Raw genomic sequence first — 144,179 nt, forward strand, 5'->3', positions numbered from 1 at the left:
GATTCTCCCCAGGATTTGAGATTACCCGGTTTGAAGTTCAGGGGGGGGGGGCAAAGTTAATTGACCCCTCAAAAAGGTTGCCCCATCCCCATTGTTTCCAATGGAAGCTAACAGGAAAATGGGGGCTACACTTTTAAGGTCCATAACTTTGGACCCCTTGAACCAAACTGCACCAAACTTATTGGAGTAATCATAGGGACAGTACTATGCCTGAAATTCCCACCGTTGACAATAGCTCTAAACTGCACCCCCCCTCATAGTCACCCAAACAATTTCCCCAGATTCAGTGCTCTGGTAGTGGCTGGCTGGTTCCATTGCAGTGTTTCAATGGGAGAGGTATTTCACCAGTAGGGAGGGCTGTGGAGTGCACATTTCTTATGGTAAACCCACATAAAAAACTTTCGGGGTGTCTTCAGGAGAGTCTCTTCATGGGACCATCCGGGTTTGAGTGACCCGTTCGCTTCTAGGGGGTTCAATGTTATGGTGGGGTCCATCTCCCACTGCCCCATAAGCAAAGTTCCTTCAAACCTGGATACTTACATTGGTCTTATCGGCAGAAGGTAATTCTCCATTGAGCCATCGGAACATCTGGTTCTGCTAATCTACCAATCAGGGAGGCAGGTTTGAATAAATTTGTGGTCCTCTCCTTGGTCTGCCCGCTCCTCCTCTGGTCAGTTTAGGTTTCTCCCATCAGTAGTTTCTGACGTCGACTTTATAACCAGCATGTTCTCCTTCAGGAGAAAGTAAAACTCCACCTTACAGAGATAAGAAGAAACAGAAGCTAACAAACCAGCTGACAGGTACATAACATTGCCAGGTCATAATCTGGCGAAATCCATCCAACGGCGAAGAGGAACGTGGATCTATCAAAAAACGGAGTGACCGCCAAGTAGGTAAAAAACTGGGAAATCAACGTAGTCTGTAATGAGCACCAGGAGAGGATGAATACATTTAGTGGGCAGATGTTCCCATCGCCAATGGAGAATTACCTTCACAGGTAAGACCACTGTCGCTTTCTCCATTGAGCGAGGGAACATCTGGGTGACCTCCCCATAGCAGCGTGTCACAGTGATTTACAGGGTGGATCAAAATCCTCTCCTCGCATTATATGTTGTAGTACTTCAAGCACCATAGTCTGCATCTGAGGCTGGAATATGTCTGCCCATAATGTCTACAAAGCAGGAAAGAGAAGACCATGTCGCTCCTACAGACTTCCAATGACAGAGACGTTATTATTAGGTTGTGAAGCAAGTATTGAAGCATTACAAACCGAAAGAGTGATCCCTAAGCAGGGACTGGCAAACTTTGTGATTTGTAAGCCTCACCTATACAGGAAGTCTCTAAGGCATTTTGTTGACATTGTGAGGATATCACTTTTGGCCTTGTTATGGTTGGTAATTGATATAAATATGACTCAGACCTGCCTGGAAGTCCTGGGTTCTATTAAGGAAGGCTCGAGTGATCGCCTAACGCCCAATTTGTGCCAATATATACCTCTTTGGGATGTTTTTTTACGTAGGGCAGAAGGTAGGTAAAGATTTCCTGACTTCTGTGGAAACTTGAATTGACCTTTGGGAATGAATGGATCGGGCTCCAGGACCACCTTTTATCCTGTGGGAAATACATAAGGTAGGGTTTGACTGACATGAGCCAAGAAGTTCAAAACCCTTCTTAATGATGTGATGGCCACTCAGAAAACTATTTTCATCCTAAGGCGTTTTAGGAAATGTCCATGATGGGTTCGAACGGAGGGGCCGAAGTGCCCGCAAAACGGTATGAATTCCATGTAGGGAAATGGTGTTGTACTGGACTTCCTTTTAATGTTGCTCCCCCCGCATCTGACTATGTGTGGATGGCAGAGGTGGGTAGGCATATCTAAATTGGGGAACTACAGATGCTAAGGCTGCTACTTGTCGCCTAAGGGTGTTACTCTTGAGCCCTGACTCAAGCCCTCTTGCAAAACCGAGGATGTCTTTGACCTCCAGCACCATCTACTTAACTTTCCAAGAAGTGTTGCAGATTCGCTTTGGTAGAGGTCTTTCTGGATGCCAGGGATGCATCCATGACCGCATGACTGCAGCCTAGACCTCTTATCAATTTCCAAACCTGCGTTAAGCCTAGACGCCTGGTTCTGGGTACTATGGGGCCTTTGCTGAAGCAGGTCCTGTAGTAGGTGAAACGAATGGTTTCATGCGACGGGATTATCTTTTAAACAGTTGGCAAACCATGTATCTCCTTACACCAGGGGCCACTTCAAGATTGCCTCAAAGGTTTCTCCCCTGATTTTTCTCAGTAAGCGGGTAATAACGGTGCGCGATGTTTAGGAGAATTTCGACTAAGGTGGACGGCTGAATGACCGGCCGCCCCATTTCTTGGCAGGGCTGCAGTCCCATTACGAACCTGGGCAACTGATTGTTGAGATTGGATGCAAACAAGTCCATCACCGATGTCCTAAAGTTTGGGATATCATCACGTAATTTCCCTTCTTCAGTTGCCACTCTCCGATGAATGCGTATTGTCTGCTCAACCAGTCCGCTTTGTATGTTATTGTGGATCCCTTTATGTGTTCCGCTAATGGATAGCACGTAGGCTTCCATCCACTCTAAAGAGGACTGCTTCTCTGAAGCATCTCGGATTTTGGAACCGCCCTTCTGTCTTTGTTTAGATATGCCCTAGCGTACCATTTTCGTCCAACTGCATAGGAATGTGAGCACTCTGAAAATTTCTGGTTTTGGAAACGTTGCAGTGCCAATCGAATTGCTCTTAGTCTTAACACGTTGATATGGAGTTACAGATTCTAGCTTTGACCATACCTCCCTTGGATGGGGAGCACTTCCAACATTGCACCCCAACCGGCCAAACTTGCACGAGAATATCTGTTTATCGAAAGCTGATCCAAAAAATTCTGCCCTGAGGTTGCGCTTCTTGTCCAATTATAGCAGTGGCTGGCTCCTTACAGTACCGCTACCTGTCTGTTTGATTCGGTTAGCATTTAGATCCTGGAATGGCCGGATGAATCTCTGTAGCTGCCTGGTTCTGAACCTTCCCATTGTATGGTTTCTGGTACTTACCCTCAATAATCCCCATCAGACTGGCCAGGTAAGGATTGGACATCTGTCTCTGGACAACTACTTGTCGAATCTTTAGCCCCGTTTTGTTTGTCTGGTGGGACTAGAATTTTGCAAGACATTACAGGTCTTATTAGGAAACCGTAGATGCCTCTAATCATGGGGAAGGTTTTGAGGGTTTTTTCCATTGATGAGGAAGTCGTCTCCAAGGTTCTGATGGTAAGTTGACTGTCCATTATGGCTCGTTGATAAGAGTCCGGACCTTATGATGATGTCGTTTGTAAGGATGCAATCTTGATTCTTTAACAAAGTACCTTTACCAGATTGACCCTTGGTGACCTTTGAGAACACACGGGGCTGTGCAGCCCGGAAGGGGAGAGCTTTGAATTGAAAATGATCTTTTCCCTATCCTTAAACCTTAGGAACTCGCGATGCCCCCTTTCGAAGATGGGATATGCAAATAGGCCTCTGAAAAAAGATCTATATTGAGGTGCGTGAGGAATTCCTCTATTAAAGTAGGAGTCCACATGACCTTATAAGGTTCTCTCCATTCTGAAAATGCTTTAGTTTTACAACTGATTTTACGATTTTAAATCTAGAATGGGTCGCCATTCCCCGCAGAACCGCGGAATAATATTGAATACACTTTTCCTCTCTGTTCCTCGAACCGTTCCACTGCTTCGATTTTAATAAATGATCGACTGCCTGTAACTTCCTTTGATCTTTTGTCCGGTTTTGGGAAAGGGGACAACAGGAATCGACTGGGTGGCAGGATGCAAACTCTATTACATAGCCTGGAGCACAATAACTTAGGACCAGGCATCTATCACTTTGATAACCTCCAAATTTGATGATATCGTGAAGTCCGGCTCCCCACCGCCTTCGCTGCTGGCTGCCAGGCCTATTGCTGCTGTATCTGGAAGGAACGGTCGGTTCCCTGTTGTCTCCTTGTTTGTAACTTCTTAAATTGAGTATGCCCTGGCTCCAATACGTCGCCTAAAGTCTCTTTTGTTCTGGTTAAAATTCTGTTGAAAGGTTTGTCCCTGATAGGAACGAAAAATTGAGCTGATTGGCCTTTATCAAATCTACGAAAAGGACTTAGGCAGCTGTTTTGGCTTTTCCTTTGGATCCACCAAGAATTCATTGAGTTCATCTCCAAATAGTTTATGTCCCTGGAATGCACACATTCTGACAATTAGGCCTTTTAGACTTCCAATCTGTTTGCCATGCTTCTAACTCACAGAAGTCTCCTTGCCGCCCCATGATGCCATCAGCTTCATTGCAAAGGTCACTGAGTCTAATGTCGGGCTCGAGGCAAAGCACACCCACCTTTAACATTCTGTTAACTCCTTCAATAGATCTAGTCTCGTCTCAGGTTATACATCAAACACCTTCTTTGCCTGCTAGAAGTCACAAACAATGTTGCCGTAATGAAGCTCTGACAAACCATTGCCATGGCCTCGTGAGATCTATATCGGCAAAGCTGACTGCACGCCTGTCTTGCATGATCCTTAATTTGTCCCTCTACTGCCTTTTAGAGACGGCACCTGTGGACTGTAATGCTTACTGGGCCATCTATAATCGGTACCTGTAAAATATCATTAGCATAAGCTATACCGCATAGAGTTTACTTAAGGAAATTTGGGCACCGGCCTATTTCCAGCTGGTTTGTCCCATTCATTAGTGACCTGGGTTTCAAATATTCAGGAAAGGGGAAAACTTTCTTTTTGAATGTGCATCAGAGGGGAAATACTTTCCATCTCCCTTTGTGCAAGGAAGTAGACTTTCTTGGATTTTCCTTCTTCCCTCGCTCTTTGCTTCTCCTCCTAATGCAATGCGAGACTGCTTTGACAACAAGTACTGATAGTCCCCATCTTAAAAGGCGGAGGATTATTCTGTGAGACTCCGATCTCTTCCAGGTCCCTCTATGTCCCATACATCTCCCCCCTCCTCTCTGCTTAGTGAGTCTCAAGGGCCAGAGGAATCACCTGCCCAAGGGCTGACTCCAGCCTGCTTTTTTAAGGGCTGCTTTGGTTTGCCAGGTGGGCTAGCTCTTTCCCAATGGTTTGGCTTTGTGCAGGGGGAGCCCTGAACTGTTAGGGGACTGGAAGGCTGGTAAACCTGCTCTGTAAAGAGCCATCATCTCCTCCCCATAGAAGCCTCTCCTGCTGAAAAGCCCCTTTTAACGCATGAGCAGGGCCTCTCAGTCTTAAGGTCTTCAGGAAAGCTTACCTCTTCTTGCAGCGCTCTGCCACCGCCAGTGATTGACTCTCTGCATGCCAAGGCGGGCAATCTCTGAGCCCTGGCCTGGGATACCGGTACCTCGCGGGCTTTTTTTTTTGGAAGGTTCCTTCGCCGCTGGCCTGGCGTATGCCATTTTGCACGCTGGCCTGGCGCAAACGCTTTTCTCTCAGCTGTCTGGCGCCCGCCGAGGAGGGGACCCTTCAGGGCTGCTGTCCTCCTCCCCGAGCTTTGTTTATGCTTCCGGGCGGTTGTAGACGGTGCCATCGCTTCTCTCCTCTGAGGAGAAAGCATCAGATTCTTCCGCGGTACATCGCCATTTTTTTCCTTAACACCGCTGCTTTCTTGCCCGCAAAGAGGAAATCTGCTGGCAGAGCTGCAGGGGAAGCCCGAGGCTTTTTTTTTTTTCTTGCTAGCTGCCTCCCTCTGGTCTGCACTTCTCCAAATCAATGATCAATGACAAAAATAATAAACACCAGTGGCAGTAACAGCCACTGCGACTGCACTCCCTAAGGCAGGAAACAAAACTGACCAGAGGAGGAGCCGGGCAGACAAGGAGGGACCCTGGGAAATTTATTCAAATTCCTGCCTCCCTGATTGGTAGATTAGCAAGAACCCAGATGTTCCCTCGCTCAATGGAGAAGGTGTCATCCAAAGACTCTCCTGAAGATACCCTGAACATTTTGTGACTGTACCTTGATAAATGTGCACCCCACAGCCCTCCACCCGAAATTCCCCATTGACAGCAATGCAGAAGTCACTGCAGAAAAAAAGAATCTTGGGCAAGTACAGGGGTGCCTCTGCAGGGCGCATTTTGAGACATATCAGCACCAAAGGGAATCATCAGGGACTATCATCGGGAGACTGTCCTGATGACGCCCCCCCCAAGCTTTGATTTGAAGTTTGGTTTTGGGGGGCCAAAGTTATGGACCCTCCAAATGGTAGCCACCATCTCCTTAGCTCTCATTGGAAACAATGGGGATAGAGGCTAACCTTTGAGGGCGGTCCATAATCTTTGTTCCCCTAGACAAGCGCACCAAACTTGGTTGTCATCAGGACAGTCTCCTGATGATACCCTGGCCTCTAGTGCCACTAAGCTTTAAAAATCTCGGTTTTCATGTTTCTGCAGCTCCTGCACATGAAGCCTGCTGGAGTGAGTGAGCGGTGAAACACATAAACCAGCATTTTAAAATGCAGTACACTAAACTTTCAGAGGTATCATCGGGAGATCAGTACAGATGATACCCTACAAAAGTTTGGTGCAGTTTTACAGTTCAGGGGAGCCAAAGTTTATGGACTCTCAAAGGTGTAGCCCCCATCCCCTATCAGCTACCACCAGAAACAATGGGGGGGGATAGTTGCACCTTTTGAGTGGTCCATACCTGAACCAAACTGCACCAAACTGATTGAACAGCTTATCGGGGACAGTCGCCTGGATGATACCCTTCGATAATTTGAGATTGCCGATAAATCTCAAAATGCGTCCCTGCAGGCACCCCAAAGAAATTTGCCAAAAGATTCTTTAATTCTGCAGTGACTTTAGCTGTATTGCTGTCAATGGGGAGCCTGATGAAGAACTTTGTGAGGTGCACATTTCTGATAGGTATGGTCACAAAACCTTTTTTCAGGGGTATCTTCAGGAGAGTCTCTGGATGACACCATCCAGGTTTGGGGAATTTTGCTTCAGGGGGTTTAATTCTATGGGACCCCAAAAGGGTAGGGCCCATCTCCCACTGCCCCCTGAAGTAAAGTTCCCCAAACCTGAACAGTCATCAAGACTTTCTCCTGAAGATACCCCTGAAAGTTTTGTGGTTTTCCTATGAGAAATGTGCACTCCACAACCCTCTATCAGAATTTCCCCTATTGACAACAATGCAGCTAAGTCACTGCAGAGACAAAGAATCTTGTGCAAAATTTCTGGAAGTTGCCTGCGGGGGGTGCATTTGTGAATATTATCGGTACCAATATTTCAGTAGTATCATCGGGAGACTGTCCTGATGATACCCTCAAGTTTGGTGCCGGTTTGGTTCAGGGGCAAAAAAAGTTATGGACCCTCAAAGGGTAGCCCTCATCTCCTTAGTTCCCCGTGGAAAAGAATGGGAGATAGGGATACCCTTTTGAGGGGTCCCGCCTTTGGCCCCAAACCAAAACACTCAATTAGGTTCCTCTGGAGGGTATCGTAAAGGAACAGTCTCCTGGATGATACCTATTGACATTTTGGTGCTGATATGTTTTAAAAATGCGCCTACGAAGACCCAGCTTTAAATCGTGAAAAAACCCAAAAAAATAAAAAAAACGCAATTGAAGCTGGTGATCCGAGATCCCATGGATTCGGATCTGTTAAGAACCAGGACCAGTTCAGATTTGGCCCTCCTCGTCCGAATCCGTCGAATCGAATTCTGGAATTCGGTAAAAAATTCGAAAGTTTGGACTGGCCGAATCTCCAACCCTAAACATTAAAATTCAGGTGCATGAATGAAAACCTCTCCCAAAGCCCTATATGTCCTTTTCCATCATACCCAGTGGTGGGATTCAGCAGGTTCGCACCACTTCGGCAGAACCGGTTGTTAAAATGGTGCTTGTAAACAACCAGTTGTTAAATTATTTGAATCCCACCACTAATCATACCCTTTTGCTAGCAATTGTGGGACTGTAGCAGGAAAACTTTTGTGAAGGCATTTGCCAAGACAGCTGAGTGGTAATTTCATAAGTTCTCTCTTCTCCTCCCATGCAATAACAGTATAGCTTCTGTGCTCACTTAGCCTTGGTGCACAGATAGAATAATGCAAGAAGAGAGTTGGACTTGGTTGTACATTCTCTACCTGCCTAACTGGATCTCTATGATGTTGGTTGGTTGCATGGGTAATTTGGCCTGATAATGTAGGGTCTGATTACAATCAATTAATATTGGGAACAAAGCCATTCAACTGGATGCTACTGAATGAATGGTCAAATTACATGTATTAAATCTCTGGTTCTTGACACAAGAATAGTCCTAATCCTCTATAAAAATCAAACTAATTAGAGAGGGAGTTAACAATAGCACTCTATATAAAGAGATACTAATTTTCTCATACTGAGTTAAAATTTGGAGCTGGAAGCTATGATGGTCTAGTATTGAGAGCAGCTGCCAGAGCTAGAAATTGGTTAATTTAATGGACTGAAAGTCATCTTTCCAACATTTCTTTCATAGCAACCCTGGCATTTAGACTACATCTCTTTTTGGAAAATAGCAGCCACTTACATTGATCGGGGCACATTTTTGTCTTTTTGTTCTGGTTCTCCTTGATGATTTGTTTTTAGACTGGAAACTGCCACCAAGACTTTTTGGAGAAAATGCACAAAAAAAGTGCTCTTTGAAGAATAAATGCATTTGCTTTCTCAGTGGAAGGAAAAGACAAAAGTATTTGTTCCAGGCATTCTTGACAAGGAAAATCATGGAACAAGGATAGTATTTTATAGGGCAGCCTCCTGCTTGTGAGCTGGAACGAGACCGAGAGGAATAACTACAATCAGGCAAGTGAAATTGTATGTGTCAGTGTCCTAAGGAGAGAAAAGCAAACAGGGTTTATAACAGGTATATGCTGTAATTCAGTGATTATATTTGAGGCTAGGTTGCAACTTCCACAGCCCGCATTGTAGGAGTTTGTTTGCATGCAGTAATGGCAGCACAGCAATGCTACAAAAAGTTGAAAGGGTGGCAGAGGAGGAAACTGAGGAAGATTCTGCTGGCAGCAAGCTAACAGCAACTGAATACCTTTTAGGCTGTTTTTAAAAATCCCTTTTCTACAGGTGTTTTGCTTAAGTGGGGCAAATAAGAACATAAGAACAAGCCAGCTGGATCAGACCAGAGTCCATCTAGTCCAGCTCTCTGCTACTCGCAGTGGCCCACCAGGTGCCTTTGGGAGTTCACATGTAGGATGTGAAAGCAATGTGGCCAGCTTCTGTGGCTGTTGCTCCGAGCACCCTGGACTGTTAAGGCATTTGCAATCTCTCAATCCAAGGATCCAAGATTGGTAGCCATAAATGGAGCTTCTCCTCCATAAATCTGTCCGAAGCCCTTTTAAAGCTATCCGGGTTGAAAGTGGCCATCACCACCTCCTGTGGCGAAAGCATATTCCAAACACCAATCACCGTTGAGTGAAGAAGTGTTTTACTTTATTAATCCTAATTCTTCCCCAGCATTTCAATGAATGCCCCTGGTTCTACAGTATTGTGAGAAAAGAGAAAAATTTCTCTCTGTCAACATTTCTACCCATGCATAATTTTACATAGACTTCAATCATATCCCCCCCTCAGGCGTCTCCTCTCCAAACTAAAGAGGTCCCAAGCGTGCGGCTTTCCTCATAAGGAAGGTGCTGCAGTCCCTCAATCATCCTCATTAAGCCCTTCTCTGCACTTTTTCTATCTCTTCAATATCCTTTTGAGATGTGTGACCAGAACTGAACACGAGTACTCAAGTCTTGATTAGCACCACAGCTTTATATAAGGGCATGACAATCTTTGCAGTTTTATTCTCAATTCCTTTCCTAATTATCCCAACATAGAGTTTGCCTTTTCACAGCTGCCATACATTGATTGACATTCCCATGGAACTATCAACAAACGTAAATCCTTTCCTGATGCTGTGACTGATAGCACTGACCTAAGCAGCGTAATGTGGTTTGGATTTTTTGCTATATTGCATCACTGCATTTTGCTACATTGAACTGCATTTGCCATTTCTTAGCCCACTCACCCTGATCAAGGTCGCTTGGGCTCTCGCCAATCCTTTGTGGTTCTCACCACCCTACATAATTTGGTATCATCTGCAAACTTGGCCACCGCTACCCACCCTACTTCCAGGTCATTTTATGAATAGGTTAAGAGCACTGGTCCCCATCACGGATCCTTGGGGGACTTCCTCCTACATCTACTCCATTGTGAGAATTTCCCATTTACACCACTCTTTGCTTCCTGTTTCTCAACCAGTTTTTTTAATCCATAGGAGGACTTCCCCTCTTATTCCTTCATTGCTGAGTTTTCTCAATAGTCTCTGGTGAGGAACTTTGTCAAAAGCCTTTTGAAATCCAAGTAGACAATGTCCACTGGTTCCCCCTTATCCACATGCCTGTTTACATCCTCAAAGAACTCTAGTAAGTTGTGGGCAAGTTGCCTCTACAGAACCATGCTGACTCTTTCTCAGCAGGTCTTGCTTTTCTACATGTTTTATAATTTATCTTTAATGACAGATTCTGTTACCAGGAACAGATGTCAAACTGACTGGCCTGTAATTTCCCGGGTCCCCCCTAGATCCTTTCTTAAAGATTGGTGTGACATTGGCCATCTTCCAGTCTTCAGGGATGGAGCCTGATTTCAAGGATAAGTTGCATATTAAAGTGAGAAGATCAGCAATTTCATGCTTGAGCTCTTTAAGAACTCTTGGGTGAATGCAATCTGGGCCAGGGGATTTGGTAACATTTAGTTTATCAATGGCTGCCAGAACTTCTTCCTTGTCTACCACTATCTTTGTTAGTTCCTCGGATTCGCCTCCTAAGAAGCTTGGTTCAGGTGCAGGAATTTTCCTCAGAAATGTTTCTTGGTTCTCACTTTGGAAACTTCAGGATTCAGCTGGATGGACTTGGACTAACTCGGATTTGTTTGTTCTTTCTTTGTCAGCTGTTGGCATAATTTTGGAAACTGGAAATGTTGCTTGTAGATTACGCTGGCTCCTTCAAAATAGAAAGGCAGCATAAAAATTCACTAGATAAGGGTGTATTAGAGGCTTTGCCATGAGCAGGGCTTGGCAAAAAAAAACCCGGTTTGACTTGATGGTTTTGTTGGCATATCACCTGCTACCAGTGGACTTGGAAAGGAAGAATCTGTTTTCTCCGAATGGCTTGATTGTTTAAAGGCCTTTTATTCTGAGTTGTGAATAAGGAACAGAACGTAAATGTACTGGAACTGCATCCAGGAGGTACTATTGCCAGGTAGCTTGGATGGTTAGAGAAGCATGTATCGTTCTAATATGAATGAAAATTTTTTTGGCATCCTACAGATGACTAAGAATGTATCCTTGGTAAGTCATCCTTGAGTTCTAACTCAGCCCTTAGATAAAACTTTCAAAATATTGTAAAGGAGAAAGGGAAGGAATGTGCTGTAACCTTTAGTGTGTGGAATGTGTTGCCATAGGCCATAGTTCAAAGAACGACTCATAACTTTCTATTGTCAACAAGGCTTTAAAACATTTATAGATCTGAAAAAAACTTCCGTGGTTGTTGAAAAGGATCTACTTTTCTAGTGTGCTTTGACTGTCTTCTCAAAATTTCTTATCTAAGTACAGAACATTAAACAGAGGGTATAAAAGTTGCTTTTAAAAACTTTAAGGAGCTGTGTTGTCCCTCAGGTATCTTCTAGATATCACTCAGGTATAAGATACCTGAGGGATACCTATACCTGCAAACTCATAGATAGGGTATGAGAAGCTGTACAGCTTTTGTACGGCTGTACAAAAGTACTTTGATTAATGATCCCCTGGAGTTCTCAAGAAACCAAGATTTCCTCTTGGAAGAACAAGGAGTACCTTGATTGATAGATCCTGCCTTCTTATCAAAAATGGATGGATTCATCTATACTTCTTACTTTGGAAGGCCAAAAAACATTAGAGTGCAAAAAATGTTTTTATGAGGGGGCACAATACACAGGTTCCCTACCTTAAAAAGTTATGTTCTAATAGATAGCATAAGCATAAGCATTTTATTGTCATTGTGCACGCACAACGAAATTTACAGCAGCATTCCTCGATGCACACAATTTCAGACTCATACAATTTCAGACTCATGCAATTTCAGACTCATACATCATCATCCTCCACCCATCCCTACATAGCCCCAAATACATCAATATGAAGAAGAGGAGTTTAGCATAAGCCACAGCTCTAGAGTAGAAGCTGTCTCTAAGCCTCTTTGTCCTAGTTCCCTGGAGGGCCCTGTATAGATCTGCCAGATGGTAGCAGCGCTTAAAAAGAGAGTGTGCTGGATGAGGCGGGTCCCTTAGAATATCTTTTGGGGCTTCTATTTAGACTTCGGGCATTATAGATTTCTTCCAAGGAGGGAGAGGGCAACCCGATAATCCTTTGTGCAGTAGTGATCACCCCTTTGGAGCACCTTCCTGGTCGCCACTGTGTGCAACTGGGAGAACCATACACAGATGCAGTAGGTTAGGACACTCTCTATAGCACAGCGGTAAAGGACACCAGAAGTTTTTTCCATCTAGTTGTTGCTTCCTTTTTAAAAGTCTCTAGAAATTACAGTCTTTGCTGGGCTTTCTTAACCACCATGCGGTAGTCTGTACTCCCCAGGTCAAATCCTCTTTTAATCATAGCGCCCAGGTGAATTTAAAACCTAGCCTACCCGCTTCCACTTGATCTCCATTTATAGTCAAGGGCTGAATTTCTGAGCTATTCCTTCTATAGTCCACTATGAGCTCCTTTTGTCTTGTTAGTGTTAAGAACCAGGTTATTTTCCCTGCAATCCCATGGAGAGCAGTGCCGGTCCACTTCATCTCCGATAGGCAGACTCATCCCCTCCAGAGATGAGCCCCACCACCCGTTAATGTCATCAGCAAATTTGATAATGAGTGTTACTATGATAGACAGGAGTACAATCCTTATATGTATAAAGGAGTGAACAGTAAAGGGCTCAACACACAGCCCTGTGGCGTGCCTCCCATATTTAGAGTAAGAACTGAGGAAACCTCGATTTCCCAGTCTAACCCTCTGGGAACGTCCAGACAAGAGAATCCCTAATCCACAAACAGATTGAATGTGAGAGTCCAAGATCCACAAGTTTTGTCACCAGTCTTTGTGGCGGGATTAGATATTAAATCTTGGAACTAAAAGTCCATGAAACGAGCATTCGCACATAATTCCCCTGCTGTTCCAGATGCGTCAAAGCTGTGTGTGGAGGCTAATGGCAATGGCGTCCTCCTGTGAGATCTATTAGTCCGATATGCGAACTGATGTTTATAAAATGTATCACGGAAACAAGAACTAATATGCCTATGGACCAGTTTTTCAAAACACTTCCATGATGATGGGGGTGAGTGCCACTGGTCTATAATCCTGAAGATTGTCAAAGCAGGAAATCTCTTTGGTAGTAGAACAATGGTGGAAGCTTTCAAACAAGATGGAATGGTGGACTGGGATAAAAGATGCGATTAAAGATCCCAGTAAAAAGTCACCAGCAAGTTGGTTAAGCTGCAGATTCCTTTAACACCCGACGACGGGCCACCATCCGGTCCAGCAGCCTTCCTTGGATTCACAGCAGCCTCAAAACTTGCCTCTACCTTCATGTTCCCTCCACAGTGAGGTGTGAGCTGCAATCACCTGGTGGCTGTGTGTCATCTCCTTCTGATAGACCTGTTTCCAAAGCGGGCAAAAAAGTGAGTTGAAAGCTCCTCCGCCAGAGAAGAATCCCCATCCACAGAAATGTCATTGTTTGGTTCATGGTTGGTAATTTGTTGAATTCCCTGCCACACCTGCCTCATGTTGTTATTATTAAAATAATCTTCAATTTTTTCTCTTTATAACTCATCTTGGCTATTGTCGAATGCCTTCTCTTGAGACTGGCTCACACTATGCTTTGCTCTCATCACCAGATCTGAAAGCAATATTCCTGTCATCATGCAAAATGCAGCTGAACCTCCCTTGTCTTCCAGGGTTTATGGTTGGAGTAAATCCGGATGCGCTTATACACAGTAAGAGTGTCTGTGCAGTGGGTGATATAACTCAGAACAGCAGTGGTATACTCCTCCAGATCTGGGTGGTAGAAAACATCCCAGTTTGTTGTCTCAAAACAATCTTGAAGTAGTTTAGAGGCATCATCAGGCCAGGATTTTACAGTCTTTATTACAGGCAACACCCGCCTCCCAAGTGGAATATATGCTGGTGCCAGAAACAGTGATAAATGGTCTGACTGACCCAAGTGTGGTAACTGTATCACCTTGTAGGCATCCTTGATGTTGGTATACACTTTATCAGATGCAGATAATCCCAGCTTAACCCAAACATGTATTTTGATTTAGTATTTTTATTTGGAGCTATCCCAAATATTCTGAACAGTCAGTCAAGTATACTTGGGTTTAGAACTGAACCCACATTTTATATGGTTCAAATCTCTTGAGTAATTTCAACAGTATTGATAATTATCTGGTTTGTTTCTAGGTCACACATTAACTTTTTAAATCATTCTGTAACCAATTCAACAGTTTGAAATCAATTATTCAGATATCTGATGTATATGTTACAGTTGCAGTTTAATTCCTATACTAGACATAATCAATATATTTAATTCTCAATGTGGCACTATCTGTGGGCACTTAAATCCAGAGACTGGAGCCGTGAATGGACAAGAAAGATCTTTCTACAAACTGGAGAAAAACAACAACCATGTTTGCAGGAAAATTTAAACTGTAGAAGGGAGAGGCTAAAACCCCCATATAGTAGAAGCCATGCTTGCAGCTTTAAGAAACACATCCTGTCAGTGACCATTATTAGGAAACCACAACAATGTTTCTAGCCAAGCAACAACCGCTAAGAAACTTGGAACCATGCTACTAGCATGACTTACCCCAGACTAACTATTGTTCAATGGAAACCATCCAATGAAAGCCAGTGAATTGAAATAGTTATAATTTTAGACTAGGATCTAGGAGACCCAGATTAGAATCCCTACTCTGCCATGAAAGATCAGTGGGTGTCTCTAGGCCAGTTACACACTACCAGACTAACTGACCTGAAAGTGTTAACTGTAGTGGTAAAGAGAAAGATGTTGGGTCCACATTTGTGGAGAAATGGAAGGTATAATTTATGTAAACGTAGCTGAAAATGGGGGAGGGGCATACAATGGTTCATTTCTAGTTGGGTGTGAAGAAGAGAAACAAGTAGGGAAAGTTGAAGATATGGAAGTTGCCAAAAGAAGGGAAAGAAGAAATAACGTGGGAAGGGAATCCAGGGGAAAATGGGGTGCCCTCCATGAGTCATTGAAGGTTCCTCACAACATAACTTGTCCAGCCCAGTGACCAACACAGTACAGAGTTTGCCTAAGGCGAGGCTGGTGATTAGAGGAGGAGGGAAAATTGAAGAGGGTGGGAGGGGTAGATAAAGGTAGGTTGACTGCTGAATGAGAAGAAGAAAAGGAAGCAAGAAAGTGGGAGAGAGGGCTTTCAAAGAAGAGAAAGAGGAAATTGGGTGCTCCTATAATCCTTTGCATATCCTGCACTTGTATTATATAATAAAGATTTTTTGAGACAAATTGTATTTTTCCCCCTTAGCATGGTATTGGCATGCTCTGATTAGACAACAGTCAATTATATTTGCGTCCTGAGAGGAAAAATGAATAACTCCCTCAAAATTATTTCTACATTGTCTTGTGTAGCTGGGTGTGACAGCCTAATTTCACCTCAATTTATAACTTTTCCCTCTATTTGGCTTCCAAAGCATTGAAGAGTAGCAAAAATAAAGCAAGTACTTAAATACATGGCATCACATCATGTTCAATTCTTGTTACCACATTTTAGAAAAATGTCCTGGAGCTGAATAAGTTGTTTCTGGTGTTCATGTAACAAGACATCAGCTCTTGTCAAGATCCCAAGGTATGATGCTTCACAACATACTTGAAGTCTGGTCCTGGTTTCAATGCTGCCTGTGTCCCATAGTTTTTCCTTGGAAATCATTCAAATGACATTGAACACTCCCAACACAGATTCTAAATTTTACTCTGCACTCTGGGACTTTTAATTCATTTCATTTAATATTATTAACAACTGTTTAACACTCTCAGCGATCAAGGTATTTATTGAACAAAAATTAGAAAGCATCCCCTGCTCACAGGCTTAAAGTCTGAGGTACAAATTATCTTGTGTGATTCTGCCATCTTTAAAAATGTTGTTTCTTTTTAATTTGATTTATTTATTTGCATTTTAAAGATATCTCTTTTTTGGTGGTATGTGTGGTATTTTATGTTCCAGGAATCTATCATTCCAAGCATGCAAATATTTTATATATTCCATAGTACCTCTTATGGTCCATATAGCAGAATGTAGCAAAATATTTGTGTACCTTCCCTACCATTTTGACTTTTCCAAAAAAATACGGAAAGAAAACAAATTAGTTATATTTAATAACTAATACCATAAAAGCAAACAAATGAATAAATATTTTAAATAATGCAGGAACAAAGAGATAAAAACTGAAAAGTAACACCAATCTATCCTTGGCCTGGCTTACCAGAAAAGAAGAGGCACTAGCTTGGTGGATAGCTAGGGTTGCAAATTCCAGCTTGGGATATTTCTGAATATTTGGAACCAGAGTTTGGCAAAGTCAGTGAGGAAAAGCAAGAGAGTTCAGTGGAAATGTGATTCTGTACCCGTTTGTATTCTGAAGAGTTATAATTCTGGCAAAACTCCAGGCCCCTCCTGAAGGATGGCAACCCTATGAATTTGTCATTAAGGACTGGAACACAAATCACAAACCTTACCAAGTTGCACTATGTAGGTCTCAAATGTTCACCTGCTATTAATTCCTCAAGCTACCATATTTTGATTCAATTGAGTGGATATTGAGGCCAAAGAGGTACCACCTCTTAAGTGTTGGAGAACTCTGAACTCAGAGCAATATACTTGTGTTAAACAACAGTATAAACCCATCTGCACCATTCCCCTCCCCCCTTCCCCCCCACGTTGGATAGCAGGAAAAGAATGTTAAGTTGCTAAAGTATGTCCTACATTGTACTACAAAATAATCCAAGATGTTGCATTCAACTGAAGAGTTCAGGTCATACCTATTTTTCTTTACTATTCATAAATATAAATTCTTTCCCAGTAATGTAACTCCAGTGGTGGTAGGATAGAAAAAACAGCTAAATGTTGTCACATAAGCTTGCATGCACAAAAATAGTCATTATAGAGTAGAACTCAGGAGCACATATCAGTACCAGCCAGATGCTTTCTCCTTTTTTCCTTCTCATGATTTTGTACTTTGTATTGCTTGCTTTTCCTTCTGCCTTAGAGGCAGCACAATGGATTCCACTGTGAGGCCCCCAGTAAGTTTACTCAGTATGTTACTTCACACAGAAGCTGTGTAAAATAATTTTTACAAAAAGGAAAAATATCAACAGAGGAAGCATGTCACAAAGGGTGATGGAAGCTCTTTAATTTCTGTTTCCATTATTTAGAATCCATTTGGCATTATTTGAAATACTGCTGCTCAAAATAACTAAATTTGGAATTAATGCAAGTTTCTCATGTAATTCTATGCTTACTAGCTATAGCTTGGGAATTAAGGTTGCCAACCTCTCGGTGGGACCTGGAATTCTTCTGGAATTACAACCCTAAAATCTAGAAATCAGTTTTCCAGACTCTAGAAATCAGTTCCACTGGAGAAAATGGGAGCTTTGAAGTGCAGACTGTATACTATGAAATCCCTACTGAGGTCTGTCCCTTCCCCAAAATCTGCCATCCCCAGGCTCCACTGGCAAGCTTCAGAAATTTCCAAAGTCAGAGTTAGCAACCCTATAAGCAACGACTAAATACACCTGCTTTTGGGAAGAGGGAATTCATAAACACCTTCATAAGCACTGAAGATCCGGCAAGAGCTAAGAGCAGGTGCACGCTTATCTGGAGGAACTGGGTTTGATTCTCTGCTCTGCCACCTGAGCTGTGGAAGCTTATCTGGGGAATTCAGATTAGCTTGTGTACTCCAACACACGCCAGCTGGGTGACCTTGGGCTAGTCACAGCTTTTCGGAGATCTCTCAGCCCCACCCACCTCACAGGGTGTTTGTTGTGAGGGGGGAAGGAAAAGGAGGTTGTAAGCCCCTTTGAGTCTCCTATAGGAGAGAAAGGGGGAATATAAATCCAAACTCCTCTTCTTCTTCTTATGCTGATACCAAATTGGCTAGGATTACCCATGTGACTAGTACAGAAAGAAGAACCACTCATGGCATCAGTTCACATTCAAATCAGATTGCCTGCATAGTGATTTGACAACATAATAGCCAAATGTGATCAATAGTGGTTGACAACATTTAATAATGAGTGAAATTATAGCCAAACATATATGGAAAACTGGCTGCCATCATTTGTGATCAGTAATAGGCTTGGAGATTCGGGTGCAACAAATACTGGATTCAGCCAATTGTTTCCAATGGGAGCTAACAGGAGATGGGGGTTACTCTTTTGAGGGTCCATAACTTTGCCTCCCCCCCATACCAAACTTGGGTGGTATCATAAGAACAGTCTCTGGATAATACCCTGAAACTTTGGTGCCACTAGCTTTAGAAATGCACCCCTGACAGGCACCCCAAGAAATTTGCCCAGATTCTCTGCTTTGTAGTGCCTTGGCTCCATTGTAGCCAATGGGGAATTTCTGAGCGTATAAGCAGGCTGCACATTTTTGAAGATAGAGGTACCAGACTTTCAAGGTGGTAGCAGGAGGCCCTCCTGGTAATACATAAACAATGCAAAATTGCAATTAGTATCCAAAAAGCTATCATCACAACCATGTGGTATATTTTAACAAAATGATCAGTTTATAATTGAAAGTTTGCAGTAAATCATATGTTTTCATACACTTCATGTATGCATTTCTTTATCCATTATATCATATCAGAAATAAGCACATAATTTTACATAAACAATGTATAGTTACAAGCAATTCAAAGTTGCAAAAATGTGAGGTGGGGCTAGTTAACCTTCCGGATTTTTGGTTAACCTCGTATAGCATTCCAAGGCCCCTAAACAAATTTCCTATGTTAGGATTTAAATCTCAAACAATTATCCCTAGGACCCTCTTCGTAACATGCTCATTCGACAAGCAAAGCTGATTGTTCTCAACAAGAGCGCCCCCTGGTGAACTTTGCTTCTGGGGGTTCAATTTTATGGGCCTCCAAAAGGCTTATTTTGTTTCCCCACTCCTGCTGGCTGATTTCTCTCAGAACTCTCTCAATGCACCCCCTCCACCCCCAGAAGCAAAGTTCACGAAGACTGGATGCTATTACTGGGAGGGCCTCCTGGAACCACCTTGAAAGTCTGGTACCTCTACCCTGAAAAATGTACAGTTTGCTTATACACTTCGAAATTCCCCATCAGCTACAATGGAACCACTGCAGAGCACAGAATCTGCAAGGCTCTTCAGCAAGTTCTATGGTGGGAAAAATAACTTTTCCCACCATAGACTTCAATGGGGCTTACTGTTATGCCCAGCTGGCACTGTGGTAGAAGTTTTAATAAGGGGCACTCTGGTGGGAATCTTGCTCTGGGTAGGGGCACTGTGATGCCCACAATATTTGCCCCTCCCAAGCAAACTTTAGCAAAGTTGGCTGGCTCCTTTCAGGAGACTCACACCAGTTGGCTGGAAATTAGGCACCCCTACCCAGAACAACCTCCCCCAGAGGCCGCCCCCACATCTCCAGGACAGACCCAGTTGAGCATAACAGTAAGCCCCATTGAAGTTTATGGCGGGAAAATTCTGAGTGTGTAAGCACTGGCTGCACATTTTTGAAGATAGAGGCACCAGACTTTCAAGGTGGCTCCTATCTCCTGTTAGCTCCCATTGGAAACAATGGGAGATGGTGGCACCCCCTTTGGGGATCCATAATTTTGGCCCCCCTGAACAAAACTTCACCAAACTTGGGTGGTATTATCAGGACATTCTCTGGATGATACCCTGAAATTTGGTTCTGCTAGCTTTAGAAACATGCCCCCTGCAGGCCAAACACACACACACAAATGAAAAATACCCCCAAAAAGTCTGAATACCTTGCATTCAAATTTGTTCAAATTCGGGCAGAACATATTTGGCCTGGATTCGTTTTGGCCTGAATTTGTCCAGATTTGGGCCAAATCCAGTATTTCTTGCACCCGAATCTCCGGATGATACCCTGAAATTTTGGAGCCACTGGCTGTAAAAACACGCCCCCTGCAGGCCAAAACACACAAAACACACAAAACACACCCCAAAAATCAGATGGACCTGAATTTTTTGGGTATATCCGAATATGTTATTTGTCTTATTCGGGTATACAGATAATTTTATGCTTGAATAGATCCAAATACGAATTTTACCGAAATTTGAAAAGGTAAGAGCATCTGCATTTTTTTTTCAAGGCAGCAGTAAACTAGGAAACCATTCAGCTCCGCCCTTGATCTACATGTTGGTTCTTTGGGAAATTTGTTTACAGCTGTGGATATTTAAAGTTGGTAGATCTAGGGAAGTTTACTTTATACTGAATCTCTGAGTTTTTCCAATTAAGCTCTAAGCTGTTGTTTGCAAAAGGGACTTCTGTAGGTTGCCAAGTCTTGGAATCAAAAATTAAATCAAACCTCAAGCCACTACAAGATTTTGGGGCCATCTGGATTGTGTATAAATGATCCTTGACCTATAAAGGTTATGCTTGTAAGCAATCACATTATAGTCATCAACTTTTTAAACACGTGCCTTGTGTTCACCCATCTCCGCAGTAGCAATAGCAAAGAATGTTGATGAATTTTTTGATATGTAATTGCTAATAAGGGCAGAGTCTGTTCTCCAAATCACACAAGTGACTGTTTGGAGTAGAGCAACAAGGTGGGCACTGATAACATCTGGTGGATACATGCTCAGCCATCAGTGATATGGCAGACAATGGCCATTGCCTCCTAGATTCATATCTCCACTGGCTGGGCAATGAATGTACTTTGCTTGGGGAAATCAAATTCCTTGAAACAGACTTGCATTGGGTCATAGAAAGTATGTTGAAATAGTATTTTACTGTATTACTAATCTTTAAAGAGTTAATTAGACTAAGTAAGTATAAATGAAGAAATTGTGCATAGCAGGCCAGACCCAGGCAGCCACAAAGCCTTGGAGTCCTCCAGGATGCTTCTTGTAAGCCAGATGCAAAACTCAGTCCATTTTTTTCACTGTTACATATAGAACTGTACATATATAAGTAAAATGGATTCCAGTATGTCCCACATTCCTAGTTGCAAGAACATCACCATCCATTAATGATAACTTTTGTGCTATCATAAATATCATAAAGTGAATTCCAGCTTCCCTGGTGCAATATGGAAATCAGCTTAATGATGAAATTATGAGCAATATTAGGAAACTCCTCCTCCCCGCCAAAGACTCACCTTCCCCCAATGACATATCTAGAAGGAACTGAGAAGACAACCCAGGCACCATTTTCATGTATCATGTGGAGGGCACATTTTGGCTACTAGCCCCCTCCCCCCTCTTGCATGTCAGACCAGGCAAACTTTTCTTCAAGTGTATTGAGGCTAGCAAGACAAGGCCAGGGAGGTGGAAGTGTTTTGCTGGTCTCGGTGCACTTGACTTGAAGAAAGGTTTGTTGAATTTTTTGCAGGGGAGTTCTGTGGGGGTGATAAAAGGGGGCAGAAGGAGTTTGGCCAGGGCCTGGGTGCAGGGGGGCACTGGTGCTGTTTTTTAAAGGTACCCCACTGCCTTCCCCCTCAGATTGTGCCAGGTTCCAAAGGATCCCCCTCTCCATTTGTCCTTGAAAAGGTCAACTATGAGTAGTTGATTTGGGTAAATCTCTCTTCTATGTTACAGTGCACTTAAACACTAGTACTAGTAGGCAACATTGAGGGAAGGCTTTTGTGATCCTAAGGGCAGGGGGGAAAGGCTTAGGGATGGGGGAAAGGAATACAGAAGAATGCTGAGAACTAAGTGGAGTGAAACAATCAACATATTTATGGATTAGAGCTGATGAAACATTGATGTAGCTTGAGGTCCAGATCTAGTAATTAGGCAACCCACCTATCAACCAATAGAAGCCTTCCCCAGTCCATGAAACAGCATGCAACTGAGGGAGAGAGGGATGTCTGCAACCTGCTGGGCAACATTGTCTGAAAAATGGAAGGAACAGATCAGAATGAAGCCTATACTTCTCAGATCTATTCAGACAGCCAGCAATTGACTGCTTGCATGAGAGGTTGCTAGACCTCTGCTCAGAAGATTCCCTGCCACCCAGTGGTGGGATCCAAATATTTTAATAACAGGTTCCGATGGTGGTGGGATTCAAACAGTGGCGCCACCGCACACACGCACCTCCAGTCCCTATTGGGCAGGGAGATTGCTTTAGTAACCCCTTCTCGGCACTCAGAAAAAATTAGTAACCACTTCTAGAGAAGTGGTGAGAACTGGTTGGATCCCACCTCTGCTGCCACCCCTGCAAGGCTCCTGCCTGTTGCCACAGCTGATGATGAAGCAGATTTTTTAGCCTAGCCCTGCAAACACAATTAGCCCTGAGGGAGTCTGACATTTATGCCAAGATTATCAGTAGGTCACTGTGTGAGATTAAAACTTTGAAGCAACTACCAAACAGGGCTAATGTTAACCTCTCTTTTGGAGTCTATCACCAAGAGGAAAAATACAATTAACATGTTTCTTTAAACATTCCAACTTTCTCTCACTTCCCACTTTGAGGTTTCCCAAAGCTCTAATAGATTGGTTCTGGTTCTAACATATTTTCCTCTATCTTCTTTTCTTGATGTCTCTTCTGCAGGTGCTCCACACTATCTCCACATTGGTTGTTGAGGTTTTTATTTTCACTGATACTGCGGATGTTGATGAGACACCACAGAAATTTCCTGAAGAAACAAGCAATGGGAAGCAGCAATGGAGAAAAGAGAACAAGAATACCAGATATGTCAACTAACAGGAATGATGCATGGAGAGATGGCAGAGCAAAAAAGGAATGTGGGTAAAAGAAAATGAAATCATATGAAAATTAATAAGATGAGAAAGCACAAAGCCACTGTAGAGAGAAGGCCAGAGGATTAAGATGAAGGATTTAAAAGAGGAAAAGATTTGAGAGAAAAACAGGGAGACCAAACTAAAGATTATTGTAGCTATCAATGTGAAAGGTAATAAGACACTGAACAAAATATTTAGTTGTTTCTAAGAAGAAAGAAGCACTCTGACTTGGAAGTGTCAGGATCTGGCTATGCAGTGAAATTGTGTAAGTGAAGAAACAGAAAGAATAATATAAATCAATGGAACATAACACTAAAGAATAGAAGAAATGGAACTACCTAGCAGAAAGAAAGAAAGAAAGAAAGAAAGAAAGAAAGAAAGAAAGAAAGAAAGAAAGAAAGAAATGGAACTACCTAGAACTGAAAAAGAAATGGAACTACCTAGCAGAAAGTGTTTCCAAAGTTCATTTTGAAAAATAATGTGATCCATGAGGAAATAGCAGAGAAAACACCTGAAATCTAAGTCAACGAAGGAGTGAGACCAGACAAGGTACAGTAAAGCTGAAGATCATCACCATGTAGAAACAGTATTGGAGTCCAATAATAGATCATCCCATGAAAAATGCTAGAGTTTGACATGCACAGCAATATATACATACTTTGGATATTTGGAGTGGGAAAGGTTATACTTTGTATGATTTATGTTAAAATTCTCAGGAGTAGGAGTCTATTGAAATACAGCACATAAACAATGTGCTGAATATATCTGCCTGCTAAATATGATGAATTGTATTGGGAAACATTGCATGTTGACTGTTTGGCTTTGGTACCTATCAGCTACTCCTACAAGGACATTAAAACACAAAAACTTATTTGCAAAACAAACTTATGTAAACCACTACTGAAATAAATCATTTGAAGATGCTGATGATATCATGTATGACAAATGCAATTATTTGCTATTGGGGGATTTGAGCCTAAAAATTTCAAAATTTGTACAGATGGTCAAACTGTGCAACTATATGTGAGAACACATCTTCTGGTCTGCTTCCAACCGCCATACATTCAAAATCCCACCTGAACACAGCATTCATTTCATCCCTTCTGAAAACAATGTATATTTTGCACATACAAAGCTTATATAACATGGGCCCTTACATGCATGGGTCCCTTACAGGATTTCCAACTGTGAAGAAAGCAAAGGGAAAAGTTTAGCAGAGATGATCTAAACTCAACACTACAAAAAAAAAAGAATATGTTATTCAAATATTTCCACAGTGTTTATTTTTTCCACACCCAATTTTAAGTGATCTTACTCATGTTTTAAATTCAGTAATTGGATGTAAGTAGTATTGTAAGTGTGTATTCTTTCATTAATTACTTAAATATTGTTCAATACAGAGAAGTCCTAATTCCCCTACAATAGAGTTAAAGGAATAAAATATGCAATGAATATGACATAATAGAAATGATGAGATGAACTTTCCTCTGTTGCATTCCTTTTCTGTTATGAAACAAACACCATGCAATCAAAACACCTTTTGAGACAGTTTGCATTTATATCCATATCTAAGACATAACTTAATACTAATATAGCACAATAATAACTTAATATTAATATAGTCCAATTAATATTGTAAAATATTTAAATCTGGGCATTTAGCTGTATTACTGATGATCATGAATATATTATAGGTGTTAGCTATTTTCCAACCACTTTATTTACCTGCATCTTACCTGTTGGTAGAAGCTGTCTTTCTTTTCTGTTAATTTACACAGTCATTTAGAGTTAATCTTGTAAGTCTGAGTGGCTTTCTTTTTAGTACTTTGATACCATCTGGCATTTCTTTATCTCCTGTAAGAAATATAATATGGCTTGTGAAAAATGGATTAATAGATATATCCAGAAATGAAGCCCTGTTGCAAAACAGGCGCTTGTAGTTAAATTACTAGTTGATATTGACCCTAATGTGACTTTGGCAGCAGCAAAATTTCTGTCTATGACACTTGATGTTACTTCTTAAATTTTAACTGAATCTTTATACTATATCTAGAAGTTTTTCCAAACCTGTAAATGTAATTTTTTATTGAATTTTGTATATATGAACTTTATGCATGCTGTTTATAAATGTACCCTTCCCCTTTTGCTCATGACTTGTTGGTCTATGAGCATTAAATAAATGACTGGATTTTTTTTTACACTTTACTCTCATCCTGTCTGTTCTAAGTGATGTGTGTTTTTGGCTTACACATGAAAAATCTGAAATTTAATTAACAACCCTCTCAACCTTTGCTCTCATTAAACTGTTCAAAATATTAGAAATTATCCTCATTCCTTTAGTAGAAACTGTGAAACTTTGAGAGAAGAAAGATTACAAATGGGGCTGAAAAATTCTCCTTTCTGGACCCTGGACAAAAAGACAAAAAAGTTTAAAGGGGAAAAATTATATACATACAATGAACAAAGGAAGATTAATTGCCTTCACATAATGATAGGAACAGAATGAAGTCAAAGAGCTCTCCAGATGTGAGTGCAAAGAAAATATATTGTAATACTGTTTAAATTTTATACTTCATTAATTTCTTTCCATGTATATTATAGAAAGGCTTTGCTAAGGATCAAGATATTGTTAATGGGTATGTCTTTGTGATCACATTTCAAATTTATGTGTTTATTGTAGGGAATTTCTTTCCTGTTTTTCTATTACTCAAATAACATGCAAAGAAATTCACCATATAATAATAAATTAAACAATGACAGCACCCATTCAATACCAACTAAAACTTTAGAAAGCAATTCATAAGATAATTTATAAAGTAGTCACCAAACATATTAATAAAACACAAGCAATACAATTATAACATCAGCAGCCTATAATTTAAAGTAACTAACCAACAAGACAGGGAATCAGTTACAAACAGTACAACAAGGAAGGAGTGAATCCAGGGTTGGGGGTCACCACAACATAAGGAACTGTATTAAAGGGTCGTGGCATTAGGAAGGTTGAGAACCACTGTGTTATATTCTATCTCTTAAAAACTGGAAAAAATAATGTTGTGATCTGTGTTCCAAAGTTCACATGTAGTGAACATACAGGAAATGTATTGATTAGTGCTTCACAGTTATGAAATTCTCCCCTACTTCTCTGAGGAACTCAGACATATTGCAGCAAATTCCTTAGGCAAGTTGTTGCCTTGCAATCTCACCTACTTGTAAAAATGCTGACTCTCTAATTTGAGCTCACTGGTGAAAAAGTGGGATTATAATGTATGAACCATAGTATAAACATATTAATCTACCAAAGAACATTTGGGGTGTTGTGTGGTTTCTGGGCTGCATGATTGTGTTCTAGTAGCATTTTCTCCTGACATTTTGCCTGCATCTGTGGCTGGCATCTTCAGAAAATCCTCTGAATCACAACATCCCAGTGATTCCAGCCATGAAAGCCTTCAACAATACAAACATTTATTCACCACCCGGTGAAATTTGGACAATTTTGGAAATTTGAACAGTGCAGAGGTATGGGACTGATTGAGATGTTCTGTCCTTGGAGCAAGATGGGATGTGAAGGATTCCTGAGGACTCTGGGGGAGTCTCCAGCTGACATGGCTGGTGCTCCTGTCAAGACCCTGCTCATACAATAGCATGGTGAGATGACCAGGGCCATTGACAAAGTGCTGTTGGCCTATTGGTAGAGGCTGGACAGCCCCTTGGTATATGTCTTAGGACTATGAGCAGTGAGGAGAATGGCCTGAGCACAGAGTGAATCTCATTGGACATCTGTGAGAGGTCATTATTGAGCCTACCAGATGGCAGTGAAGGTGATGAAGAAGGTTTTGCCTCTGCATATAGCCAATCCAGCTGAGCTCTTCTGAGTGGCAAATGGGTCTACATCCAGGTGGGGAGACCAGCTCTGTCCTCAGAGGTCAGCTGTGGTGATTTTGCAAAATATTTTCAGGGCAAAGTTGCTCAGATTCATGGAATTGGACTCCATGGTTTTGAGTGATCTTGAGGTGGTCTCCAGAGAACCATCTTGTCAGGCTGTATGGGATCAGTTTCCATTGTTACGACCCAAGGACATGGACAAGTTGTTTGCAGAGTTGCGGCTGACCACCTGTTCCTTGGATCCTTGCCCATAATGGGCAATTAAATCTAGCTGGGAGGGATTGACTGGGTGGGTCTCGGAGGTGGTGAATGTGTTCTTAGGGAGTGAGGAGGTGCCTTGTGCTTTAAAGAAGGCAATGGTATGCCCCCTCCTGAAGAGGTTGTCCTTGGACCCAGAAGATCTCAACAATTATCAGCCAATAGCCAATATCTTGTTTTTGGGAAAGGTACTGGAGTGGGGTGGTGGTGGTGGTGCAGTTGCAGGCACACTTGGAGGAAACTGATTTTCTAGATCTAAGTCAGGCGAGGTTCAGGTGGGGGTTTGGGATAGAGTCAGTCTTGATCACCCTGATGGATGAGCATTTCAGGGAAAGGGACAGAGGTCCGTTGTATCTGTTGGTACTTTTAGATCTTTCAGCAACCTTTGATAATGTTGATCATGGTATCCTTCTAGAGCAGCTGTGGGGGTTAGGACTGGGGTCCACTGTAATGCTGTGTATAACGCAAGACACTATATATATAGGAAGGATCCCCGGTAATTGGTTTTAAGGAACCCTTCCTATTATTTCAGTTGTTTTGTTCTTCGCTGCCACCAATATAAATTAAAGCCCACAAAAACTGCTTTTAAACGGTCACCACCCTGACTGGGGAACACACAGACACAGACAGAAAAATAAATGAAGACTGGCACGGTTTAAAGTTGAACAAAAAACTTAAAATGTTTATTGTTGGCTTTAACAGAGGCTTCTCAGGTAAACTGGAGAGGATGTAAGCGTATTGGTTTCAGAGAAAGTTTGTTTTGGAGCTTAGCGGTTGCAGATAAAGTTTGTTTAAGCTTAACGGTTGCAGGCACTTTACTTCAGTTACACAATGAACACTCGCAGGTGTCCCTTCCCTCCAGATTTTACTTCAGAAAAATATGTTTCTTTAAAGATGTTACTGTGGAGGTTTCACACTCCCTCTTAAAAATAAAGTTTTCAGTCCGCTGCACCTCACCACAAAAATAAAACACCCAGTCTACGCCCAGTGGGATTCAGGCATAACAGCCTCCCTCTCCCACACTCCCAAAATCTGGCTTCTCTGCCACAGGAACTGGGCCTCCTAAGACTGGTGTTCACTGTATTGGAGGACAGACCTACAGACTGTTAAGAGGTTTCCCTCACAAACAAAAAAACAAAACACCTGAGGGCGGACACTCGCCTCCAAACTCAGGGTATTAGGTGACTGAATAGCTTCCTCAGCTATTCCTAAACCACAGAACTGAGAGATCTTTGTGGATTCTCTTCACTCTGCCTCAAAAGTACCCGAGGGCACAAAAGCTCAGTCAGAGCCAAAAAGTCAGAAGACTCAAAAAGAAGAACCCTTCAGCACTCTCGCTGACAGTATTTATAGTATCTGCTTATTTTTCTCTGGCCAATCAGGGCTGGCCAGGGCTTAACTCTTTCAGGGGCGGGTCCACCATGTAACCTGAATGCAGTTTAAATGCATTCGTCACACCGTGGTTCTTGACCTAACTCAGTGGCAGGCTCCAGAAAGTAGAGGTGTTCAGGTCCTTGGCAACTCTCTTGTGGAGTTCCTCAGGACTTGGTTCTGTCTTCTATGTTATTCAATATTTATATGAAGCCAGTGGGGGAGGTCATCAGAGGATATGGTCTTGGGTGTCACCCAGCTGTTCCTCTTGGTTCCATTTGCATCAGGTGAGGCTGCCCAAGTGCTGGACTGCTACCTGACAGCTGTCATGGATTGAATGAGGGTCAATAAATTGAAATTGAATCCCAGTAAAACAGCAGTGCTCTGTGTGTCGAGCTTCTGAATTTGTGCAATTGAGGTTCACCCAGTGCTGGAAGGGGTGGGTCTACCACTGAGAGATTGAGTGTGGGATCTCAAGGTCATGCTGGATGTGGTGCTGTTTCTGGAAACCCAAGTGGCAGCAACAACCAGAAGGGCCCATCAACATCTTCAGCTGGTGCACCAAGTCTGCTTTTTCCTGGACTTGGGTGACCTGGCCACAGTTTCCATGCTCTGGTAACTACCAGATTGGATTGTTGTAATGTGCTATATGTGTGCCTTTGAGGATGGTGTAAAAGCTTGAGGTGATGCAGAAGATGGCAGTTTGTCTATTGACCAGTGCTTCATATTGGGATTACATCATCCCTATTCTGAGGATTCCGCACTGGCTTCCAATGCACTACAGGACTCAATTCAAAGTGCTGGGGTTAATCTATAAAGCTCTATACAGCTTCAGTCCTGCATACCTGAGAGTGCAAATCTGTCCATATATTCTTGCTGAGCGTGAGGCCTGGCTGCCCCCTTCAAAGATGAGGGAGGTGGGGCAGCCCAGAGGCCCTTCTCTACAGTCAACATTGCAGTGTAGAATGCCCTCCCCCCAGAGGTTCACCAGGTATGTACTTTCTTGGAATTGTAGTGCCTGGCAAAATCTGTCCTTTTCAACTGGGCATTTGTCTGACTCTTTCCACTGGGAGGCGGCCCCCAAGGTGTTTGTACATCCCTTCTTTATGTGTGGGCGATGTGGGTGCTGGAGATTTTAGATTCTTTGAGGGTTTTAAGGATGGGGTATAATTGTGATTTTATGAGAGTTTTATTGGTCTTTTTGAACCTGCCCTGAGATGGCGTTAAAGGGTGGGGAATAAGTATAAATAAACAAATATTTCTTAACTCCAAACATAATGATCTGAGAGCTTCAAAATATGAACAACTCTCATCCACAAGTGTCCTCAAAGGAAATACGCACATGGCAAAGCACTCCATGGGATGCTAATTTGAATATGCATCTGAATGGGCTTTGTCATTCATGACTGGCACAACTAGTCAGCATGTTGTGAACTTATTCTATTGTGGAACATAAGTTCATGCTGTTTATAATAGACATTCTGCCTCAGAAACCCCTCATGTTGTCATTACACAACAATAGCTGTGATGTTCCATGGCTTTTCCATGGATCTAGAGGAATAAAAAGGAATGTACTGTGCAAAGAAAATGTTTCAGTAACCCAATAGACAATCTTCTGTCACTAGCTTTGCATTAGTGGAATGTGATATCTATTAATGTTTCAGCTTGCAGCTAATAACATATTTATTCATTCATATCACACATTTCCTTTCTAAACGGTACAAAGTAGTGTACATTTGCTTGCCCATTTAATCAAAGCAGCATTTTTCTATTCCTTTCTTTTTCTTTTGAGTTTCATCAAATTAACTGAAATGACCCCCAAGGTCATTATTATCTGCAAAATAGATCAGGGAGAGGAGTTAGAGAACTACAATCTACTTTAATCCCATTATAGCCACGTCACTCTTAGGTCTTTGCTGTGATTAGACAATTAGATATCAATGGCTTTCTAATGGATTTACTACAAGGCATTAGGTAATGAAAAACCCAGTTTTAGGTGCTTGACTCTAATAATGGGAGGGAAGAATCATTATCACAGGAATTTGTTAATCTAATAGCCATAATAATATTAGGACTGGTTAGTGATAGAAATTAAGCAGCAGTTGCTATCAAGGTTAGCTGTTTTCCATTAGGCAGTTTTATTTCTTCTAAATTGCATTTGATCAACTAATCTATGAATACATGATTATTTCTAATCTCCAAAGATTTAGAAAAGTTCAACAGAAACCCTACCCCAGGTTTCACTCTTTTACTATGATCTGATACTCTGAGCTCTCTTCACATGTTGCAAAATTCTACCATGCTTTTCATGGAGATGTTTCTACAATATAGGCAGGGATTTGGGAGAAGCACTTGGGGAGGTTTCCCCACTGCTGGCAGAAGGGAACAAGGGAGAAATCTGGGACAGGCAGGCACTATGTATTGGCACGTGGCAGTATTTGGACTTGAAGGGTGTTCAGGTGGCCCCAGCCTGAATATGGTTGGCACAGCGTGTGCCATCTTCTTTCTCCCATGGCAGAAGGAGGGGACAGAGGAAGGGAAAGGTAGTGGTAGGAGCTCAAACATTGCTGATGGCCATTATATTTCTTCTTTCACTTCTGGCAGAGAGAAGAAGGTAGTGGTGGTGCTAGTGGAGTGGAAGGGAGGGAAAGTGGGGGATAAGGCAGGACAGCCTGAGCCTACCCTCCCTAGCAACCTTTGTTTTGTTTTGTTTCTTTTACGGCAATCGCCTATCACAACACCTTGGGGTTGTTATCAGCTCCCAAGATATTTACCATCATGATATCTTGGTTGCTTTTTACGTTTTTGCAATTTTTAAATTCCCACCCATTTTTAATTTTTTCTGCAAACCTGGGAGTTCCCCTGGGTTTACAAACTCCCCACTTTAGATTGCATTGTTTTATTTTGCAGATTTTACAGTGCACATTCTAGGGCCATTTTATAATGTATATATTTCTGAGTAGATCACATCTACACATTGTTAGTGTACAACTTTCTTGAAAACCATTTCCAAATCTACTTGCTTGTGCAGTTGATATCATTATTCTAATACATTACATCTTAAAAGCTACTAGACTTTTGAGAACTGATCAGAGAAACCTCAAAATTCCCCTATGACAGCTTCAGCAGTTTAGATCTACTGACATTTTTCCTGGTCACTCTCTAGGTCCTCAGACCATACATGTATTTAAAATTAGACTACAGCTCTTAAACTTTTTGATTCTCATTACAGCACTATATATCTGGAAGGTCTTAAAAACAATCTTATTCAATATTGGATGTGGCTGGGACTAAGCCAGCAGTATTTAAATAAAATATGAAATGCCAAAAAGGCAAGGGTGAGAAGAAGTAGTCATGCCTTAGGAAACAAGATGTTAATGATTCCCTCTTAGATCAGTAAAGGTCTGTAGAGCCTGATCTAGTCTAGATATTATATTTGCTTGACAAATCTCCTTCCCAGCCCTAGGGACATCCCCTGTTATAATCCTCCATATGAGGCATCCCTGTGGTGAATGCACTGTCTAGACCACCTCACTTACCTAGTTTTATAAAGTAATATTGAGAAACCTGACCTTGAAGGAAAATATAAAAGAAGTAAGATGAAACTTTTATTGAACCAACTGCTGTTGTTTGAGTTGATCCATAAAACGTACTCACCTTGCCTGCTTTATCTTTCTCCTTTTCTAGGTCAAACATAGCAATAATTCTCTCTGCCAAACGAAAATACAAAAGAGCTTTGTTGACTGATTCATTGTTTATTTCTTTTGTGATATTTATGGATAATGGTTGCAGCAATGATTCCAGCCTTGGTGCCTGCGCCTTAGAAACAAAAGGACATACTGCCAATTGATACCTTGACAGGCTGCAATTTGTAACAATGCCATTCATACTTAGCCCCATTAATCAAAGATCTTGCTTTGAAAAAGAGCAAAAATTTTATAAACCATAACTGGCAAGACTGAATGGTTTGACATTTGACTGGAGTCCGAGATTCATTTAAAGCACTTGCTTGCATTTTACAAGTCCAGTGCTCTCCTTGCCTATTTGAATCACAAAATATGTGTTTTATAGGTACCATTTATTCCTAATGGGAGCTGACAGAAAGCAACAAGTTCTTTTCCTAAACAAAAAGGGTCAGCACAAATAGTATTTTCTTGCTTTTAAACCATGTCCATATATTCTATTTTTCTTTCAGATGTTCAAAGAGTTGTTGAAAACCAGATGTTGGGTTTGAATAAAATTTAAGGTTTATTGTTAAATATTGGACGCCGTCTACTGTTACTGCTGTTATTGTTATATTTTATTGGACGCTATATTTTAATGTACACCATCGTCATTGTAAGTTGTGTGCTTTTATTTTGTTGTAAACCGCCCTGAGCCCTCTAGGGGAGGGCGGTGTATAAATCCAATAATAAAATAAAAATAAAAATAAATTGTTAATGGTTTTTTACTCTAACAACACAAAATATTCTGGAATAGTTAATATTTATATTATATATAAATTATATAGCACAGGTGACTGCAAAGCAAGGTAAAGTTCAGGAGCAGAACATAAACCATAAGGCTATATTTGGTTCCTTTGTTATTCTAATTGTCCAAAAACTTCCATTCCATACAAAGGCAGCATCCCTTGATTATTGATGATATTTCACGGTTGCATAAATGCCCTCTAGCTTTGCACACTATTCACAAAGAACTGTCAACACCAGAAATAATGTAACAATCAGGGTGAATCAAATTCTATGAATAAATAATGAAATCTATTTCCATTTGAAATTCAATGTTGCCATAAAAGTCAACTAGCAATTCTGTTAAAAGAGTAACATTAAAAATATTTAGAATAAGTGAAGAGGGGAAAATACATCAAAAAGTGTTGTTTATTCAAGAAGTCTTTTACTCAGGCTAGGAAGCATCAGCTGATTTAGATGAAAGCATACAAGACCTTGTAATCTTATAACCTGCTTTCCTGCAGATGACTATGTGGTGGAGGAAACATGTTATGCTAACAGTGTAATATGCTTTTACCTATCTGGTAGTCTGAAGGAAGTTCTACAATACGGAAAGAAAAAACATTTTCCTTAATGCTGGCTTGAACATGAGGTTTGTGAGGTTAAGAATGTCCCAGCATGACTTTTCAAGAGCTCAACATCAAACTTCTTCTATTCTGTGGCTCAGGCAAAGCAGCGGTGCATGCTTAATTTCCATGTCTATAGCCCTTGCAGAAAATGTACCTGATTTGCACAGTTGAAACAAGATGCAGAGAGGCCCAAAGTTGCACAAGGAATATCTTTGTCTTGCCAGTCTCAAATTTAAAGCAGGCCTTACAGTAATCGTAGTGGATGCCAACAATTATCAACATAGAGATGGAGACCCAAGGAGGATTATGAATGAACAGAGTTTTCATTCCTCTTTCTTTCCCCCTCCCCCCCTTAATGTTGCAGTGTCAAGAGACAAAAACAACTGTGACATTCCGTTTGAGTATGTGAGGAAACATGATGTAGTGAGTTGTGCCTTTAAGAATTTGAATTGGTGGGCAGGGTTGAGACCTTGGGAAAAGCAGCTAGAACTAAGACCTGAGAGAGTTAAGATTGAGAACTTCTCATTAGCTGTTAACAGTTGTATAAAAGCCTTCGACAATCCAACAGTTGTATAGTTCATACTGTTAGCTGTAAACCTGTTTTAAAACTACTATGTTTGTCCTGCCATCCATCATGACATGGTGTCAGAAGTTTGAACTCAAGTCATCTCCACAGCTTTTGCAAAGGTGTGCAGTTTTCCCTTTGAGACTTGAGAGATAGAGAGCAGACAATGGCAAAGTTTTCCTCACCAGAAGCCTTTGACTTCAATCACTCTGATGAATGATCAGCCTGGAAACAGTGCTTCTCCAGGTACAGAATTGTCACTAAATTGCATGAGGAGGTAGGAGAGATCCTCCTTAATTTATGCTATGCGATCCCTAGCAGAGCAGATCTCCAACTCCTTCATCTTTGCAGTAGAAGGCATAAGAATAACTCTGACTTAGTGCCGGGAAAATTTGAAGAATATCTTGTGCCCAAATGCAACCTTATTTTCACCAGAGGAAACAGAAACCTGGTGAATCTGCAGATGCTTACATAAGATATCTGTATGAATAATCAAAATTTTGTGATTTTGGGACTAGCAAAAGTAAAGATAACAGAAACCAATTGGTTGTGGGTATTCTAGACACAGACCTTTCTCAGAAGTTGCACCTTAAAAGTAATCTTTGGATGTTGCAATCCAACTAATTAGAAACTCAGAAATGATTAAGCCACAAGTCCAAAAGGGCTTTAAAAGGTTTCTAGGACTGCAAAGTTTCCAAAACATTCCACCCCAGCAAGGAAAAGTCCCAGACTTTTCCAGAATTACCCTAGTTAGTCAGTTAAGCAACTATGCTGCAAGCCAAACCAGACCCCTAATGTGCACACTGTGAAACAATACAAATGCCATGATTGAACTTCATTAAGACCAACACCAGAACTTTTCATAGAAATTGGAAACACCTTCAGTTGGTTCCAAAACCAGTACTTTTAGAACCAGAGGCTCCAAAACTAGAGACTTTACAACCAGATCCTCAGACTGGAATTGAATCTGCTATGCCAGATCCAGTTCAAGCTCAGCCTATAGTAACAACACTTCCTCTCCATTACCAAACACTCCATTACCTCGAGAGAGAGAGAGAGAGAGATTAGAAAACCTGCATTCTAGAGAGACTAATATATAGACTGATGTGCAGATAATAATAGCAACCTAATATGGGTCAGAATAACCTCCAGATGCTATTGGAGTGCATAACAGTCTACTCATCATCTCAAGTTAGGATGTTTACCTGTATATATTTATAGTAATGATTTACATTGTTATTTAGATTGTAATTTATTATATTCAATAGAAGGGAAGATGTAGTAATGTGTGCCTTTAAGAATTTGAATTGATGGGCAGAGTTAAGAGACCCAGGGAAAAGTAGTCGGAACTAAGTCCTGCACGACTTAAGATTGAGAGCTTCTGGTTAGCTGTTCTATGTTCATACTGTTAGCTGTAAATAAACCTGTTTTAAAACTATTACAATTGTCCTGCCATCTATCATGATACATGATTGGTCTCCAAAAGGCTGAGAATGAAGCAAGGACCTTAAATGGAGCTACATGAGTCACTTGTATGGAGGGCACAGAGATGCAGGTAAAAATGCAGATGCAGGTCTGTAAAAACATACACTTAAACTGTTACTTGGGGTCTTTGAAATGTATTTATTTTTTGTAAAGAAAAGGCATTCTAGGACCCAAGATGAGTAATCGTGTAAATATGATGTAAAACAATTTAATGAAACAAGTTAGACTGCTACCAAAAGCAATTCCAACCAGTTGAGACTGCCCCAAAGCTCCATAGAGCAGCCTTTTTGCAGCCCCACTTGAAAGCCAGCAAAGTAGGAGTGACATTGAACTGTTTCAGAGCTGGGGGAAGCCACTGAAATCAGCTGAAGTCAAATCAATACGTTTTTGATTATAATTGTAATTAAGTGGTTCGAAATCTTCTGACATTAGCAGCCTTTAGATGTTCACTAGATTTTGGAGAGCTTTACATTGATAGCCACAGGCTAACCTGGGGGCAAATCACCACTGAAAATTAAATACAGATACAACCAGGTTTCAAAAGAAACGGCATCTTTTCATCGAGGTTTCACCCTCTCCACCATGTGTGTGATGAGGGCCGATTCCCCACAATTAATTGTGTGATACTCACACGAAATATCAAGGATTCAGGAAGAACTCCCCACTGCCTGATTGACGGACAAGGATTCATCCTGGTACTGGCGCTCATTCTCCCCCTTATCCCGCGTCCTTGTCAAGCCTGCTTGAAAGTACTACTTTTTCAAAAAACACATCTTTGATTCAGTTTGGAGGGGAGGATCAGGGGTCTAATCTTGGTTCAAATTTCCCACCGTGGAGTCTGACGCAAATGCCTACAACCAACCAGTGCGAGCGGTGCTGTTCTTGCAACAGCACGAGAGAATGACAACCAACCAGAAACCTGGGCGGGGGTGATGTGATGACGTGATGATGTCATAACATCAACACGCTTTTGTGGGAGAACAAAAAAAGGTCCCACCCCAACACAGCATGACAGCCAATCAGAAGAGACCCGACAAGCCGATCTTGTGGTAGTGGGAATTGTTACATTTCTTGAATCCGAGATAGGCCTAAATGTCTTCACTGGAACCATGCTGCAGTGGGGAGGTTGAAACCTTGATGAAAAGGTGCAGTTTATTTTCAAACTTGGTTTGATCTAGATTGAATTTCCTGGTGGGGATTCGGCTGAGGACACCCATCTCAATCACGCTTTCAAACAGTGCAGCAATTTCCACTACTGCGCGATCGAACACGTGATCTGCTCAGCGGCTCTTCCTTCCCTGTCCTGATTGGCTGTCATGCTGTGTTGGGGCAGGAACTTTTTTTGCATGAAAAAAACACATGCTAATGTGCTAACATGAGCATATAAGCATGTACGCACAGCATCCTCGCCTATCCATCTCTCTTCTGATTGGCTATCGTATTGTACCCACATTGAAGCGAGTACTGTTCTTTCATGCACACATTTAAGCGAGTAATGTTCTCTCGTGCACACATTTCAGTGGTACCCATTCCCTCGTGCACACATTACAATGATAGACTCAGCCAGCACAAAACAAAAAAAAAAGCTGTGTGCATATCGTGCACAGTCCACTGTGATCTGATTGGCCAGAAGGCCCTGTGTTACACTCTACGGTGGGAAAATTGAATCCACATTCAACCTCTGATCCTCCCCACCAATCTGGATTTGATGCTTGTCTTTTTAAAAAGGTGCACATCCATGCAGGTTCTTAAAAAACACATGATAATGGGGAGATGGAGTGCTAGAACCGGGATGAATGCGTGTTCAATAATCAGGCTGTGGGGAGTTCATCCTGACCTGGATATTTTGCGTATCACGTGATTAATTGGCAGTGGGGATTCCACCCTGATCTCATTAGATCTCAGAAGCTAGGCAGGGTCAACCCTGGTTAGAATTTGGATGGGTGACCTACAAGGGCTACCAGGGTCATGATGTGGAGGCAGACAATGGCAAACCACCTCTGAATTTCTCTTGCCTTGAATCCTGCGGGGTTGCTGTGGGTCAGCTGTGATTTGACAGCACAAACACAGAGAGATTTTGGAATTGTTAGGGGATTTCAATGACTACTCAAAACTGGTCTACAAAGAAATAAGCCTACCCTCTGTGGCAATGACATTCCTCTTACTGTGAGTTTTCCCTGAATTCTTCCTTTTCACTTCACACATTCCAGCCTAGCCAATGAACAGAGCTTCCTCCATAGGTATATGGAACAATCTAGGATACTGAATAATCTAAGGAAGGTACCAGGCAGACCATGAGACTGGTGATAAATACATCCATACACTGGATTAAACAGTATTGTGGAAGGAGGCAATCACTTGTCAGAGATCACCTTAGGCACGACAATAGATGGCTGTAAAATAATCACTTCCATTGCACTGTCTATTAGAAACTGATCTTCCATTGAGCTATCTATTGGAAATGAATGATGCAAAATTAATTAATTTCAATGAGAACTGTATTGAAAAGAGTTCATTTTTCACATAGCTATGATACTGTATTTGTTTCAGATACAGGAACACCTATTCTGCATCACACTCCTCATTTCAACAGGCATTCTTTGTCTTTTTAAGTGTTTATGCTAATCATTGAATAATGTAAATCACTCTAGACTTGCAATTATCAAACTGCAAAATGTTGCTTTACAGCAAACTGTACACAGATAATGCAGAAATGATTAATCTCTCTAGTATAGTTCATTTGTTGCTATGGAAATACCATTCCTACACAGAGCTATTAGTAAACATTATAATACGGATGAGGGCAATGACAAAGGCAATGAAGGACAGCAGAAAAATTGAGGGATGAATTATTTATATTGCTTTTATAGATTCATATAGATTTTACGCAAACGGATACGAGCACATTATTTTCTAATGAATTTAAAGTATTCAAGGGGATATTTCATTCAATTTTCCTGCTAGTTGGTCATCAAATGATGTACGATATCCTCAGACAGATTCACCTGCCAGCTGCAATATGCCAAAAGGGAAATGGGCAGTTTTGCTAGTGACTAAGATTTGAAACACTTTGTTGGCCATACACTGCACCTGGTGGCACTGACGTCCCTCTCATATAATGCCATATGAACTGCAATGTAAAGGGCTCCAAAGTATGCAGTTTTAAAATACAAATATTAAATGTAAAACTACAGGAACAATTCCTGTCCTGAATTTCAAGGCAAAATAGATGTCATTTGATTTGTTGTTTTGTTTGTGTGCAAGTAGCCACTCTGATTAAAAATGTCTGTTCTTTTTAAGGAAAGGATATTCCCCAGACAATGAGGGCAAATCACTTGGAACCCCTTCTTCTAGGGGTGAAATGATGGTCTTATTTGGTCTTGTTATTAATTCTGGTCAATGTCATGCCCCAGCTCCACCCCCCCCCCCCTCTGGATTGCAAACTGAATTGATTTTTAAAGTCTTTATTAAATCCTGTATTGACCTCTTTCGGATATACTATAGGGTCATTAAAGCCATAATTTGTAATATTTGGTCGAGCTGGGTTAACAAAGTTCTGTTATCATTCAGGATCTAGTCTCAATGGTCACATTTTGAAAATTTCAGTAAAATACACATTCCTTCTGCAATAAAATGGGTTGCCAGGATGGGGTAGATGCTCTGAAAAGCATATCCTTTCACCACTGGTTATTACTGAGGAAAGGTCCAAAACGTTGTTCCTGCAGTTTTTATCAACAAATAGGATATTTTTGAACCCTGCTTTTCACTGTTGATTCTTGTTCCCCTTTGAAGTTGCTCTGGAAAGGTGGCATTTTTTGTTCATCATTTGTGGATCCCCTATGGATATTTTTAGAGATGACAGCTGCAATATAAAGCAACACTGTAGCCTTATTCACACGTTACAGTGATTGCAGGTACATCCTTCATGTACATAAACTCAATTGTTTATAAAAGCCAAGACACACTCATTTTACAAATTAAACTAAGGACTGGTACCTGAATAAATGTGGGTTTAAATGGCACATTTAGCTATACATTTGTTGAATTTGAGAATTACCAAAACACATAGAAGGAAAAATCAAGTGTGCCTGTACACAGGTTACACATGTGTTTACTTGTGAACAGAGATTGTGATGAAACAGATTTAGCATAGTCATAAGAACATGAGAACATAAGAAAGAGTCTGCTGGATCAGACCAGAGACCATCTAGTCCAGCACTCTGCTACTCGCAGTGGACCACCAGATGCCTTTGGGAGCTCACATGCAGGATGTGAAAGCAATGCCCTTCTGCTGCTGCTGCTCCTGAGCATCTGGTCTGCTAAGGCATTTGCAATCTCAAATCAAGGAGGATCAAGATTGGTAGCCATAGATTGACTTCTCCTTCATAAATCTGTCCAAGCACCTTTTAAAACTATCCAGGTTAGTGGCCACAACCACCGCCTGTGGCAGCATATTCCAAACACCAATCATGTGTTGTGTGAAGAAATGTTTCCTTTTATTAGTCCTAATTCCCCCCCCCCCCCCCCGCATTTTCAATGTATGCCCCCTGGTTTTAGTACTGTAAGAAAGAGAAAAAATTCTCTCTGTCAAAATTTTCTATCCCTTGCATACTTTTTTAGACTTCAATCATATCCCCCCTCAGACGTCTCCTCTCCAAACAAAAGAGTCCCAAACACTGCAGCCTCTCCTCATAAGGAAGGTGCTCCAGTCCCTCAATCATCCTCGTTGCCCTTCTCTGCACTTTTTCTATCTCCTCAATATCCTTTTTGAGATGTGGCAACCAGAACTGAACCCAGTATTCCAAGTGTGGTCTCACCATTGCTTTATATAAGAACATGACAATCGTTGCAGTTTTATTATCAATTCCTTTCCTAACTATCCCCAGCATAACCTTTTTCACAGCTGCCATGCATTGAGTTGACATTCCCATGGAACTATCAACTAAGACGCCCAAATCCCTTTCCTGGTCTGTGACTGATAGCACTGACCCTTGTAGCGTGTATGTCAAGTTTCGATTTTTTACCCCTATGTGATTCACTTTACATTTTGCTACATTGAACTGCATTTGCCATTTCTTAGCCCACTCACCTAATTTATAAAGGTCCACTTGGAGCTCTTTGCGGTTCTTACCACCCTACATAATTTGGTGTCATCCACAAACTTGGCCACCACGCTACCCAATCCAACTTCCAGGTCATTTATGAATAGGTTAAAGAGCACCGGTCCCAAAACTGATTCTTGGGGGACACCACTTCCTACATCTCTCCATTGTGAGAACTTCCCATTTACACCCACCCTTTGCTGCCTGTTTCTCAATCAGTTTTTAATCCATAGGAGGACTTCCCCTCTTATTCTTAGTCCTTTGACTTCATATTCGTTTGATCTCATATTGTGTGAAGTATTCTGGAATTGTGGATATATCTATCCACAACTAATGTAAGTACTAAGACACATTTGATCTCTACATTCTGAAGGACATCATCCTGTATTCATGTGAAGGAGATCATTAAAATCAATTAATAGTTTTCTTTTCTTTTTTAAATAAATATTTATTAAGTTACAGCATTACAAAGGAAAAAAACATGTACTATGTATTGATTAAATTTTTTTACACAAATCGACAAAAAGACAGAGAAAGTATACATGTTATAAACCCCTATTTGGGATTGTCATATTTATAATTAACAACTTGTTTAACTAAGCTTGGGTATTACTTCACCAATCGTTATGTTGTTAATCTAGAAAAGAAATCAGTTAACTGTTACTAGTCTTCTGTATTATACAACAAACATTGTCATTCCTCTTATAATAGAAGTGATAGCAAATAAACATTCGTATACTTTTTAGTTTCAAATGAAATTGAATCTGTTTGCAAAAAATTCTATCAGCAAAGACCAGTCATCTTCCTTGTTTCTTTGTATGTCCTTATTTTGTAAGGAAAGAGTCAATAAATCAAGGTCCATGTAGATCCACATTTTGACATACCAGTCGTTTAAGGAGGGGAGTTGAGATGACTTCCAGTACTTCGCTAGTTCGATACGGACCGCTGATGATATATAAGTCAATAATTTGGAATAACAGGTAAGCTTTTTATCTTTATATAATCCCAATAAATATATTTCTGGTAACATCTCGAAATTGATTTTTAGAGAAACTTGTGGTTTTTTTTGGTGTATTTTTCCCCAGAACCATTGTACTTTTGAACAGGACCACCATACATGGTGAAAGGATCCTACCACTTTCCCGCATTTCCAATACAACGGTGAGTATTTATTATTTATTTTAAATATTTTTAATGGTGTAATATACCATCTATGTATCATTTTTCCTATATTTTCTTGTATATCTATACAAACTATTTGATTGTATGCATTCTTCCAAATTTGTTCCCAGTCATCTAGGGCTAGATTCTTTTTTAAATTCTTACTCCACTCTATCATGCTGTCTTTTATTAATTCGTCCTCTGTATCTAGTGTTAAGAGTTGTTTATATATTTTACTTGTAAATTTATTATTTGTCTTTATTATTTCATCAGAGTTGGATAGTTTCATGGTGAAACCCCATATTTATTTGTCTTTTTTAAAATAGTGGTATAGTTGAGTATAGGTATACCTCTGGCATATTTTCCCGTCTATTATAATCTGTTCTCTATCCTTCAGAATAATTTGGTTGTTGTGTTGAATCAGTAATGTCTTGTATGTTGGCCAATTCTTTCCTTTATTTATACCTCTTATCTGTAGCGATTCCATTCGGGATACCCATAAGGGAACTCTCCTATATAATAAATCTTTGAACTTGTCCCAAATCTTTATCAAATGTCATCTCACGTAGTGGTTATTAAACAATTTATATTTTTTGTTTGGGTCAGGCCACAATCTATCATGCCATCCCATCTGCATGTCAAATCCTTCAAGTTGTAATAATTCTGTGTCCTGTAATGTAATCCACTCTTTTATCCAGACACAGGCACTTGAGACTAAATACAAATATAGGTTGGGCAGTGACCATTCTCCTCTTTCTTTGCTCATAGTCATAATTTTATATCTGATGCTTGGTTTTTTTCTCTCCCATATGAATTAATAGTTTTCATCATATCTTCAAATGACTCAGTTTATTGCTAACATGGACAAATGGCAGATCTGGAGAAAAGTTTTAATAGCCATTTGTTCATTTCTTTATATCACTAGGTTGTTTCAATGCCAGAAAACTTCTCTTTCTGAGATATTAGTTCAGGGCCACTTTGTTTAAATTTTGTTTTGATCAGTTCTATTAGATGCACAATTAAGGATGCATAAGAATTCTATATTTCCACTGCCTAATAATCAAACATTTTTGAAATGTTACGCAATTCTGAAAATAGTCTCACAACTCATTTCACCATTCCTTTGTATAATTATTTTGCCATTCCACTAATTTTGTGATTGCAATAAGTTGCTAATTACATCATTTACAGCAGGAGAATGGTACTTATTATTGTAGGGTTATCTATAATGCAGGAGGGGGGACAGATTCAGATCCTTACTGTCTGAATGAAACAACATAAAAGCTTCAGATAAGGATCCAGTCCTGCTACCTGGGGATGGAGAGGTTGCTTATAATCTTGGCCAGCAAGAGCCATCAGTTCCATTTTTAGCCTCCCTGTTCTTAATTTTTGTGTTTCACAACAGTTTTTTGGTCTTTGAAAGTTTTTTTGCTGGCATAATATTTTTCCTGACAATGGACTAGTAGCAACATAAGTTTTGATATATTAGAATTTTAAGAGATTATTCATTGGTGTTAGATTTTGTGTGCCTTTAATGTGTATAAGTCAATTTGAGTTGTGTCTTCCAGGAGGAAGGAGCATATAAATATGCTTAATAATAACACTGATGACAATAACTAGAATGTTCAACTTGGGGTTTTTTTTGTAATTAGTATTAATGAGGGATACACCATGGAGATTCTCATCAATGTCCTCAAACACACTGTTTCCACTCTGGCTTCCATCATTTTGGAAATTTTGACCATCAGTGCTCTATAATTACATGATGGAAATTCATTATTTTTGCTAGATACTATTCACTCCATTGTCTATATTGTTCCACAGGGAGAGTTGCAGAGCATTTAAATTAACAGGAATAATACAGAATAATGTTAAAATCAGATGATAGCACTTCAATGGCATATTTAACATGCAAGAAGACTTTTTCAGGGCAAAAACAATTGCAGCTTGAGGCAGAAGTAGCAGCTGCTTCTATGTTCTGTGAAATTAAATCCTTTTTCTAGGCAACAAAATTCCTTGCTAGTCCTAAGAGCTGAAATATTAAAAGTGCTCTTCCAATAGTTGATACATTAACAGTAATTGTGACCTGTGACCAGCAGCTCAACCACAAGAATCACAGACAGGGTTTGCACTTATAGGAGCATTAAAAGGGAATAGTCAACTGTTCCTAAGGGAGATATTTCATTAAGAGCGGTTCACCTCCGAATATCACACTACTACTATTACAGGTGTCTCAGTTAACACATCAGCATTTACTACAGAATCTAAATGACTTGTCTGAGTCTGACAATCTATAAAGTCAAATTGTTGTGCCCCTGGACTGCTCAGTAATGAGACTTAGTATTCAAATGATTTTCTTTATTGAAAGCAGCATCAGGATAAAACATTTCAACTTTCATTGCCAGAACTGAAGATTAAATGTCAAAACAACTTCCATTATACCCCTTCTTCATGCCCCTTACACATCATACAATACCACCCCTCAGTTCCAGTTCCCAAGAGGGAATAGCACCCTGCAATTTTGCACTTCAAAACATTGTGGAATGCGAATTGTTTTTATTCATTCATTCATTCATTCATTTGATTTATGCATGGCCTTCACCAGGCCAAAACCAGACCATTTGGGGACGTGTTTATTGATGCTGCTGTTTTGCAGTTTTGATATTTGTTGGTTTGATATTTGAGGTTTGATATTTGCTGTTTTGATATTTGATTAGTGTTTTGAATTTATTTGTTTGTTGTTTGCCACCCTGACCCCTATGGGGGAGGGGGGTATAAATCAAATAAATGAATGAATGGATAAAAACAATCTGTACTCTCCAATGTTTGAAGTGCAAAAGTCAGCAGGTGTCTATTGAGAAAATTAGCTTGTGCCTGAAAGCAAAATCAAGAAGCAAAAATAAGTAGTCCAAGAGAGAATAATAAACAGTCCCAGAGATAGGATCCCATATCCCAGTCTGGAAACATGACAGATTGGTCCAGGACAGGCCAGTTCCTGACACAGAGAAGGATGATGACAGTTTCAAAGGACATAGGGAAACAAGATTCTTGCCCTAGTTTTAACAATTAGAATATTTACTTATTAATTCATTTATTTGAAGAAATTATATGATTCCTTTCTACCCAATTTGGGTTACCTGAGGTGGTGAACATTAAAACGTATCAAACATTAGAGATTTAAAACATTTAAATCAATATTTAAAACACACACACATATGTATACTCACACAAACATACACACCCATATGTGTGATAAGAGTTAGTGAAGGAACACCAAACCAAACAAAAAACTCTCTACTTCCTGGTAGCAGACAACCATAGGCCCATTCTGCATGGGCCAAGAAACACTAGCGTAGGATGCTGTATAACCTAATTTGGAGGGGGGATTTTGCACAGGATGCACCCCCAAAACAAGTCTGCCCCATTTTATTTCCCCCGTCCTGGTTTTTTTGAAAATTGCTAAACAAGCAGTCCTTTTGAAAAATCCCAGGTTGGAGTCACTCCTGAGCAAATGGCCAGGCAGGAGGGAAGCCCCCCTTTTTTAATTTTGTAGCTTGCATCTGCGTAGGTACACAGGTGCAGCTGGTCATATCATGGGCATTGGTGTGGCTGTGGCGATTCATTTCTGCATGCCCACGTAGCTACATATATGTGGCAGGTAAATTTTAAAAAAAAGAAGCATTTTCATGAGAAGGCTTGACAACAACCCAGATTGTTTCCATGGCCTCTAATCACTGCCTGCACAGAACACGTGTGAACAGGAAAATAGGAAAACAGCTTCCATTATCACAACTGCAGCCCGTTATACATTTGCTGTGAGGAAGGGGCCCTAGGGGAAGAAGGATGAGTGTCCCTTGAGATGGAGTTCCAAAGATTTGTTGCCATGACAGAGAAAGCTGTTTTTCAGATTGCTACTGCTCTATCCAAAAATGATTGGAAGGTCATCAGAGAGGTTTGATAGGTTTATATAAAAGTATGTGACCTTGAAGGTTTGTTGGGCTGCATACCCCATATGTCCCAACTCGACCTCTGCGCTCAGCAGAGGCCAATTTACTGGAGGTCCCTGGCCCCTCAATGATGCAGCTGGCCTCCACTGGAGCCAGGGCCTTCACGGCTCTGGCACCGGCCTGGTGGAACACTCTCCCTCCAGCTGTCCGGGCCCTGCGGGACCCTGGGGATTTCCGCAGGGCCTGTAAGACTGAGTTGTTCCACCAGGCCTTTGGAGAGACCGGCCGCTGAGGATGCCCCTGCTCCCTCCTCTTTACCCCCATGGGCCCTAATTCCATCAGGACCCATTATTTCGCATTAGGAGGGTTTCGTAAGGGCGCGGGCAATGTTTTAAGATACTACTGTTGTTTTAATTATATGTATGTTTTTAGCTGATGTTAATTAATAATAATAATAATAATAATAATAATAATAATAATAATAATAATAATAATAATAATAATAATAATAATAATAATAATAATAATAATAATAATAATAGGGCTTTAAATGTCAATACCTGCACCCTGAATTGGGTCTGGAAGCAAATTAGAAGCCAGCACATATGAAAAAACCCCACCTCCAGTCAACATTCTTTCTACTGCCTAGCTACATAAAATGGTTCCTGGGGCAAGAATTGATCCTCCCTCCCCCCAAAAAACCCTCTCATCTTTTGAATACAATAACACTGGCTCAAAAAGACTAGCTAAGTTCCCTTACCTTTTTATGACTACACCCTCTTTGTCTTTGCTGGTGCAAATTGGTTGTTTGTTCAGGCAGGCTCCAGTGCACAGCACAGGGTCTCTGACTCAAAGAACAGCAATAAGAATACTGTGTTTGGCAAAACCTGATGCTATTTTTTCCCAGGAACACTGAGCTTGGCTTCAATGGGTCCAGACAAGAAACAGCCCCGAACCACACCCATGTGTTCAGGAAAGGACACAGCTTGATCACCAGCTGAAGCTAGTGAAAGGTGGCCCTTGGCCACTGCTGCTTCCTATTTATCCAGCACTATGTTTCATTGTACTTTTATGTTCAGGAAGTGTAAGTAATGCAGCATACTGAATCTTGTTTCTCCTATTGAAGAGAATGTTTTGTGGCAATCAGGCTGCTACATAGAACAGTTATTGACATAAAACTCCTCTCAAAATGACAGTCAGAAGGAGTTGGATTTTCCTCTCCCATCTTTACTAAATTTTAAGACAAAGGGAAATTCACATAAAAGAATCTAATTGCTCTCTCACATTTTAATCAATATCTGCTGGTCCTATCATGTAGTTGTAGTCATTTGGAAATGAAAGAACATCTTTTATTCAAGCTACAAAACCTTATTTGTACCAACAACTGAATTGTAAAAGAAATTATATTTAATTGTTTTTATTTTAATGGTAGGATTTGGCAATCTGAACTGAAACTATGCTACTATTATAATACAAATTTCTTTTGAAGAATCAAGAGCAGAGGCATAAAACTGGGGGGGGGGGAAGCAGTAGGGATAATGAATAGATTGTACAGATTAAAAAACAAAACAAAACCAGATCTCTCTATGGCTTGCACATCTTGTGAAAATAGAAACAAAAGACAGAAGCAAAAGAGTTTAACATTTTAAATAAAGACTTTAATTTTCCAGCATCAGCTGGCTAATGTAAAGTTACACATGACATATTAGACATGACTCTGGCTAACTTAGAGGTTTCATTTAGGGGTGTCACTGGGGTAAGGGAAAGTTATCCCTTTTATTTCATATTACATGTTATTCTTCAGGAGAATCTATACCTATAGTTACTATTAGATAGTATAGAACCCCATAGCTAATAGTGCATTCCCAAGCATAAAAACACCCTTTTAAGTCCACTGAAGTTTTGCCCTGGGCACTTCAGAAATGAAGACAGGTTGTGTTTTCCTAGTTTATTTCAATAAGATGCTCTATGTTCTTGAGACTGCTCCAGAAACTTCAGATGTCACAAAATGCAGCTGTACAAGTCCTTATGGCGATTCCATGGATGGTACATATCCAGCTAGAACTCTATCAGTTGCATTGGCTCCAGGTGGAGTACATGATCAGGTTCACGGTTTTTGGTATTAATCTATAAAGCCCCACACATTCTGGGACTGCCATATTTGTGAAACCACCTCTCCCAATTAGACTTGGCCGAATCACCCAAAAAGCTGAATCTCAGCGCGATTCAGTGGATTTAGCTTGGATTTGGGCTGAATACAAGCCGCCCAAATGCAAGCCAATCTGAATACAAGCTATTGTATTGATTTGGCAATGCCAAATCAGCATTGTTGAATTAATACAAACCATGCCAACCAAGCCTGAATTCTGCCCTAAGCAGCCCAGCCCTCAGCAATGCTGAGAAGAGTGCGGGGTAGGGGGGGAATGGAACCGAAAGACTTGCTTTTGGTCCTATTTTCCCCCCATCCAACATCCTTCTCAGCATTGCTGACTGAGTGCTCCACTGCTTAGGACTGCCCTAAGCAGCCCAGCATTCAGCAACACTGAGAAGGATGCAGGGGTGGGGAAATGGGACCGAAAGACTTGCTTGTGGACCCGTCCCCCCTCCACCCCGCATCCTTCTCAGCATAGTTGACCGTGTGCTGCACTGCTTAGGACTGCACTGCCAGGTCTCAGCAACACTATTGTGATGGCTCTATATTAATTTTTTTTTGGGGGGGGGGGGTTGGAAAAAGCCAGCCATCAATCCTCTGGAAATGTCTGCAAGGAGTGGGGGAGTGGGGGAGGAGACCAGAAGGATCGAAAACCCTGAAGCAAATGAAAACATAGGGAACTGAGTACTCTCAAGAACCACGGGGCTTCTAGGATCTGCAGTGCTGTATGGGTGACTAGGACTACAATGAAACCCAGTCACTTGCCAGACTCAGCTATACTTAATTTCAACAAGGATAAATAGCTGCATCCAGCCACAGGCATGATAAAGAGATGACAGTTGTCACATTCTAATCACTAACCTAGATTATTCTTGAGTTCTGTTCCCTGGAGTCAAAAGACAGGAAATCAGTAACTATCATAAGTTGATTAACAAAAGCTGAGTATGATACTTTCTTCTAACAACAGGAGACATGAGTTTGGTATTTGCCCTCCCTCATATATATTGTGGAACATTCTTTCTATTCTATGAGTTAAAGTTTTGATCATTTTTAATAATAGATGTCTGTTAGCCCATCTGGACCTGGCGCTTTGTTAAATTTAAGACTCTGAATTATTTTTTCTATTTTTTTCATTTGAAATATGTTTGTTTAAATTCAATAATGATGTAAATTCTTTCCCCCAAATAGTTTTCTTGCCAATTTCTGATTCCAACCAAGTACTTATGAGTCATCCAAGTAAAGTAACATCTTCATCACTATTCTGCTAGTAGTAAGTAATGATCCAGTGTAAAACTAGTGAACTGTTCATCACTCAAACTTACATCAGAAGGTTTTGATTGTACTTTTATAGACTGGGCCATGTACTTTGCCTACTGGAGTCTTACTCATTTATCTCTACCTGCAAGTAGTATCTCTACCTGCAAGTAGTATCTCCAGTTTGTTCCATTTTGACCTCCCTAGACATCATGATAAGCTATTCCCAATATATCTTTCAAGGTCTATAGCAGATCTTGGGCACTAAAGAAGCACATGAGCAAGGTCCTCAATCTATGGTCTCAACAGGGACATAGGTAGGGGGGGGGTTTCTCGGGTTCAACCCCCCTATTACATGTCTGAAGCTCCGCCCCCCGTTTGTAGGTTTTTTGAAAATTTTTAGTGCTTTTTCGCTTTTTGGCCTGCAGGGGGTGCGGTTTTTAGGCTAGCAGCACCAACATTTCACAATATCTTTAGGAGACTCTCCTGATGATACCACCCAGGTTTGGTGAGGTTTGGTTCAGGGAGGTCCAAAGCTATGGACTCCTAAAGGGGGTGCCCCATCCCCCATTGTTTCCAATGGGAGCTAATAGGAGATGGGGGCTACACATTTGAGGGTCAATAACTTTGGCCCCCATGAACCAAAATTCACCAAACCTGGGTGGTATCATCAGGAGGCCCTCCTAAAGATACCCTAAAATTTTGGTGCTGCTAGATTAACAATTGCACCCCTGACAGCAGGCACCCCCAAATTTCCCCAGATTCTCCTTTTAAATCCACCCTCTTTCGTATGGATTTAAAGGGAGAAGGTGAGGTCCCCAGTTTAAACATTGAAAGTGATGCTGTTTAAGGGTGGGGGATAATCCACCCCAAAACAGCATCACTTTAAATTTTGTTTTAACTGAGGACCCCAGATTCTCCCTTTAAGGTGGATTTAAAAGGAGAATCTGGGCTCCCTAGTTTAAACACCATTGAAAGTAATGCTGTTTGGGGGTGAATTCCAGCATCACAGTGGCCACTCATTTGGGGGGCATGCAAAACTCAGATTTTGCACCAGGGTCCATTTTCCCTAGCTACGCCTCTGCCCAGAGGGGAGAGCAGAAGGGACTGCTGGCTGGGAGCCCAGCCGGGGGGGCAGGGTAGGCAAGGGAAGTCTGCTGCCCCTGGCCTCGAAGAGCTGCTTTTATAAGCACAGAGGCTGGGGGCAGGGCTTGGGGAAGTGTGGCCCCACCCCGAACTCCCCCCTAAAAATCTATACCTATGTCCCTGTGTCTGTGGATGTGTTCATTATACAGAGTCTAATTATAATGACTTCTTAGTAAAGATCTTTTTATAGTCAAAATTCAATAGATCAGTAAAACAGACAAGGGTGATTAAAGGGGGAGTACTTTTAAAGAGAAGCTGTTCTTAAAGTACCTAGTAATCCAACACTCACTTGGACACTTATAACCAAAAATCTTTGGTTTATTAAATATTTAGCTGCAGAGAAACCAAACCATCTTAGATATTCACTGAGAATCCAAGTTTGGGCACTATATTCAGTAAGTCTTTGCCTTGAATGATCTTTCATCTCATCATAAGCCATGGTTAAGAAACCAAAGGTAGACAAAAGATAATTTTCAACTAAAATGTAACAGCAACTTTATGGACTTGAGTTGGCATTTGGAGCAAAGATGACTCAAATGTAACTATAACTGATGGTGTTAAATTAGGAACTGCAAATAACATGACAGCAAATTTTTTTTGAAGAATTTCTAATGGCTGTAAATTTCCAGACTCCTAAATTGGAGCTCCATACTAAGGAAACAATGGTGTTCTATGAATTTCCACTATTGGAGACAAAAACATCCTTTTCTGCTTATATTGGATTTGAATATGTTGATCACAGCCCTTTCAAGATACCACTTTTTATACTCAATATCTGCTTTCCAGGAACTAAAATAATGAAACATTACCCCTAGTGCTTAAAAAAATACACCTGCTCTAATGGATTCCCATTCATTATTTAGTCATGGAGATGGGTCCTTTTACCCAAAACCATTACCTTTGTTTTATCATATTTACACTTAGTTAATAAAAACTGAACTGTTTTAGCAACCTTCTAGGCCAAGTTGCATATGGGATATAAGTATAGCATCATCAGCATAACGAGGTTTTGAAAAGGCCTAACTTGGAAAATTTGTGCTCCTGATATATTTTGAACAACATATTTACATTCGAATTGAAAAGCAAAGTGATCAGGATCCAACCTTAGAGCACTGCTTAAGAAGTTACAACTGGACTGGACAACTGGCCATGAATACCCAGTCTGACCTTTAAAGTAGTGTTGGCACAGAAGTCTTTAATGAAGTTCCACAGCCTACTTTCAATATTCAGATTGCTTTTACCCTAGAGCTGCTGTATTGGGATAGAATTAAAAGTAACTTTAAGATCAATGAAATGCAACATATAATTGCCAAGATAGTTCATTCACATTTTTATTAATAAAATGTTGTAGTAAAAGACAATGGTCTAATGTCCTGAACTAAATCTGATTTGTTGTGAAACCAGCAAATTGTTTTCAGAGACCTGCTCCTATAATTTCATCAGGATAGAGTTTTCCTACAACATCAAGTAAGCTTATTGGCCTATAGTGAGATGGATCTTTTTGTCCCCCTTCTTATAGAAGGGTACAACAATGGAAGAAATCCATTCCTGAGGGAACTTTCCAATTCTGTTCATATGAACAAACACATTAGCTGAGACACAAGCTGGACTACAATATACAAAAACCACATTAATTAGACATCTAATAAGCAATGCAATAAGACTAGGATTGGTGGTGGAGAGTGCCATTGAGACACAGCTGACATGGTGACCCTGCAGGGTTTTTGAGGAAAGAAACATTTGGAGGTGGTTTGCCATTGTTAGTCTCCACATGGGTTGCGAGAGTTCAGAGGGAACTGTGCCTGGCCCAAAGTCACCCAGGAAACTTCATGTGGAGGAATGGGGAAACGATCCCTGTTCTCCAGATTAGAGTCCGCCACTCTTACCCACTGTACTACGCTGTCTCTCAGGACCAAAATAAACAATTATGAAACAAAATCATTTGAAACAAGCCAGTAATAAAACAGCCTATTTGGAAATTAATAATGAAAATGAAAGAAATGAAACAAACTCCCATGCAGAAGTCTACAAAGAACTTTCTGCCATCAGAACATGCTTCTTTATTGGAGCAAGAGCTAGACTCCCCACATCAGAAAAAGGTTTACCATTAGCAGACATTTTGGCTTCATCCAACCAAATGGAGGAGAAGAGAAAGGAAATGGTAAGGTAGTTTCATTTCAAATTAAGACATGGTTAATTTAGCCTTTCACTAACTTTAGGTACACAATTCCACACAGATTGTTTGCGAACAAATAATTAAAGTTGATTATTAAGCCTTACCAAGAATAAAGTTACTATAAGTGAAGCATTTTTAGCTAATGATGTGTAGCAGGGATTATTACCACTTTCTTGGTTGGTCTAGACCAGACCTTCACTTGTTAATGGAAAAGGAAGCTGTCTCTTTTAGTACCAAACTTTGTATTGCCTGGACCTTTCAGGCTTAAAGCCACATATAGTACTGAGCTGGGTAAACATAGGTCCATTCTGCAAAGCACACAAAAAAAATCTGTGGGACATCTTAAAAAGAGGCGACTGTCTCTTTTCACTCCACACACCCAAAATAAGATGTCCAGGGGACATCTTTAAAAGAGGTGGTTTCTGGATGCTTTCTAGACAGCAAAAGTGTTAGACAAGAAAAGAACCTGTTTCCTGCCTGACCACTGCAGTTGCAAGCACACCATATCCTATTTCCAGCCAGCTTTTGCTCTAACAGGAACATTTTCTTGATGACTTTTCACAATCCTGAAATGAACTTGCACCATACCTGGATGGTTTTCATCCGTTGAGAATGAAGTGAGGTAGTTTTGGGACTGCCTGAGAAGAAGTTGGCTGATATGCCTCCACTTCATCTCACTTGAAAGAATGCATTCAATCTATTATAACTTTAGGAATATGGTGATAACACAAAGGGACTCATAATGGTGAGGGTATGTGCAGTTGCTGAAAAGGAATATGAGAAAATATGACAGATTAACTTTCAGTGTCTCTTCTGCATTGAGAGAGATTCCCATGTCTCTGTCTGCGGTAACTGGCATTATCAGTGAGGAAAATACTATAATTGCTTTGAATAGTGTGCCTCAGCTTGCATGCAAATAGGAATTATTGTAGTGAAAAGAGGAGAGATCAGGAGGTTTGATTTAGAATAAAGCAATTAAAATGCACCTTTCTGCAAAGTTTCATGGGCTTCCATATGTGACATATTTTCTTTGTAAATGACTGTTAATTTTTTTTCTCTAATGACAAATAACTTATTCATTACATTGCACTATTGGAAAATTCAATGGTTTGTTCAGGAGATGTTGTGAGAAATATGAAAATGTTATTCCATGCTTGAAGAGTGAAGGGAGAATGCCTTTGCAAATTGCATCAAAGTTCTAATCATTGTCATTGCTGCTCACAATTCAGTACAAGATTTCACACAATTAGCCTGTTATTGCTATCACAGTCTTGAATAAAACAAACTTCTCCATAAGCAGAATTCTTAGGGGTGCTGCAGAATCCTCATCCCAAATTTGCAGCACAATTGTAAAGCAGGGGGTGAATGGGCTCAGCTGACTGACACTTAAGACAGTGTACTTCTGAGATACACCAACATAATTGATAGCATAAGTGTCAGTTACATTAGCGCAGGCACCAGCACTGCTCCACCCTCTGTGGTGGCTAGGCACCAGTGCAACTCAAGTGCAGGACTCTTGTGCTTGTGTTGATGTGGGCAGATCACAAGGCATGGCCAGATAGTTGTCTCTCTGTTGCCTTTCAGCCCAGGAATGCCCACTGAGATAGCCACAGAGTTGCACCAAGAAAAATGGCAGCTCAGCCCATAGGTGCCCTTTGAATGGGAAAAAACCAAAAACATGTCCTTCCTCTGCTGCAGCCATGCCCATGACGACCCAAATTGCTCAGAATATTTACTAAAAGTTAAACTTGTAAAAATGCAGCCCCACTGAGAAAAAGGTCTTTTTTCTTCCTAGAACATTTTTCTAAACCTGAAGCCCACCCCCAACCCTTAATGTCCACTCTTCCTCTCTCAAAAGGCCCTTGAAAGATCTGAACAACAGATGTGTGTGATTTGGCATTTACTGTTACGTTGTTAATCACTATGAATTCACTTGATGTCACATGTAATGCTTTACAATTTCTGTTGTAATACAGCATTAAGTCACTTCCACCTATAGTCAACTGTTTTTGAAATGAGAACATGTACTTTTGATATTAAAACTCGGTTATTTGACAAGTTGACTTTCTAGTCCTACGTTGTGATTTTAAAAATAATGCAACAACTCCATCTCATTATACCTAGTAATTACAAGATATTTTTAAGAACTTGCAGATGGTGACACATAGAACTAATATCCCTCCATACTATTACTCAGAGCCAAAGCTATTTAAATGCAATGTATATTCCAAGAGTAAAATTAGCAATCCCTCAGAAGCAGGGCTGACACTCTGTCCTTTGGAAGCGTCTTCCATTTAAATTTGGTATCAAAGAAGCATGCATATTATTCTGACAAACACAATACATCAATGATAGCTGCTAGAATGTTCATATATTGGAAGAGAAAATAGTTTCAGAGGGTAGCTGTCTTCAGTAGAAGAGCTACATTTGAGTCCAGCAGCACCTTAGAGACCAATAAGATTTTCAAGGTATATGTTTTTGAAAGTTTTTGAAAGTCAAGTTCCAAAAGCATATACATTGAAAATCTTATTGGTCTCTAAGATACAACTCGACTTGAATCGAGCTCTGGAAGAAAAAAGAAAGGTTTGTTTTTTGTCAACACCAATGCAGTTTCATAATTGATGGAAAATATATGTAATAATTCACAGCAAACTTCTGACAGACTCTTGTACATGTGTTAAGTGCCGTCAAGTCATTTCCAACTCATGGTGACCCTATGAATCTATGTCCTCTGTTCGGGGACAGAGCTGCCTTCCAGCAGTCCTTCTCACAGCTCTCCCTTTCATGGATGCCTGCCCAGGAACTGAAGGACACTCTGCAACTGGCAGCCATTCTGATAAAGAATCCCGTGGTCTCTACCTTCTGTTGTCTTGATAGCCAGCCGGGAGGGGCTAAGCCTACCCTGTAGGGATGGCAGAGAGATGCTCATATTCTCCAAAATGTCCTATCATTAACAGCCTTGCTCAGGTCTTGGAAACTGAGGGCTTCTTTTATAGAGTCAATCCATCTCAAATAGGATTCTTCTTTTCCCGCTGCCTTTAGCCTTTCCCATCATTGGCAATTTCCTCACTGGCGATTAATCCCAGGATAGTCATCCGAAATGTGTTCCAAGGTTCGACAGTGGGGAGATCGCAAGGAAACCTTGATATTTCAGGTGACTATCCTGGGATTATTTGCAAATGCTTCCAGCCAATCAGAGCGTGGCGGCCAATGTGTGATGCGCGTGTAGTTTTTTTCGGAGGGGGGTTCGTTTTCATTTTACTTGGCTACTTTTGTTCTTCTGATTTGGTCTTACGTTTAACCGCTCTGACGAGGGAATGAGAGAATGGGAACACTCAGACAATAACCAATTAGAAGACGGGGATGCTGTGTTCACATTCTAATGTGATCACATGATGAAAAGTTCCCACCTCAACACGGCACAACAGCCAATCAGGAGAGTCCTGGCAAGCCGATTGCACTGTAGTGGGGATTGTTGCATTTCTGGAACCCAAGGCAGGCCCAGATGGCACAGTGAGAACAATGAAACCGCAATGAAAAGGTGCAGTTTATTTTGAAACTTGGATTAATCTACATTTAATTTTCAGTAGGAAATTGGCCATTATTGCCTTCTCCAGCGACTATTGTCTTCACACAGTATAACCAAAGTATGACAATCTTAGTTTAGTCATTTTTAGCTTCTATAGGCAGTTCAGGCTTGATTTAATCTAGAACCCATGTATTTGTTTTTTGGTGGTCAATTGTATGTATAACATTCTCTTCCAACACCAAATTTCAAAGGAATCTACTTTCTTCCTGCCAGTTTTCTTCATTATCCATTGTGATTGTTGTAAGATTTTGAACATCACTTCGCTCTCATGAACATCACTTCACTCTTGCTTTTAAGAGTATTCACTCTTAATATGACGATCCAATAGTTGCTGCAATCTTTGGCATCTCATTTTTGGGAACTGGAATGTAAATTGACTGGTTCCAGTCTGTGGGCCATTGTTTTGTTTTCCATATTTATTAGTAAATTCTTGCCAAGATTTTGATTGACTCCATTTTCATGGCTTGAAATAGCTCCATTGATATTCCATCTACTACTCCTGGTGATTGCTCTCTGTGCAGTTGCTCACTTAATTTCTAAAACTGTAGATTCTCCTTCAAAAGATTCTCCTTGGAAGGAGTCTGTCATCCAGCAAACTCTTATATCTCAAATATGAACTCTTAGCTCTTTCTCCAGAATTTAACATACTGTATTTCATGTCTGTATATGTGTGTACTTCACAAAATGACTCTAGTTACATCAGAAACTGCAGATCAGATGAAAGGAATCAGACACTTGACTTCTTACCATTTCAGCATTTCCCACACCTGAATCTGCTGGGGGGAAGAATTAGGACTAATAAAAGGAAACACTTCTTCACGCAACGTGTGATTGGTGTTTGGAATATGCTGCCACAGGAGGTGGTGATGGCCACTAACCTGGATAGCTTTAAAAAGGGCTTGGACAGATTTATGGAGGAGAAGTCAATCTATGGCTACCAATCTTGATCCTCCTTGATCTCAGATTGCAAATCCCTTAGCAGACCAGGTGCTCAGGAGCAGCAGCAGCAGCAGAAGGCCATTGCTTTCACATCCTGCATGTGAGCTCCCAAAGGCACCTGGTGGGCCACTGCGAGTAGCAGAATGCTGGACTAGATGGACTCTGGTCTGATCCAGCAGGCTAGTTCTTATGTTCTTATGTTCTTACATGCTGAATTGCATCAAGCTCCACCATTAAAATTCGAAATCTCTCATGCCACTAGGGCAATATTTTGGGGTGCTCTTAGATTTTTGGGTTTGATTTTTCTATAGGATATGATTTTCATGAGCCTATTCTTGTCAGTTAAACCAATCATGAACGGCATCATTTGGGGGACACACACAAATGGGAACTTGCAAGAGTTTGTGGAGTGAATTTTCCTTTTCCCCATTATTTCCTCTCCTTCCCATCCCTGTCAGTCTACCTTCATTTTCTCCCCACTTTCAGTTTTTTCATCTGTACCCTGGTACCCTTTATTTGGGAAAATTATGATCTAGACTAGTTGCACAGTGATGGTTGTCAGGGCAGGCCCAGTTGCACAGTGGAGAACCTGCAAGGACTTGCAAAAGGCACCCATTTTCCTCTGCCTCAGTTCCCCATACTATATCCTCTTTCTCTCCATCTGAAAACTCCTATATCCCCAACATTATCTGCTTCCTTCTCTCCTTCCCATCCATCCATCCATCCATCCACCCACCCATCCAAACTGTAATCTTCTGATCCATCTTCAGAAGTTTTGGCTATTTATTTCATGTATTCCCTACCTTTATTTACAATGGGGACTCCAAGCACCTTACTCCATTCTCCTCACCTCCATTTTATCCTCAAAACAACCTTGTGAACAAGGGTGAACTGGGAGTGAAAAATCTTGAGAAAAAAATCCCTCTCTCATCCCACACAGACATAACTCTCAAAGAAGAGAGAGGAAAAGAAGCAGTCCTTCCCTGCTAAAGAGGGGATGGAAGGAAAGCAGAGGAGAGAGTGCATAACTAATTGGCCAAGTACTGCTTGATTGGGCCAAGCCAGGCACTGCCCTTTGCTTTATAGCAGGCCTAGAAAGGTCCAGCCTTTGTCCTTGCCTCACTTTCTGTGGGTCTCAGCCAAGCCAGGCACCACCCACTGCCTTGCTTTGGCTTCACATGAGGCTCAGCCAGCCTGCCCATTCCCTTGACATGAATGGAGTTTGGCTAGACATCACCCTCTGTCTGGCCTTACCTAAGATTTGTCCATTCTGGGCACCATGCAACAGGCATTTTGCATGGTTCAGCCAGACCAAGTGCCTCCATCTGCCTTATATTACCTTGTGTGAAGTTCAGTTTTGGTGCCTCTATTTGCATAACTTCATTTGCCTTGGCCAGGCATTACTATCTGCCTTGTCTCACTTCATGCAAGGCTCAGCTGAGTGTCATCATCTGCTTTTCCTAGTATGGGGCTCAGTTAGTCCAGTTGCTGCTGTTTTGCCTTGCCTTGGCCTTGACGGGGCCAAGCTGAGTTGAGCAATGCCATCGGTATCACCTCAAATGGGATCTGTAAGGGCACCATCATCTGCCTCATCTTACATGGGGCTCAGTCAGGCTAGGCATTACTATCTGCCTTCCTCATCTTCAATGGGGCTAAACTGGTCTGGGTGCCATTGTCTGTCTCATCCATATGAGGCTGAGCCAGGTTCCACTACCTTCCCCCATCTAGCCTCTTGCACAAGATTAAAGTAGGTTGGGCTCTGTCTGCCCTGTCTTGCCTGAGGATGGCTGGCCACTGGCTTTCCTATATGGGGCTTGAGTGGGTTAGGCTCAAGCCTTGGTCCAGGTGTACACTGGAGGCAGTGGCGTAGCACCCATGAGGCCGGGGGTGCGACAGCCGAGGCGGATCAGCATCAGAGGCATGGCCGGAATGCCAAGTGGGGTGGCGGGAGCCCTCTGGGGCATACCAGGGGTGTTCTGGGGTGGGATGGGGGCAGGCAATGCCACGGCAGGGTGCAGAGCACACACGTGCCCCAGGCGCAGTTTCCCCTTACTCTGCCTATGACTGGAGGTCTTTGACCCTTCAGGAGGCATCCAGAAGGTCTTACTAGTCAATTTCAGCCTATGAAATAAACTAGGCTGAAAATGTCTAACTGGTCTAAGGTCATCCAGTGAATTTCCAGGGCAGAATGGGGATTTGAGGTTCTTGTCTAAAACTACAATCACCACACCACACCAGCTTTTGTGTAGTGGTTGCTGTTCAACACTAGCAAGTGGCCACACCTATGTGAGTCATGAAAGTTATGTGCAATCAAGTTGCCCTGATGAGTCCTCCCACAAAGATGTCCAAAACAGTCCTGAAAGGGTCCCTTCCCCTTCCTTTTTACAGGTTCAAATATGGCAAGCTGCCAGTTGCCCCCTACTACAATTTGATTTAACACTTCTTCCCAATTCCTGTTTTTATTTTCTGACTTTCTTCAGTCCAGAGAGTTAATGGAATCTCCATTATGGATGCCATTTATAAAGGTTGATAATGATAGAAAAACAATAATTCAAAGGGAGGGAAGGGCTCCATTATTAAGCCATTATAGTATAAGACTATGGTAGCATAATATTCTGGTAGCAAAACTATATGGATCTTGCAGTGTCTCCTTTTTAATGTGTTTACTAGATGTGATAAGGCTAGGGATTTCACTGTCTGTCAGCATCACTGTGGTTTAATAAGGGTTTAATCTCTCCTCAGCTCCAGACTGACTGGCCTCAAGCACATCACTTGCTGTCAGCCTCAGTCTCCTTCTGAACAAAATTATTTTAAGAAGATAAGTACTGCAAAATGGTGGCAGACATGGACTGATATAAAATTGCAACCTGGTCTTATCAATTTGTACTTCTAGTAACATGATAGAGGACAGCACTTCTAAAATCCTTAGGCATTAGCCTTGGGGGTCCCAGTTTGCCTATGGACTTTCCACAGGTCTTCCATGGGCTGTTGCAATAATCAGTCTTCTTGACATATTGTGTAGCCGAAAGGAAATAGATGTATTTTGTCACTCAGTGAGGTATGCCTTGCAAAGGGTATGCCAAATAAGTGGGAGCAGGAAAATCCAATCTAGGCAAATAAAGAAATCTACCATTTCTTAGCGGCTCCATATAGCATTTTATTGCATTTTGTCATAAATTTTGCAGGTTGTATGTTTGTCTCCCCTGAGTAAATAAAAGGTAGAAACAAATATAAGGATATTTGTATGGAGAATTTGGAAAGAAAGTTCACAAAATACCTGTTGCAATATCTTCATTTAGTGGAATATGTTTATTACACTACAAGCACAAGCACATAGGCATGCATCTCCTTTACTGAATTAGCATTTTAAAGCACGTACTGTGTTTCAAAATTCTCATCTGATATATGCATTAACTTCACAACTGCCTTGTTCAGATGATTAGGCTGACAGGTAGTGACTATCCCAGTACCATTCAATGAGCCTCATGGTTGAGAAGGGATTTGACCTAGGTTCCCAGAAACCAAATCTACTGCTCCATAATGGCTTCTGGAAAAAAAAACCCTGCTTTACCAGACCGGTAACAATAGAGTCATCCCAGACCTGTTTATTTTTGCTGTAGCTTACTCAGCATCAATTGGTCTGGGTTATTAAATCCCTTAAGAAGCCTGAATGAGCTCATGCTGAATGTTTGTTTGCTGTGGTGAGTGCAACAGGAAGGGAATAAAGGTCTTGTTCAACTTTTTTTCTAGCATTCACAGTTCACTTGACTTCAGCCACATTGTCACTATTACTCAGAGAATGAGCAGAAAATGCAGGAAACCACAATGCAATCATGTATTCAGTTGCTTCTACAACTGCAGTCTCTTTGGGGCATGCGGTGTCTAACACTGTTCAAAAGATAGCAATTTGTTAGCAATGCGAGAACAGATTTGTGACATTATGCGTTTATTTGAAAGCATAACACAACAACAGACATGTGGAAGCATGTCTGCAGAAAACCAAGTTATCATCGGCAATGGACTCTGGCCCTCAATTAATCTCAGTTATTTATCACAGGTGGTAGACTTCTGACAGACATAGTGAGTATATGAATACAGGGTAAATTGTATAATGCAGAGATTGTAACAGGTCCTTGGGCTGATTTTTAGGTTCAGGAAGAAGCCCTTAAAAATGAATGTACTTTCCTTTTTTCTTTTCACCTGTATGTGTTATGAAGCCTCTTTTACCTCGTAATCATTGTTGATGTTGTTGCTAAAGACAATGATTTACCAAGTGGTCAAATGGGAACATTTTATAAGCTGATCAGTTACTTAATTTGAGAATTTTACCCAACTCACCAATGCACAGAAATATAGTAAAATGCTTCTCAGTACACCCTGGAACAATGCAAATAGCCAAGTGACCAAAGGTTAAACATTCATTTGAGGGAGAGGACATGGCATTCCCAAGGAGGGCATGGCCCCTTACCAGTCCCATGGTCCAGAAACAAAGTCCAGATGATAAATCTCTTTAGTTTTACACAAGGCCTTATGGATGTGGGCCCATGTCTGCTGTATATCCCTCAACCAAACCTGCAGATCCTTTGGGCCTTCCCCACAGGTGTACCACCTATAGGAACATGGGGTCACCTTAGCCCACACGCAAAATTGGCCCCAATAGACCAAAGGTTTCTGCAGGCCAGCTGGCTGCCCCTCGGCTTGGCAATGGAAAGACGCTGAAGAGCAGGCAGGTAGGGAGGCCAATGGAGTTTGAGCAGGTAGGGGGCTTCTGCAGGGCTGCCTGGTGCCCCTCAGCCACCTCCCTGGTCTTCAGCCTCTTCCTGTTGCAAGGCCAGCAGACCCGAAGCCAGTGAGCATGGCCTAGGCACAAAGAGAACCGCCGGGCACCAGCCGGGTCCTTGCAGCTGGTTTTTCCTGTGGCACTGTGCCCAGAGGCTCCCTCCATGCCAGGGCCATGCTCACCAAGCAGCCAGCCAGCCAGCTGCCCCCCCCCCCATTAATTTTCAGAGTTAAATTAACAGGAAGGCAGCAAAGACAGGCAGGTAGGGCCTGGCCATGACCAATGAAGTTTGAGTGGGGCAGCTTCTGTAGGTCTGCCTGGCGCCCCTCAGCCACCTCCCTGCCTGCCTGGTCTTTTGTCTCTTTCTGTTGCAGGGAGGCAAGCCTGAAGCCGGCAAGCATAGCCTGGGCATGGAGAGAACCACCAGGCACCAGATGGGTCCTTGCACCCAGCTTCTCCTGTGGTGCAGTGACCAGCAGCTTCCTCCATACTGGGGCCATGCTTGCTGAGCCAGGGAGCCAGCAGCCAGCCCCCCCATCGCGGTTGCTGGTGCTGGTGCTTGGCGACTCTCTCCATGAAGGCAGAAGCAACCGTGACTGCCGGCAGGCCCGCAGCAGGCCTGAATCTGATGAGCACAGCCCTGGCATGGAGAGAGCAGCGGGTGCCACACCACAGAAGAAGCCAGGGGCAAGGACCCAGCTGCCGCCCGGCAGCACTCTCTGTGCTGGGTCCATGCTCACTGGCCCATCACTAGATGTTAATATAATGGGGTATAACGAATATAGCTTGTTCATACTGTGCGTATCTCATCTTTTTGGAGTGATTTGCATAAGCAAAAAGGAGAACAGTACTGAATCTTTCCTGACTGAAGGTTTCATAACTAGCATTGGTGTTCTAGCTGTAAGGTGTTATATAGCCATAGAGGAGAATATAGAAACAGAGCAGGGAGCTTGAATTAAAACTTTGGCAAAGCATGATGGGAAAAGGGAGTGCACCCCATTATTGATGAGGTGGAAACAAACAGGCAAACAAAATATTTAGGAAAAGATATTGAAAAGAACCTGTGAAATGAAGGCAAAATTTTTTTAAAAAAGTACTTGTTTGCACTGCTCATGTAATTTATTCCCATGACAGAACTGCACTTTTACAAAATTAGATAACAATCTCATGAAAACTAGGAACAGTTTCTATTTCCCTTCTTTATTTTTATGGTAAACTTTTTATATTTTATATTGTAAAAGTAGAACCAAATGGAGTTGATGATTTTCAACTGCTGCAATTTCAAATGACAGGCCAATTGAAAGACTTCAGATGAAAAGCCCAGCAGTTAAAGGGGAGGTAAGGAAAAAGGATCAGAAGTCAAATCAGTCAGTCTGTCTTCATAAGCAGAGGCAGAAGTCATGCAGGTGTGACTAAATGCTCAAAAAACACCTGAGTTCAGAAGAGGGGTCACACATTTAAATGTTTCCCCATGTCTAAGGGAGAAAGGTATGAAAAGAACTTGTGACATTTCCAGTTTAAAGATCTTGCCTAGTGGATTACTCTTGCATTTGCTCCTATGTAAAAGGGCAGTATAGATATAAAGAGGCTAGGCTGGGTACCAGAAAGTTTTAACATCAAATCTCTTCCTAATCCTGAACTCATTTAGTGGGTTAAGAAAAGCTTGCACATTTCAAACTCTATTGCTCCCTTGACAATCTAGAAAATGAATTCTATATGCTTATTTTCATGTGTGAGGCACTGGAAAGCAGGCTTTATTATATACTATTAGAGGTATGCATTTGGTAAAGACAAACTGGAAAAAAAATTTTTTAACCTGTAGCCAGTAATCCTGATCCTGAAAAAGCCTGGGAAGATTCCTCATAAACTATTATGGAACAGAAGAAAAGGAGGGATTTAAACAGTAAAGCCCTACAGAGTTCTGTTCAAACCCCACCCCCCCTTTAAGGGGGGTTTCTACTTTCTTTTTTTAAAGAGGATTTAGAAGGATCTTCCAACTGCTGTAACTGTAGAAAGGGAATAAACCTTATTTTAAAGGGGAAAACAGCCCATCAGACCCCCAGAAAAAAATCTTTTTTATTCCCTCCCACCCCCCCCCCAAAAAAAAGTCGGGGAAAACCCGTACTAGCATAGAGATTTGGAGATATTTGAGAATCCTGAAAAATTTCAGATCCAATATAGCATAATCCAATTTTTCCCAATTTTTGCATGCCCATTAATGCTATTCTTGCATTAGTTTGCATAAAAAAAATAAATTTAAAAAATCCAAGAGCCTGCCTTGGAATGGATGATCACTATTCGAGGGCAAGTCTACATTAAAGGTTCATACATATCTTTTGTGCAGCATCTGAATGTGCACTTTTGAATATTTTTAAAAAGATAAAAATTGGGGAGAAATCAATTAAATGTTGAACAGTCAACTATGCAAACACTAAAGGGTCCCATATAATCATACTAATAGCAAAGACTCAAGCAAAAGTGAAGATTTACATTAAATGGAAATTGCCTCCAAATAGCACTAGTTGCTGGGACAATGTTGTTAGACTTACACATAAGTAAATCAGAAGAAACACATTATAAGTGAGATGATTCAGTAATCTCTCCCTTTTTAGAGTTTGAGGTTGCATACTTTTAATTCACACATTTCAGGTTACATCTGGGGTCCCATCATATCCAATAGTAAGGTATGAGCTGTGAATTCTCTGCAGCTCCCACATGCATTGTGCCTGGTTTGGATCAGGTTTGTGGTGTATGTGGAGGAGGAATTTATCTCAGAGGTGGAGCAAGTGGAAACTCTGCCTGAAGCGTGTGCGCGCCCTATGCCCCTGCCGCAGCACCATCCACCCTGCCCCCAGAATGTCCCCACTATGTCCCCTCTGTGGCCTGGCCATGCCTCCACTGTGGCTCCGCCCGGAGCATCGCACCCCGCCCCATTGGCACTACACCTCTGCTAAACCCATTCTACACTGTTTCCTCACATGTAAAAGTTGTGTGTGTGGGGAGCACTATTTAGCCTACTGGAGAAACTTACATGTTCCCTAGGTTATTTACGCAGTCTGACTGAAGAACCAGTCTGCTTTTTGTTGATCAAAACAGATACAACTTATCCTTTCTTTGACTTTTTGAACTAATTCACAAACAAATTACGGTTTCTTACTCAGATTAAAGCCTGTATAATGTGGTGGTTAAAAGCAGAGGACTCTGATTTGGAGAACTGGGTTTGATTTCTCCACTCACCACATGAGCAATGCACTCTTATTTGGTGAACTGGATTTGTTTTCCCACTCTGTACATGAAGCCTGATGGGCTAGTCACAGTTCTCTCCAAACTCTCTCAGCCACACCTTTCTCAGGTGTCTGTTGTGGGGAAAGGAAAGGAAGGAGTTTGTAAGCTGCATTGAGACTCTTTACAATTGAGAAAAGTGAGGTATAAAAACCAACTGATCTTCCACTTCTTCTTGTAACACAAGGGGACCTTGGAGGCTCTGCACAATAATGAAATGTGTTCTTTGATACAAACTAACCATAGTTAACCTTTTATGTAGCACAAGTATTTTGTTTCCCATTATTACTTATGTTTTGTTCTGATAGTGTTTATCTGCATGCTAATTTCTATTTAATATGAAGATTCCCCCGCCCCCAGCATTTAATTGCATTTAAGATGACCAGCAGGTGGTTTGCATAAAATTTCATTATTTTCCTTCTGTATTTTTTTTGACACCTCATGAAAAGAATGCTTCATTGCAACTGGGAGGTCACAGTCCTATTTTCCAGGCTAATTATCATCTGCTAACATCATATGCAGATCATGTTATCATCTTCCACAACATTTATATAACACATGCAACTTAATTTAGAGCCATAATAATCAGCATCATTAATCTAGAAAACATTTCCAAAAAAGGGAAGCTATAATGAAATACATGAAAAAAAGTTCCTTATATCCTAACTTAATATTCATGTTACATGCCACAACAACAACAAGAAGAAGAGTTTAATATTAAAAGAAAGCCCACTGGGAAATGTTCCTGTGCAGGCCTGACTGGAAAGTATGGTAGCTGTACAACAGCATATTTTGGTGAATAATGCCCTGTTTTTATATAATGTAATATACCAGAGAGTTCTGCCTTTTTCTGAAGAGTCAATGCAACTAGTAAAAGAAATACTTATGCTGCAGTAAACAAACAAAAATAAAAAACAGTGAAACAAGTAAATAGCAAGAGCCAGCAGCATTGTAGATGTATCAGAATCCAATACCCAACAATGTTTTGTAGCCAAACCTTGCTGTAAAGTTTCTGCCAGTTCTTTATCACATGAGGAAGCTTTCTGAAAGAGTACACTTTTACATGCCACATGAAAAATAGGAAATGAGAGTGCTTTCCGGGTCTCTTCAATCTGACCTTTCAAAGCAGTGGTTCTCTTACTGAAAAAGCGAATGCCTGAGGTTACAAAAAGTGAACTGAGGGCCAGCACATCAATGCAGTTTGGGAGATGCAGCCCCCTAGGTATGAAGTTCCCATGCCAGGCCATGAAGGGTTTCAAAAGTAAAAACTAGCACCTCGACTTGAGCCTGGAAGCAAATAGGTAACCATTGCAGATGTTGAAGGACAGATGTTATATGGTACAAATGGCCATCCCCAGAGAGAACCTTGAATACTGCATCTTGTACCCATTGAAGTTTCTGGATTGCCTTTACATGCAATCAATGGTAGTGCATTATGATAGTCCAACTGTGAGATGACTCTGGCATGGATTCTGGCCAAATAAAAAATAAAAAGAATAAAAAGTCTAAATAAAAAGATGATCTGCAAAATAAGTATTTGTTAGCCCACCCCTCACACCTCACATTGCTGTGTGTATGCTTCTCCATGTCTTACTGTGTGATTGTTTGCAGCCAAAATTTATATAAAAATATTTAAACTACAATTTGGTCTCTTGTGCACTCTCTGTGGAACGTTTCAAAAGCCAATTCTGGTATCTCTGTCTAAAAGATCCCACCTAGCCTACCTCTCGCACTGCCAAGCCGAGTTATATTCTCCATTGCTACTTTGAAAAATATATTCATAACTGTTAAACTAGGAGAAAGAAGTTCTCCTGGAAATAACACCAACCTGCTCTTCCATTCATTCAGGCTGGGCTATTCCTTTGATCTATTAAAAAGAGTTGAATTCTACACAAAGTTGGCAAATCAATCCTCACATATCTCTGTACTCACAACTAGCATTACTTCTATGTAATTTGGATTCATTTTAAGTTTGTTCCTTCTCAGTCATCTGAGCTTTAAGATACTGGTCTAGGACAGTCATGCAGTGGCGTAGCACCAAGGGGATGGGGTGGGGGGCGCGACGTCCTGGGCGTTGCTGCAGGAGGGGCATCGCTGGATCATGGAGGGATGTGGCGGGGGTATTCCAGAGCATTCCAGGGGTATTCAGGAACAGGGTGGGCAGTGTCACGGCAGGGGTGCAGGGTGCTCGCATGCCCCAGGTGCAGTTCCCCCTCGCTCTGCTCCTGCAGTCAAGTAAGATTCTGGAGGCTTAGATAAAGAAATGCAGAACTGAGGATCATTCATATACTAATCTCAACCAATTCCAGTCAAGCAATTGTTTGCAAAGTTCACAGTATCTCAGTGATTTTATGAGGAGTTTTTCAAAGATTTCAAACTTGAGGTAGATCTTCAACAAGAAACATGGGATTCAGTTTTAACTACTTAACACATATGCCTCTCCTCTTCTCTTTCTCAGTTGCTCAGGGCATCTCAGTTCATTTCAGAGATAGTGATTTAACAATCAGTTGTAATTTTATTTATGGGGGAGCAGCGATGTTTGGTAGAGACAATAACAATTGTACTAAAATACAGTTACCATTATTTTAAAGGGTTTGGAAAGTCATAATCATTAAACATTTTTCTTTGAGGAAACTGCTTTAATCTGCTAATCCACTGATAAAAATCATATATTCTTATTTTTGGCAGAAGGACATGCTAAGCTGCTCCTAAATAAAAATATGAGAGGAGGAGCTATAGCTCAGTTGTAGAACATCTGCTCAGTATGCAGAAGGTTTTAAGTTCAATCCCCCAGGATCTTCAGCTAAGATGATCAGATATCAGGATGATTTGAAAAACCTCTACATATGAGTTACTGCCAGTCTGACTAGACAACGCTGGTCTAGATGGAACAAAGGTCTGATTCAGCATAAGGCAATTCCATGTATTCATGAAAAAATGACATAAATATTCAACTAATACTTAAAACTTAAAATAGTGTGGACATGCTCTCTTTCTCCCTCACCTATATTTTGGTCTTTAAAAAAAGAAACAGGTGCAATTCACCATGGGTCATTGAAGACAAATAGATAGCAGTCTGTTGTTGTTTTAAAGTAGAAGGGCTTGAGCCATTATAAATACAAGGAACAAATAAGCAGGCTGGTAAAATGAGTACCCAACTTGCTGGTGGTAAAGTGTAGACAGCTGGAGAAGGCAATGGCAAATTATCCTGTAAACACAGTTTGTTGGGATGTGACATCACTTTATGGGTCAGGAATGACTCAGTGCTCACACAGGGGGACTACCTTTACCTTTTTAAAAGACTGGGGAAAGGTGGGGTTAGGCCAAACCGGAAGGATAGGGTGAAACTCTCATCCATTGATTTACTGAATGCTGGTACCATCAACAAAAGAAACTGGGGAAGAGAAAGAAGAGGGAAGAAAGAAAAGGGTAAAAGAAACAAGGAGTGACTGTACCAAATCATTCAGTGCTTGGAACTGAAGTCAAGAAAAATCAAGTCCTTTGGGTTTTTGTTTGTTTTGTTTAAATAACTATGTTTTTTAAAGCACAATTCTGGTTTCAGTCAGGGATGATCTGTATATTTCTTTGAGAAAACTGCTTTCATCTGCCAATCCACTGATGAAAATCGTATTTTCCTATGATTGGCACATGAATATGATGAGCAGCTTCTAAGTACTTGGCATATGGAATCAGATTTGCAAAATGACATAAGTGTAATCCTCCCATATTATCATGTTTGTTATAGTGCCTTGCAGGAATTTCCCATGAATGAAGATCAGCATCTGGGAACTGACTTTCAGTGTCAGAATTTTTTTTCAGCACATAAAAACTTACAATATCAGCCAGTAAGGTAAAAAAGAAAGATGTCTCATAATTCTAAATCTCAGAGCTTGCACTCAGACTCAGAACTGATCCAGTCATTTTGACCTAGAAGCTAATTTTTACTACCTGAATTTACATCCTAGGTACACCAGCAGCCATTCCTAACTGGTTCAAATAATTAGAAATTAAATTAAGTTTCTGCACAGAAGGTAGGTGCCCTCTGCACATTCATTAATGCACCCATCCTATTTTTCTTGCTTGTATCCCTTAATAACAGTTGTAATGAGCTCATTTGCAGGAAATTCTTCCCAGTATTGCCATGTGCTCTCTGCTGAAAGTTAGTAAGAGATAGGAATGGAAGTAACTGGTTTCAGGACAAGAGATCTCATACAGTCTATAGTTCTAACAAACTGACAGAACCAACAAGCAGGGACTCCACCAATGAGGCTAAAGCAACACATGTAAATACTGAAGAAGGGAACAGACTGCTCCATTATTATAACACAGCACAATATTGGGAAGAATTTCCAACAAATGAGAATGCTTATGACTGATATTAAGGGGTGTATTAGAAAAGAGAAGAATGAGTACCCTATTCATGATTTGGAAGAAAAGGGGAAACATCACATATGTGGCACCCTGATGTGGCTATGGTCTACTTGTGAATACTGAGGCAAGAACATTTTCAGGCAATTCCAGCTAATGTAAAGCACTAACGGTTTTGCCACTATCTCCAACTGGAATTTGCAGACTTCAGATGGGGGGAGGAGGAGCAATGATGGATGTATTGTTCAAGACAACAAGTCACAGGCTGAAAAAGAGGACTACGTGAAGTCATAATATTTAATCTGACATCCTTTTTTCACTGTAGAATTCTCCACTCATTCCTCCCTGCTACAACAAAAGTGAACTAGCTGGCTGCTTTCGGTTTAGGGAGAATTTTGGTGGGGAGGGGGATTTATGCAGTTAACCTGTATATTTTGTTGCTTGCTTAATTCATTGACCCTTAAAAGTTTGGTTTGACCCTGCCTGAGGTTGGCAAGGTGTGGGATAGGTTCTTGTTATTATTAGACTGGCAAGCATCCTAAGATATTGAAGGCATCAATGAGGCTCCAAACCGGTCACTTTTGAAGGCATCAATGAGGCTCCAAACTGGTCACTTTTAGCTGAACAATTTTTTTTTTGGGGGGGGGGGTAATCTTGTAATCCTTTGCCATTACACCTTATCTCTTGCACCCTTTCATGGATATGGGGGGTGTGTGTGGGGAGGAGGGAGTGAGGGAATAAAATTTATTGGTAGCTTTTTGAAGGCTAGGAAAAAATAAAATGTGGCCTATATTCAGGTTGAACTTAGAGCTAGGGTGAAGTTGCCTAAAAGCTAGCAAACTCATGGCACAGTGGGGATAGTGCGCTCAATAAATTATGCATCAATTGGAATTAATAAAGCTGAGTTTAATCAATGTATGTTGTATGATGGTGTCTTTACTGACATATTGTTTTCCAGAAGGCTGATGACTGCCCAGAGAGAGCCAGTGGTAGGATTCAAATAATTTAACAACTGGCTTCAGTTGAGTGGGGGGGCAGTGGGGTGCCACCCCCCCCCCACTCAACCAGAACTGGTTGTTGCCACCTCGGCTCAATCTCCATTAGCAGTGGCCTTGCTGCCTTATCTTCAGAGACAGCAGGGCCACCACCGATGGAGGTTGAGAAGGAGGCAGAAGAAGCTCAGAGCAAGCCGCAGCCCTGCCAGCTGCTGTGGCCCCCCCTCCCCCAGCTCAACCTCCATCAGGGGGGGTTTGCTAGAAAAGCTGTCCGGGCCCTGCGGGACCTTGGTGAATTCCGCAGGGCCTGTAAGACCGAGTTGTTCCACCGGGCCTTTGGAGTGTCCAGTCGCTGAGTGGCGCCCCCTTCCCCTCCCCCTCGCCTTCCTCCCCTGCTCTTTTGCACATACCATCTGATGCACTTTACCACCTTATTATCCTCCCAGAGAGGAACCTGACCTCTCCCTTTCTTTTTACTGGGGTGATCTTAATTGAATTGGTCATAATAGGGCACCTATTATGATATTAACCGCTGTTTTTAAGTAGATTTAATGGATTTTAGTATTATATTGTTGTTATCGATTTAATTAATTGTATATATGAATGTTGTGCACCGCCCAGAGCCCCCAGGGGATGGGGCAGTTTATAAATCGAAACAATAAATAAACAAACAAACAAACAAACAAACAAACAAATAAATAAATAAATATTGGTAAGACTGTGATTCTGATGTCATTTGTTTGAAAAACAGCCATCCCAGTTAACTTGGAAAGAGTCTTCTATGGGGAATAATGACCTGGGAAAACTTACAACAATGTGACCATATCTGAAGCCAAGGCATAGTGACGCCAAATACTGCTGTTCACAAGGTTGAATAAGGCTATGAATTAGGATGTGAAGAGGGAATGGCCAAGTCCCAATGGAAGAGTCTTCTTGGACCATGCAGATATCCATGGCAAAATGTGGGCAGCAGATGTTTAAAAAACTTAGTTGTTTCAAAAGAGTTGTCATAGTTCATTCAACATTTTTTAATAGATATAAAAGACAATTGAGTTTTCATACAGTCAGAAGTCAGATGCTCACTGAAATGATTACATATATTTACAATCACTCAGTATGATTATAAAGTAAGTTTCATTCACTTGAACATTATTACTGATGGTTGTGTCACTTAATAAAGGTCAACCATCCAGCAAATGGATTGACTGGGAGACCTTTCAGGAAGCATTTGAATGAATGGTGTTGAATAGCAAGGGCCCACAAAATGTCCAAACATTCCATTCTCATGAGAATCCATTTAAATGGAGCAGAGTATGATGCATAAGAAAAACAAAAGATGGCAAGGACACGAATTCTTTTATAGTAACTGTGAGAAATAAGTTATGGTTTTGAAATTTTAAAAAATCCAGTTTCTTCAGTTTACTAGCCTGAACATTGCCCATTCAACATCTGTGGGTGAAATATACAGACACCTTGTTACTTACCAGCTCCATTTATCAAAATATATTACATAATGGGGAACATGCAATAACATCCAGCCAGAGGCAAGGAAATGTGTACTAAATGTGTACTAAGAAAACACCAGTTTAAATAGTACATGCTTGAACAGATAATTTGACAGACTTGCTTAGCATAATTTGATCTGCTCCATCTAACATTCAGCATTTTTTAAAAGTGCCCATATCGGGACAGTAAAGGGAAAAATGAGGCAAATAGAGCAGAATTTTTTTTAAAAAATAGGTATGGGTGGCTTAGAGGGTCAGACAGAGAAGCACTGGGATTGTGAACAAAATGAACCATGAAAAGAAACAGGCAGCTGTACAAGAGACTGAAGTGTTATGTCTTAATTATTGAACAGCCAATCAAATCTCCATTTGGCTTCTGAATCTGCAATACATACTTTTTCAAATGTTTCTCAATATTTTTGAGAGCTGAAAAACTGGCACTGCAGATTCTCACATATGCTCTTGTCCCATGTAACGGTTTCAATGAACTTAGAAAGGTATATTTGTTTAGAATTGCAGTCTAGATCTAGTTTCCCCACCCAAGAAGTCTTCTGCCTGCCCATGTCAGTGAAGATTAAAATAGTGGCTTGTGTATCTTTAGTCAGTGGAGGACAAGCATGTGGGACTATTAATAGCAATGGCAATGAGACTGGATGTGATAGAAATTTGTTTGTATTTATATCCTGCTTTTGGGTTCAGAAGAACACCAAGAACAAGTATAAAACTTCTTAATATAATACATATATCTATTCCTCAACACTGCCAAATCTATGAGTACTTAAACCAGAGACTGGTGCCATAAACAGACACAACGAGAGAAAGTAGGAAGAGGGAATAGGCTATGGGGGCTTTCAGGAATGGGGAAAGGAAATAGTGGGGGAGAGGAGAATGATATGTCCCCTCACTGAATCCATGTGGGTCCCTACACTTATAATTAACAAAACAGTACTAATTTTTCAAGTTGTTGGCTTGTTTGTTGTTTTCCGTGCAGTTAGCTAGAGATGTGCAGGTGGAAAAGTTCAGCCTAGATGTGAAGGTCTCCCCAGATAAAAACAGGGAAGACATAAAGGCTGAGAAGTTTGAAGGAAGATATCCCCCCCCCCCTTGAATAACCTATGATAGAATCATGAAAAGATGAAACCTTGAAATCTTGTATGATGAAAGATAATGGTGCATAATTTTATTTTTACTACTTTGCTACTTCATCCCATGTGTCTATTACAGGTTAATCTTTGTCTAGCACTTATAATTAGACACATAAATGCATTTCATTTGCATTGTGACTTGGGCTTAATCATTCCCTCTTTGCCTCCTAATTCATAGTCTTATTCAACCTTGTGAACAGTATTCAGTGTCAGTATGCCTTGGCTTCAGATATGGTCACATTGTTCTGATATCATCAACCATGTGACATTGTGAAGAAACTAAAACAAGAGTGAGGGCAGGAAATTCTGTTCTAGCTTCATTTTATCATCATGGTAAGAACACATAGCCAATAAGGATGTGTGCTTGATTTTTAAATTTTTTTCACATTTTTATTTGGGGCAAGGTATCCATACTGGTAATTCAGATTATTCAGATCCCCAATAACATTTCAGAATTCTTTTTTTCTAGAATTCCAAGTTTTCCCAGGTCATTATTCCCTATAGGAGACTCTTTTCAAGATGACTGGGACAGCTGTTTTTCAAATAAATGACATCAAAATCACAATCTTACCAATTTACTAGCAATTCCCCCCCCCCACCATCAACTTCAAGCAAATTATATTAAAAGGACCAATTCTACAGGCCAATAAACAAGATACCATGAGCCATCCTACTTGTCTTCACTGTTTCTTGTTGGAGGGAAACATATGACTTCTAGGGCAAAGAAACAAATATCCAAACACACAGGTAAGAACAGTGGCCAAAAGCCTTCAGATGCAGGCAGAACCAACAAGCCCTACAGAACCAACGAGTCAGAGAATCCCATCAGAACCATGTGCCAATATGGCAAGTCTAACATAACCAATGTCAAACCAAACAACCCAAGCTAAACCAATTGTTGTAAGCCAAGCAGAACCAACATAAAGCCACATAAGCCAAGCTGAACCCAGGGCTCATGTAGCAAGCTCAACAGAACTAATATAAACCAGAGAATCCAAACCGCCTTGGCAAATCAAAACCAAGGCAGCCAGCAGGACCCAAGAAGACACTAATATAGACACACAGTCACATTAACTTCACCTCTCTGAAATGGGAACAAACTACAGACCTGCTTTTCATCCTCTTTGCTCATGTGCACAGAGCCATGGAAGGCAATGAGAGAACTGCCATGATCAGACAGATAATTCTAGTGATACCCCTACCATATGAACATATGAATCCGTCTTCAACTGAATTAGACCAATTGGTACATCAAAGTCAATATTATCAACTCAGATTGGAAGGAGCTCCCCAAAGGCTCAGGCTGAACTCTTACACATCATGTCATGGCTTGCTGAGTGCGCAGAAGTTTCAAGTTATAGCTGGCTAGCAGAAATAGAGGGAGGGAGGGAGGGAGGGAGGGAGGGGGAGAGGGAGGGGTAGAGGGAGAGGGAGAGAGAGAGGGGGGGAGAGGGAGAGGGAGAGGGAGGGAGGGGGGGAGAGAGAGAGATTACTGAATCAAGGACTGAATCAAGAAGATTCTCTGCCACTGAACCACAATCCCTCTCCCGATCCTATTTCCTGGAATAGCTTCCTTCCTCTCTGCTTTTGCCTAGAAATCCTATAAAATTAAAGAAAAGCAGGGCTGGGAGTCTTAAAATGCTGATTCTGAATATTCCTGAACACTAACAAACATGTCCAGAACATTTGGAGACCTGGTTATTTATATAGCTACTTGGATTTGTTTGTTGTAGTCTCTGCCAGACTGTAGCAAGCACCCTTTGGATTTTTCTTGAGAATTTCTCCTCTACCCCATACATGAATCTCCACTTAAAGTAGGTTATATAAACCCCTTCTTTCCTTTCTGTTTTTCCTTTTTATTTCCCAACTTCACTTAAGCAAAATTAATTTCACAGTGTGTGGACATTTCGATTTTTTTTCTTGTGAACATTTAGTGCTATTTTTGTGTTCAACATTATCCTGATTGGTTGTGGTAGGTTTTCCGGGTTGTGTGGCCTTGGTCTGGTAGATCTTGTTCCTAACATTTCGCCTGCATCTATGGCTGGCATTTTCAGAGGTGTATCACAGAGGGAAGTCTGTTTCACACTGTGTCTAGTGAGAAAGGACAGGTTAGTGGGATATATTGGCTATGTCCCAGGGTGGGGAACCAATCAATAAGTGTTTGGGTGGACCTTGCTATGCAAAGGTGTGGTTGAGTGCATTGTATTGTGGGTGGGTTATCAGTCCATTTTTTAAGTACTGATAGCCAAGATTTGTTAATTATCCTGATTGCTTGAGAGAATTTTCTATTCTACTTCACAAATTATCTAACATATGTCCAGGCCTTAGGAGATCCATAATTTTTCATAAATTCCTAAATTGGGGTATAGTGGTCTGAACCCAGATTAGGACATATACTTTTCAACTGGTATTAAAATCTAAGTCATGGCTCTTAAGAGTGAGAGGTTTTAGGTCCCACACTTTTTCAGTGTGCACTTGAGATCTTGAGTGGGCAGAAGGCTCATTAGCACAACCACATTTGAAATACACATATACGGATTGCATTTGGTAACAGTCTGCTGAGCTAAGTGTGAGGTCTTCCCCTCAGATATCCTTATGGTTAAACTGTGGCTGGGCCAAGTGGGCAGAGCTTGCCTTGGGAGAACAGTCTGCTGATGAAAACCTAATCTTTGAAGGTTGTAACTTTTACAAAGTGTACAGTTGCTTTGAAGCTGATTAAGATTAAGAAGCAGATTAAGATGAAGCTGATTAAGAAAGATTAAGAAGAAGAAGAGGAGGAGGAGAAGTTTGGATTTATACACCCCTTTCTCTCCTCTAAGGAGACTCAAAGGGGCTTACAATCTCCTTTCCCCCCCCCCAAAAAAAACAAGCAAACTGTGAGGTGGGTGGGGCTGAGAGAGCCCTGAAGAAACTCGCCCAAGGTCACCCAGCTGGTGTGTGCTGGAGTGCACAGGCTAATCTAGTTCCCCAGATAAGCCTCCACAGCTCAAGTAGCAGAGCAGGGAATCAAACCCAGTTCTCCAGATTAGAGTGCACTTGCTCTTAACCACAACCTTTTTTTCTGTATTTAAAATGAGTATATTTTTTCTCATATGATTTTATACTGAAAATGACTAGTCTTGGAAAGGACAATGAAAGCATGATATAATAATGTTTCTACTAATTACAGCATTATACAGTCTCTATCAAAATACGAAGACACAGAATCATGTTTGCTGTGTGCTGGTTAAGCTTGCAAACAGTTGCCATTTAAGGCTGAGATTTAATAAGTCCCCTGCCACCACTACATCCAATTCCCTTACAAATAAAATTATTTTCTACTAACAAATCTAACTTGGTGTGCTAGTCATACTAAGGTATGTTTCACAGTTTATGATGCAGTTGTGGTTTTCTGCAAATAAAGTATGAAAGACAGTCATAAATGTGAACAGCCATACTGGTATCTGGGAGTACTGATGGGGTTTTATCACCCTATGGTATGTACATGGGTATTTCTGGGTGATCATATTTCCTACAGAGACACTGGTGTAATACTATTTGTCACGGATATGCGGGGAAAGAGATAAGCCTTTACAAACTTCGAGACCCCATTGGGAGAAGGAGGGCGAGAGTGAAAGATGTAGATTTAAAGGATCCCCACACTATCCTTCAGAGTAGGGAAAAGGGAACTTCTTAATTTACTTCGCTGCCACCATAAAAAATGAAAGAAAACTAGAAATCCCTCAAACTGCTGGTTTGCCAAAACATAAAGGATCCCACCTCACATACACACACTTGGTCTGAGGGGAATGTCCTTCAGAGTTCCTTTAACAAAAATGGAGGGAACTCAAAACTGGCTGGGATTCTAGTTACGCAGACAAGCACACACAATCCTCTCACACATAAACGCAGGCTGGCACAGGGGTAACTTAAACATAGAAAATAGAATTTATTTTGAGAATTAAAGAAAGGTTTTTTAAAATACTGACTCAAAGAGGTTCTTACGCTTAATGGTTTCAGAGCTTAAGATGTTACTTCAGTTTCATATCTTGTCATTGACTGTAAATAAAGTCTTCTTCTACTTCAGTTTCATATGCACACAGACACACGCACGTGTCTCTTAAGGAAAGATTTAGCTTTGAACTAATAAATTTCCTTACACACACAGACACTAGTCTTTACTGCACTAATACCCACTGATCACACTTAAACACACAGTCTAAGCCCAGGAGATTCTGGCACACTTGGCCTCCCTCTCTCCCACTAATCCTAATATGGCTTCACTGCCCCTGGACCGGCTTCTCCCAGACTGGTGATTCTGGTGATACACACAGGGCCAAGGCAGACTCGATAGGTCTGGACAGTTTCAAACCGCCAAGCTCCTGAATGGCATGTCAATCTGCACTAAGTCAGGGCCTCCTCTCTCTGTCAAGCATACATAGCTTAGACAGGGACTGGACTTCTGTCAGCCAACTCTGCTGAGACAGAATCCTTTTCTTCCAGAGCTGACAGACTCCTCTCTGCCAAACTCTGCTCTGCTCTGACTGATCTTCAGACTCGACTGCTCTGTGGGCCTTTCCCCACTTCTTAAGCCCCGCGCTACTCTCCTCAAGTAGCGCGGGGTCCCCCGGCACTCCCCACGACAGGGGCGGCGACAGCTCTGCCGCCCCGACACTGCCACTGTCGCGCTCCCATAGCACGCGGCATCCCTGGTGCTCTTGTAAACGGTGCCTTATGATGACCCCATGCAGATGCCGCCCGCTGAGAGCAGCGCGTGGCATGGGGGGATCGTGGAGAGTGGGGAAATGCCCTCTGACAGACTCTGATTAGAACTGACTCTAAGTGCTGTAAGCACATTAGCTCCCCCTAGCTTTGGCCAAACGTTATTGGACCTTTTCCAACCAATCAGGTGGGTTCTTTGCTTGTGGAGTCTTTTTTACTCTGGCTGTTGCTAAGGCCTTCTTAACTAGGCCTGCTGTATGCCAGCCCTTCAGGGTGGGGCAAGTTCGTTACACTAGTGTACCCATAGAAACAGGATTGCTGAAATGTGTGGCTAAAATGGAATGGATAAGAGAGACAACACCACACAACTGTGCACTAAACTATCAACAGTTTCTTTTAGGCAATGCAGTTTACTACAGCTTCTTTCATCCCATTTAACAGAAGTACTATTCATGAAATCTGGGCAACTTTCTTCAAGTGAATCCAAATTTTTTTCTCGATGAATTATCATTAATGTTCCTGATAAATTGTTGTCCAGAGTTGGGACTGCCTCCCAGCATCTGGGAGCCTGTTCCACACACACACCTTGCCACAAATGCCCACTCAGGAACCCTGGAGCACCCTAAAGCTGACAGCCCTGCCCCTGGACACAAGGAGCAGGGCCCTCTAGGAAGCCAGTGACAAGAAGGAATAGCAGAGAAATGACAGAAGAGCCAGAGCAGCAAGAGCAAGCCTCAGCAGTTCCAAGGAACACAGACCTAGGCTGCAGTCAGCAGTCTCAGCAGCTTTAGAAAGTGGGGCAGTGCTGACACAGTCCCAGCTAGACTGCAATCAAGGAGGAGGGCTAGGAAGGCTGAAGAGCTAGTACCAGGCCAGCAGGGCAGGTCAGACAGCTCACCAGCTACCAGGAGGTTGGAGCAGGGAACCTCTTGAGAGGGATAAAAAAGAGAGGCAGGGCAGCAGACAGGAAGTTGGTGTGGTGCTTGGGTTCAAGTTTGCAGGAGTGCTCTTAACTGCCTGATGGAAATAAAGTGCTTATGAACAGAAGGCAGAGTTGCATCTTGTTTGTCCCAGAAGGGTAGCCAAGTCCCAACCTTGCAGGGCTAGCTGGCAGAGGGGTGCTCACAATTGTCCAAGCAAGTGTAAGGTGTTAAGATAATGACTGACAAGTAATTCTATTCTTTATGTTGCTTTATAAACAAAGTAAGGCTCTTAACATCCTGTTTTAAATACTGGCAAGGATGTTGGCTATAGTTACTATAAGCAGGTATAGATCATAGTTAATTTTTATCTGTATGCTTCCATGTTGAAATTCTGTTTCTGTTCTAGGCCTTGTTTTTGAACCACTGAGAGTCACAGCCAAGTTGTGGCAGTCATATGTAATTTTATTTTGACAGATGACTACTTTGCATTACTGGAAACTAAAGATATTTTTTTCAGTGCAACACTATAGTTCCCTGCATTTCCCAAATCTTCACTGCTCATTTACACTACATGCAGGATAACTTTTCCAGCTTACCTGAAGGGTACTTCTGTTGAGTAGAGACACTCCAAGGCAAAATCAATCTTGCTAATGGTGGAGAGAATTGTGGCACCTTGACTGGTACTACAGGTTACTTAGCATAAACTTATGCATTCCTGTTAAGGGCCATCCATAGCAAGTTAAATGAGTCACTTGGGTAAGAGGTTTTGTTTACAAATCTGAGTCTAATTGCTCTGGTTTCTTCTATTTGTGCCATGTGGTTAAAACTGCACCAGTATCACTGTACAGTATACAAATAAATTTCTTTGAGAACAGAATTCAAAACATTATGTGATGTTTTTCTCAGCAGTGTGATAAATAACAGATGATAAAATCAGAACTTTCCCCCCTTTTTTTCTAAGTCAGAAAGTACTGCCTCTTTTCAACAAAGAACATGTCCCCGTTCACGAAAAAACATCGAAACAATCGAGCACGTCCTTCTAGATTGCGACTTATATGCTTCAATCAGAAGACAGTATATAGATCCTCATATTGAGACCTATGCCCTCTCACTGGATAAAGTTACAACCTTTTTATCTGCTCTGTGACCAATGCCCTCACAAATTCTTAGATGTTGCCAAATTCTTGGCGTTGGCGCAACAGATCCGCTTCAGATCTTTGTATTTATTGTTTTTTATTCTTTTTAACAAGTTTTAATTAATTAATCATAATGTTTGAAATAATTTATCTTAACCTAATTCTCCTCAACATTTCTGTTGTATTATAAACTCATGCCAATAAAAGGTTGTTGATGATGATACTGCCTCTTTTGGAATGTACTCAGAAGTTTTTTGTCCATGGTAGAAATTCATTGAAGCATGACCAGGACACTAGTAATTTCAGTGATGTCTCTTCATGTTTGTTTTTTTATTCCATATCTTTTTATATTCAACTTATTGTCCCACTAAAATTGGGATTCTAGTCCTCTATCAGATGAAATTCTGAGATTATTATAAGTATGCGTATGCTATAGAAATTTGGTCTTTGGACTAGCAATTACTTCTAATAATCTAAGACAAATAGCACATCATCATAACAGTACAGAACTTCTATCATCACTCAATATGTATATACAGCACACATTTCTGAATCCACAAAGTTATCTGATTTAAGATTACAAGCAAGAAACCCACTGTCCTGTGCCTCCTGCCCCCTCAGCTCATGCCAAAATGTTTGTACCTTTGGTCACACCCAGGCTTTAAATTCCTGCAGAGCAGAAAGGATAAAGGATCTCAAATTTTATACAGCTGGTAGGGATGTTCCCAGTCTTCCCCTCTCCTCTCCACTAGCCACTTCTCTGCCTTCAGCAAAGATGTGCAATTCTTTCATAAGCAGCTCTTTCCATAAAATATTTGTGTTTGTGGTTTGCTTTCAGTCATTTGAAAACCATGTAATTAATTCAGTATATGAAGAAACTATGACAGATGGTTACCATAAAGGAAACACTGGTCTAATGAAGATAAATAAAATCTCAGCTAGAAAAACACGTTTTCTGCAAACTGTGTATTCTATTTATATACCACTTACAAGGAGCCTCAGCTCCATCAAGTTGTGGGGGACTGAACACACATAGGGAGTAGTGCAGGAGAACCTTTGTGTCCCGTCCCCCATAGCTGCTGAGTAAGGGGCAACCCTACTGGCGCAAGGAGCAAATACACTGTGGGGGTGGAGCTGACATTAGTTGGTTTTCACCTTGGGTTTGTATCTAGTTGTGCTGAGACCTTTGCCTTGAACCTACACCAGCCTTTTGGGTAGCGTTTGTGGCAGTGGGGAGAGGGTTTGCTTTTTTCTCCTTCCCCGTGCCTCCAGAAAGCCAGTGGAGGTAGTGATCTGGATTGTGCGAATATTATCAAAGGCTTTCATTGTTTTTGCATAAGCCATTATAAAGAAAAATTAATTATATATATTGTTAATTTTATATTTAAAAGAACGTAAAATAATTATAGATGTAACAAAATATAAAAGAATAAACTTTCATGAATAATTGCGCCCAGATGTGCAGAGGTGAATTACCACAGGACACGTCTTGGAATTAAAATGGGTTGCAGCCCTTTTTATTGAGGCAGAAGCTGAGCAAGCAAGAGGAACACATCCGGCAGCTGATCAGCACCCCTGGTTGACCCTGGCACCAACCCCAATCCACATTGGGGGGGGCAGAAAGGTACTGGGGCACCCGCCCTTTGTGGCCCCCTTCCTTCTGGGGTGTCGGACTCGATTGCAGAGGCCTCCGCAGCATGCGCCATGAGCCCACCCCACCCCAAGCCTCTTATGGAGGCCCCCAATGTGGGGAGGTCCAGCGTGCAAGCTCGGCCTCCCCATAAGGATGCGCTCCTCTGCCCAAACAGCCAAGGCTGTGACAAAGTAAGCAACAAATAACCCTGCCCAAATAGGGAGGGAGAGTGGGTCAGTTTGCTCCAGGCATCGAGGAAGGCCGGAGCAACCGTGTGCTGCCTAATATATAGGGAGCGTGCTCCACCCCTTCGACTTGCGCACATCACGCAATCAGGCCCGGTGTGACTCGGCCACCCAGCCGTCCCAGGGCATGCATGTTCACTGCTCCAGAGCTCACCATGTGCCCTGCCCCCTGTCGCAATTATGGCCTAGCTGATTCTAGTGCCATTATGAATGACAAAAGGTCACATGCACACACATGCTATATATAAAAATGTCTTGACTTTTATCATATTCTAAATTATATAAAGTCATTCTTTTCTATCATTATTCAAGTAATATAACTCTGTTAAGATTAGTCTTCTTTTAAAGGTCAGAATAGATTATATATCTGCTACACATTGATTTTATTAACTACAAATCAGACAGTTGCCCTTCTTGCTTCTCAAAAACATCTACAGATAATAGTATACTGGATCTATTTTGAACATTAGTATCCTATTTTGTTGCTTTTCTTACTTCTCCAAAACATTATTTTGACATATCAGTAGAATTCAAGAAACAGAATTTCTATTTCTCATGAAACTCCTGTTTCGGACATTTGTTTTTGCAAGAGTGGTAAGCTTTGTCATTGTAGCATATTATCTCTTCCCTTCTTTCATTTCTTGGTCAGGACAAGTGTTTGCTTTCCATCTGTATGCTAATACCACTCTGACTGCAGTTAATAAATATAAGAATAGTTCTTGCAGTTTTCCTGGCAAATTCTTGTGGAATTCACAATAGCGTAGTCTTTGTGTCCATTTGGAACTTGATTTTCAGATTTGTTTGTTTGTTTGTATTTCTGCATGTATTACTTGCCAATATTTTTTCACTTTTTTACAAGTTTACCGCATATAGTAAAATGTTCCATTTTCTTCAACGCATTTCTAACAGGTTTCTTTCATATTTTTGCTCATTTTTGCTACATCTTTCAGAGTGATGTACCATCTATAAAACACTTTGTACCACTTTTCCCTTGGCAGCAAAGGCCTAGCTGCAATGGGGACATCAAGGGCGACTCACCCTGGGCACCACCATTGCAATTGTGTGTCAGGGACTGGTGCGGGGCAGGGCATGTCAGGGGCAGGAGGGGCAGTTCATGCCCCGGGCGCAGTTCCCCCTTCCTTCATCATTGTTTGGCAGGTTTTGAATTTAATATCCTTCATCCATGATTCCCATTGTTGGAAGATATTACCTTTTGGAAGTTTTGCATCCATTTTATCATACATTCTTTCACTTGTTCTGTTTCAGTCTTATAGTTAACAAAAGTGTGTATATTTTTCCCAACAAATGCTGTTTTGGTTGGGCAATTTCTATTTCATATTCTGTGAGTTCCCTTAATACTCCTCCTGTCATTCTTAGTTCTCTTCTCAATCCTGAAGTTTTGAAAGTATATCAGCCATTGAATTTTCTTTCCTTCATCTTTCATCTCTTGCCACGATTCACTTTTTTTCCTTTTATATTAATTATTTCTTTATAAATTTCCTCTCCCTCCTTTATGACATCTTGAAGATCCTGCCACCCCTTCCCTCTTGGGGTTTATGGGAATTGATAGCAGGCGCCATCCTGAGTTAATTAATGCTGTATTTTAAATGGGGTAGGGTTTATTTTTATTAGAGCTGTTTTAATCCATATTTATTGTATTTAATTTGATGCTGTGCTCTATCTATGTTGTCCACCGCCCTGAGCCCTTCGGGGGAGGGCGGTTTATAAACCCAAATAATAAATAAATAAAATAAATAGTATTGACATTGTTCTTTTGCACTTTTTGTCAAAATAAGTATTGTAGTGGGGACATTCGTGGTGATATTGGGTGACTTGCAGAACAATCCAGAGGGACTGCACTAGGGAAGCCAGCATGTCGGAGGAAGCACTGCACTTCCTCCAATGAACCTTCCTGGTGGCATGGGGAGGGCAGAAACTCAAAAATTCTCCTTGCCACTTGGACTTCCCCAATCGAGTCTTATGTACTTATACCACCCCATGGATGGAAAAGTGCAAACCTGTGGCCATGGCGCAACTGGTGTAAAATCTGGGTAGAAACTAACCAAGGTTGTTTCCACCCCCAGGAATGCCCTCACCATATGATGGGGCTGGGTGTGGCATCGAGTGCTGACCTGAGGCCTGGCTCCATGTTTGGCTGTCACAGGGCACCACAGCAGCTGGATGCCAGTGGATTTTTTGCTTCTGCTGGGGTAAGTGCCCCAGGAAGGGCATTCCTGCTGATGTAGGCCTAATCCGCTTCCAGAGGGGATTTGCCCCCCTCTCTGGATTGGGTTACCTGTCTTTTACACATTTTTATCCAGATATCCATAAGTACATTCCTTATTACCTGGGAGTCTTTTAGGATTAAATGGTTCATTTGTCCCACTTTCTCTTTCCATAAATAACTGTTCCACCATTCAAATATTCACTTTTCAAGCTGACAATTTTTCATATTCCTAACCTGCCAAAATTACTTACATTAATACTGTAAATTCACTCATGAGGGTAAAAACCCTTCCAACTTCTGGGGAACAAGGCTATTTAACGGATTTTAGCTTGCATAAGCTCCCTTCTGCAGTTTACTGAAAAGGGTGCTCACCAGCATTAGAGCACACTGGGTCTGACTCTAGCCTCTCCAGCAGTTCTGCAGACCTTCAGACTGGACAGATGAATTAGCTAGAGTTTATCTTAGACCTCCTGGTTCTGAAAATATCTAGGATCACTAAGTGTGAGCTCAGTGACGAAGGGAGGGGAAACTGAACCTGGGGCATGAACTGCCCACATGCGCCCACATGCCCCTGCCCCACCCCTCCCTGTGCCTGAAATGCCCCAAAATGCCACCAAAATGCCCCACCCTGCCCCGACACTCCCCCAGGCCCTGATATGTGACTGCAATGGTGGTATCCAGGGCAAACTGCCCCAGATGACCCCATTGCAGCTACACCTCTGTGAAAGCTGCCTTCAGCTTTAAAATCTGCCTCTCCGTTTTTTCCTTACCCCCTCCCTTCTCAGTTTCACTTTCAAGCTTCTTTTCTTTCTTTTTTTCTTTAACACAGGGGCAACAAGTTCAGATCCACCTACTGTGTGTTAGTATACTTATCTTTTCTCCTGTAGCTTTTTTTTCATGTTTTTTCTTTTCATGTTTTTTCTTTTTTCTTCTCATGTCTCCTGAGCCCTTCGGGGGAGGGCAGGATATAAATTGAATAAACTAAACTAAACTAAACTAAGAAAAAGCTATTAAAAATATCCATCTACATGTCCCTTTACTCCCACAACTACCGATCAACCTTTTTAACGGCCAAAATTTGAGAAATAATACATCATTCTTGCCAAAGTTTAGATTCTGAGGTTATAACATGCCAGGATCCCTTTGGGTAGGGAGCAAGAGAGAGAATCTCTGAAGGGCCTAGTTAGCATTTGGGACATTAAGCAGGGCTAGTACTGTGCTCTGATTACGTGTAATTGTTTTGATTTAGTCTGTGTGATATGAGGTGAGGAATAGAGTGAATTGCTGTCTGGGAATTTGTGGTGACTTTAGAAGAAGAGTACGTTTTTATACTCCACTTTTCTCTACCACAAGGAATCTCAAAGCAGTTTAAAATCACATTCCCTTCCTCTCCCCACAACAGGCAACTTGTGAGGTAGGTGGGGCTGAGAGAGTTCTGAAATAACTTTGACTTGCCTAAGATCACCCAGCAGGCTTCATCTTGTTAAAGGGAAGAGATAGGGATATTCTTAGAGAAAGTAGATACATTTCCTAAAGAAATACACATAGATAATCTTCTTCAGGGTTTTTTTCTTGTCTTTAGCAGAAATTGGTGAGGAAGACTGTTCAGAAAGTATGAGTTTTGATGGGAGGTACTGAGTTTTTTCATTAATCTTGAATGGCCCTGGAGGCAGTATGCTGCCGACCCATTTTTATTCTTCAGAAGAACAGGATTTCCACCTTATATGGGGTGTTCTACCCAATTAAGTTAAATGCAAATGTGAAACTGCACACAGTAATACTAAATATATATTTTTTAATGTCTGGAAGGCAAAATAGTTGGTTTAGAATCATTTGGATAATTGTACTGCAAATCCTGAGTAAATGTACATCTCTTCACTTATATTTCTGAACTGTGCATAATCATTAAGAGGTTTTGGTTTCCCTGGTGAAGAATTTTCTAGGCTTGAATTGATCTGGTCTTCCTTCCTTTTCTTCCTTTGACCATCAAACCCTGGAACAAGAGTGAGTGCTGCCACTGTCAGTTGAGATGCATGTCTTCATTTTGTCATTGGGAAGCTAAAGCGGAGAATCTTTAACTTAGACAGGGTCAACATGACAGCTTGAAACCCCTTGGGCTACAATGATTGAGCAGGAAATTGCTATGCTGGGTCTACATTTGGATTAAAATATTATACTGCCATCTGCTGAAAGTGAGCAAAGTCTTTGGGACATGATGTGACACTTTGACATAGTGTAGTCATGATAACCAGGAAAGGTCAAGCAATAATGTCACTGATTCTACAGTGTTTTGTTTACTGCTGTAATGTAATAAGGCTCAGTTTAATCAATATTTTAAAATAGTCATCCTTTTCAAATCCATTTTAGTTGGCTTATATTTGAGTATCGTAACTGTGCCAATGCATGTCACAGCCGAATACACAGAAATTGCAATGAAGCATAAATATATATTGGACTTCAAAGCAATAAGCCTGAACTTCAAGGGTTTTGCCACTGTTCTGAAACTACTGTCCTTACTCTAAGGCATTGCTGTTATTTTTAAATCTTTCCTGTCTGCTTTACTGAAACATTCTGCTATGTTCAAGGTTTAAAAGAATTATCTAGTAAAACAACACCTGGATAAAAGGTTAAGTGAAATTGTAAGGATGTAGGGCAGTTGTCTGCCCCAGCATTGTTCTCATTATCAAAATGCTGAATAGAATCTCTAAAAGCTGAACCTATGACTCCATCTGAGCTGTTAACAATTAAACCCCTTAGCTCAGGCATAACTATTTAAGAGTCTGTTCTGCCTTCTGTTGTGAGACCTTTTGATGTTCAAATTGAATTGTTAACTACACAGTCTGCAGACTCAAATCCATTTCCCATTACCTCTTCATTTACCTAGACAAACAGAGGTGAGTTTCCACTTAGGAGTTGATCCATCTGCAAATCTTTTAAAAGACTTGAGACTTGTTCCATGACTTATCTGTTATTTAAAATCAAATGGTTTTATGTGCTGTTCTTAGCTAACATTCCATGGAGCTTTAGCAAAAAAATTGCTTGTACAAAAACTGTAGATTGCTAGAATGATACTGAATTTACAGGTAGTTGCAATTCAACAAAAAATGGTGGCCTTAATACCATCCCATGGGTGTCACCATCAGATCTACAATGTCTTTGCCATAATCTGGCTAGTACAAGGAAGATGTATGCTTTTAAAAATATTAATTTGTATTCATTTTTTTAGAATCATAGAATAGGAAGAGACTGCAAGGGTCATCAAGTTCAACCCCCTACCATGCAGGAGAACACAATCGAAGCATTTCTGACAGATGGCCATCCAGCCTCTATTTAAAAATCTCCAATAAAGGAGACTCCAACAGACTATGAGGCAATGTTTTCCACTGTCAAGCAGTCCTTACTGTCAAGAAGTTCTTCCTAATGTTTAGGTGGAGTCTCTTTTCCTGAACCTTGAATCCATTAGTCCTTGTTCTAGTCTCTGGAGCAGCAGAAAACAAGTTCGCTCCATCTTCAACATGACATCCCTGCAAATATTTAAACATGGTTATCAAGTCGCCCCTTAACGTTCTCTTTTCCAGGCTAAACATACCTAGCTCCTTAAACCACTCCTCATAGGACCATGGTGGCCATGCTGGCAGGGGCTGATAGGAATTGTAGTTCTTGAACATCTGGAGTGCCATAGGTTTGCCACCACATAGAATTCAGACCTTTTACTATTTTTGGTTGCTCTTCTCTGGACCAGTTCCAGCTTGTCAATATCATTCTTGAATTCTGATGCCCAGAACAGGACACAGTATTCCAGGTGAGGTCTGACCAATGCAGAATAGAGTGGTATTATTACATCCCTCAGCCCAGACATTATACTCCTATTGATGCATCCCAGAATTGCATTAGCAATCTCGGCTGCCACATCACACTGCTGACTCATATTCAGTTTGTGGTCTACTAAGACTCCCAGATACCTTTCATATGTACTGTTGTCAAGCCAGGTGTCACACATCTTATATCTGTGCATTTCATTTTTTTTCTACATTTATCTCTGTTAAAATTCATTTTGTTCGTTTTGGCTCAGCATTCTAATCTGTTTAGGTCATTTTGAATTCTGACCCTGTCCTCTGGGATATTAGCTAGTTTTCCTAATTTGGCAACACCTGCATTTTAGATTAGTGTGCCCTCTATTCCATCACCCAAGTAATTGATAAAAAATATTGAATAGTACTGGGCCCAGGACAGAGCCCTGAGGCACCTCACTAGTCACTTCTCTCCAGGATTATGAGCCATTAATGAGCCCTTTTGCATTTGGTCAGTCAATCACTTACAAATCCATCTAACAGTAGCACTGTCTATCCCACATTTTACTAATTTGCCTGATATTATGTCATGGGGGACCTTATCAAAGCCATTACTAAAGTCAAGGTATGCTACATCCAGAGCGGTGGTTCTCAACCATTGTAATGCCGCGACCCTTTAATACAGTTCCTCATGTTGGGGTGACCCCCAACCCTAACATTTATCCATTTTACAGATGGAGAATACTGATGCTGAGAGTCTTAGGCGACCCCTGTGAAAGGGTCATTCGACATCCAAAGGGGTCCTGACCCCCAGGTTGAAAACCACTGATCCAGAGCATTCCCTTTGTCTACCAACTCTGTTACTTTATAAAGAGAGATACGATTAGTCTGGCATGATTTGTTTTAGAGAAGCCCATATTGACTTTTTATGATCTTAGCATTCCCTTTTAAGAACTTACAGATTGTCTGTTTAATGATCTGCTCTAAAATCATTTCTGGTATTGATGTCAGGCTGAGTGTGTGGTAAGTGTTTGGGTCCTCTCCCCCTCCCTTTTTGAAGATGGGAATAACATTAGCCCTTCTGCTATCTGCTGGAATTTCTCCTGATTTCAAGGAATTTTCAAAGATTATTACAAGTGGTTCTGATATTTTCTGCCAGTTCTTTTAATACCCTGGGATATCATTCATCAGGCTCTGGAGATTCAAAGCCATTTAAACAGCTACAGATACAACCAATGCGGTATAGTACAATACACAGAAGTGAACCAGTCACTCTAAACTGCATGGAACAGGGGTGCACACTGCAAATAACTACTTAACTTCCTGACCGTAACCCATTGTGAAAGGTATATATAGAATATTATTTTTCCATTAATATCTAGACCAGCAACTTTTTACACTATTCTTACTTATATTCAGTTCTACATAAAATACAAACATACCTATAATACAACCTTTTCGCTCTTAGTTCTCAAAATTGAAAACAATTATACAAAAATTCCCTTTTCTTCCTTAATCTTCTAAACCATGGATTATATAGTTTTGTTGTCTGATATTCCTCTTATTTTTAATATCTAACATTTTAGTCTATTTTACTAACTCATACAACTCTTTAACTCATGAGTTAACTCATACATATGGAACTTAAAGGACATGATCAAGTTATTCTTCAACCTAAATATCAGATCAGAGACCCTAAGACTGAGGTGAGAAGCAGAAGACCAACACCCTTCAACAGAAAATCTCAAAAAGAAATTTTTGGCCAAATCTATGAACATGAACAGGAAGGGATGTCTTCAAAGATTGAAAAAGCGTACTGAGTCAGCTCAAAAAATCCAAAATCACAGGAACTGTGTAGAGACACTGTTATCCTCTTCTATGTAAAAGACTCTGTGGATCAAATTATGGAGTGTTATTGAAAATCAGTATTTAAGATCGAAGATAAAGACAACATTATTATGAAAGAAACACTGATTAGAGTCCTACGGAAATGAAAAGACTGTTTTTCTACAGGATGCTCTAAGGAAGAAAGAGATAAGATTTACATGGCTTAAATGGGAAGGACTCCTCTTTTCTTTTAAAGGACAACGAGCAGTGGTAAAGAATTCTATTTTTAAAAAATAAGGATTTCACCTAATACTATCTAATGGTTGGAATACTTGATTTGAAGCACAAATGAAAAAGTTACATTTGTATGAGTTAACTCCTTCAAATCTTTTACATCTTCCTTTGCTGTTTTCATGTCCTCTTCTAGATGAATTTTTAAAAAAGATAAGACTTAATTTCCTTGAATTTCTTCAATAATTCAGACAATGTTACTGGAATATTTTAATGCTGTTTTTTATAAACTTCATTTCATATTGTAGATTTTATATATTAGCAGACGTTGCTTTAAGATTGTTTGATAGGTAGTTGAATCTTTTCTCATTGTGGCCATTGTATCTCAGATGAAACTATACAACAGGCAAAAGGCACCTAAACCAGTAAAGAATCTGTTATAGGAACCATTCTTGCTATCTTTATTCCACAATCTGGTTCAGTGAAGCTTTCTTTTCTGGTCGTAGTCTGGCATTCCACTAACTTGACAAACAATCAGTTCATTTTTTTAATAGGCACAAGGCAGCTATTACTCTCCAATGCCTTCAAATTTGAGATTCTCCCTTGGACAAGTTTGATTTTTGTTCTTTACAAACTTCTGCATTTTAGATTTCATCTGAATCTTTTGGAGAGATCTTCTAAGTTTTCTGGACTTATTCACAGCAGGTTTTGGGCTTCTTTTCTTGATCTCTTTTTTCTTTATTCCATAAACAAGAGGTGTGTGGCTTGGATATAATTTCCCCAGTTGATGGTGAGCACTGCGGACTCCAACTGCTGTACCCTGTACACTGCGGTATGTGTTACCACATGTTCCCTTCCAGAGGAGGCTGTCTCAGAAGTCTAGGCAGCTTTCTTACGCTCTCTCTTTGATCTAGGCCAGGGGTAGGGAACCTGCGGCTCTCCAGATGTTCAGGAACTATAATTCCCATCAGCCCCTACCAGCATGGCCAATTGGACATGCTGACAGAGGCTGATGGGAATTGTAGTTCCTGAACATCTGGAGAGCCGCAGGTTCCCTACCCCTGATCTAGGCTCTCTATCAAAAGCTATGAGATCTCAAAGCAAGTCCAAGTTCAATCATTTTACACTAGACTTGAAGCCATCTTGTCCTTGTATGCTGGCTCTGTGAATGAAAGGATGTTTTCCCTCCTGGTCTTGTCATAACCGTTACATGAGCCTCGTGCTATTGTGTTTTAGAATGAGAAAGGATAAGCTGAATTTTAATGAGTTTAAATTTCCATATCCAAATTTGCATGTGTTGTGAGAAAAGAACTTTTTACTGGACACCAAAGCAAGCTGTATGAAGTCAAAAGTATTTATCTGACCAAATATTACCTATCATTCATAGGTCAGAACTTCCTCAAAGTCTGACTTTTCCTGCCATCATGCCCTCACAGGAACCATTTTCCCCAGTATAGCACCAAATGACTTTTTGAGAACCTTTTCCCCCACCAAAAAAAAATAGTAATTACAAAGTGCTAAAATATTTTGAGATCCAGCATGGTGAAATGATTAAGACATCAGACTAGGATCTGGAAAACCAGGGTTTAAATACCCACTCTTATCGTGGAAGCTGGTTAGGTGACCTTGGGGCAGGCATACATTCTCAGCCCTGATCCTGGCTAGTGTTTGGATAAGTGACCTCCAAAAAACAATAGGGTCATTACATGGGTGCACTCAATGACAAGCCACCTCCAAATATCTCATGTCCTTAAAAACCCTACATGGTCACCATAAGTCAGCTGTAACTTGATGGTGATATATATAAATTGCTGTAATTCCTCAAAAAGCCCTCTGGTGGTATGGGAAAATTATGTCTATGAGAGGCTTATAGAGAAAAGTGCACAGAAAACTCCCTTGTGAAAGCACCATTGCCAATGTGCATGCCTCTATATTTGCAACATCAGTTAAAAGAACACAAGCTGTTTTTGCCATGTGGAAGCAGTCTTTGTAATAAAAGGTATTTTTAATTGTCACTAATTCTTTGTTCATATCTTTGAAACCTCAAGTGGATATATGGGACCCTTGCCCCCAAATGAAGAAAGCTGGAAACAGTTCCAAAGAGCATCTGACCAAATCATGTAGGCAAATTAAGTTGAATATACTGATGAAAGGATACACATTGAAACATCTTCTCCCCCACACTCTATGTATACATTGATGGGTTTGAACTGGGACTAGCTGACTAGAAATGAAATATTGGGATAATACTAGATAACTTCAGTACGAGGCAGTGCTGAACAAAGCAAGTTCCATACTAGGGACTGTTAAACAATAAATGCAGGATAGTATTATGACTCATTTAAGCTGAGCATGGATAACCCTTAATAGGAGCACATATATCTATGGCAAATGACTTGTGAAAAAAATCAGCCAATAATTTAATGCTCTGATACAGATCTATGATGTGGCTGCATTTGGAACACTGGTCAACCATCTTAGAAGGGATACCATATATCTGAAAAAAGGGCAAATCAAAATGATTAAATGAATCTTTGCTACAGACTAAAGAGATTAGAGTTTTTCACTTTAGAAAGAAGATGGCTAAATAGGGAGGCTGGGAAAGGGATTATACAGGCATAAAGATTATGCATTGTGTGGCAAAAGTTACTAAAGAGAATGTTTCACTTCATGCATAATTCTAGAATATAGTGGCACCAAACAGAGTTAACGGATATGTTAACTTTAAGTTATAAGATATATTTTTATTCTCAACACAAAAGAAACAAACTCCATTTGAAAGGAATCAGTCACAATCCAAATACTATTCAACTGGCTTCAACAAGAGCCAGGGTCTTTTTGACCCTGGCTCAGGCCTGGTGGAACAGGCTTTCAAGAAATGTCAGAGCCCTGCAGGAACTTTTGCAGTTCCACAGGGCCTGCAAGATGTGGCTGTTCCACAGGGCCTTCTCCATCTAGCCTGCTGGATTGAACTGAAAATAGTCATATGCTTTCAGTCTCTGGGGGAGGGGGATTTGGAAGGGATTATGTTTTGCCATCTTTTCTTGTAAAAACTTTGTATGCATATTGTTAGCCGATTCCACATGGGCCAAAATCACCGGTGTCAGCCTGGTAAAAACGCTGTTTGGAAGGGAAACTTCCCAGTGCTGCTTCCCCCTCCAAACAGTGTTTTGTTGACTTGTTAAACTAGCGAGTCATTTGGAAAGCGGCAGATTCCACCTGGTGCTGAGAGAACGGCACTGGGTGAAAGGCGCCATTTTCTGGCACGCCACTTTTTTTCTTAATTTACCTCCCCCTCCCTGCATAGCTCCATCAGGATTAGGGAACACACACCCTACCTCTGACCCCTGGGCCGTTGTCAGGGCCATGTGGGCATGTCCCCTCACTCTGACAGAATTTCGCCAGGGAGGAGGAGGAGGGATTTAAAATGGTGTTATTGCCTCCAATAGCGGCGGAGAATGCTTGCTTGGAACTATATAGAGGTGCTGGAACGGCCCATGCAGAATCCACCGTTATCTGCCGTTATTGTACTATTGTTTTAATTTTTTATGGCTCCATTTTAACTGTTTTATAAATTGCTATTGATTGTTGTAACTTGCCCAGAGCCCTGTGGGGATAGGGCAGGATATAAATTTGAATGAATAAATAAATAAACTCTTTTGTTGCAGACAATTAAGGATGCAAGGTAACATTCATTCCTTTATTTAAACTTTATGGTATAGGTTCCTCAATCCACTAGGATAAATTTTGACTAGTTACTCAACCAAGAGCACTAGCATCTATGGTTCCAAAAACCAAATTTTACCATATAAGTTCTCCATTAATTACTCAACCAAGAGAACTAGCACCAACTGCCCACCATTAATTCTAACACACTAACTGTAATGATACTTTATCAAACAAGATAACAATTATGTCTCTAGTTTCCAGAATTAATACAATTATAACACAAATTGGCTATGTCTCATCTAACTGAAACAGTCAGGCTGGGAGATTTACACTAACAATTTTTAGACTCACTGAGAAGATGAAGTAGAGGATAACTTGAAAAAGAACAGAGAGAAAGAGCAATAAAGAGGTCAGATATCTTCTCTGACACTCTGGTGCCCCCTCCCCAAGTTATCCTCCCTCTTATACCATGAGCTGACTTGACAAAGATATGTCAGAATAATCAAAATAAATTATCCTGGCTAAATTTGTTAAGAGACCAGTTTTAGACTTTTACTAGTTCATTGATGAGTTCTTCTGTGCCCCAAAGGTCACTCAGCCCAAAGCTTTGTTATAACAAATCATGATGCATCTGTATTCTGACCCAGGAATTTGGACACCGCTCTTGGTATTGGACATCAAGCTATTAGGTGGAAACACGTAAGTTGTTCCAGGTGAATTCTCTTAACCCACTCCAAATGCAGTGTTGTCTATTTTGGTAACACCTCCCCACTTCCCAAGAATTCAACCCCTGAACCTGTCCTAAGTCATGTTGCCAATCTGTATCCCAGTTATGGTACTGCTTAGCTGTTCTCACTGAAGCTAATGATCATCATATTGTATGGTTCATTCTTAAAAACAGGGCACAAGTGGCATGTTAGGAGATGCTGGATCATGAAACAGAAGAAAACCTTTAATAAAGGCAGCTCTATTTACCACCCCACACACAGTTCCCCAAAAGTGGCCATATTGCGATTCCTACTCTTGGTCTTCCCTGCTTTTCCTCTCATCCCATGTTATCTGCTACAACAGCTGCCTAAATAGACTCCCATGAATGTCAACTTGACTCCTATTTACAGAATCATTAATTGAATACCTTATTTACAAAGCCATTGGATATAAAAGCACAACACTCTTGATTTCCCTCCAACATAGTCTGACTGCTTCTGTTTATATATAAAGATATAAAACAAGTAGTCTACTATTAGTAAACCAATGCTTCAAATTTCAGCCAGGTAACCCTAAATCTTCACCCTTTCCCCGATCACATCTTTTCCCTCCTGGTTCATTGCCCACATCTTTGCTCAAACAACTTGGTTTCCACTGTTCAGTGACCACATCCTGGATGTGTGGTTCCTTAGCTCCAGTGTCTTTTGTCTGGCACACATACCCAGAACAAACAGTAAGAAGGTCAATGCAAAATTCTTTGTTGGGTTGGTTATTTAAAAAGCTGGCTTACACAGAGGACTGATTTTTCTTTTAAGCAAAAAAAAAAATTCCACATACTATGAGGTTCAACAAGCTGCACACTTAGGACAGACAAAAGGAAGTACTACATGTCGTGCGTAATTACATTTTTCAATTCACTGCCACAATAGAAACTGGTGGCCATGAGCAGTACAAAGATTCAGAGTACATTTTTAAAAAGTAAAGAAGCTTTTATTCCCATGATGCCTGTTCAAATGCTTGTGTGTGTTCCTGAAAAGTTCAGAAGTTGTTGCAAATTGTATGAGATATAAAATGCTGGGGCTCTTTTTCTTCACCATCTTTGCTCAAATCACTTCCCAGGAAGGATGACTTCAGCAGTGGCAAGGGGTAATCTGTAGGCCCCCTTTTTTGGAAATTTGCTAAGAATAGTGTTTTCAACTGAGAGATTACCACTGCAATAGGGGTATGGTCAGTTCTTTGTAACTGCGCCTGGGAGATACAAATTTGCAACTGTACATAGATTTTAGGCAAAACCTCATTGGTCTCATGAGGTTTCATGGTTTTAGTGAAAGCTAATACTAAAAATAATACAACTCAATCAGTCCAAACACCTAATTTGCCCCTGCATTTGATAAACAAGCTGGGACATCTCCAGCCTTTTAGTTTTATATACAAGCAATCAGTGACTTCAGACCACACCAGGAAAAGTCAATCAGTCTTGTTGCTTGGGTTTGCAGCACATTGGGAGGCAGACATTCGTGAACCTGGGAAGTGCAGCAAGCAGCAGTTCATGTTGTCCTTTTGTGGTCTTGCAGTTTACATGCTGCTATTACTCCCCCACTTCCTGTTGTAAAAGACAACCATTGTTTGGGTAAAGCGTACAGATGCCATATTCAAGACTTTTCTTTAATAGTCCTCCTTTTTATTGAAAAGATTAAAGATAAAAATTTAAGAACATATAAAAAATTTAAGCATGCGAGATAGAAAACTTAAGAAACATTCCCCCACCCACCCACCCCCAGACACAAGCAAAAAGTCAGCTGATGGGCAATGCCTGCTACACTACAAACAGGGCAGTAGGTAATAATGGTGAACATGCCACGAAACAAAGACTCCGCAGCCAATTCTCTTTGAAGTTGCTGGAACCTCCTGTGCATAATCAGCCAATGTGATGTACACAGGTAACAACAACCTGTTCAATTGACCCATTTTTTTAAAAAATAAACTAAGCCAAAACTCAAAAGTGTATTTTGTCTGAATCATAAAAACTTTATCTGTCCTGAAACTCAGAAGCATAGCTAGTCAACATTGTCCAGGATGAACTGGAATTTATTCTGGTAGAATATAATGCTCTTTCATAATTGTCTAAGGCATACTTTATCATTTTAAATTTGCTCAGTGTAGCTAATAACACTGCGAAAATCATATACTTTTATAATGTACCACACAGCTGTAGCTGGAAAAAAAAACCCAGCATCAGGGGCAAGGTTATAAACTATAAAATAGGTTCTGTGTCATTCTCTAATGAAAAGAATGACTGTGGTTCTGCCAGATTAAAAAAATCCAATTATTTCTGTTATGTCATGAACTTAAGACTGATTGCTAGCAATAGCAGCCGATAAAGGTCATAAATCAGATAAAGGCTACTTCCACATGGGGGTGCAAACTGCACTCTTCCACACAGCTGCATCAGCAAGCAGAAAGGAATGGGTGAAAGCTGCATCCACATGCCTCCAGTCCAGTGCCATTTCCTGCTGCAACATCTGCTTCTCCTTCCACCCTATCGCACCTGATCTCCTCAGAAACACTGAATCCCCCTTTTCCCTCACTTTATCTCTCCCTGTAAAACCATACTGTAAGGTAAGCAAGTCTAATTATTTTCTCACAGGGTTCACTCATTTTCGTCTCATAATTATGGGAGGAATAAACCATAAACCTCTAGATTAGCAAGTGTGGTGTAATGTTCAGAGGAGGGGTCCCAAACTTTTTTGAGTATGTGGAACATTTAAAATTTTGACATGGCATGGAGCGTGCAGCAACAAAATGGCTGACACAGAATGAGTGCTTCAGGAGGTGGAACCAGTCACAAAATGATTGCTAAAGCATAACTTCAGTAACACTCAAAATGTCGGGCACAAGTGGAGGGTGAAACTGACCAGAGTGTGAAATGGTCAGGCGGCGAAACTAAGATACCTCCTTAGATCTGCATTCCACATAGTCAGGCAGAGGACATGTTGCAGGTGGTTTAGGGAAAAATGGTACTCTTTAAAGTGTTCTAAAAAACCCAACACCTTGAGCAGAAATAAGGCACACTGAGGACATCTTGCGAGAGAAAAAACTGTGAAGAATGCCTTACCAAGACACCTTTATTTAAGTCCTCAGGATATTTTATTTGTGCTGTGCGAAACATAAGCGTAAGCATAAGCATAAGCATTTTATTGTCATTGTGCACGCACAACGAAATTTACAGCAGCATTCCTTGATGCACACAATTTCAGACTCATACCCCATCCTCACTTTCCCCTTCCTCCACCCATCCCTACACAGCCCCAAACACATCAACACGAAGCCACGGAGTTCAGCAAAGCCACAGCTCTAGAGTAGAAGCTGTCTCTAAGCCTCTTTGTCCTAGTTTTTATAGACCTGTATCGTCTGCCAGATGGTAACAATTCAAAAAGAGAATGTGCTGGGATGAGGAAGCGGGTCCTCTCAAAGGAAAGAATATTACAGAAGCTTTCTTTAGAAGCTTCGGGGAATTATAGGAGTTCTTCCAAAGGAGGGAGAGGGCAGCCGATAAAATCCTCTCGTGTAGTAGTGATCACTCCTTTGGAGTGCTCTTCCTCCTGCCCACCCTGGCCACTGTGCAACTGGAGAACCATACACAGATGCAGTAGAAGTTAAGGGAACACTCTCTCTATAGCTACAGTGTAAAAGGACCTTCCAGGAGTTTTCCATCTTCAGTTCGGTTGTTTCCTTTAAAAGTCTTCTTTAGGATAGTACAGTCTCTTTGCTTTCGGGCCTTCTTTAACTCACCGCATGTGCAGTCCTTGGTACACCCCAGTGGGTCAGAGATCCTCCTTTAATCATAACACCCAGAACAGACTATTGTTTCCTGTTAATCACTAAAATAAGACATTAATTTTCAAAATGTAGATGTTTTGAAAATGTAAAGGATTGTCCCTTAAATCTGGATATGTACAAAAAGGGAATCATGAATTCTGTTCCAAATTTTGAGAACTGGTAGGTGGTGCCTAGACTTGTTTTTTTATACTTATATTAAATCAAATAGAATACTTCTCTTGCACTTCATAAAGCTTTGATTTGTTTGAAAGCTGTAGCCTGTACATATGGCAAGCAGACTTTAGCAGACTGAGACAGGTAGACAGTTTTTACAAGTCTTTTACATCTTTAGAGGTATATTACCTGGCCTCTCTTCAAAGTCTCTAACAAAATATATCTTGTTTGAATTTGCTCAGGAATTGCTTTTATCTGCTTTTACTAGAAATCTGTCTGATCACTGGCAAATGTAAAGGACAGTGTTGCATGGCAAAAAAAGTGCTATGTGTGAAAAAAAAACAGGTGAGAACACAACAAAATAAGATTTTCCCTTCACATGAGAATTACCATTAATCCAAATAATTAGAATTTTGGCTTAACACTAACACTTCTAACAATAAGTAATCAGATGCAGAGGCTAAAAAAGAAAATTCCCAACAGGTTTTCAAATTTAACCTACCGTATATACTCGTGTATAAGTCGACCCGCATATGTCGAGGCACCTAATTTTACCACAAAAAACTGGGAAAACTTATTGACTCGCGTATAAGTCGAGGGTGGGAAATGCAGCATCAATTGAGGCATCAGTAGGTTAAATGTTTTTGAATATTTATTTCAAAGAAAAACAGTAAACTGGCTCTATAAGTGGAAAAGAGGGTCAACAAGAACAATATGGTATCAACAATAACTTTAAAAGTACAAAAACCTTAGCTCAATCAGCAACCAAGCTAAAACACAAGAGTTAAAATCCTTCAAAACTGGATTCCTCATCATCATCTGTGTGTCCAAATGTAACCCAACTTAGATTTAAAGAGGGATATTATCAGAAATGAAAAAATCCTAATATTAGCTTCCATTTTAACAATGGGGGATGGGGCATCCCCTTTGGGGGTCAGTAACTTTGGATCCCCTGACCCAAACTTCACCAAACCTGGCTGGTATCATAAAGAGAGCTCTCCTGAGTGAGACCGGCCAGAGTAATTTGGGCAGTTGAATTTCAGTTCAAGAAGAGGTCCAAAGTTATGGACCCTCAAAAGGGTAGCCCCATCTACTAATAGCTCCCATTGAAAACAATGGGGAATGGGGGCACCTCCTTTGGGGGTCCATAACTTTGGACCCCCTGAACCAAACTTTACCAAACTTGGCTAGTATCATCAGGAGAGTCTTCTGAGGATACCCTGAAATTTTGGTGCCTCTAGCATAAAACTGCGCCCCCTGCTGGCCGGCAAAGTAAAAACACACACAAAATTTTAATGACCCGCGTATAAGTCGAGGGGAGCTTTTTCAGCATTAAAAATGTGCTGAAAAATTCGACTTATACATGAGTATATACGGTATGTGATTCTTTTCTTACTTTTAGTTGGTAGGAATGTGATCTCGGATAGGCAGACTCAAAGGTTCTTAAGATCTGTAAAGCCTAAAGAGCATTGGATGAATTATCTAAGGAAAAAGAAAGAAACAATAAACATTAAATCTCAAAATTAAAGGCCAATTAAAGGGAAAAACTAAGACCCGTTATACAGATCTTCCCAATTTCTTTCAGTGGTAATATTAACTGTTCAAAGCCTCAGTTGGCAAAGCCGAATAGCCTGGCTCTGAAAAAGCTGCACAGGTGTCAGCTATCTGGCTTTCCTAGCTGTCTGTGAGGTTCGGAGATTCCTGATCCAGTAGGAAATCTTCCCTCCATGCTTGTGAATCTGGTTCTGACTTTTGCAAGCAGAGAGGGGGCCAGAAGGACTGTCTGAGGGGACAAGGAACCCTGATCTCAGCAGGCAACCCTCCCTCCTCACTTGTGAAGTCAGCTCCAACTTCAAAAGTAGCGAGGCAGCCATGCACAGCTGAGTGCAGAGGTCAGCTCAGCTTTCTGCAACTGATGTAGCTGCTGTTGGTCTTTCCTCAATTTGGGCCTGTAAACAAAATAATTCTCTCAATTGAACTGTAGGCCTTCCTTCTATTGCAGGCCAGATCAACTGAGGAGGGTAGAGCTCTTGCAGTTGGTAATAAGTAAGCAAGCTTACCAACTGCACATGCTCAGTGAGCTCTTATCCCTTGGGCCCTAAGATCCAAACAAAACAAAAAGTCACATGTATGACTATCTGCCACTAAGTATGTCACATGTATGACTATCTGCCACTAGGACAGAAGTCGTGGGTGTGCCCTCGCTGCAATGAACTCCTGGCACTCAAGGAACGTGTGCGTTCTCTTGAAGCCAAGGTGGCAGACCTGGAGAAGCTGAAAGAGGCAGAGAGGGTGACAGACAAGGCTTTCAGGGACTTACAGCCGGGTCCCACTCCCAAGGTGACATCTCTTCAGATGTCATGGAGAATGAAGGTCTTGGGGACGGAGGGTGCCAGTCTTGAGGGTGGGGGGAAAGATGCTCCCTTAGATGGGATCCCCTTCCTTAACTGGTGATCAGCTATCCTCTCGCACTGAGGATACCCCTCAGCGGAAGGTGGGAAGCTCCTTGTAGTGAGTGAATTCGATCCAGCTTAGAAATGTAGAGAGGACTGGGTTTGTGAGAGGCGTGATGACCGGGTGATGGTGGCACTTTGCACTACCCTGGAATGCGAAAAGGTTGCGGATGCTCACACTTCATCTAGATAGGCTTTAAGGCAAAACTTGCTGGGGTGGAGTCAGCAGTTGTGGTCCACATTGGCACCAACGACATTGGGAAATGTAGCCAGGAGGGGTTCTTGGAAGCTAAATTTAGGGCTGCTTTAAGGAAACTTAGGGTTGAAGTCCAGGACCTCCAAGGTGGCATTCTCAGAAATGCTACACCGGTTCCACGCGCAGGAAGCTGAGCCAGAGCAAGCGGAGATACAGAGGTCTCAAATCGCGTGGATGGATGAACGGTGGTGAATTCAAGGCAGAAGGGTTTCAGTGATTTTTTTCAAGGAACTTCCAGGGAACCTTTTGGGACAAGGCAGGCTCTGTACAAACGGGACAGGACTTCTATCTTAACCAAAGAGGAACCAGGCTGCTGAAGAGCGCTCAACATTAAAAAGGTGGCTAGGCAAGCAGCTTTTAAACTAATCACTGGGGAAAGCCGACAGGAGCTGAGGTGACTTCGGGTTCCCGGAATACAGTTATCTATAGGGGATGCAGACAGAGAGGGAGGTTTTTCTAAAATCAACCCACATACAAGCCCGAGGGAACATAGCAATGTGCATGTGACTAAAGGGATAGTGTCTGCAAAAAAGACTTGAGGGTTAGAAACACATCAATCCCAGGTTAAGGGACAGAGACTAGAGGAGTATACAAGGTGTCTCTATGCCTAATGAAGAGTAGAAGCATCTCGACCCTAAAATGGGGGAGCTAAGAGTACAAGAGTTTTTGAAGGAGGACTTTGTCATATAGTGGAGCATTCACAGAGACATGGTGGTGGAATGAGGGAGAACCAGTGGGATGCTGTTATACCAGGCTACAGGCTCCTATAGGAAGGATAGGACAGGGCGCATTGGGGGTGGAGTTGCCCTTTACATCAAAGAGAGCACTAGTATCACATAAAATAGAGCAATGCAAGGGGAGCTGGTTCCCCTACAGGAATCACTGTGGATATCAATACCAGGTGTGTGAGAAGGACAGTTTAATATTAGGAATATATTATCGAGTCCCCCTGACCAAAGGAGTGCACAAGAGGATTCTGAGATGGAAAAAGAAAATTAGAGAGGAGCCAACAAAAACACAAAAATGTGAGTGGTAATGGGTGACTTTTAACTATCCCCATATAAACTGGGAAAAATGCATGTTATTCAGGTCATAGTAAGGAGAGAGAGCATTCCCTGGATATGCTAAATGACTGTGGCTTAGAGCAGAAGGTTGCTGGAAGACCAACCAGGGAGAGAGGGGAGTGATCCTAGATCTGAATTCCTCATGTGGGACCCAGGACCTGGTGCAAGGAGGAGTCAGTGTTGTTGAGCCGATAGGGGAACAGCGACCACAATGCTGTCCAGATTCAGTATCTCAGCATGCGAACAAGTGGCAACTACTAATGTAGTTCACAGCTTCGTCTTCAGAAAGGGAAATTTCTTAAAAGATGAGGGGGATAGTGCACAGGAAGCTGAAAGGAGAAAATCAAAGAGAGTCAAAAACCTGTCCCAGGATGCTTGGAGGTTATTTAAAAACACAGTAATAAAAGCTCAAAAGCTAGAGAGGAATGTGTTTCCCACAAGGTTAGAAAAAAGGCAGCACCCAGTCCAAAAGAAAGCCACCATATGGTTAACTAAGAGAGATTGAGGAAATTATCAGAAAAAAAGAAAATGTCTTTTAAGAAAAATGGAAGTCCAGGTTTGACTGATGAGAAGAATATGGAGAGGGAACACAAATGGTGGCAAAGAGAGAAGTCAAGTTAGCTGTAAGGGAGGCAAAAAAGGATTATGAGAAGCGCATAGCTCTTGTAACATCAAGACCAGCAACAAAGCAAAGTTCTTCAAAGTACATCACAAAGCAGGGAAGCCAGCAAGGAGGCCCAGCAGGGCCCATTAGGATGACAAAGGAACAAGAGAGGTGGGCTAAAAGATGGCAGGGAGATTGCAGAGAAGCTGAATGAATTCTTTGCATCTGTATCTTCACTCCAAGAGGAGGTGAGGAACATTCCTGCACCTGGAACCAAGCTTCTTAGGAGGCGGAATCAAAGAGAACTGCATGTAATGATAGTGGTATGGTGAATAACAGGGAAGAAGTTCTGGCAGCCATTGATAAACTAAATGTTACCAAATCCCCTGGCCCAGCATTGCATTCACCCAAGAAGAGTTCCTTAAAGAGCTCAAGCATGAAATTGCTGATCTTTCTCACTTTAATACAATGCAACTTATCCCTAGAAATCAGGCTCCATCCCTGAAGACTGGAAGATGGGCCAATGTCACACCAATCTTTAAGAAAAGGATCTAGGGGGGATCTTGGCGGGAAATTACAGGCCAGATCAGTTTGACATCTGTTCCTGAGTAAGTTAGTAGAATCCTATCATTAAAGATAAAATTATAAAGCATGTAGAAAAGCAAAGACCTAGCTGAGAAAAGTGAGTCAGCATGAAAAGCTTTTGCAGAGAGCAAAATCTACCTGTCTTACCAACAGCTCTACTAGAAGTTTCTCTTTAGGAGGGTGTAAAATTATGGAGCATGTGGACAGGAGATTGAACCGGTGGACATGGTCTACTTGGATTTCCAAAAGGCTTTTTTGATTAAAAGTTCCCTCACCAGAGACTGTTTGGAGAAAACTCAGCAATGAAGGAATAAGAGGGGAAGTCCTCCTATGGATTAAAACTGGTTGAGAAACAGGAAAACAAAGAGGAATTGGAGTGTAAATGGGAAGTTCTCTCACAATGGAGAGATGTCGGGAGTGGTGTCCCCTAAGGATCCGTTTTGGGACCAGTGCTCTTTTAACCTATTCATAAAATGACCTGGAAGTTAGAGGGTGGGTAGCATGGTGGGCCAAGTTTGCAGATGATACCAAATTATGTAGGGTGGTAGGGAACCACAAAGCGATTGCAAAAGAAGCTCCCAAGCAGACCTTGATAGAATTAGGTTGAGTGGGCTCCAGAAATGGCAAATGCTACATAGTTCAATGTAGCAAAATGTAAAGTGATGCACATAGGGGCAAAAAATCCAAACTTCACATTAAGACGCTTACAGGGGTCAGTGCTATCAGTCACAGACCAGGAAAGGGATTTAAAGGCGTCTTTAGTTGATAGTTCCATGGGAATGTCAACGCTAACAATGCATGGCAGCTGTGAAAAAAGGCAAACTCTATGCTGGGGATAATTAGGAAAAGGAATTGAGGGAAAATAAAACTGCAAGATTGTCATGCCCTTATATAAAGCAGTGGTTAGCGAGCCGCGCTTGGAGTACTGTGTCCAGGTTCTGGTCACCGCATCTCAAAAAAAAAGATATTGAGGGAGATAGAAAAAAAAGAGGTGCAGAGAAGGGCAACAAGGATGAGTTGAGGGGACTGGAGCACGCTTTCCCCCTATGAGGAGAGGCTGCGAATGCGTTTGGGACTCTCTTTAGCTCTTTGGAGAGGAGGCGGCTGAGGGGGATATGATTGAAGTCTACAAAATTATGCATGGGGTAGAAAATGTTGACAGAGAGAAATTTTTCTCTCTTTCTCACAATACTAGAACCAGGGGGCATTCATTGAAAATGCTGGGGGGAAGAATTAGGACTAATAAAAGGAAACACTTCTTCACGCAACGTGTGATTGGTTGTTTGGAATAATGCTGCCACAGGAGTGTGGTGATGGCCACTAACCTGGATAGCTTTAAAAGGGGCTTGGACAGATTTATGGAGGAGAAGTCGATTTATGGCTACCAATCTTGATCCTCCTTGATCTGAGATTGCAAATGCCTTAACAGACCAGGTGATCGGGAGCAACAGCCGCAGAAGGCCACTGCGTTCACCTCCTGCATGTGAGCTCCCAAAGGCACCTGGTGGGCCACTGCGAGTAGCAGAATGCTGGACTAGAGGGACTTTGGTCTGATCCAGCTGGCTTGTTCTTATGTTCTTATGTACACCTTCTTTCCCCAAACCCCAGCCCTGGTTGAAATTGGGCCCCATGTGCATGCTGTTTCCTCTCTTTTTTTTAAGTGCTGAGAAGACCCATTTGTTGATTCTCCAGTAGCTTGTCTAGTGTAGGCTTCATGGCATAATTTTAGCCTCATTTTATTCAATGGGTTAAGTAAATATCTGTAGGATATCATTTTAATCAGTGTGGCTGAAATATTGTTGGTATTTTCATGTTTGAGAAATTATCTGATACTCTGTCAGAATGTGTGGATATTCTCTTATGTGTAGCTGCACTGATTTGAGACTTCAGGCTGATTTTCTATAACTTCTTTTTTACATCATGCTATTAGAAAGAAACTTCACAGCTGTAAATACTAAGAGATTAGCTTTATGTTCAAATGTTCTGGAAACAAAGAACAGTGAGCAAAAAAAAAAGTCAGTAGAAACATAATTGTTTAAAAGGAAAGTTTGGTGTCCCTTTACTGATATAATTCCTTTGAATGGCAGCATTTAGCACAGTAGTAAATATCAAGAAAAATTCACATGAAAGTTTGAAATAATTGATCTGAAGGTGTCTCAGACACTTCTTTTTTATCACTGTTTGGCTCAAATAAATAGAACAATGACAAATGACATACACAAGTTTGTGGCTGCAATTCTATGCACAGAAGGGACTTCTGAGTAAATATACATAGTATTGTTCTGTATGGATACTGCCAAACTATTGGCTTTCTACAGATATGAACTAGGATGAACAGAAAGGTGATTTTTTCCCATGTTCCACTCCCAACAATGCCATACCACATTGGCTGGGGAACTTTACTGAGGAGGGTAAAGAGAATGAAATCGCCCTTTCTTCTTTCTTCCATCAACAGAAGGGATAATTTCACTCCCTCTTCCTCTTCACTAAAGCCCCCAACCCACATTACTACTTGACCAAATGGGTCCTGTGACACAACAATATTTCTCTAATTTTGAAAGTGATTGTGGTATGTCTTTCTGTGTCTAGAAATACAGGAAAAATCAGTTTCCTATTTGTACTTCATAGGCCCCTTCCGCACACGCAAAATAATGTGTTTTCAAGCCACTTTCACAATTGTTTGCAGGTGGATTTTGCTATTCCGCACAGCTTCAAAGAGCACTGAAAGCAGTTTGAAAGTGCATTATTCTGCATGTGTGGAATGAGCCATAGGCTACACACCATTTAAAAAAAAAATTGAAACATTTTGATGTTTGCTGCACACAGTGAACCAAGGCTGCTTTCAAGGGCCTTTCAAGCTGGCAAATATACCACCAAAGACAGATTGGAATATTACTGCCCTACACTGTTCACAAAAGCAGGACAAGTGTTCAAGAGTGGTGCAGCCACTATAAAGTATATATGTTGTTATCTTTAGGCATTAGTCATTAATACTATAAAAATATTGATCCCTCTGTTTCCTCAAAACGTATTTTTTATTGTCAGTATTGCTAATCCTGAAATACCAATATAAGAAATATTTTTATTACTATGCCAGAAGCACCTCAAAATAGTCTGGTCAAGTACACTGTCTGAATACGAATTCGGAAATCTGGGTTCAATTCCTACATCAACCTAATTCATAAGACCACTCCCACAGAATGAAAAAGGAGATCTACATGTCTTCTGAAGTGTTTTGAGAGTAAAGCATAGGAATCAAGTTCCAACCCTGTCACTGCCATGAATTCACCAGGTGGCTATATTTCAGGCAGCCTCCCCTTTTGTATTTTGAGGTAATACTGATTTGTGCTACAATACTGCCTAGGCTCAGAATATGAACTTTTGTTGCCATAAATTTCACTTTCAGTACAAAGTGTATGTGATGCTTTTCTGATATTCTTCACTGTTACTCACTTTGTGCTGCTGTTGCAGAAATGAAATGTGTCTCCCCTCCATCTCCCACCCAGCTTGTTGATGATCACTTCAATGGCAGTGAAAGAAATACTTGGAATGGAGACCTGTGCATCGTTTTCCATGGTACCCTATTTTCTCAGCATTCTCTTGTTCTTCTTCCACTCATGAACCCCGAATGCTGATACAGCGCTACTGTATAGATTAGGGGCGCTGGAAAATATAGTGTCTTTTTAATACCCCACTCTGCCGCATGTCCTTAATAAGAAGCCTTGACAGCAGGCTCCCACTTCCAGGAAACCATCTCACTAAGAAAAAAATTGATCAAAACAAAGACTCCATGATCTTGGAAGCTTTGGTTCTCTCAACTTCCAAGGGTCATGGGAATGTTGCTCTCTGCAGAACTGTGATTGAAGAAAATAGGAAAGAAATCAGAATGGGAGGAAGGTGACTTGAACATCCTGGTTCCTTAATGCCCTCAAAACCCTGTGCCAGCATGGAGCACTGAAGTACCATATAAATTCTAAGTGCTGGCTGTTACATCAATCAGGATGAAACTAGACATAACATTTAAGCTTGGTAGAAATAAATAAAACATACATTTACTGCATCAGAGCAGCAAAAGTATGTTTCAGATAATTCCATTACACATGAAATGATATGTCTGTCTGTACTCTTGAGGTTGTCTAACCTCTGGTCCTCAGGGTTGGTGGACCAACAGCAAAATCAGGATAGGAAGGACTGCACCTCCAGCACCTGTTGATTACATTCTTGAGTCCATCACATTGTATTGTTGACTGACAGAAGTTGTTGGCTTGATTCTAACTAGGCAATGCATTTGGATAAAGCTGAGCCATGAAAAAACCCCAGAATGAACAGACTTTTTCTGGGGGTTTCATCCCTCCCCAGGCAAAGAACCAAAGCTTTTTAATGCCAAAAAGCATTTCAGCTTTTTTAGCTTTCAGTTATCTCTCTTTCCCATCATCTCTGAATCCCTGTACACAGCTCTCTCTTGCTGCCTCTGGAGTCCCAATGAGCTTTAGAGGCAGTGGGGTAGCCAACAGTGCTTCATAGATGGGTCAGATCATCTGATTCCTGCACAAAGCTCTCCCCTGTTGCCTGTAAAGCCCAAGCATATTTCAAAGGCAGTGGGGCAGCAAGCTGAGCTGTGTGCAGAGGTTGACTGAGCCGATCCCTGCATTCAGCACTGCAACTGAGAAAGTTTTGGTTTTAAAGCTTTCAAAAAAAATTCAAAAAGCCAAGAAAGCCAGCATGTCTTTTTTCAGATTAAAAAAAAAAATCCGTGTGTTTCAAAGCCAAACCTGAAAAATACTGCAAAAAAGGTGCACACCCTTGATTTTAACAGCTTTGGATGAATATGATAAAAAAGCACTTCTAAAATTTATAAATTGCTACATGTCATTGTACGGAGCAATAACCTTTTCTTGTGCTTTAGATTCTCATTTATGGTGTGCTTTGTGATTTCATTTTCAGTAGTCTGCTGTATTCAGGGGAAGACTTGCTTATCAGCAATATCTTTGTCAAAGTTTCCAAGGGGAACTTACAAATCAAATGTAAAGGTGAGGATCCTTGATTGTACTTGAAGGAAGGTTAAGCTATAAAATTTTAAGAAGATTGATTTTGGACTTCTGCTACCCTTCCAGTTAATTAACCAAAGGCATCTCAAGTATCTTTATTAATATTAATAGCTTAGAAGAAGGAGCTTCCTTGCAATCAGCCACAGCTGCAGTGGATCAAAAGCACCTTTCATAAAATGTATGAAGTCCCTTCTATGGCAGTTCTGCTAACATTCTCAATAGCCAAAGGTTTTCATTGAAGTCAGATGATTATAAGAGCTGCTCCTTTCGTATGCTATTACTTAATAAGGATATCCCCTTGTACATTAACAAAATTCCGTGGGCCATTTGTAAGCAATCCACTTATTATTAATGACCTCAGCTCAGATAGATATAACTGGTAGAATTTGATCTCAGATATTAGTACATGTGAAAAGGATCTGGGTCTCTTAGTAGACCATAAGCATAAGTCAACAGTGTGATATGGCAGCTAAGAAAGCCAATATGATTCTGGATTGCATTGATAGGAGTATAGTGTCTAGATCAAGGGAAGTAAAAGGGAAGTAATAGTAGTACTTCATTCTGCATTGGTCAGACCTCACCTGGAATACTGTGTCTAATTCTGGACTTTACAATTCAAGAAGGATACTGACAAGCTAGAGTGTGTCCAGAAAAGGGTAACCACAATACTAACAGGTCTGTAATCCATGCCCTATGAGGAGAGACTTAGGGAGCTGGGTATTTTTAGTCTGGAGAAGAGAAGGGTGACATGGTAGCCATGTTTAAATATTTGAAGGGATGTCATGTTGAAGAGGAAAGAATCTTATATTTTGCTGCACCAGAGAGTAGGACTAGGTTTGGTCAATAGTTGCCAGGCAGACTTCAAGCTTGGCTTTGTACTCTAGGGCTCTGCCTTTAAGAGCAAACGATTCACATAACACACAGTTATGCTGAAGAAAGTTTCGCAAATAGCAAAGTGCAAATGTCCCACAGTCTTTGAACAAACTTGGCAAGTCAGGATATTCTGCCAAGCACTTCCTCTAAACATTTCAAAGTTCATCACAGTCACTCAAAATGGCTGCCACTATTTCAGAGAAGCCCCTTTTAATCAAAATGGCTTCCTTCTCTTTGCAAGTTTGCTGCCACAGCACACAAGCCTAATTTTCACTGCAAACTCCCCACCTTGCTTCTTCCCACCAGAGCCTTTAGAGCAGCAAAATAACACTGCGGATCTACTCAGGAGTAAATGGTTGCGTCTGCATACACGTCTCTGCTTCTTTCAGCTTCAGGAGCCTTTTTACTAGGGAAACAGCATTGCAGGTCTACTCGGGAGTAAACAGTTGGGAGCTGCGTGGCTGTATCTTTACTGGCTTGGATCTGGAAGGCTTTATCTTGGTTACTGAGTGGGGTTGGAAGGCATTATTTTGTCACTGTTCTGTTCCCCAAGCAAAACTATTTCTGGTGCCCTGTGCCCAGCCAGAAGAGAGTGGGAGAATCCCAAGCAAGGTTTAACAATTCAAACAAAAGGTTTGATATTTAGAAGAACGGAGACCCTAACTCCTCCCAGGGTCTGCCAAAAATAACGTACTTACTTGACTTGCCAGTAGAACCTGTAGACTTTTGTTCTTTCTTTGACTGTGTCCAGGAAAGTCCACTTCTTTAAGTTCCTTGAGTCTATCTGGCTACTATTCTCTGCAAACCTCAACTTTGTGCTCTTTGTACACCTTGGACGTGACAAAATACTAACACCTCCTAACTCCTTAGGCACCTGTACTAAACTGAACTGAGTTAAACAGCGGGATTACTGGGTCATTAAAAAAGACTGCCTCTTGGGAAACTTCTTAAAGGGACAGGGGCTAACAAAAATTCCCTCTCTTTGGAGACTATACAGAGGATTAAACCCATGCTATATATGGGAAACTTATACTTAACAATGAAAATAATAAAGGCTTCTGTGGGGGCATGACAGCTAGCCACAGTGCTCACACAAGTGGACAACATGTATATAGAAATAATTCTCAATTATAAACACACTTAAAATATGAACATAATTCAGGCAAAGCCCCCTGGTTTCTGCCCATTTTGTGCAGTACATTATGCCCACTTTTTTTAGTATGTTCGCTACTGTCTTTCCTACTTTTCTGTAAGTTCACCTTCATATTTCATATTCATAATAGTACTATTCAAAAAGGAGTAACTTTTCATGCACTGCTAAGCAGTCTTGCTTTTACTTGGTGAGCTACCTCAACCAAGTGTCTAGATGGTATATAATTTGCCAATGAAAGAAAGAGTAAATAGCTACTGTGCAAATGCATCTCTGTTGCATGCACAATACTGTTACAGTCTCCATTTTGCTACACACTGAAAATGCACAGTGTGTTCTGCTGCATCCAGCAATACAAAACAATTAAATCCACAGGACAAACAGGGCTATGACAGGCTATAATTAAAAACTTTTAAAATTCATGCTTACATCTGAGTACTGTGGCTTGGGCTATCATTAATAAATAATGGGGACCCACAAGAACCTTGCAGAAAAGGTGCATCCCTTTCCTCACTTTGTTCCCTCTCCCTCCACCATTGGAACTTCACTCGTCCCTGCCCTTCTTGGACTCCACATCTACCTACCACTGGCACTCCTCTCACCCACCAACCTTACTGATCTTCCCACCTTCCCCCACCCTTAGTACTCCTCTTGCCTACCACCCTTGCTGCTCTTCTCACCTACCCTCACCCTTGACACTTCAGTCACCCCATCTTTCCTCTTACTTTCATCCCTGCACTCCACTCACCCATACTCTTTGCTGCTTTTCTCACCTACCTCACCCTTGGCACTTCATTCACTGTTTTTCACATGTGACCAAGCTGAGAAGAATCATAGTCAAAGCATGTGTTCGAAACTTCTTAGAATTACCTCAATTCTCAAATTCTGTGTGGAAAACTTTAAAATATATTACAAGTTTTATATCACTCTCTGTTCCTGATAAATAGCAATTTCAGCAAAAGGCTCTTTAAGCTGCATGGAGTACAAAGAAGTGATCTGACAGGGACGTGCTGACACTGCATGTTCCAATTACCAAGCACTGTTATCAATGCTTCCTGCCTGGTTCCCAGATTGAGTGATAAATACAAATATGTGCGAAAACTATGCTGTGTGCTATTGTTACAGTTAATGACTGATTTGCTGGGGTGACAACCAGAAAGATATAAAACTAGGCTGAAGCATAGGAAGTGCTTTTTTTTTCCAGAAAAGGCATCCAGCATGTTTCGACAAGCAATATTGAATAATATAGTCCCCTGGATTAGCTTCAGAATGTTTTCTGGTTTCAAAGGATCATTGCCCCTGTGTGAATGTGAATAAACAAGGTTTAAAGGAAAAGTTTTAAATTGTTTAGAATGCATTTCACAAGCTCTTTCTTTCTGAATTGCTCTCATTTGCAAAGGGTACCATGCCTTTTCTCTCATGGCTTCTCATCTTAGGGACAACATTTCTCTCAATGTGACCAATTGCTTATTTTGACCCTTTAGTTTTTGTTCTGAAATGGAAACCTGTATGAAATCTTCTGAAGACATTACCCAAGGACACTGAATTGAAGATAGAAGGTGTCACATAGAGATTAGGCTAGGCTTTATGTGGATAAACGATCTACCCATTCTAATGCATGTTGCTTGCCTGTATATGGGTAACCCTACCCAGGTTCAACGCTGAACCCAGAATGTAGTTGAACTTTGCTTATCCTTGTTAATGCACAAATGTGTCCTCAGAGATCAGTCTAATCTGACCATGTTGTGCAGCAGCTACTATTCTACTGAAGCTACTCAGCACCAAAAGGGCCCTGCTCAATCTCCTGGCTGTACGGTTGGATTGATTACATTTCTTCTTAGATGCTCAGCAATTTCTCTACCTATGTTAAAGCAACCCCTATTACTCCTTCTAAGCCCTAATAAGGGGCTCCTGGATAATAATGACCAAGTTGAATTAATGTTAATCATCTCCCAGTAAAACAGCATAGCAGCTGTAACCATCATTACTAATTGGTAACTATGGTTACTAATTTGACAACAACAAAAAGATCATCTGAAGATGCCAGCCACAGATGCAGGCAAAACATCAGGAGAAAATACTACTGGAACATGGCCAGAAAACCCACCACATCGTAATGATTCCAGCCATGAAAGCCTTTGACAATACATTGAACAAGAAGAAGAGTTTGGATTTATAAGCTGCCTTTCACTCCTATAAGAAGTCTCAATGTGGTTTACAAACTGCTTCCCTTCCTCTACCCAGACAGACAGTTTGTGTGGTAGGTAGAGCTGAGAGAGTTTTGAGACAACTGTGACTAGCCCAAGGTCACCCAGCAGGCTTCATGTGCAAGAGCAGGGAAAGAAATCTAGTTCACCAAATAAGAGTTTGTCACTCAAAGAAAAGTAGGGAAGCAAACCTGGTCCACCAGATTAAAGTCCACTGCTCCTAACCACTACACTATGCCCCTCACAACAGACACCTTGTAAGACAGATGGAGCTGAGAGAGTTTTGAGAGAACTATAACTAGCCCAAGGTCACCCGGCAGGCTTCATGTGGAAGAGTGGGGAATTGAACCTGGTTCTCCAGATTAGAGTTTGCTCTCTTAATCACTACATCACACTAGTATCTATTTAGATATTTATTCCATACTTTTCTCCCAATTAGGAACTCAGAGTGGTGCCCTGATGCTGCTTTGTCCAAGACATTGTCTTGCCCTTCATCTTCAGGTGCTGGGCGAAAACTTTCACCTAATTATAGCTAGAGTAGCAAGCAGACTTCTGGGTATCTTAGAAGGAAAAAACCCCACTGAGTATAACACAAAAGCTGACAAGTGGAAGTTAATATAATCACTGTAATGTTGATTACAATGTTCAAATGGAAACAGCAATATGACCCTAAGCTTTAGTAATTTAAGATTGTGGTTCAGAAAATGGTCAATTATGCATGCTTAAATCCCATTATATTTTCATAGGACTGAAGCAAATCATGAGTCACTCTGCTGTACATGAAAGCCTAAAATATTATTTTATTTTTAGAAGTCTACTATCCTACTTCTGAACCATAACTTTGGAGGCAGCTAAGAATGATCAAAACACCCTGTTAGGATAGTATACAAATAAGACAAATCAATCTAACCAGAAATAATAACAACAAAGTAGGGGAGAGAAAAGGAAAAGGTGGGGGACCACATATGATAAAGTATGAGTGAAGAAAAATATTTAAACCTGGCACCTAAAACATAAGAAGTTCATTACCAAGTGGATACTTGAGGTAGGGATGAAGGGTGACATTGTACAGTCTGAAAACCACTATCATAAATGGTCTGATAATGACCCATATAGCCTTAGAAAGTACACCAAAAGGGATATGAAGTAATCTTAACTAATGGATAGACTTGTATTTAAGCAAATGTCCTGTAAATATCCTTGCCCCAGCATGGCTTTGAAAGTAATCACCAGCATTTTGAAATGGACCTGAAAATGAGTAGGCAGCCAATGAACTTCTTTCCACAGTGCAGTCAGGTTCCTGGTGACTAATGCCCATTAGCACTTTTATGGTAGCACATCTAGCAAATGTAGTGTTTGAATAATCTTCAAAGGCAACTGCATAAATCCAATACGGACCAATCAGAGCATGAATGATTATGGCTAGGTCAATATTAGGTTGAATATGCATTTTGCTCTCTATACAACTGAGAATTAGTTTCCTTTTTCAGTGTACTGAGCAAACCATTAAGCCCCAGTGATTACAAACCTTTATACTAACAAAACTATTCACCTGGGATGATTGGGCATTATACTCCAGTGTACTGTGACTGACTGTGTTACTTCTTTGTAGCCAGGAAATAGCTATAAATCTGAATATTCTGAACACTTAAAGCTACATTACCTTTGCTTTGATACTTTGCTTTAGTAAGACAAAGCATCTGCTTTCTGTGGTATTAGTGGCATATGAATCAGATTGTTAACAGATGAAAGCCAATAATGCCTAAATGTATGTTATAGAACTCTGAAGACTGACAGTCCAACTTCTAGCCTACTGTGATTTTAAAAATCAGTTTCAATTTTAGACCAAACTGACTGTATCTCAGCAGCCCAGTCTCCATTGTTTGATTTAATCATGGGTATTCATGTGAGGAGGACTGATACTTCTTTGTGTGTGTAAAGTGCTGTCAAGTTGCAGCCGACTTATGAAGACCCTAGTAAGTGGCTTTCATGGCAAATGAGAAGCAGAGGTGTTTTGCCATTGCCGCCTTCTGCAGAGTCTTCCTTGGTGGTCTCCCTTCTAAGTACCAAACCTGCTTAGCTTATGAGATCAGGTTATACCATGCTTAAGGTGACCAGATGGTCACCTTTGTGATCCTGTGACAGGGCGGCAAATGGCAAGCCCCAGAAGCCCATGCGCTCCTGCGGCCGGGTGCGCGGGAGGCTGCCGCACTGCCTTGCGCCCCCAAGGCAGTGCAGCAGCCTCCCCACAATCGGGACAATTTGTTGAACCCGCGGGACGTGGGACAAATTGTCCAAAGGCAGGCCGGTCTCGCCAAAAGCGGGACGGCTGGTCAGCCTAACCGTGCTGCCTTTCTTCCCCATGATACTTCTTTAGTCATGCTGTTCCACTTTTCTCCTCCTATCATTAAGCTACCATTGCAATAATTCAACTTTTATACACATGTTCAAAAATAAAACTGATTCAATAGCCAGTGCCACTTTCTCTTGAACCAAGCATTCTGCTCAACAATAAATGATTTATCTGAAATGTGAAGTATCTGAAATTTAAAGTAAGCATTCTTTAACTAAGACAGGGTTCTGTCCAAAGTATTTTAAAATTGTTTTTACCTGGCCTAAGTCTATGCTCAAAAGCTTCACCAACTAGGGTATTTGAATAAAATAATTTCCCTGCAAAGAAATCAACCGTTATCATTTTCAGAAGACACACCAATAACATTTAAATCAGATCCAAACCACAGACACTTCTCAAACAAGTTTTATTTGGGTGCAGGTCAACTCCATCTCTAACCATCTATAGTAATCCCTGATACCTAGAGAAAGGAAAACAGGATTTTTGATGTAGGGATAACAGTTCTTTATCACTGTAGGCCTCAACTATTTGCCTTTAAAGGCAATGTATCTCTTTTTTCATTATTCTACTTTGTCTGGTATAAAAATCCACCCTTTGGATGCTATGATTCACCTTCATAAATTGTTGTTTTGACACATCCTCTGCCAGTCTTTCTGTATGCCCTTGTTGTTATTCTCTTTTTCTTCTTCACTATATAAGGATAAATCTATAGGCTATATAAAAACGTTGGTATTCAGCCTTTGAAAACAGCAAAAGCATAATCCTCACAAAATTCAGGAAAGAGAAAGAAAGGCTCCTGGCCAGCAGTGCTTTGACTATGTCATTGGATGTGTCAGCAGTCAGAGTTCATAGTGGAATAAAAAAGAGATCACATCTCTTTGCCTTATAGTATTAACAATACATTCTAAAATACCAAAGAGTCTGAATATCAGCTCTTGTATCACTTTTGTCAGTTTACAAAAATGTAATTATCTGATATTTTAAAAATGGCAACTGAATCTCCTAAACAAATAAATACAATATTTATACACATTGAAGGTGAAACTATAACAAGAATGTACAGACCCAAGTATATACTGCGAGAGAAATACAACTACAATATCACTACACAGAACAGCTCATTTATAAAATATATATATATAAATGACCTGCTTGCTTGCTTGCTTGCTTGCTTTTCTTTTATGTACACTGAGAGCATATGCACCGGAGACAAATTCCTTGTGTGTCCAATCACACTTGGCCAATAAAGATTCTATTCTATTCTATTCTATTCTATTCTATTCTATTCTATTCTATTCTATTCTATTGCTTTCTTTCTTTCTTTCTTTCTTTCTTTCTTTCTTTCTTTCTTTCTTCCTTCCTTCCTTCCTTCCTTCCTTCCTTCCTTCCTTCCTTCCTTCCTTCCTTTCTGCGCACACATATTCTAGTTAGAAGTGTTTCAGACAAGAAACTGGCTTGTTTCCCCATTTGCTTCTTTTTGAGAACCCAAGTCAAACTGATGGGTTGGTCTATTATTGTCATCTTTCAGTAAAACAGTATTTGTGGCTTTTCCTGTAACTTTCCCAGTTCTAATTTCTGTTCAGTTTAGATATATGGTAGTTAGTGAGCAATCTGAAAAAAAAATGGGGAGCACCCCACCTTCCCCTGTATTCTCCTCCATATATTATTTTCTCTTTCTTTCCTATTCCTCCTGGCAGTCATCAATCCTCTCTCCTTTCCCAGTTCCTTCTTTCTTCCCTCTCACCAACGTTTCTTGCCCTCTAATCTTCAGCCTTATTTATTATGTATTTAATTCATTTATACCCTGCCTTTTCCCCCAGTGGACCTCCAAGCAGCTTGCTTCATTCTCCTCTCCACCATTATACCTCAAAACAACCCTATGAAGTAGGTTAGCCTGAGAGTGTGACTGATCCAAGGTCACTTAGAAAGCTTCTATGGCAAAGGTGAGGTTTAAAAGCTGGATCTCCCAGATTCTAATCTGACATTATAAAAATACACACTGGATTTCTTGCAGTGGCTTCTGTCACATAGAGTTGCCAGGTTGCTGCTATTGTCTGGGTAAATGGCACACTTTTTTGGTCATAAATCATCTAGTGGTTTCTCCCAGACCTGACCTTGATAAGTCTTCCCAGAAAGGCCAAAACAACCCTGGAAAGGGGTTCTCCCCCCTAACCCTTTATTGACATAAACCAAAGCTCTTGAGACTGCCTAGCCATGGCCACTGAGATTCCTAGAGCTACAGGTGCTGCTTCTATTATTTTGGGTTTGTAATTTTATTTTTAACCCCAGAAATATCTTTTTTTTCAAATTTCATAAAAAGATCTGACTCTGTTCATTTTCCCAGTCCTCAGGTTTAAGTATTTATAGAAGGGGTCATGTTGAGAATTAGATATATTGATTCCAAATATGACCCCACCCATATGGAGTTTGTCTTCATTGCTAGCATTAAACACTAAGATGAATTTTTCATTGAATTATCCAACATGACTACCATTCCTGGAAAATCACACTGTGCAAGCAGATTTGGAGGGAGAGTAATCCAGATATAGTTCTTTCTCCTTATGAGTGCTCTGAGACAATGCAGGGAATGCTCCCATTTTGGCACTGCATTGCTAGGCACCCCAAGGATTGGCTGAGGTGGATAGACTTGCCACTGTCTTCCAAACAGGGTCTCCTTTGTCCACCATAGGTTGGTGTGGTAACATAATCCCATCAGCATACATTTTCCCCATTCCCTTCGCCATAATTATGCATTTGCTTGGACTGAACCTCATTTTGCCATTTGCCACATCTACTCTTTTTTTTTGGAAAGTTCATTTTGAAATTCTTCACAGCCCACTTATTCTCACCATCTCTCTGTATAAATAGCTAACCATTCATTTGTTGGTAATGTCCTAATGCCGAAACAGCTGGATGGATCACCCCCAAATTTTCATCTGACGTCCCTCCCTGTTGCGGGCAGGTAATCAGACCTTCAAATCACCAAAAGTCCATACCTGAGCCAGGTAAAATGTCTTTTTCCTGGTGCACCAGGCCATGAAGCTGGCTCTGTTTAACTGTCACCCTTAGAATGTTCGTGCAGCCTATCTGTGACCTGAGGGCTTGGTATGCCCTTAGAATGTTCGCTCAGATGGCCAGAGATGAGCAGTGAAAACAGTAAATAGGTAATACTGCTAGGTAATACGCTTGGAAGTGAAACACATACACACTTTGCCGTGTGAGATGTCAGGTGGGGTCCCCCCCACACACACACATGCAAGTAACTTTCACTCTCTGTGCCTCACCCACTACTACCACACAACACACATACTCTCATCCACATCCAGCTCATCCTCACACACCTCACTCTGCCCTCCCTCACATCCAACCACCACTTACCCACTTCCTCACCCATATTCGCCACAGCTCTCTTTTACTAAAAGCAAGCTGGAGTTTGCCTTTTTCTTCTAAGAAAAACTGCGGGGTGGGGGCGAACCAACACTCCTGGCTCCGCTTCTTTTGCACATGGCCCTTTAAAAACCCAGGGAGCTGGCCTCAATCTGAGCGCCTCACCACCCTGCCTCTGCTGCCTGACTGGGATAGCCTCCTTGCCCCAGTTCTGCCTTACCCAAGCCAGGACTGTGTGTGTCAACCAGCCTCATGGACAGTGGGATTTGCACTCTGGACAGTTCCATTGTGGAATGGAAAGGGTTACCTTATACTAAAAACCAAGACAGCACCATATGATAATGTGAATTGAAAAGGGAAAGAGGGATTCCATTTGACCACCCCAGAAGATGAAGAAGAAGAAGAAGAAGAAGAAGAAGAAGAAGAAGAAGAAGAAGAAGAAGAAGAAGAAGAAGAAGAAGAAGAAGAAGAAGAAGAAGAAGAAGAAGAAGAAGAAGAAGAAGAGGAGGAGGAGGAGGAGGAGGAGGAGGAGGAGGAGGAGGAGGAGGAGGAGGAGGAGGAGGAGGAGTTCGGATTTATATCCCCCCTTTCTCTCCTGTAGGAGACTCAAAGGGGCTTACAACCTCCTTGCCCTTCACCCCTCACAATAAACACCCTGTGAGGTGGGTGGGGCTGAGAGAGCTCCAAAAATCTGTGACTATCCCAAGGTCACACAGCTGGTGTGTGTGGGAGTGCATAGGCTAATCTGAATTCCCCAGATAAGCCTCCACAACTCAAGCTGCAGAACTGGGAATCAAACCCGGTTCCTCCCAGACCAGAGTGCACCTGCTCTTAGCCACTATGCCACTGCTGCTCCCAAAAGGCTATGCTGGGGATCGTTGGACCTGCATGGACATCTGTGTGGGTTGCGGACTGTGATGAGAAGGACAATTGCCACAGCAATGTGTGGCCGGGCCCCGCTAGTTATAAATAATTTAGTATCATCCACCGACTTGGGTATGCTTTTGCTCACCCAAAACTATAGATCATTTTCAAATGTTACTTAATATTGAACCCAATAGAGATCCTTGAAAAATCTCATTGCTTATTACCCTCTAATGTGAAAACTCTGTTTATTCTTGACATATTTATTTAGATATTTATTTTGATATGTTTATTTAGAAGAAAAGAAGGGGGAGGAAGAGGAGGAGTTTGGACTCATATCCTGCTTTTCTCAGCCTTAAGGAGACTCAAAACAGCTTAGAAACTCCTTCCCTTTCTCTCCCCATAACAGACACCTTGTGAAGTAGGTGGGATTGAGAGAGTTCTGAAAGAACTCTGACTAGCCTAAGCTCCCCCCCCCCCCCGCATGAGGAAACAAATTCAGTTTAACGATAAGTGTCTGCTGCTCTTATGGAAGCTTGGAGAATCAAACCTGGTTCTCCACATTCGAATCCACCACTCTTAACCGCATCCCTTGCAACATAATCTTATGAGGTAGGTGAGGCTGAGAGAGTTCTGACAGAACTGTGACTAGCCCAAGGTTACTCAACAGGCTTCATGTGCAGGAGTGGGGAATTGAACCCAGTTCTCCAGATTTGAGTTTACCACTCTTAACCACTACAACATCTGTTTAGATATCTATTCCATACTTTTCTCCCCATTGGGGACCCACAGAGGTGGTGAGTTAGTGATCCATGACCAATCCATTAAATGATCAACTGTTCCTTTACAACTGTATTTACTGAGGAAGTTTTGGTGAGAGACTACAAAAGGTCTCTATTGTGTCAAAACACTTGATTTAAATCTATGTCCAACACTTACACATATATGCAACAGTCAAACTTGCTTTTCCCCAGCCTCACCCATCTTCCAAACAATACTTTCCAAACATACATTCTGAGACTCACTTAATAAATATTTATATGATCAACCCTTATTGCTCCTTGGAGCCTATCAATCGTAGTCTGACGGTTGGTGTTCTGTTCTTTTTTAAATGTGCTAGGAAGATCAAATAGTGTTCCAAGTAATGTTTTGCCATTTCTAATGGTGTGGTAAAGAATTTTCAGTTGAAGGAATGTATTCCAACTTTTTTCTAGCTTGTTTTTTCTCAGTTCTTTTAATGTTGCTTGATATTATGTATGTTACAAACCTAATATTTTCACAGTTGATTCTGTGTTTGCATGTATTTATTGCATTTTTTCATGGTTTAGCTATATAGTTAAGTTTTTTCAGATGTCTAAATCCTTTCACATAATAATATGCTTGGAGATATTATGGTCTATGTGAGGTCAATAATATACATTCTGAGACTCACTTAATAAATATTTATATGATCAGCCCTTATTGCTCCTTGGAGCCTATCAATAATTCATGTTTTATAAGGTCTTAAACATATGATAAACCATAATGGCTCCATTGGAACACTCAGCTCTTATGAACTATTAGAAGAGGGTTTTTTTCATTCATCTTCTTCTTTAAATTTCCCATTCCTTTTTAATAATAATGGAAATATACACTAAATCTCCATTCTGTCCAAGTTAACAGTAAAAAAAATTCAGTTCATCTTCTTGAGTCATTCTTTGTAGCAAAATGTTGTGTGCTCTGCCATCATTTTCAAGTCTAATGCTGACCTTCATGCTATCTGTGGTCTCTTGATTTCCATTATTATTCCATTGGTTGAAACTGGCTCTGCTTGGTCAGGGCATTGGAGAAACTTGCAGTAAAAGCTTTACCAGATCATTAAAAACTGACAAAGGTTGGAAACAGAGTTTTGACATGATAATCATGAACTGGAATCTCCTGGATACCCTCCCCCACACCTCATGCTAACAAAGGGCCACTCCCCACTTACCTCTTTTGTGTGCAACCCTGCAGCGACCCCGCGTAGAGAAGCCTCCGTGGCTTTTGACCACGGAGACATTTGTTCCCCACTCATCAGCCTTTCAGGAAATAGCGCGGGGTTCTACAACAAGACTCCCGTTGCAATCAAGCGTTCTGGTTGGCTGGCACGCGTGTGCGTCATGTTCACATGGAGGTTGCGGCCGGCTGAAGGTGGGCCTCCATTTTTATTGGCTGAGACGAGAAGTTGGTTTCGGTAGGCTGGAGGCATTGTTTTGAGACATCGGCACATGCTGACGTCAGTATTAAATCACCGGTCGCACTTGCTTCGTGCTTGCTTCAGTCGGAGCTCGAGTAAAAAAAAGAGCAACGTTGGCATGTCTCGTTGTGAACATGTCACAATTTCCCAGAACGTGCCATGAAATGAGGATGTCGACTCGTGTCTACGTCATCACTTCGTGCACTTTCTGCCGGGGACACCCTCCCTTAAAAAATGGCGGTTCCTGTTTCCTGATTGGCCGGAAAGCTGTGCGTCACAGCGAATCAGCTGCACAAATCAGCTGAGGTTCCCCAGCACCCCGCAGCACCTGCGGGTTTTTTGAAAATGTTGCTGTTTTTAGAGGACCTAATTTGACCCACGCCAAGGAGGTGGGAGAGCGGCAAATTCTTGGCAGCTGCGCAGTGGCCGCTGGCGATGTGGGGAGCGTCCAGGATCCCCGTGTCTTATAAAGAGGTGACCCCGCGGCTTATGGTGAGTGGAGAGCAGCCCAAAATGTTCCCAAACCATCTTGACCATGATCTATGCAAGTAACATACAGAAAGGACATGGCTCTGTCCAGAAGGATTAAAGTCTACATGCTGCAGAAGGTGAAATAAAGAAGTGTCAAATAATGGAACTAATGATGATAAATTTCATCTGTTATGTTTCTTTCTTGTTCTGTAAAAAGTGCCCCAAGACTCACCTTGCGGCAGGGGACTCACCATTGCAGCAGGGGAGGAGTGAGCATCAGCCCTCCTCCCTAATGCCGATTGATCGGCAGTCACATGACGGGGGACTGTCATGTGACAAGGAAGAGCCGGGCAAGTCTATAAAAGGCAGTGCCCGGCTAGATCGGCCTGTGTAGTTCATGTAAAAGAAACAATATTTAAGTTAATTAATTTTGTCGATAGTCTATTTCTATCTATTGAGTCAAATGCCTTGGCTAAATTGACAAAAGCCACAAATTGACAAAAGCCCTTTCATGGCCCTCTACCTCATGGCCCTCTACATCTGGGACCTGCCATTCCTCCCTCTCGGGGAGAGGATTTTGAATATGGAGCTGCTGGATGCCATTTATACTTATGCTAGTATTTTTATTGTATTTATGAGATTTAGCTTTTACTGTTTTATCGCTGCTTTTAAAGATTTAGCCATTTTATGTTATATTATGTTTATTGTTGTACACTGCCTGGAGCCCCTCGGGGATAGGGCGGTATAAAAATCTAATAAATAAATAAAAATAAATAAAATAAATATAAAGTTCTGGTTGGTCCCTTCATTCCAATGTATGCTAAATTATACAGGGTTTGACAACGGTCTATAGTGAATTGTCCTTTTCTAAACTCCATTAGATTTTTGTGTATTATATTATTAGCTATGTTCCAGTCTTTAAGTTTATAATAGAAAAAATTGCAGTAAATTTTTTATGCCATATTCAGTAAGCTTACTGGACGATAGTTACAAGGATCAGTTTTACCTTCTTGTGGATTGGTACTACTATGCGTAACTGCCAGCCTTCAGGAAGTATGCTTGTATTATTTATTTGAATAAAAACCTTGGTCAGGACTGGAGCCCACCAGTTGGAGAAGGTTTTGACTAGTTCTGAGGGGATCAAATCTATCCCAGGTGCTTTACCTGTGGGCATACATGTAATAAGAGACTTGATTTCAGATTCTGCCATTGAGGGCCAGTCCGGAAGAATGGAGAAATCTATTAGAGATGTTTGTTTACTTATTATTATAGATGGAGATTCAGGTGGTGGTATCCCTTGATTGTCTTGGCTCTGGTTGGGGGATCTCTGTAGTACCATCAGATCATTCCCTTTCTCCAGGTCTTGCTGTGGAGGATCTATAGTTATAGTCCACATTTCTTGTATCTTGTACTGTAGTTTGCCCGGATTTTTTGAAAGTAATGCCACCACATTTGTATTGGCAAATACGCGTACTGGAAAGACCCCACCCAACCCCACCCTACTACTCCAATTGTTTTTTTCAGTTTTTGATTTGTTACAGGAATTCTGATAGTGTAGAATGACAATATGATTTGGGTGCTGTGTGGTTTCAGGGCTGTATGGTCGTGTTCTAGCAGCATTCTCTCCTGACGTTTCGCCTGCATCTGTGGCTGGCATCAGATGCCAGCCACAGATGCAGGCGAAATGTCAGGAGAGAATGCTGCCAGAACACGGCCATACAGCCCGGAAACCACACAGCACACAAGTGATTCCGGCCGTGAAAGCCTTCGACACGACAATATGATTCTTTTTATCTGGTTCCCATGACTAAGCTATTTTATCTATCTCAACATAATTAACCCCAAGGAGTTTGATCAGATGCCTTTTAGCCTGGTACTTGCTTTCCCAATTGGGGATCAGGCCCTTAAATTTACAAATTGTCAAACAAATCCTGCTTGGCTGTAAAACTAGATGCTGGGTGCTCTCTCTCCTTCTCAACAGCTCTGACATCTTTTGAGGTTCCTTATGCAAATCCCACTGGTTGTTTTTAAAAGTTGTACTCCCAACTCCTTGAGCATCCCCATGAATTCTAGCTGCAATTTTCTTTGGAGTTTTTAGTATCCAATTTCTCCGATTTGGGAAATCTTTTGGCTGTAAGAATTGTGTTGATAGATCATTTAATTTGTTAAACACCTGAGCAATTTAATCTCCAACAAGCTTAGGTGTATTATATTTACCGGGAGTTTATTTGTTTAATTGAGCATATGATCCATTCTCTTCTCTATATGTTGTAAAGTACTTGCTGTTAGCAGACATTGGTCTGCTAGTTCTTCCCACAACCTTGTAAAAAAAATTTTCAGGAGAGGATAATTCTTTCTCATGTGTAACTCCAAAATCTCTCCTGTTAAATCACCGCAGGAAGCTGGAGTTTTGGGTGTATTTTCCTCCTGCTGTTCCAAGTTATAATTAGTTTCCTCAGTACTCTCCACTGGCAAGAATCTATTTTGAGTAGGAAAGTCCAGTATTAGCTGGGGACTCTGTGGCTGTGCCAACACAAAGTCATCTAGCTTAGTCTGTTTTTGTTTGGGCTGTTGACTCAGCGTGTTCGGTGAGTTTGACCTTTTGGTCATCATGCTACTTTTCCAGCCCAGAGTTGCACAGAGAGGCTTGATAAGAATTCACCGCTCAAACCAATTAGTAGGTCCTTGGAAACAGCATAAAAAAACTGGAGTTTAACAAGTTTCTCCAAGATTGTAAGTGAACAGCTGCTATTATTTCCAATGTTAAGCTCAAAAAGCTGAGTTAAAATGTAATGTTTTTGTCAAGTTAAAGATGATAAAACAAATTAAAGTAATATGCCTCTATTGGTTCACCCATCATCTTCCTTGTATTAATATTAAGATTATCAGTATTTTTAAAGTATCCCATTTCCTTTCCAGCAATGAGAAACAAGCCCCACCCCCCAAAAAAGTGCCAGAACTTAATGCTAGTCTGAAATCATCCAGAATTGTTCTGTTCAGCCCTTCAGTGATCAGTTAGTCCAAATTCCAACAGTAAGGTTGGGACTGTTGGAATTCCTGAACATCTTGCTAGTTCAGTTTACATTTTGTTTAGCAAACCTCCCCTTCTCCCTCCCCAATTTGTACCCCAGGTCCCCTCCTTCCTCCCTACCCTTCCCCTCAGGGTGGGTTTACCTTTACCCTTCCTCCTGGGGCGGACTATGTAGTTAAATGTTCTTGATAGATACAATGTTTTTATTGTATTTGAAATATTGATTGGTATAGCACATTAATGCTTCTTGAAAATCTTTGATACTTTGTTGAATGTAATACTGTATACTTACTCAATATAGTACCAGAGAAGTCATCTGGTTTTGTGAAGTCTGGGTTGCTTCTTTCGGACTTTTGTCCTACAAGTGATTTCAATTTCACCTATAGGCTGTTGCCATTTGTAGTGTAACATTTCTGTTTAATGGTTGTATTGCAGTAACCCCCATTCTTCATGATGGTAACTTCCAGGTAGGACTGGGAGATCTCTCACAATTACAACTGATCTCTGTACTATAAAGATCCATTCCCCTGGATAAATGGATACTTAGGAGGATAGACTCTATGGTATCATACTCCACTGAGGTTCCTTCCCTCCCCAAACTCCATACTACCTAATCTCCACCCCCAAATCTCCAGATACTTCCTAGCCTTGAGTTGGCAACTTTGACAGGCAGGGATGGGAATAAGGAGAGTGAAATGTTTGATGACGAGGAATAGAAGAGGAATATGTGTGCTAAAATGGTCTGTATGTGCTCAGAGCATGGAGAAGAAAAATAATTATGCTTTGTATGGCAATCATGAACTGGGAGGAAATAATTTTAAACAATACTGGGAACATTTGATTAATGCTAAGCATGACTATTTGCTCAGTTGCTTCTCAAAAGGACACTTTTCTGATCTCATAGTGTAGGGCCCTTAGTTTCAACGAAAGCATAACTCTGTAATGCTCTTGGAAAAATTACAGTTGTATCTGGAGTATCGTTTTTACAGCATTCATTTAACAACAGCGTGTGAATTAGAGACACAGCCAGTCTTGAGCTCCAAATAACTCTGAATTTCCTAGCTGGATCTGTTAAAGCGGAGTTAGTGAGGCATGATATTGCTGATTCTTCCTCTACTGCTCTCTGCAATGTCACTTGAGAATTGTTCAGCAAAGGAAACCATATGAAGTACAGCAGGGCATCAGTAGCATTGAATTGTAACCTGAGGGAAAAGTTACATTTTGCATTAATGGACACTAGCTAAAGTTCATGGCTTTCTTTCTGCCTGCAAGAAAAACTAGTTCTCTTCCACAATGAACTAAAGAATACTTCCAGAGGTCTGACTCAGTGAAGCAGTACAGGCAATTCTCACATGAATTCAGTCAAAACTGTAAGTTAAATGCTTTGTGGTTAAACTAGTCATGATCTTGTATACAGCAACTTTAACAAGCAGAGAATTTTAGTCTTGCTTTTGTTTCCCTTACCACATCCCTATAAGAGCACACTGTTTCCACCTGAAGAGATGGATGATTGAGAAATAGCTCAAGGCTATACACAATCCATAACAGAGAACAGATCTGATCCCACAACTTACATGTTTCACCCTTAAGCAGAATGGTTGCTTTTGATATCAGGAATTATTTAAATGGATTTATGTGCCACTCCTCATTTTCCATGTCCTTTGGCAATCTTACAAAAAGAGGAAGGTGGGGTATAAATCCAAACTCTTCTTTTGTTATTGGGCTCCCCAGCATCAGAATGGTAAGAGAAGAAGGTCGTTTCACTGGATTCCTTCCTGTTCTCCAGGCCACAAAATGTCTTTATTCTTTGGCCTCTTACAGGAGCATTTTTTAAAAAAGAAACTGTCTAGCCCCGCCCTTCACCACCCCTCACTAATAACCATATCCCCCAGCCACATCTGGAAGGGGGGATTGCTCATTCTTCCTCTTATACCTCTGCAAGGCTGCCAGCTTTCCCAGCTCTTTCAGCCACCCCTCTCATTGGCTGTGCCTTGGGGCTGACTCAGATTGACAGTAGAACCTCTGGGCTTTCTTTGGGATGCCCCTCCCGAGCCTGGGTTGCTGTTGGATCCAGTTGTGTCTTTCTGTTCCCACTCTGGCCTGTTCAGTGACTACTGGTGCTGATGCCTCAGTGGCCATCCCCGGATAATTTATAAGCAACCTTGCTTTTTCTGCAGCTGGGGATTTTTTCCCTTGGTGTTTTACAGTGTTCAGTTACCAGGAAGTTACATCCAATCTCTCTTTTTCTCTCTCACACACAAACTAGTCATGTAATATAACATATTATCTGATTGGAAATGGTTGGGAGCTACATAATTAAGCTCACTGGTTCACCTTCCTCAAGTCATTGTTTGAGGTGAGGGTTTTTTAATCCATTTGCTTCCTGTACCATCATAGCTGCAGTTCTTATTATGTGACATCACTGTTGTACTATAAAGATGGATGAGATCATCACATTCTACTAGATTGCCTGGGAGGAAGGTGTTTGCTGACACTGAAGCCAAGGAGGCAGCAATGTTTATGAGGAGCGAAAAGCATTCATTGGGGTCTCATTGGTGGTTGCATCAGAGTAGTGAGATTAATGCTAAAACAATTGGTTTCTACCAATTCACATGAGAGTGTTTAGGATGAAAAGAGTTGGCAGGCACAATGAAGCCTGCAGCTGTAACAGAAGTGATGGTACTGACAGGATTGCCAACAGTGGCAGAAGATTCAGTGATTGGCAACAAATGATAGAAATTAGTGCCAAACCATTTTTCATTGGAACATTTCAGAAAATTATGTAAGTAGGCTGCCAAAGATAGCATTTTCCCACCAAAAGTGGATGCACTGCAATTCAATACAGAATACATGCCAAAGTAATTTTACCATAGATGTACAGCACAATCCTAAACAGAGTTCCACTGTTCTAAATTCACTGAAGTGAATAGGCATAGAAAAGTGTAACTCTGTTAAGGGTGACACTGATAATCTTTCAGATGAAATTTCCAGCATTAATTTCACACATCTGGTTGTCGATTCACTTACTCTCCCTCCATCCTGTTCTATCTCTCAAATGCTAAAGCTTTAAATCTTTGACTGCTGCTGGCAAGATATGAAATCTATATAATGAAATAGCTGTTTTCCAGATATGCAAAACTGCAGTTGTGTCCTGCTGATTAATCTATATTATAATAAACTACATCCCAGTTGCTTCATTCAAAGTATGCTGAGAAGATCACTATTACTGACAAACAACTGCAGCAAAATTACAGAATGGTTTTCCCTTTTCTCCCCTCTATCTTTTTCCCTTTACTAATTTTAAGAAAGTCAGTGTGGTTTCTTGATAAAATATTCCTTTTTTATTAATTTCCTAATTGGATTTAATGAAAAGTTTGCTTCAAATTTAACTAGATAACTCTTCTTTTTCAAAAGATTCTCTGCTCTGGAGGAGGTTCTGATACCAGAGGAACAAAAAGAAATCTAATAATTATATTTATTTTCTACATTTACATCCTACTACTTTGATAACAATTCTCTCCCAAATTGGTTGCAACCCTCAGGAGATATATGCCTGACTCTCAGGCTCATCATTTTGAAAAAGGTACACAAGGGAAACAAATCAAAAGGAAAAGGTGGAAAAGGAAGACCAGTCTTCAGTGGCAGTGTTTATACTCAGTTATTTTTTTCTTGGTATTATTCCAAGTAGATGACCCTTGGATTTCTATCTGATCTGAGACCTCATGTCCTTCCCTTAACTGCTGCAGTTCTGAAGCAGATGTCAGGGCAGAATTATTTATGTTGAGTGAGGGAGTGAAAAAGCTACATGTTCTTCCTCTGATAGCCAAATTCAGTGAGATAGTCTCCTTGACATAGCATTCTTATGTGGAGGAGCCATTGCTGTTTTGAATGCAGAAAGCCAGGGGTGTAGCCGTGTAAAATAGCAGCTGGAGTTCTCCCTGGGTGCTGCCTCCCCCAAGCTGAAATCCATCCCCTTGCAACTCTGTCACACCCCTGAACTCCACATAGAGTTCAAGGCAGGGGTGCAGTTGAATGCTGGCCAGTGGGGCTCACCCCATGTTTGAACTTTACGTCGAGTTTGGGAGCAATAAAAGCCCATTTGATGCTGGCCTCAGCTCAGCCTGGTTCAGTTTTAAACTTCAGGCTGACCCAAGCCTTGCTGAGGCCAGGATCAAACTGAGCAGCAGGGCTGACTGGCCCCCACTTAATATGGTAGGCTCCCAAAGGCACAGCCAACCATATAAAGTGGGAGCTGATCAACCCAGTTGCTCAGTTTGATCCTGGCCTCAGTGAGGCTTCGGTCAAGCTTTAAATTATAGGTTTCATAGTTCCCTAGTACCTAATCACACACACATACAGAATTCAGTTTCCAAAGCCAAAATTGTCTTCCAAAAGTCAAGCCTGGAAATTCCAACACTCACAGCAACAAGTCCATGGGTAAGCCAGAAACACAGGTTCAGAGATTCAAGCCAAAGTCAAGACAGAGCAGATAGTTCGAAGCAGGACTCACAAGGTCAGCAGCAATTTGACATGTTGCTTCCATGTAACTATACCCTTTCCAGTTGTTTATAAAGGCAAGGCTACTCATAGGGCCTGTAACATTATACATTTGCCAGTAGGCTCAGACCTGGCAACCTTAGCTATGGACATATGTATGCATGCCTTTAAGTGAGCACTCAGAAACTAGTTCTTGTCCCCTCCCCACCCACCCCCACCCCCAGGCTTGTATGTGGATGACTCAGTTCTAATTCTATATGTGTAAGTTGTAGTGGGAAGGGATGTGTGAAGGAATAAAGAAGCCTGTTGTTTGCTGTATGCTATCTGGATAGGTAAGTTTTACCAGACCCCAGAGGATACTACATGGTATCAGAAGTGGAAGTTGCAAAGAGTTTTCTTGTTGGGATTCCTGAATTGAGCAGAAAGAATGGAATAAAGCCCCTCACTGAGGTAAGCTTCACATGAAATTTAGGGAAAAAACTGGAGAGAATAGAAGCAGAAATTAGAACCGTACTTACAGTTTACAAAAGCTGAAAGTGAGGTAGAAGGTTATAAAGTAGTTGTAATGTTACACTGCAGAGGAGCCAAGGTGATATATAACAATCTGCCTGATATCTGTGCAGACCCTACCAAAAAAAGAAAAGACAAAAAGACAAAATAAGCCCTTATTATATTCCAAAACTATTGTGATCCCAGAAACAATCCTGTTTTTGAATGGTTTCAGTTCTGGCACTTTCCTTATGATGAGACAGCAAACATGGATTCCTTTGTTACAATGCTCAGGGATAGATCTCAACTGTGAATTTGTAGCTTCCGCAGTCTTGATGTTATATAAAGGATAGCAAGGTCAAAGAACAGCTTCTGGAAAACTCCAGTTTAACTCTGGCTTAAGCAGTTAATATTTATAGAGTAAAGAACATTAGCAGAGCTCAAACTCCTGCAATGGCCCTTAAAATCAGAATTCTAGTAGTCAGCACAGGAAAGACCAAAACAAAAAAAACACAAGTCATTATGTCATTCCTTCCCAGAAAGGGGATTTGCAATTGCAAAAAGCAATTTTTGCAGATGTGAGCATGTCCACAGGCCATGGCAATGTCCATGTTCTGGAGAAACATGCTATAAGTATGCTGGGAGAAATCATTTTGCAAAAATGTGCAATGCACCACATATGCCCGCTCATCTTTTTTTAAAGCAAAATTTATTTATTTTTTCACAAAAATATAACAAAAGAAAAGAAATATTAGAAAGGAAATAATAGTATATAGAGACACAATAGACGGCTCTGCAATAGTTAGTAATCCTTTAGCACATTAACTGCAGAGCCAAAGGAAAAACTTGAAAGAAAAGTAAAATTGTTTTTGGGGGGCGAGGGGGGGCTAAAGAAAAAACAAAGTAAAAATGGAGGGCAGATTCTGACGCTTACTGATTCTAGATGTTTTCAGAACTAGTGGGTCTGAGGAAGATCCTAGCTAATTCACCTGTCAAATTGAAGGTCTCCAGAACTTCTAAAGAGGCTATAGTCAGATCCAGTCTCCTATAATACTGGTAAGTATCCATTTCAGTAAAGTGAAGCAGGGAGCTTCTATACACTCAAACCAGTCGAATCACCATGTTCTCCATAAATCCACATTCCCTCTCATCTTGCTTGGCAAATGAATTCTGTTTTCATAGGGACAGTGACTGCACACCAGCCAGTTAACCATATGGGGAACACAATGGGGGCTTCCCAACAGCAGGAAGGCTTTTTCATGTTATAAGCCTTCCCACACTGCTATGAAGTCTCCATGGGAATGGTGGCCTGGCACAGCCATACTGCTGCAGCTGGGTGACTGGCCCCTTTGATGGGGCTGTCCCTCAAGTCACTTCATAGGAAGAACAATGGATAAAGACATGTTCCAATGTTTCCACTTGCCTTAGTCCATATGGCCCCAACCCCTCTGATCTAGGGATATTTCTATACTCCAGTACTGCTGTTGGTAGAGTAGAGCATCTTGCTAAAATAAATGCCCATCTGCAGTTATTAATTTCTAGGTATGAGAGATAAGCAGCTGGTGCAAGGATATAAATTTTTTATTTGTTGAGGACAAAAAGAGCAGAGGAGCACGCTAAATTGATGTTTCTCTCAATGTCTTCCACTGTCTGTTTTAGGGTTTGTTTTGCCTGATCTCTGCTCAACCTGAGTAATTCATGTGGAGAGAAGCCTGTAATCACCAGTTTATTCCTGGGGCCACTTTGACTGGAATTGTCATGTAAGATCAAGGGAAATGGGTCTTGAGGATTAAGATTTGCTTTGAGCCATAAGGACAAGGATGACAGACAGACCCTTGCTTTGACTTTTAGCATGCCTGTCTCCAGGCAATTCATAAAATTTGATATGCATTTGGGAATTTAAAGGCACCTCTGAGAAATTTAGATTGAATTTTCTCTAAGGGCTCCCAACAGGTTGCTGAAGATCCAAGAAAGGACCTGTACATGAGTTCTACCAAGGTTTTAGCTTGGAACAACTGAAGTACAGCTGGAACATAATGTTCTCCTTTAATTCAATTCCTACAGCAGAGATCTGCAGAGGAATTTGTCTGGCAAAAAAAATTATTTACCATCCTGGTTGAAAAATATGGGCACTGGTAAGTATCCCTAGACAAAGAGTTTGCAGAGTTGTGCAACTTCAGTACCCCATAGGGGAGATACCTTTTCAACCAGCTGCACTTTGACATCAAGTCTACCAGTGAGGTCTTTCAGCAGAAAAGTCATGATTGTCCATTATTCCATGTGTTTATATAATTTCAGATGACATGATGATTGCAGAATCTACCAAAGATTAGCATGATGAGGTGCTCCAGCAAGTCCTTCAGAGGGCACAGAGAAGGAGAGTCAAGTTCAACAAATAAAACATTCAATTTCTGACAGAAACAGATAAGTATATGAGGCATATCTTCTCTAATGTTGTGACCAGATGACAGCAAAGTGTGGGAAATAGCCGCAGTAATAAAAGGGTCTCCAAAGGATCCTTGGCAGCATTAAGTTTCTGGCAAAATAGAAACCCAATGACTCCAGTCTGTCAGCACCTTTCAGGGCTTCTTTGCACAATGTCATTTGGCAGTGGTGGCCTGTACATCAAGTAGTTTAAATAAACTCAAAAGAACCATCAGAACAGCACCAATTTTGCAATATTTCAATTCTAGAGGTCTTGGCTAATGCCAAGGATGGCAAGGATGTACTAGTGACATGCCTGTTTCAGAAAGGGAGAACAATAGCCTATGCATCCTGGTTCCTATCCAAAGCAGAACAAAACTATGCACAAATAGAAAAGGAGCTCCAACAGTATGTCTTTAGTGCCCAAGTGATAGTTGAATCTGACCACATTATTAGAAGCTATTTTTGGCAGACCACTTGGAAAGGGCCCAGTGGGATTGCAGAGAATGTTGTTATAGCTTCAGAAGTATAACATTCAGATCCAATACAAAAAAAGCCAAAGACATGTTTATAACTTACACACTCTCCAGGGCCACCAGAGGCTGATTCTACACAGGGCAAATATAATGGGTAGAAGAGGCTATATAATCCATTGGGGGGGGGGATGACTTTACACAGGTCCTGTCCCCAAAATGAGCCTTTTGAAACTAGTTAAAGTAGTGATCCTTGTGAAAAATCCTGTGTTGGAACCACTGCTGCACCATCCAAGGTAAGGAAGAATATGCCTGCCATTGCCTGGTTATTGCCTGACCATTGCAGGGAGGTCCCCTTTTCTTTTATTTTGTATGTTGCATCTGCATGGCTATGCAGGTGCAGCAGGTCATATTGTGGGACAATTGACATGGCTGTCAGGGTTAATTTCTGCATGCTTGCGTAGCTATGCATGTGTTGCATGAATTTTTAAAATAGAGAAGTGTCTTCATGAGAAGGCATGAAAACACCCCAACTGTTTCTGAAGATCCAAGAAGACTTTCCAGATATTGATCAGATATTCCAAACAAATTCAAGTTTTGCATTTAAGAATAAATTTCCAAGGGGTATTCTGGTTGGATTTATGCACAAGAAATTGCAAGACACAATATTAAACAAAGAGAATTCCTGCTTACTGTGCAGATCTTCCAATACTTGCCTACTAGCCTGTTGAGAAAAAGGAGGGATTTTGATTTCTTAAGATAAATTTTACAAAAGAAAGAAATAAGGTACTGCTGGAGAGTTCTATTCATTTTGGAAGTTGCATTACCTAGGGGTTAAAAGAATAATCAGTATAGTAGAGCAAGTGAAATGACTTGCAGAATAATTATCAGCTGAGTTCATGGCAAGGAATCTGGGAGAGAACTTGATAGAAAATCTCCATTTAACTCCAAGGAGAGTTTCCCGAAACAAAAAAGGGGAAAGAAAATCAAAGAAGCACAGGATAAAGAAGGTTAGACAAAGCTGCAGCACTCAAGTAAAATGGACAAAATGAAGATTGTATCAATTAATAGTCATGGCCTAAATCCCTCCTCTAAGCAAACAAAATATTTAATCAATTTTAAAAGCAAAGTACAGATATGCTATGAAACCAGGAAACTCAAATAAAGAAAAAAGTGAACAAATTTGAAATAATAAGAAATTAGGCAAAGTTATACAGAAACAGAAAAAGAGAAAGAGACAGGTTCAGATGGAGTTAAAACAATGTATTATAAATGCTTGGAAGAGAATTTAACATCACCTCTGCAAAACGTCATGAACGAAATAAGTGAAGAGGAAGTATTGTCAACCTAGTGACCAGTTCATAGGATACTGATTCACAAAGAAGGTAATGATCCATCATTGCCATAATCTTATATACTCATCTCATTTTAAATGTGGATTATAAAGTTTTTACTTCAATAAAGGCAAAAAGTTTCAGGAAATGTATAACAAAATTAATCCACAATAATCAGACAGGCTTTGTACTTTAAAAGATATAAAAAAGATAATATCCATTTTGTCATTAATACATAGCATGTGTGGGGGAGGGGGAGCGGAGGCAAGAAAGCAACTTTTTTTAGATTCAGAAAAGGTGTTCGATAACATAGTTTGGTCTTTTCTATGCAAGAGGCTTGGAAATCTAAATTGCAGCTCAAGATTCATAAACTGGATACAAAGGATTTAAAACAACATTTAAAGATCTCAGTAAATGGAGTCTTAACTGATGGATTGCAAGTTGGAAAAGAAACACATCAAGAATGACTATTATCTTCACTCTTATTCATTCTGGTGTTAGAAGTACTGGTTACTAAGATCAAACAAAATTCTAGAAATAAAGGATTGAAAGTGGTTGAAGAAGAGTTTAAAATGTAAAGCTACACTCATGATGTGGTACTGACAATTTTAAACCCACAGCTTGTCAATGCAATATATAATTGAATACATTGAAAAGTTCAAATCCCTTTTGGGCTACTAAATTAATAAGAACACTGACAGTTTAATCAAAAGAGTGTGTGTGGGGGGGTTGATTCCACTGAGGAGGTATGATCCCTGCATTGGCCACTTATGCCAGTGTGAGGGGCGTTTACACCAGCAGAAGGACACTTACACCAGCGTTGGAGAGCTGCACAGAGGCACAACCCCTGGATGCCATCACAGCTGTAGTGTCTGCACTCCTTCAGTGCAGTAGCCCTGCACTGGCACCAAAGGAGGCATTCCTGGGGCAGAACTAGTTTAGTAGGCTTCCTGAGCCTTGTCAAACTGGGAATAACTCCTCTGCCCCCTTACACAAGCAAAATCAATGGTCCTGCATAGGCCACTTGTATGGGGAAAGAAGCAGCACCACTTTTTGTTTGCTGACTCCTGCCTAGCAAGCCTCCTAGGAGTCAGCCTGGCTGTACAATCCTTGGCCAAGCTGCAATGACCCCCACCCCATCCCCAGATTTCATTGTGTGGAGAAGGAACAAAACTGTTCAAGAGGTGGCACAACCCTGGTGCTGATGTAAATGTCCCTTGCACCAGTGTAAAAGGTATTTATGCCAACATAGAGGCACTTATGGATGACTGGGTAGCTGTGTGGCAGTGTGATGCCTGGGCATGAGGACAGCCACAATATTAGCATCCTCTAGCATCCTGTGGTGCAGGACTCCATGCCAGTGCCAGTGCCAAAGAAGGCAGATTTAGTTGGTATTCTGAACCCTTTTGGTCCGGGAAAGGCCCCATTTACCAGAGCAGACTTACACTGACAAAATCAGTGATGCAGCTCATGGAGCTGCAGAGGCAATTTTCAGCTTGTTGCCTGAGGCACTGTCTTCGTCAGGGTTGCACTGTAAAGTAATTTTGAAATTCTTAACAAAACAGGAAGAAGATCATATTAGTAAGTTTATAGGTTGTGATGTGATCTGGACAGCCCAATCCACAACCCCTGGTGGATGCTGCATCAGTGTGGCAGCATCCCACCACCACCAAGAGGGCTTCTCAATTTGGCACAATGCAAAGATGAGGGAGAGTCAATTCAAGCTGGAGACCAAGTCCTGAAACTGGGACACAATACTGATAAGAGAAAATTTGTACCCACCAGGCTGAAGACTAAAAAATCACAAGGAATTTTATAGCATCATAGCAGTGTTGAAAAATTATTTCAAAGCAATTTTGTACAATACAGGTACATAGGAACACAGTAATTATTTTTTTTCTTTTTTAACACAATAACAGCAACAGCTAGCCAGAATCTAGATAATTACTGGCCTCGTGAAACCTTCAAGGCTGCTCTGTAAAACAAAATAAAAAACATGTTACACAAAACATCACTATATACAGGGAACACCAATTCCAAAACATGAAAATACATACAAGCAAAGAACAGGGATTTTTTTTCTCTTAATGGTCTAACGTATAATCTACAGAGAATGATAGGACATTATTAACAATATGAACAACGTTCAACCAGCGTTTTTGTTAACAAAAGAACAACAACGATTGCACTTAAATTTACCACGTTGGGGTCGTGCTCTGCAAAATGGTTTTTTCTTATGCCTCTCGCCTCACCCTTGAAACCAAGGACAGAAGCAACCAATTTATAAGAACAGTCAAGGGAGGAAGGTGCAAGTAATTAAGCTCACAAGAAGGGTCTGAAGTCAATATTTAAGTTAGGCCCAGCAGGCTGCAAGGTGTCCAATCTGTAAATAACTGGGACACAAGCATATACTGGAGGTAATCTGGTAAGAAACCTACAAGATTGTCAGCCAAGTGTCTAAAGTGAACTATGTGTATGTAGCAAAATGTGGACCAAGAGGGAGGGAAGTGTAAACTTTTCCATGTGAACATTCTTAAGCCCTACTGGAACCGAAGCAATTTGGTCTTTATGACCACTGGAGAGACAGAATATAATTTGGAATTGCATGCAGATGTGTGGAGACTCATTCCATTAATGAAACAACAACATATATTTGTTGGAAAAGACGTTGGCTGCAGCCCAATTTATTTAACCATATAACAATAACCTTGAAGCTGGGTGAGCATAACAGAGCACATCCTGGCCCCCAGGCAGCGAACCGCTGAACCTGGTTATAGGGCAGCCTCAGCTGACCTCTCAGGCCCTTCAGACAGAACCCCTGTCCAGCACATCCCCCAAGGGAACTGAAACAGGAAGTTACTAGATGCCACATGGACGCAAACCCAATTTGTGACACTTCTTCCTGCCGGGAAGCGAACTCTCGGCGCGGCCTCAAGGCTTGCCCTCACGAGCTCTATCACCACCTCGGACCTCATATGGAGGCCCCCGATGTGGGAAGGTCCGGCATGCAAGCTACTGCCTTCCCAAATAGGATGTGCTCTTATGCCCCAAACCGCCCAGTGAACTGTGACAAAGCATAACAGAAAAACCCAATAACCATACTACCAGGGAGGGAAGGGAGGGCGTTCTCTGAAGCCAGCCTCGAAAGAGGCCGATCACTGCTGGCACAGTCTTTTATAGGCTGCCAGGCCCTTGTCACGTGGCAGTGCCATGCCACATGACTGCCTCAGACGGTCGGCAGGGAGGAGGCATTGCACTCCTTCCTCCCCCGCTGCAACAGTGTCGCCAGGCTGCAACCTGGGACGCCATTTGTCAGGTTTGGGGAGAGGGTCTAAAAGGAGCACTGTTAACGAAGTGTTCTTAGAGCCAGCCCTGACAATAGATCAGAGATTGCAACTGGGTTGGCTGACTACTAGGCTATTTTTTCTAATGTCCCTGGCAGAACTGACTTAACTCTGCACAGAATTCACACAGGAGATGCTAAACTAATAGAGCCCCCTCCTTACTGTGTCACTGGCCGTAAGTAACATCACTATCACTGAGAAGGAGGCTAAAGAGATGTTAAGCTTTGGCCTGGTAGTTCCCTCTAAAAGTCCTTAAGTCTTCCTAGTGATTTTGGTGCCAAAGTCGGACAAAACAGTACAATTTTGTGTGGTCTACAAAAGGTTGAATAAAGTGACTGTGCCTGATGTTTACCCAATGCTTATGGTGGATATGCTGACAGAGACCATAGGAGCAGCTCAGTATAAGCACTGGACTTGACCAAAGGATTTTGGCAAGTTGCCATGCCCTGTGGACCAGCAGAGGATGGTCTTTGTGACCAAATAAGAGCTTTTAAAATGTATTGTTTTGGCATTTGGGCTATGGAATGCACCAGCCTTGTTCCAAACAGGCTGTCACTGTAGGGAATGCTGCTGCAGGCACTTTCCATTTCCAGCCAAACACTACACACTAATGGCTTGGAGGGACGACTCACACAGAAATTGGCTGTCCTTTCCTCTCCCCCATCTGGCCCCCAACCTAAGCCCAGTTCTGCTTTGGCACCAGCAAGCCTTGAAAGGATGTAAAGTCCAGGAGGAAGCCATACTCTCCCTCCCCCCCACCCCACACACATAGTGTGTTCCTCCCTATCAGGACTAGCTCCCTGTGGTGAACTCTGAAAAACTTCTTGCTGGGGAACATGGGACAAACTCTGTCTAACTACAGCTGAGCCAGAAGAGTCAATTTGCAAAGTTAGGGGAGTGGGCGTAGGTGAGGGGAGGGGAGGGGAGGGGAGGGGAGGGGAAATCTGAGAAAGGAGAGTCCATTTGCAAAGTTAGGGGAACCTATCTCTGTGTGTGGGGATCTGTAAGTAAGAGGAATTTGCTATGAAACAACAGCAAGCAGACTGCAGACATCATTCTGCGGTTTATTGTTCCCTTAATGTTTAAGCTCAAATAAAAAAAAATTCAATGTTTAGATGCTCTTCAGTGCATCTGCTGTCATTTCCTTTCTTATTGGTGCACTAGTTCACTTAACTTAAAAATACCCACAAACTACTATTCTTGCTGGTATTGGAATTACAGTGCATTAGATATCTCTCTCCCTCTCTCTTATACACCCACACACAAAGGATACTCAAACTATTTTTTTTATTCATACAGCTGAGTATAAAAGACAAGCAATTGTTAACAGGAAAGCAAGGTACAGAATGAGAACTGGCTTCCTACTTATAACTATGCAGGCAATAAAACAACTCTGTACTCCCAGCATATATAGAGCTCAGAAACATCCCCAAATCTACCCAAACTTTGTAATGAATACTGGAATACTGTGCACAAACACATCTATTACCACAATCCACTTTGGCACAAGTATCTGTTAACTCTTCTGGTTGGATAAAGTATTAGTCACTTACATTTTGTGCTGACTCACTCTCTCTGCCTTTCCCAGGTACTTCACAAAGCAGTCTCATTTTTAATTTAAAAAATTATCAGCACAGAGAAAGAGGAATGTTTCATTTTTTGATTATCAGTTTCATGCTTTCTCAGCCCTGAATGGCTTCTGCAATTTAAATGGGCTGAAGACACCAATAAGTATTTCTAATTTTCATTTAGCATTCAAGATTTTAGCATAGAATGATCTGTGTAACAATGTAAGTCAACAATACATAGTGCTAAACAATAACAACAGGAGCTTTCCTCTGTAAAGTTGTGGTGTTGGAAGTGTGGAATAAGGGCTCTGAAAAAATCTGCCGCAATGGTACAATAGAATGTGATGGGTTCTGATTCTTTGGAACTTTTAGATATTTTGCCAAACGAAAGGTAATGTATCCAAGTCACCTATACCACATGCAACTGATATGTTTTCAGTGGGGTGCCAAACTTTGCCTTTTGAGTGAATAATGTTAGGCCTGTCCCATCAGATGTGCAATATTGCTGGGTGACACCTTGAAGCAGGTGTTCACTGCTTCCATATGATGCATCAAACATTTATTTGCACTATCATAGTTGAGGCTTATTGAATTTGTTCAGTGCACCTAAGGTGTCAAAAGAGATGGACAATTTTCTGTTAGAAATGTACATTCATCTTGTCATGGCAAGTGTCCATTTGACACTGAATGGGAACATTTTTAGAGTGACAGGCAATAGAACACGCCACAGCCTTTGTGGGAATTCTGCTCTGTACCTTTCAGAAATGATTGCTATTTCAAACTGGCAAACTGCTTTTACTTTGTTATCCTTGAGTAGGAAATAAACCATGCACAGATAATCTCATTTTATAAGGAAATACAATAGGAGAATATTCATATTACCATTCTACTTGTAATGCATATGTTTTGTACTAGACACAAAAATTCTGAGCTAAACGTTTTTAATCACAAAATTTATCAGCATGTACAATGCAGCAATCTATATTTTTCTTTGCCCTCAGTAAGCTGTTTAAAATATTTTATTCTGCTGTTCTCCTTAGGGTTAGGGTTAGGATTTATGGAATAATGTGGTTTATGGAATAATGTGGAATAATGTGGAATAATGTGGTTTAGATTTGAGTTGTTGACCCCACATCCCAAAATGAAGACATGAGATTTTTTAAAAAAGTTGGGTTGGAGCCAGCAAAACTTTTTGCTTAGTCTTAGTTGCTCACTGTATTGTTGCTCCCATTTCATATGAGTTTTGTCAATGCAAGCCCCTCAATAGCCCACATAAATGGTTAGATGTGATCCTCACTTCTGTTTTTCTGTTGAATGCAACCCACAGGTTAAACCAGAATTTTATTAATATCTGCTGTTTAGAACATTCTCAATTCAGCTTGGGAGCATGGCACAAGAAGGTGAGGGGCTTGAGACTTCCTTCCTGTACCCTTTTCCATTTTCCTAAGCCAAAATAGTCATGGGTAAAGGGCAGCGACGAAGGGAGGGGGAACTGCAATGTGGGCATGAATCGCCCATGTGCCTCGCCCCATCCTCACCCCCGCCCCATGACTGCAACGGTGCCACCTGGGGTGAGCCACCCCAGATGTCCCCATTGTAGGTGCGCCTCTGGAGAAGGGTCTGTTTGCTTTGCTGTGGTGCTCCATATGACATGCAACCACACAACAGGGCACACCAGGTTCCCCCAGTGACCAATACAGCTAAGAAAAATAGCAAAGAGAAGACTGGAGCCCTTTTGCCGCCCAGTCCACACTCCTAAGCTGAAAAAGGGCCGTAGGAATTTTGGGGGCTTGAGTGGGATGGAAAGGCTTCTTCTCTTCTCAGAGGGAAGTACTGGAATGACAAGAAGACAGTTCTGGTGCCAAATTTAAGAGTTCAGGCTTCAACACTAGCAAGAAAACCTCATGTTACTACCTCTGGGAAATAGCAGCATGTAGAATTACACCATAAGCAAAGAATATGACACTCAGAATGTACAGTTATTCCATAGCACAGTCCCTATTTTGTAACTTACAAAGGCCCACTCTTCAAAAATTACTGTGTAACAGCTAGGAAAGTTACTTTTATTTTGCATTCCTTCTATCACATGGATTTGTCTGAATCTAATGAGCATTGAAAAGGTGGTTAAAAGAAAATTGAGATGATGATTGGTACCCTAGTTACACTCATGATGTATACATTCTAGAAATGGGCTGGTACCCATTTTTATCCACTAGCTCAAGACAGAAAGGTAACCCAGGTGTGTGCCACCCAAATCTTTAGAAAAATCTTGATGCATGCCAGGATCTGACAGGAATGACAAAAGCAGTCACTTTGTTTATTGATAGGATCAGAGAATGGTTTACTTTGGACCTCTTGAATTACCAGTGATTCTTTCTTCTGTCATCAATTATTTTGTGCACATGCCAAAGAAATTCACTCAGGAATGTCAGGGGCATTGATCCTGTCTGTTTAAGCCAGATGTTCATCTTGTCCATCTGTTCCCAGTTACTTTTGAGCAAAATAGGAAAGAAATCCTGAAGGCTGTTATAGTGATTCTGCAGTTGACCTTCCAAATTCTTTCCTTTTTAGAATAGATACAGCCATTTGGTTCCACAATCAATTTGGTTTAGAATAATACTTTTTATTTCATTTGTATATGCCTGCATTTAATACAGGAGCTTGTGAAATTATTGTTTTAAAGCACCCATGATTTGAAAACACGATCTAGTCAATGCTTATTCTAGCAAAATATTTTATTTCAGTTACTGGAAACTCTAAAGCACCTTTCCACCCTCATCTGTCTGCCTCTGAATGAAATAGTTGTCACTCTAATAGTTGCCATGCATCGTCATATTATGCCAAAGTTATGTTACAGATTCTTCCAGCTACTAGAAGGTTATCTTTAACTACTTCAATGACCTTTTGGTACAGTTAGAAGCTACGGAGTTACTTTAGACGCACACATATACCTAGTAGGACTTTTGACATTTTTCTTAAAGCAGAATGGTCCTTTCAAAAACTAGCTTCATATTTCAAAATTAGAATGGCTTAGGTGGCTGCTGCATGAAAAACCAAAATCAAAAGCCTTCATGGACATACATCAATAGTTACACTATGACCTGTATTATGGCCATAGTATTTTTAAAAATTCATTAAGAGGTTTGCTAATTTTTCAAGATAATTCTTTTCTATTTCTTTTTTTAAAAAATAGCATTTGCACAATCCAAGATCTTTTTTTTTCAGATTGAGTATAAAATTTACTCAATTCAGCATTTCTGGACTTACCTTGAAATAATACTATATCTTTATTAGCTGGGAGAATTGATAGCTATAAATATTCTTTCACTCTGACTTTGTATGTGCATGACTAGTGGTGCTTTGGAAAATAATCAGTAGAACCTGGTTATATGCACAACATGTTGCTTTACTCTTGGTAGAAAGCTAAGATGCCCAATTGTGTCCATCTTTTTAGCTATTGATTTCCTTGAAGTCTAGCATCTCTGCCTTTCCTTAGATAAAATTTCATGCTAACTCTTATACAAATGACAGCTCTGTCATAGCCAAGTTTTCCCACTTGTTATTGCTTCTACCTCTTCAATCTAGTCAAACTTTGATGGCATACCAGCCTTAAAATCCTATTTCCACCATTGAGATTTGGATCAGCTCAAGAAGTATCTCTGATCTTATTGGTGTGATATAACTACATGGGGAATAAGGCATATTTTCCTAACCCAAGAAGTCAGCATGTAGCTGTATTTCAGTGATGCCACAGATAATGCTAGGCTCACATAACGTGCAGATAAGATTAGAAGATTACACCATCATTTTTGCTCATAAATCCTAATACTGTATAAAATCAAAAATTAAAAAAAACTAGGGCTGGGGATTAAAAGAGTTCTCATATTAAACCAGACTATTTTTAATTTTCTACATATTGGAAGCAACAAGGCACAGAACTAATGGCAACTCTCGTGCAAAATCATTAATCCATGTAAAGAATGAGGTGCTAAACTGTGCAGTTGGTTTGTAGTGAGTTTGTACCAAGTAGATGTTTATATACCCAATATTCATGATCCTAAGGAAAATAATTTCCATATTTTGGTAGTGTAGCCAAATAGAAGCACTATGGAAATCAGATCATTTCAAAGTAAACACGTTCTACATATTTTTAAAAAAGTGAATTGACTTTCTATGTCTGACAAATAAAAACACACTAAAATATGCTGATATTTAGCATTGTTGTGGCAGGCCAATCCGGGGGGGGGGAATACCCATCTGGAGGCAGCATGGGCTTATGCTGGTGGATTTGCCCTCCCCAGGGCACTTTTCCCAGCAAAAGGACACATCTGCCAGCATTTGGCCACTGAGGGGCCCTGGGACTCCGAACTGTAGTGCCCAGCTCCACCTTTGCACTCTCAAGCTGTGTCAGCATTGACAAGAGTATGGCAGGGGCATTCCCAGGATAGAGATAACTGTAGTTGGCTTCTACTGCCCTTCTAATCCTTATGTGCTGGCCCAGGAGCCCTTGGAGATATGCCCTGATTTCCATGACATATCTCTGCTTTCTTGTATGGGGGATTTAAACAGGTTTTTTTTATGTGGGGCTTCTCACACTGTGGGAAAGCTCTTTTGAGGGGTCAGAGCAGTGCCAGGGTGGCACTGTCCCTGCCTGATCTACAGCTCTGGATTGGGCTGTTCGTTTGCTTAGTGTCTGGAAATCCTCACCTTGTGTTATGGCTCAAGCTTCACATTACAGGATGTTCCGTGGTAATGTGTTATTTTTAGTAAACTATTGGGCTTGCTTGTATGTTTTAAAATCCCATAGCAGCTTGAGCAGGAAATAATTGATAGAAATGGTGAAACTCTTTCCTCTCTGCGATGTTTTTTAGCTCAAAATTGACCTTCACAGACTGAAGTATTTTTCTCTCACCATTAAGCAACAGTGATATGGTACCCTTACTAGAAGTCATTGTGAATTTATGGAAAACATCTCCTAGCCATGACAGAAGATTCATCCAGGTGCCCACCATCCAAGTGGCCAATAAATCTGGTGCATGTGGTGACATTATTTGCAGGGCATATCTCAGCAGCTGCATATCTGTACAGTACAGCAGCTACAGCTCTGGTGCCCCTTCTCATCCCCTTCCAGCACTCTTCAGTAAAGGAGCAACATCACTCTCCCTCTGCATTAGC

This window comes from Sphaerodactylus townsendi, linkage group LG09 (assembly GCF_021028975.2).
Source record: "Sphaerodactylus townsendi isolate TG3544 linkage group LG09, MPM_Stown_v2.3, whole genome shotgun sequence".
Classification (NCBI taxonomy): Eukaryota; Metazoa; Chordata; class Lepidosauria; order Squamata; family Sphaerodactylidae; genus Sphaerodactylus; species Sphaerodactylus townsendi.